At 43.5% G+C, this 107678-nt stretch overlaps 2 protein-coding genes across 2 annotated transcripts; one reads left to right on the forward strand and one right to left on the reverse strand.

Moving 5' to 3' along the window:
- The first annotated feature begins 4324 nt into the window (after positions 1-4324).
- SRPRB (SRP receptor subunit beta) lies at positions 4325-15134 on the forward strand. Its single transcript, XM_063132300.1, has 7 exons — positions 4325-4479; positions 4913-5007; positions 5526-5603; positions 7603-7685; positions 10039-10175; positions 11112-11166; positions 13012-15134. The coding sequence occupies exons 1-7, from the start codon at positions 4344-4346 to the stop codon at positions 13226-13228; spliced, it is 801 nt and encodes a 266-aa protein (XP_062988370.1). The 5' UTR covers positions 4325-4343; the 3' UTR covers positions 13229-15134.
- Positions 15135-23022: 7888 nt separating this feature from the next.
- On the reverse strand, positions 23023-92764 carry RAB6B (RAB6B, member RAS oncogene family). The gene is made up of 8 exons (XM_063132301.1): positions 92651-92764; positions 54707-54765; positions 42315-42368; positions 39641-39746; positions 33660-33771; positions 33197-33290; positions 31962-32028; positions 23023-24055 (listed from the first exon to the last, which is right to left on the reverse strand). Exons 1-8 carry the CDS (start codon positions 92718-92720, stop codon positions 23991-23993), a joined length of 627 nt encoding a protein of 208 aa, XP_062988371.1. The 5' UTR covers positions 92721-92764; the 3' UTR covers positions 23023-23990.
- Positions 92765-107678: the final 14914 nt, after the last annotated feature.

Below are 107678 nucleotides of genomic sequence, written 5' to 3' on the forward strand. Positions count from 1 at the left end.
CAGCACCATGTACATTGATGGTGCTATATAAATAAATACTAATACTAATACTAATAATAATAATAATAATAATAAGATCACAGGTGAAAGGGCAGGGCCCATGCATTCAGGATATAATAATAATAATAATAATAATAATAATAATAATAATAATAATAATAATAATACCCACCTCTCCCTCTGGATCGAGGTGGGGAACAACACTAATACTCAGTCTTCCCCAACCTGGGCCACAGCTAGACCTAAGGTTTATCCTGGGATCATCCAGGGTTCACCCCTGCCTGAGCACTGGATCCCCTGTGTGTCACCTAGATGAACAGGTTTGACCCCTGGACGATCCAGGGATAAACCTTAGGTCTAGCTCCGGCCCTGGTGCCCTTTCAGGAGGGCCGCAGATCTGGGTGCACTATGTCATCTAAGGTGTATGAGTTTACAATGCCCACACACGCTACCAGGTCACTTTTACAAATTCATACTCCAACTGTGCCACAAGATTAAAGCAAGAACTACAAGTGCATTACTCAAACAGGCAACCCCAGCAGACCCAGCAAGCCAAGCCATAACATCTGAAGACTAAGGGGAGGCTTGTAGGAACATAGGAAGCTGCTTTGTCCAAGTTCATCTATCCTGCTGTTGTCTATTCTGATTGACAGTAGCTCTTCAGGGTCTCAGCCCTGGTCAGCCCCACCCAGTGTTCCTTGCATCTGCTGCCAGGAGCCAAAAGCTGTGAGAGAGCACAGCAGCAGCAGCAAGCCTCACCTTGCAAGAGACTCTAACAGCCTGATTGCCCACTTTGTTGTATTTTAAATATATTGTAATCTGCCTCCTCAAGCCCTTTGATTAGAAGACAGGGTATAAACATGCCAAATAAATCATATTTATTTCATCCATTTCTAGTCTGCACTTCTGCCAAGGCACCTAAGGTGGTTTACAACTTTTAATTACTGAAACAAGCACCCATTAGGATCCCAAGGCGTGTAAGGCTTTATAGGTTAAAACTAGAGCTGTGCTCCACTTCGCTTAGGGTCATAGAAGCGGCATCGGAGCGGCCTGATTCGCATTGTATTGGCCGAAAATACTATAACTTTTTTTTTTTTTTAAAAAAAAGATAGATCCCTGAAACTTACTGTGCGTAGACATTGATGATTGGGGATCATTTGTGTCGATTTTCAGAAGTTTTCATTACGCGGTTTGCTTGCTATTAATTTTTTTAGAATGGGTAAAACGGGACGAGAGGAAAAGGGGAGGGGAGGGGAGAGAAGCTATGCAGCCAGCCCAGTCCAGCTTAACACCTTGGTGGGGAAACCAGCCCAGAGAGCAAGTCATGAAGCAAAGGTCAATGAAAGAAAGTACAATAGACCGTTCTTTCGTTCAACCCAGCAGCCAGGAAGCAGGAGGAAGAAAGTGTTGAGTTGGAATATAAAAACACCCACTGGAGAAAAGGCATGCCCCTCTCTTTCGTCATCCATACCGCCCCCTGAAAACACGCCCACAGAACATTGAATTGAAAACAATGGATGAAAATACATGTTGAGGGTAGCGCATTGTCCTTTTGATTTACCGGAAGAACCAGACTTTCCCCGCCCCAAAAAACAGCGCTGGGGGGCGGGAAAGCAAGGCCAGGGCAGGACATGGACAATGTCATCTGAGTCCTTTGCAAACAACCCACATCAGCGGTGGGCTATAACACTGGTGTGATGGGGTTTTGTCTGGATTGAGCCTCAGTTTATTGTTATAAATATGATATGTTTTAAACTGCCAACCGCCGCTGCTGAGGCCATCAGAGGGAAAGGAAGCAACAGCCAGACACCTCACCATCCTGCCTGGATCCAGCTACAGCTGAGAGTCCCCTCCTGCTACCAACTGTCACTACTGAGGCCTTCAGAGGGAAAGGAAGCAGCAGTCAGGCATCCCTCCATCATGCCTGGTTCTGGTATGAGGCCAGGTAGCAGGAGAGAGGTAATGAGGGAGTTTCCTGAAAATTTAAAAGAAGGGTTGGTAAAGAAATTAAAAGATGAGAAAGTATTTAAAATAGGAGATTGGATGGAGAAGATGGGAACTAAGGAAGAAATAAAAGAAAAATTAAAAGGGGGAAATATATCATGATTCAATTGTATCCAAATGGAACAATGGACCAAAAAATGGCTAAAGAGTAATAGAGATTGCAGAAAGAACACTAAATTTGAGGACTTGATTTTACAAAAAGAGAAAGAAAAAGAAGAAAATAAATCGATAAAAGGATTAATGAGTGAAATATATAAGATATTATTGGAAATGGAAACTCAAGAAGATTCTGTTAGGATGGTAGGAGAAGCAGATTTGAAGGAGAAAATAGAGCAACAGGACTGGGGGAGGATATGGAAACAAAGAGTGTTGAAAAATATCTCTGTAAGGATAAAAGAAAATTATTATAAGATAATATGGAGGTGGTATCTAACTCCAATAAAATTAAACTTAACAAATAAAGAGAACGATACTTTGTTGGAGAGGATGTCAGGAGAAAGGAAAGTATATACATATGTGGTGGAATTGTGAACATGTACAAAAATTATGGACAATGGTGTATAAAGAGATAAATGAAATAATTGGAACGGATTTAGAAGAAACGCCAAGTGTAGCATTGTTATCAATGTATGGAAATCTTAAATGTAACCAGATGGAAAAAGAATTAATAACGAACCTGTTAACAGCTGCAAGGTTAATGATATCCAGAAACTGGAAGGTTCAAGATTATGATATAGAAGATTGGTATAAAGAAATATGGGATATTGCTATAAATGATAAATTAACATGTAATATTAGATTTAGAAGGGGAATAACAAACAATGATTTTGTAGAGATATGGAAATTGTTCCTAGAACATGTATTGTCAAAAGGGAGAGGAAGGACACCTCCAGAAGAATCAATGCAATTTTGGAAAGTAGAATAAGATCCCGAGCGGGGGCACTTATTAATGTGAGTTAGCTTAAGAAGTAGAATGTATAGCTAAGAAATGTAGAGGAATGTTATTGTTATGTATGTATATGATTTATTATGTGTTGTTAAATAAAAAAAGAAAACGGAACAAGGAGAAAAAAAAGACGAAGGAAGCAGGTGCTAAATCTGCTCCCCACCCCCACCTCCCTCCCAATCTACTTTCCTTTTCTGTCATTTTTTTTAGGGTAAGCCTCTGGGCAGAGACGGTCTTAAGAAATATTTTTGTAAGCCACCTTGAGATCCTTTTTTGGCTAAATGGCAGGATAAAAGTGCTATAATAAATAAAACAAATGAACTGGTTTTATTATATACTGTATACTGGCTTGGAAAAATATTACAGGCTTTCGAAAGGCTGCTAATACATTTAATAAATAAATAAAAAGAAAAGGAAATGTTCTTTTTTTGTTTTCCTCTTCCTGTCACCCAGTGCTTTGTGTGACATCCAGTCTGATAAATATTTCTGGAGAACCCGAAAGCTTGCTCACTATTATGAGGCATTCTGACTGCTCCGAATACAAGCATTGCTGGCTGTGATTTTGGACAAATTGTAGCTTCATGTTCAAGAATCCGCTTGTGTTCTAATGCCCAATTTCAGGTAAACAACACATGGTCCTAAATTTCTCATTTCATGCTCTTTGGGCCAGAGTGTTTATATCTGTTCCCCAACCTGGTGCCCTCCAGATGTGTTGGACTATTGGGGACTGTTGGGAGTTGTAGCCCAACACATCTGGAAGGCACCAGGTTGGGGAAGTCTTGTTTACAATTACATTACTGAGGAGAACACTCATGTGCCAGATGCAATGGGCTCTAGTCGAAAGCTTTTGCCACAATAACATTACAATTGATAAGGTGCTGCAGAACTCTTTTAAGTGTGCTACAACACTCGCTCCCCTCAAATGTGAACTGCCCAGACATGAGCCCTCTGACATCGTTTTCCAACTCCCTCGTTTTCTCTTCGCCTATAATAATTCTGGACAACTTGTGGCCCTCCGTATGTTTTAACATACAACTCCCATGACCCCTCACCACGTGTTATGCAGGCTAGGGCTAATGGGAGTTGTAGGCCAAATCATAATAATCTGGAGGACTACAAGTTGCTTACTCTCTAGATGTGTTGGACTAAAATTCCGAGCATGCCTGGTTGGGGGATGCTGGGAGTTGCACTCCAACACATCTGGAGGGCACCAGGTCGGGGAAGGCCGCCCTACCCTAGGGAGTAGCGAACTACAATCCCCACGAAGCACCTGCGAGACGAACTGGGGTCCCGGCAGCCACTGCGCGCGGAGAGCGGAAGGTGACGGTTCCCGGGAAAGACACGTCGTCGCGTCATACGTCGTCTGTTGGCAGCGCGAGGCGAGCTGGTCGAGATGAATACCGTTGAAGTGACAGCGGCGCGCGAAGGGTCTCCCCCGCCCCAGGATGCTCCGCTGCCGGCCCAGGACGTGGCGCAGCTCCAGCTCCTGGTCTCGGTGGCCGTGGCCGGGCTCGTCGTCCTGGTTCTGCGTGAGTTTCGGCGCTTCGCCTCACGCCCTAGTCCCTCTTGGCGGACTCTTTCAGGCGGGGGAGGTGGCAGGCAAAGGCGACCGGAGCTTCCCGAAGGGGAGCCCTGGCTCACTAGGGGATCCTTTCTGGTCGCAGAGCTCCAGGACTGTAAGAGCTGCCCGGCAGGCAGACGTTCGGCCGGTGTAGCGTTCGTATCGCGGCATCATCATTCTTGGAAAAGACGCATGTCTTTTGTACATATGGGGGAAACACGCATATCCTCGTGACCCTGTATAATAACCAGTTACCCTTTTTGTATAAAACTGGAAGTGGCTTTAGTTCTATACCTGGTTAGGGGATGCATGTGTAAAATACCTTTTGTATGGGTGGCAAAATTGTGAGTACTCTTGGGTATAACCATAAATAGACTCCTAGTTTTTATCTCTCCCTGTAGTGTTTTGGAAACTTTTCCAGACCAGAAAAAGCAGTCGGAGAGCAGTGCTTCTGGTGGGTCTCTGTGAGTCGGGGAAAACTCTTCTGTTTGCTAGGGTATGTGAGTTCTTATCAATTTCTTTGATAATTTCCCAGACTTATATGTTGTTGTTGTTGTCGTTGTTGTTGTCTTTCCATATTGTTAGAAGGGAAAGTTGCTTATGTTTGTCTCCTCATTTTTGAAGCACTCTGAAATGTAAGATTTGAAAAAATGTTTTGCTTCTTAAGTATTTTGGCCCTTCATTATGCAAGTGAAAACAGAAGCATGGAGTACTAAATTAGACAGTTCATTTAGTTTTAAATGTAGCTCAATAATGGGCAACATAGATTAGATGTGCATGTTAAATTTGTAAAAATGTTTGTCAAAACCATTCTCCCTCTCAGAGGGGTGATTAGTGCTACGTTCCTTTGTGGATGAGTTTTGTTAAATTAAACGGCTAATTTAAATTCAAGAGACAATTATTTGAAATAGAAGTGTGTTTTCTAATGTTCACTTGGGTGTTAGACTACAGGCAAATCATTTTAATTAGTTTGGGAATATTTCACTTTTCTCCATTTTCTTCTACGTTTTATAGCTGTTAACAGGAAATTTCCGAAATACACAGACTTCCATAACAGATAGCTCTGCCTTGTACAGAGTAAAGAATGACAAGGTAAGAATGGAGGTGTCATGTCTTGTTCTCTATAATATTCTTATGGCTTCCCAGGCTGTAACAAATGATTAAAAGTTTTTGAACTAATAATTTGTAATGAGTTAAACAGAAGTCCTAGTTTCTGCCTATGTAAGCTGCTTTTTAAAATAAGCTTAGCTTAGTACTTTCTCTAAAAAAACTGAAAGTGAACTTCTACCCTCAATTTCATTTTGAAGCCCCACCCTTCTCTCTAGCCCCTGGTGATGTGCTTGGCCATTACTGTTAGATGTCAGACTTTTCTGAAGCTCCCATAGAGGGATCCATTGACCCTACACCTTCCCCGGGCCTGGCATACAGGCTACTCATGCTCCATGATAGCCACGTCAGATGGCTGTCACATTCAAGGTGACATCCAGGTGCATTGCTGAAGGGCAGGGGTAAGGGCTCAGTTACCCTTGATGAGTATCTCCTCCTACAGATGCATCCCTTCACTCATGAGAGGAAATGATCATGTCCAAATTATTTTGAAACTATTGTATCAGTTTCCTAACTTGTCATATTATCAGTATTTGGGGAAATGCCTTTTTGCAAATATAATCTATATTTAAATGTAGTATTTGAATTGATTAATTTATTAGTAAAACTTTGATAGCAAACATAACTTAAAATATGAGTTTCTGGACTCATGTCTGTAAGTGATGTATAACTAATTTTTATATAAATACATTAATGGGACACTTATGGAATGCATGAATTAAACAATAACATGGTGTTTTCTTAATAGGCTCTGCCTCACTCTGTTTATGGTATAGATAGACCTGTGATTGGTTTACGCTTCTCTTCAGCCGCAACACGAACATCTCAATAGTGTACATAGCCAGTTTCATAGAAATGGTGCCTCCATGTGGGGCTGTTGTATGCAGCCACTGAGATTTCCCTTTTCTCATTGGCACATTCACAAGCCCTTGCAGTCACTTAAATTGCAGTGGTTGAATATACAAGTCTCCCACCCCTCTGGAAGCATCAGTTCACACAAATAGTGGTCTAGCTGTGAACCCTCAGTGGTTCCACACTTGTTGGTTTTGGGGACACTGCTAAGTGTGAACGAGTCCTATAAGAGATGCTTTGAAGAGTCTAGCTATTTTCTGCAAAGCTGTGAAAGCGTGGTGAGGTTTTGGAGGGGTGGGTTGAGACTTTGTCAGGCCTCTTTAGACTATAAACCTCAATGGCGATAAGCTTGCTGGATATGAGGAATGAGCAGTGTTTTCTGAGATTTGTGAGTTTAATCATGTTTGAAACTGTAGAAAGTCATAAGCATGGTCTGAGGGCATATGATGCAGAAGCCTTGCTAAAGTTCAGCCAGTCTTTGTCTGGTGAGTGCCTAGATTGGGGATTATCTGGAAGCCTGTGTATGCTGCCTTGAGTTCCTTGTTGGGAGTCAGGATATAAAAGTAATTTCTCTCTTTCAGTTTAGGCATTTTGTGTTTGTCTTCCTAGAAAAATATATTAACTTTCGGCCTGTTATCTTCCAGTGTTCTAGTTTTGTTTAAGTTATCAACATCCTAGGATTCTGCTACATGCTTAGCTCTTCTATAGCATCTGTGACTTCTCATTTCCTTCATACATCTACATCTGTTGGGTGAAGCACTTCAGTTGGTTGTGAGTTGAACCAGTAGAGTCATACAATCTGGAGACTCCCAAGAGTAGTTGTATCAAGATTTTGTAAACTGAGTTAGTGACTATAATTATCTTCTTGTATCATTGTTCCTTGGTTATCTGCTCTGAGACTCTTGGGGTTTGGGTAAAACATTAAATGTGTCAGTTTATAACGGTTTCTCACCTTTGCTAAGCCTATAGAAATGTATGTGAAAACGGTACATTAAATATTTGATAATGATGTGAAGAAGAACTTATGGACCGAAGCAGAATAAAGTAGGCTGACTGTGATTTCAGTCTAAAAGGCCCATGTCTGTCTCATTAGATGTTCATAAAAATATTTACTGTTTTTTCCCCCCTACAGAGCACAAATGTGACTTTAATTGCCCTTCCAGGGCATGAGAGCTTGCGGCTTCAGTTTTTGGATAGGTTCAAGGCTGCAGCTAGGTAAGTATTGGAGGGTTGGATGTTTATTTGCTTCTAGGTTGTAACCAAAAAGGGCATTGCTGCAGATGGATCATCATATAGGTTTGCTGTAAATAAATGTAGACATCTAATGTAGCGGTTTGTGGTGCTCATTTATTAGGCTTTTCCCATCCCTTATTGCTTTGAACCTTTCTGCCTGGCCAACTGGATGAAGGAAAAGGGGATAGGCTTCTTTTTAATAAAACAAATCATCTAATAAATTAAGATGGTTAGACAGGAAATATTTGAGACTGATAGGAGCTTTTCTGGGGAGAGATCAGTTTCCATGGAGCAGTGGGGAGCAACTTGTAGTCCTAGGGCACAGGGCCTCAGCCTAATTTCAGACACCTTCTTGCAAGGAAGAGAAAGTGGGTGGCCTTGCCTACTTTTGGCTCTGTCTCTGCCTATCGCTAGTTTTGCTCCTGCTCACATGGGGACCCCAACAGATTACTTCTGAGGGAATGTGATATGTAACACTCCAGTGAGAGGGCCAGGATCCACTTCAGAAACAATCTAGAGCAGGCCTAGGCGACATAAGGTCTTGCAGAGCTGTTGCACACCCATTCTTGTGTATTTGCAACACTCGGAGAATTCCAAATACCCATTGTTTGTGTTTCTTTCTTTTATCTTTTTGAAACCCCATCAAATGTATGGTTTGGTATGCACAAGTCACTATGTCTGTATTGTTCCTCCACAACCTGGACCCATTGTTAGCAAAGAATGGGGTAGAGACTTGTGCAGAGAATGAAGATACCATGTTATGAAGTGCAGAGAATAAATAGGGGAGGGTTAACAGAGAGGTCTTCAGCGATACCTATAATGCTGCAGAATATGTACACTGTTCTCTATGAGGTGCAGAGAGAAAAAGGGGACTTACAGATAATGTGTTAAAGAATATACTGAATTAAATTGTAACACAAACCTTTCCCCATTGATAATGTGGTGGTGCATTCCTACTGAGTAAGCAAAAATATGAAAACAGACCTCTGAGTGATTTGAGTTCTAGATTCCCTGATCTAGAATGTGGTATCTGCTCCACCAGCCTCTCTGATAAGTCACCAAGGACCTGTAGAACTAAGAACTCTACAACTGCTAGTTTGGTGGCTTCAGCGGAACTAGCTGAGCACCACTTCCTGTAATCTTACAGTTCAATCTCTTAAGACTACAAATACAGCTGATACTTTTGCTATTCCAGAGAACCTTAGTACCAAAAATGCAGATACTTTTGTGCTGTAGTAGGAACCTCACATTGAACAATTTTATACAAGACCCTTGATAAAGGGTGATGGAGCTCATTTATCCCTTTGACATGATCTGAATACAGTAAACCTAATTAGGGGCACTTCCACACGGAGTTCTCAGGGCGCTTCCATCTGCCCCCAGGGCACCCCGAAAACGATCGTGTAACTTGCCTGTAAAAGAGACGAGAAAGAGGCGTCCTTGCCGCTGCCACAGAGCCCCAAGAGAGGCGCGTTCCGGCTCTCCCGCCTCCTGCAAAAAAACCCAAACCGAGCGACACGCGCGGAAACTGCTGCGAACCCCCAAAGGCAAAGAGCCCAGCCAGGCGAAGGCAGCTCGTTGAGGACTTGGCTCCTTTGCAGAGCGTCCAAAGCCAGAAGCCGGCTCGGCAGCGCCGGGAAACGCAAAAGTTCTGCGCAAGGATCTCCCTCGGCACGGTGCAAGTTTCCTTCCTGGCTGGGGTTGGGGGAAAAGAGGCTGCTCCAGCAGGCCGGCGGCTCCCTCTGGCTTTGCTCTGTATGACGGCACTTCTCCCGCTTCCCCAGCAGCTGCTGCTCTCGGGGCTTCTCACTCCACCCCCGGGCCTCGCCGCTGGCTGGCTGGCTGGGCTTTCCTTCCCCCTCTCGCGCGCACACGCCCAAATCCAGACCAAGCGTGAAGGGCGAGCTCTCCGTCCTGGCCGGCGAGGAGGGAGGTGGGTGGCGGCGGTGGCGCCGACAAGGACGCTTCTTCCTCATCTCTTTTACAGGCGAGTTACGCAATCGTTTTCGGTTGCACTGGGGGCGGATGGAAGCGCCTTGAGAACGACGTGTGGAAGTGCCCTACGTTAAAATAAGGAGGGGGGAAAAGAGAGAACACATGGACAAACCTTTCTGTTCCCAGACATGTTTCATCTAAGGCAACAGACACAAACCCACTTACATTCCATTGAACAGAAAAGTTCTTACATCTGATTAAACATGGCTAGGATAACTTCTTTTGGTGTCAGTTTGGAGATGTTCTCAGGGTTAAGAGTTCCATTACACCATCATCTGATGATGCCAGCTGAAGGATTGCCATTTAAGAGCATATGCTGTGTGTTTTTGTGTGTGTGCAGGGCAATTGTATTTGTTGTGGATAGTGTAGCATTCCAGCGGGAGATGAAAGATGTGGCAGAATTCCTGTACCAGCTCCTGATTGACAACGTGCTGTTGAAAAATACACCTCCCCTGCTAATAGCATGCAACAAGCAAGGTACTGCATATCCACCTGGAAACAAAGCGGCAACCATCTGAATGTTGATTAGATTATTTTAGAGATTGGCATTTTCCCATATCCTCTTTCTTGCCTAACCCATGGAGTAATCTGCACATGCTGCAATTATGTTGTACCCAAAGGAACCAATGACATATATTGAGTAGATACCCAAGTTTCTGCACAGAAGGAGGCTGCAGAAAGCTACAGGCAGTAATCATCCAGCAGAAGCCTCCTCTCTCTAGCAGGCTGGTTTATCTTTATTAAGTTGATTGCAGCTAAAATGGGAGGTGTCCATTTGGTAGTCTACTATTCACTTCAATAGACAGAAATATTTGGCAGCCTGATCTATGGGTGAGAGTATTGAATTGTCTCATTGCAGTTGAAGCATAATCTTACATATGGGGAGAGGGGTTAGGGCAGAATCAGCAGGTGATTGGTTGCCCTGTTTTATCCATCTGCAACTACTGTAGGCCATAAACATTCAAAGGATTCTAGGCAACCATGTGTGAAGGGACCCTGAGGTCCTTGCACAGGACGGTTGTGATATGCAGTGATGAAACCAAACTGGTGCAACCGTGTCGATGGCAGCTGCTCTTTCAGCACTTGAATGATGGCCAGGTCTGGCTTCCAATGCTGAAGCTGTTTGCAGTGAACTTTAAGCCATATCCTGTGTATTCCAGAAATCACTGAACTTTGGCATCAAGATTGCAATACAGTAAATGTGGGCTAAGGCTACTATTAAATTTAAGGAATGTAAGAGTTCTGTGGAAGTTGGTTTTTGCTGCCATATGTTCCCTTCCCTGATCTCTTCAAGAATACCAAACTTTGTAGACAAAACTTTCTGTGCTGAAACAGCCCAAGGGTGTTGCATTGTCTTCTGTTTAGCACATATGTAATATAATGTGAAAATACTTTCATTCCTTCAATCCTTAGATGTTACAATGGCAAAATCTTCCAAACTCATACAACAGCAGCTGGAACGAGAACTGTAAGTTGAAAGGGTTTGTTTGTCAAATCTCATCCATGAGAGTCTCCTGGTGCCCAGGGTTTCTACCCTCTCCTGCCACCTCTTCTGTATTGTCTCCATATGGAATGAGGTGGCAAAAAGGGAAGGAACATTGAGCCAATGCTGAAGCTATTTGCCATGAGACATGAAGCCCACACTACTGGTTATTCTGCCTTGTGAGAATTTCCGAACTGTTTGGGAGCATAGGAGACTGGGTTACACTGAGTTAGACCATTGGTCCATTCAGCTCAGTATCATCGACACTGACTGGCAGCAGCTCTCCAGGGTCTCAGGCAGGATTTTTTCCAGCCCTGCCTCGAGATGCAGGGACTGTCTGCATGCCAAGCATGTGCTTTACACCGAGTTGTGAACCCTCGGTTTGATGCATGAAGCAAGAAGAAGAGGATTGCTGAATGGCAACATTGGAATTGGTTTAATCAAATCAGTATCAGATAATTCAGATTATCCTCAGATTACTGTAACATCTATTTCAGAGACATCTCATTAATATTTTTTAGTTTGGCAACAGATTCATTTCTGCTGATTTCCCTCTGATGGCCAGCAGGGGGTAGTAATGTAACTTGGTTTGGGCATGTAGAAATCTGCATTAGCTGTGTTACTCTTTAACTACCTGGTGCTGATTTGGTAATTTTAAATTGCATTCATGAAAATATATTTTCATCTTTAACAGAGTAGACTTCTGGTTCTGACCAGTGAAGATAGCAGCTTAAATGAGTGGAGAGACATTATAAGGTCGAGAAACAAGAGCTTTCTCAGTCTCACATGCCTATTATCCCCAATTGCAATGGATCTCTCCCCGCCCCCCAATCCTTACCAATTAATTGCCCCCACAATATCAAATTTTACAAACTTTATTTTAATTATAATATTTGTATACCACTCCCCATTCAGAATTTCAGAGTGGTGGACAAAATAAACTAGAATAAAAACATATTAAAGTACTTTAAAAAAAAAAGTGCAAAGTAAACCACGGCTGGACAATTAGGGAAGGCTTCCTGGAGCAGCAGCGTTTTCAGGAGGCCCCAGAAGGAATACAAAGTTGGCGCCTGCCTGACCTCCTGAGGCAGGCAATTCCATAGGAGGAGGGCCACCACAAAATTGTTTTAGTATTATAATCTGGTATAAAAGTTATGTAGAGTCTGTTGCCTAATTCAGCTTGAATACAAATAGGTAATATGTTTATAGATCTGTAGGGTTTCTTTTACCCATATGTCTTTTTCATTCTGAGTAACTGACCCATTGTTTTCTAAATGACAAAAACTGTAAGCACTGTAGCATGTTCTATGCTTGCACACTATTTTATTTATTTATGTACTTAGGGTATTGATAAATCACCCTTCATCAAAAAATATCAAGGTGTTGAACAATAAATATAGAATAAAAATAAAATACAATGTAGAATACTAAAGACTTGCATGTAAGCTTGTGCTTATGTATTTAGGAGGGTAAAACTGATCCTTAAAACCAAAAGCTGCATCATCATAGTCTTGTATTTAACAGCAGAACAGCCAACTTATTACAAAGGTGGAGCTGAGAGGAAACACTTGGATTTTCCCCATGCCTAAAGTGCAGCTGGCTCCACTGATGAGCCAAGACTATTGGGTAGTCAATATCTTTAAGAAGTTTACATTTAATGTAATTATGGTTTGCTGTTGCTTAATTTCTCTGAGTTTGGATCACGGATTTCTGTGATCTAGTAAAGTAATGCATCTTCAGAAGTAGGAACATCATTGCTAGTTTAACCCACCATCTGATTTTGCAGAGACTGGTTTTATTGTTTTAAATGTATTTTCTCTCCTTTAACAGCAATACTTTACGAGTGACTCTATCAGCTGCCCCAAGCACATTGGATGGTTCAAACTCTGGAACTGCTTCTCAGCTTGGGAAGAAGGGCAAGGAGTTTGACTTCTCTCAGCTGCCCATGAAAGTGGAATTTGTTGAATGCAGTGCCAGAGGAAGCAAGGGAGAGGAGGGCAGCGCTGACATTGAGGACTTGGAAAAATGGCTAGCAAAAATTGCATGAGCACAGGATGGGAGACAGCAAAGGCAGCCACTGGGTATGAATTGGAGCGGTACACAAAATGTAATAGGGGAAGTGCTTAAATTCTCAGGAACAGCCTAGCTGGGTTGTGGTAAATGGAGCAGTTGGAACAGCAACAATGGCAAGGTCATTCTGTAGCCTGCTTTGGGGTGTTTCTGCTTGCCCCATAATACCCCATTCATTGTTATGGTAATGCTTTTTGAAGGATCCCTGTCATCCAAGCATTTCCCAGCTAAGTGCTATCCCTTTTGTATGTCTCATTCTTACTCCAATCAGCTGTTTTCCTACTATGTCAAAAGTAAGGAGGCTTTAAATGGGAGTTTCTGTATTGGATAAAAGTTGTGAGATACGAGAGGAGTGATTTCTAACTATTCTGTGTTTGGAATGTCTCTGCTTCTGCTTGCCTTCCATTGGTGTTCACATTCATGGTGAATACCTACTTGCCCATTCTTCTCATCTTGTTTTCTTCTCACTTTCGTTATCTGGGAAGCATTACAGTACTCTGGAATGAATGAAATCTGTTTTTCTAACTATGGTGGTGTGAAAGCTATGTGCTGCTAGCCATTAAGATGCCGCAGCAGGGGTTGACATTGTGTGCAATGTCTAGCATTGCTGTTCCCCTGCTGTTTGGTTTGTAGCTTGTGTTGCTTCTGTGAACTGTTCCTGAATAATGGCTGCAGTGAGCCAGGAAATCCAAGCAGCAGATGAAAATGTTTTTAGGTTCTGTTTCCATGCACTTCTCTTTTCTCCAGTCAGGGAGGCTGAAAACGATGTGATGTACTACATATTGCTTGGTTGGTATTACAGTATTTGAAATGTGGTGCTGACAGAGTCTCCCCTATTTTGTGGCTGAGGCACATGTGGTAATAGTCCCTTCCCTTGTTATGCTTGATTCCTTTAGCATGTGCGAAAGTAACATCCCCACATAAACCTCAGGCAAAGGGAATGTTGAGTATGTGATGCTTTTCCCTTCCAGATGTGCTACACCATGGTGGACTTATGTCTCCCCTCAGTGCCTTTAGTTAAGATCTGTCAGTCCATCATGTGACAGAAGGTGCTTTAGCAATAAAAAAATTGAGTTTTCTTATCATTAGAAAGGACACTGTGAGAACTGTGCTTGACTATCAAACCAGACACAGCCATTCTAAATCACATTCATTTAAACAATGTGCTTTGCTATATACTCTCATTTTACAACAGGAAAGTGTTGCTTAGAATTTCTTCAGCATGTCACAAACTGGACTTAGAACTTCTTCATAAAATATGAAAGATGTTTGCCACACATGAATCACATATCCCAACAGTGAACACTACTGCTTGGGTGGGAGATGTGTGTCTACAACTTCATGGTACATGCATGCCTGCAGAAACCGTATCCATTTTCTGCTTATGGATGCTTCCTTACCCACATGTCCGCATGCCTATTCTTACATTGAACTCACTCTAAAAATACCTTTTTTATATTGTGTGAAACAGCCCTGAGGTTTTATGTACATCCAGCAAAATCCTTATTGTGTTAGTGACTTTGCAAACCTTCCACTGTGGATTGACTGAGAATTAGTATTGTACTTTTGAGAAACTAAGTTGGGGCATTTGGGCATAGAGCAGCAAGTTTCCACCTCTGAATCTGTTTGAGCTCTGGAATAGTGTTGGTATTGTGCTCTTCTGTGTTGAAATGCAGTTCATCTCCTGAGTCTCTTGCCAGATCCACACTACACTAGTAAAAGATTCAGGCCATGGCTCAAGATGCAAGAAGTTGTACTGTATGTATTGAATTCATGAGCTGTAAAGATGTATGAGTCCATATCTTTTAAATTATTTTTTGCAGGTATCTAGAAATAAAAAATGTTTGGCTAACCTTTGAATGGCATTTCTCTAAGAGACCTCAGATATCCCTTATTGTCATCATTAATATTTTCTACAAGTATGAAGGAGCGATGCATTTAAATTTCTGTGTCAGAGGCAATTTCAAACACAGGGAGAAGATCTTTTCCCCCCTCTTGCTATAAAAGCTTTGTATGGTAAAAAATGTCCTAACATGTTTGCATAACACACATGTTTTAGATACTAAACTGCATACATGAAAGAAGCAGCACTAATGTTGTACAGACTTATGCAGAAGTACGATTGGGGTGTTGTTAACTGAGATTGTTTCAGTAATTAACATATAGAGCAGGAGTAGGCAACCTTTTTTGGCTGCGGGCACATTTGGTAATTTGAGAAATTGTCCTGGGCACCAACTGGAATCTATTACATAATCCCAGCTTCCAGTAACAAAATGTAGTAATTAAAAAAATAAGAGTGGGGAAGGCACATTGGTAGGCACCAGAAAAGGTGTCCAGTCAGGCACCAGTTTCCCTGATACAGAGTATTGGAACACAAGTCAAAATACAAGGAAACTTGGAGTATGGTTACATCTCATGACTTTTGTTATCCACCTCCAGATTCGATTCATTCAACATCTTTGTCCACTTTTCTGTTCTAGAAAGAAGTATCAACCTGTTACTCTAATATATTCTCCATGGGTTGCAGTGGAATATTTTGGCCCCATCCCTCTTTACTGATCCCATGTTTGATATTTAGCTACCTTCCTTCTGTGTATTATATGCATCACATATTTTTGGAAGAAGTCAGTGGTATAAAGTGTAAGGAATTTAGAGACTTGTTTAGATGGGGAAGTATTTTGTTCAATTACTAAGGTGCAATGCTATGCATGTTTAAACAGAAAAAAGTCTTACAAGTTGTAGGACTCCTTCCTCTCTAAACATGCAATGTATTGTGCCTTAAATTAGTAAATGCTTGGGCTTCAGACAGAACTGTGAGAATACTTACTATCTTTTAAAACAATCAGTTTTTAAAGAGCTGAGCTGCTAAATGGAACAAAAGTGTGGACACCGTCAGCTCCATTCCTAGGTTCAAATGGATCTTGCTATTGTCAAAGAGTTTGCTCATTTCTGTAGTGACTTCTGAAACAAAACCAAGAATGGAAGTTCTACAGTATTATAAATTAACTTGCATGAAAGCTGCTATAAACTTTCTGAGGAGATTTCCCATAAAATTCAAGACTTGTCTATATGCTCTATATACCTTGTTGTGGCTTTGCAGTTGTGCCCCATTATTTATATCACGCAGGTGCCAACTCGCAGCCACATCAAGTTTTTCCCTGTGAAACTGCCGTTTCAAGGGTTATTTTACTGCAACTCTTAAAATTGCTCTGATGTCACTATGGTTGTTTGTTGTCTGTCGGTGGTGGCTTCAGTTCAGATTAAGAGTGTGAGCATAGTTGGGGGTGGATCCCAGCCCAGGGTAGGTGTGGGAATGCAGGGCAGGGGCTGGGGGCGTGCTCGACAAACCTAGCAATGGTCGCCATGCAATATTAAAGTCCGGAACAAAAATAAAGTCAGTTATTACGAATATTGCATAAATTCACTGAACTGTAGCAGTACATCTGTGCTGCTACAGGCTTTCAAAAAAAGTTTTGGGGTTTCTTGGGCCCTCAATATTTGCTGCCCATTACTGCTGTCTGACAATTCATTCAGTGCTCACTACTGCCATATAACCCTATCACTGCTGCTTTGCAGCAGCAACGTTGTGGAGTTTTGGAGAAATGAGTGGGCAAAGCGGCATTGACTAGATGCACCCTCAGTTGGCATCCTCTCTTACAGTGTTTTGATTAAGTTATTTTGCCTTATGTTTAAACAGGCATTTGTCTTATTGGATGGGTAAGTTGATCCAAGTCTCTGCTTTATCTGTATATCTGTATTATGTTTCCGCCCTCCCTTTCCTTTGGAACTTTATCGTATTTTATTATTGGTTTTGTTAGCTACCTTGAGTGGTGTGCAAGCACCAGAAGATGGTGGGGGAGAAAAGTTTGGTTATACGGTATATGAGGATATCTGTAGCCACTAGTCATGATGGCAATTATTTCCAGTATCAGAGTTAGGATGCACCTCAATGCGAATTGCTGGCAAACAGAAGTGGGAGGGCTTGCGCTCATGTCCTATTTGGGGGGGCTTCCCATAGGCACCTGGTTGGCCACTGTGGGAACAGAGTGTTGGACTAGATAACATAGTACAAATAATATCAGAACCTACATTTAAATGTTTATATGTAAAAACAAACTGAGTGCAATATACTCGCTTTAATGGTTGTGATGCCACTGATGATAGTTTTGAGAAAAATGAACTGTTTACAACAGGTAGGAAATTGTGTTTATGAAAATCACTATATCTCTGATCCTACCTTTAAAAAATGGCACCATAGTGGTGCTTGGAAGGGGAATGAGCCAATTATTACTGTTATATATGGCTGGGTTCAGTTACAGTGGATTCCACCGAAAACTACCACTATGGGACGCTGCCTCCTCCCCATTTTTCATCTCTGCTGTTTACAGCCAGTGCTTGTTCTCCTCGATTGCCAATTTGTTCAGTGAAGAGACCATTCATGTGATCTTCGCAGATTGCTCAAAGAAGTGCTATGGTAGCTGTTCTTTGATGGTCCTTCATCCCAGCCTTCATCATTCCGCCTTCTGGTTTCCTTTTGTAGCGTGCTGTTTTAAGTTCATCATATGCTCCTTCTTCTTCCTTTCCTGAATCCTATCCTAAAATGACTTTTTTCTAATTGAGCATGTGGGTTCTTGACCGAATTCCCCTTTTACAGGTAAGGTTTTTTTAAAAGTATTTATTTATTACGTTTTTATACTGCCCAATAGCCGAAGCTCTCTGGGCGAGTCACAAAAATGGGGTGTGTGTATACAGAGTAAATACCTTCTTCACATGAATGTTTTGGGAGCCCGCTGCTGGTACATGTGACAAAATACACAATACACATCAGATTTTCAAATATATCTTGGGGAACTTTCCCCTCCACACACACTTGTGAACACCAGTGTAGGAAAACATGTGAGAAGACTCCCCTAAAAGCAAGTTTCTAAAGTCTCCCAAATCCATTGCCAAACACACTACACTGACCTTACTTTCAGACACCTTTCTCTTTCCTCTAATCATCCATTTGGATTGTTAAGGTCAAAACCTGATCATGTGCATTAAGAATTGGGAGTAGTTAACATTGACATGGCTGTCTTGTCTGAGCTAGGATAATCAGAGTATGTCTTTATTATGGGTTGCTGATGTGTGAGGGATGCAAATGACTGAGGTGATGGATCTGCAGTTCCTCTGAGGACAAAACCTGGGGGGTGGGCATTCTGGAGTGAGACACAGGAAGAAATATTATTTCAGAAACTCAGCTAGATGATCCATGAGATACCTAGTAACTTCCAATATCCTATGCAAATGTAAGTTGGTAGGTAGCTCTGAAGGTGTTGTCTGAGAATAACAGAGGAAATGAGAAAGGAAAAGAGAGAACCAGTATTTATGCAATAAGTATTGCATGTGTGTAAGTCAGTGTTACAGCAGAGTGTTGATGCTCCTTGTTTCTCTGGAAACTTAGGAGGCAGCCTCAGGTAACACTATTGCTTACAGCAGCTAGAGTTGGTTTCATATGGTGAAGTTGTAGATATGCAATTTTATTCCTGTGAAATTCTGTCCCTGAAAAATTCTAGGCAAGAGACCGTGTTTGAGAATAAGACAATTTATTATTCATTGGACTAACATGCTAGGTTTTTAAATACAATCTTAATGGAAAATTGATGTGGCAGTCTATATCCTCTACCAAGCTAGTGAGGAACTGAAAGGCCATGGCCTAAACTGCCTGCAGCCACTCTGTGATGTCTTGAGTTCAGAAAAAGGAAAAATGAAGAACAATGGAGAAAATGAACAGGGATTTTTCAAGAGACAACTCACAACTTGTAGGTCTGGATTAACCATTCTATCTAGTTATACTACAGAGTAACTTGATGCCCTCCAGAAATTTTGGACTTCAACTCCCAGAATTTTTGACCATGGGCTGGGACTGATGAGAGCTGAAATCCATAACTATTGGAGGACACCAGGTTGGGGAAGGTGGCTATAGAGTTAAGTGACCCATCAAGCTGAGGACTGATCTGTTTGAGAATTGTCTGTAGATTGTGCCTAATCTTCCAGTGCTAGGCTCCTTTACATTTCCCTAGAACTTGGTAGCTATTTCCTTTTAATGCAGTGGTCACTCCTAATTCGTAACCCACACAACATAAAAAAAGCAGAATGAGTGTGTAAGAGAAGGGTACTTTGCCTCTCTATGCCTGAAGGCATAGGGCAGATGGATACAAGATATAAGGATCCTTGAATAGCGCTTAACAGAAACCTGTCCTTTTAATCCCGCACACACAAATTGATGAAAGTTCAAAATTTATGTTTTCCATGGATTTAATTCAATATTGCATTATGTTCTTACTATCTGGAGTCCTTTGTTTTGTATGCTTCCAAATTTGTATGAATGACCCCTCCTTGCTGCTCTTTCTCTAGCTCTGTATGAAAAGATGTCTTTCCCAACCCAGCCTTTCATCCAGTTTATAGTTCTCTTCATGAATGGTACAGAAAACATTCTGAGTATCTGCTGCTTGCTAACTGACACAGCCACTTGGCATGATGACTGTTAGTGAATCAAGCTGCAACCTAGAAAAGTCCTTGAAATGCAGATTAAATCAGAACATTTCTGCAATCTTATTGTGTGGTCCATGAATTACTGTGCCAAATGGGAATTGGTGGTGATGTCCTTATGCCAACATACAAATCAAATCAACGAGTTGAATGGAGAGTTGACCTGCACAGCAGTGGTTGGATTTGTCCATCTCACTTGTCCATCTCACTGTAGTCTTGCATATACTTGAGAGTTCTTAAATCATGTTATGAAGCTTGTTTGAACGCATCTAAGCTGTAAAGACCATTGTTATGATTTCACCAGGCATGCATGCCATTAGTGGAGTAGAAATAGTAGATTCACACAAATTTGGCAGGAGCCAGCACCATTTTGAAATCTGTATGTTGAAAATGCTAATTAGTAGAACATGGTCCAGACCAAGGTTGCTTAATTTTGAAGTTTTCTCATAAGCATGTAACCCTTTAACCCGTTAGTGAGTGTGCATGATTTTTTTTTTAATGGAAGGAAACTATCAATTTCACCAGCATTTCTGTGGCAATCTAGAGGAGCAGCAGAAATTCCTAATTTAAAAGTGAAAGTGTAGTCCTGTAGAGGGACAGTTACAAGATATTTGGAATGAAGCATGTGTGTGGTAGTGTGAGTTGCTGTGGGGTCGGGCTATGAGCTTCTTTCTTCAATTCTTAATTTAGTTTATATTACTCTTGGAGCTCTGCATGTTTGTTGATGGGGGCAGGCTTTCAATATTTCTTGCTCCCTAGGTGTTAGAATTCTTGCCGGTTCTTCATCTCTACTCTTTCCATTTGTTTTTACTTCTGGCCAGCTGTGCTTTTGAAGAAAACCCAACCAAATCTCAAACAACGCTCTGTGGTGTGCTGTAAACATTGCTCAACCAAAAGTTAAGGATATATATACAATAAAACCATAATATTTAATGTACAAAAAAGTAAAATAAAGATTAACAATAATATCACATTAAAAGTACAATAGCATATTGCACAGATCACTATGTGTCTAAAACTTCAAAGGAGGCAGCCTAACGCGTTTCAGTGGAAAAAGTCTTCGTCAGTGGCCAATACGGGCTGCTGTTTACTCCCTGCAGGTTTACTGGGGCTAACATAAGATGTCACTCCCCTTTAAAAGTATGTTGGGATTCAGCCTTTTACACTGCCTAGGTCATAGTCTTCATTCTTCTAAAGACTATGACTTAGGCGGTGTAAAAGGCTGAATCCCGACATACTTTTAAAGGGGAGTGACATCTTATGTTAGCCCCAGTAAACCTGCAGGGAGTAAACAGCAGCCCATATTGGCCACTGACGAAGACTTTTTCTGTCGAAACGCGTTTGGCCTCCTCCTTTAAAGTTTTAGACACATCGTGATCTGTGCAATATGCTATTGTACTTTTAATGTGATATTATTGTTAATCTTTATTTTACTTTTTTGTACATTAAATATTATGGTTTTATTGTATGTATATCCTTAACTTTTGGTTGAGCATTGTATTTTTGTTTGTTAAGGACTATACCTTTTCTGGCTTTTTGTGCTATAAACATTGGCCTTAGAGTCAAAGGTTTGGGATTTTCCAATTATTGCCATTTATGGACACTTTTCTGCCATGGCACTCAGATGTTTGATCCCTTAGAAAAGCAACTATATTTGATTTAATTTAAGCTGGCATTTTGATATTTCTAGATCAGTATCTTGCTGTGGACCTCCTCTTGAACTTCCTCTATGCTATAGGTTTCTGCCTTCTCTTGGTTACCAAACACAAGTTGATCAGCTCACTTACCTTATAAGCCTGAGTTGCTTAGTATTGATTTTCTCCAACACATTTTCAGTTCATCTGGTTTTACCTTTTGCAAAGTGCTGTATTATGCGCTCATGAAATACCCTGAAGAAGTGAAATCTGATGGACAATAATCTTTCAAATCAAACCTGCCCCTGGGAATGTCCATATTGTAATAGGGCCTTTTCAAAGGTCTATGCCCACTTTATGAAAATTTCACATGATATGAACATTTCAGATGCGGAATATACAATGCCTCCACAACTTTCATCTTCAAGATCCTGAATTACGCTTTTGTGATACAATAATGGAAAGAAAACGGGAGAAGCAAATGAAGTGACTTGGTTGCTTTCATGATGAATGGGGCAAAATGTAAGGCAGGAAGGTCATGGAAACTCTTCAAAGGATGATGTGAAAGGTAGGAGAGGGAAAGAGGAGAAAAACAGCAGGGAAGTTGACAGGTCAAAGGAGAATTGATTTGGGCAGAAAGAAAAACTCTAGACAGTTGATCACTGTTTCTGGCTGCAGGCTATAATTAAACAAACTAAACTGCATGGTACTAGTGCTTCTCTATGGCTACTAATGCGCAAAAGAGGCCTCAGGAGTATGTGCTGGTATGTGTGAGAGTTTGTGTTTGGCTGTACAGATATGGCACATAATTAGCACTATTCTGTAATGAGGAAAATGCTTGCCAGATATCACCCTATGACTTTGGCTAAAAATTGTACTAGAAAACATGGCAAAACTTATGCTGCTGCATTGACTGAAATGATACTGAGGTAACATGAGCTCTCATGACAGCCACTTTTTCTGTTGTACTTACAGTCTGTGACTACATGCGCTATCACACATTGATTGACAACATCTGGAGACAAGTCTCCATGCATTTTTTTCTAGTTTCACATGTATCTGAGTTTAATTTATTGAAGACATGACAAATCACACTTTCCCCCCAACAATAATGAAAAAAAACTTCTAGACCCAAACACTGCAGCAACTGTAATTTTCTACAACTTTTGTTGGCTGCACTCTCAAGTCATAACAGTGGGAGAAACCAAGCATCTATATTGTGCATGGGTGTGTAGACATACACTTCCACACAGCTGTGTGTGTCAATGTATGTTTTATGTCAATATAAAACATGCATACACATGTATACAAAAATTAAATACATTATCTATCGCTTCTTTGTTGCCAAGGCAATAATCTTTTCTAAGGAGACAGACCCTCTTCCTCTTTCGCTCTTCTTTCATCCATGCGGAAGTTACTATCACTCATAATAATGACCAACCACCACTGGGTAACTTTTTGAAGTTACAGTAATTGATAATTGTTTGAATCTTGGCCACCGTTTTGAGTTGCTTCCTTGAAGAAAACTACTTCTAACAAAAAGCTTAAAGAGAGCCTTTCAGCAACATTTTTTGGCCAAACCTTTTTTTGCCAATTTTTTAAAGCGTTTTTTCCAGTCCAATTTTCAGTATAAAGTGGTGGCTATAACTAATTGTGGTTGGCCTTTTGAAGGGAATCAAGGCTACTGCAGAATGCCCTGGGCCAACCAAGCATGTAAAGTGACAGCAATGCCATTGGTCTCACATATACACTATAGTATGCGCATGTGTGGTGGCTTATGCTAGCTTGTGAGACTTTGAAAAGTTGATATTCTTAGACTATGTGACACAAGTGAAGGGCTTAAAAACAAGTGTCCACCATAGTAGTGCTAAAAAGAAACATCTCCCATGGTATAGTAAAATATAGTATGAAGCATGATAGTAAACTGTGCATGCAGTATAGCCCCCATGAAGTGGTTTGGGAACTATGGTGGTGCACTGTCACTATCATGAGTAACATTTCTTTAGTTGTTGTAGCTCTCTTCCACTTATAGATGGCTATATAGTCAGAGATCTTGTACTGCACACTGGTAATTGTAGCATGCTTTGCTAGCCTGCTGTTGGAGTGTGAATTATATAGTTAGTGTCTAGTGAACCAATTGGGGACTAGTTTGCTACAAGATATGTCTACAGTTTATGCCAAACACTGAAACTAGCCAGCCTGTATAACCTTGGGTTTTTTTCTGTAAGTTTACAAATATACAATTTAAAAAAAAGTACCCAAAAAAGGATATAAGTTCCCATGACTGGAAGTTGTATACACACACAATTAAAGTGTCTTGTTTAAAATTCTGAATTGTTTTGGCATTTTTAATAAAGTACAATATATTACAACTAAACCAAAAAAGAAGATTGAACCAGCTGTTGACTCATGTATTCTTATCCTTGCCCCCCTCCCTTCCCTAGAGAGACACAGAGAGAAAAGAAATCCTCCCCATCCAATAACTCAATTTTGTATTATTAGGAAGCTAACCAATAGGAAGCAACACAACAAGCGTGTGGTGTCAAATGGAGCTGACGAATCCTGCGCTTTGCATTAACAAGAACAACCTCCTTCGCTGGCTGGTGGTTCCTGTGGTTTGTCCAGTTTAATGTCAATCACTGTAGAAAAGAGTTAAGGGAGATAACCAAAAGAAGAGCTTATGTGGTGCATTTATCATTCTGCGGGACTAACATGTCAACAAGGTGGTCTGTCCCTGTACTATTGATAAGGAAATCGTGTTGGAATGTTACTCCTGCAGGATAACACACAGATAAGATAGCCAAGAGGAGGATATGCACAGCATTCACAGCAATTTAAACGCATCATAAAGGTAATTTCTGACAAGTTAATTATAAAATGCTAGTAATATTATAAAATATTAATAATACTTGTAGAGAAGCCCAGGGATACTGATGACGAGTTCTGTGATGCACAAATATGTTGGCAAGGTCACAGAAGTGTCATCTTAGTCTTCACCTAAGATGGAACTGTCGCTCTGTTGTTTCTAAGGCCCCTGTCATCCAGGACTTGTTTATCTCTAGGTCTCTCCACCTCCTTGCTCTTACTGAAACCTGGCTTCCTGCCCATGATACTGCCATCTCTGCTGCCCTCTCTCTTGGAGGACTCTCTTTCTCTCACACTAGTCGCCCAGAGGGTCGGGGTGGTGGTGTGGGTCTTTTATTATCTAGTTTGTGTCAGTTCCAGCCTCTTTCCATTCCATCTTCACATTGCTTCTCCTCCTTTGAGGTACATGTGGTGAGGCTCTTTGCTCCATTGCGACTGCGGATTGCAGTTCTGTACCGCCCCCCCAGGCTCGTCCTCAAAATTTATCTCTGATTTTGATTCGTGGCTGTCCTTTTTCCTCTCTGATAACTGTCCTACTCTTATTTTGGGTGATTTCAATATTCATGTGGATGACCCTCAAGATGCTGCAGCTCTACGATTTCGCTCATTATCTTCCTCTTATGATCTTAAGCTTTGGTCTGATGCACCCACACATTCCCTTGGACACTGTCTGGATCTTGTTCTCACTCGGAATTGCTCTGTGTTGGACTTTTCTACTGCTCACTTTCCGTTGTCAGATCATCACCTAGTTTCTTTCAATATTACTCATAATCCTCCTCCTTCACATCCCGCTTCTCGCTCTTGTCGTGACTTGCAATCTATCAATTATGAGGCTTTTTCCCAGTCTCTAGCCTCCTCCCTTCCTTCTGTCTTTTAGGCTGTCTCCTTGGACTCAGCTGTCTCCTTCTTTAATTCCTCCTTATCTTCAACTCTTGATAATCTTGCTCCATCTACAACTCGGATAGTTCGCCCTTCTCAACCCCAACCGTGGTTCACCTCTTCCCTCCGCTACCTTCGCTCTTGTTCCCGGGCAGCTGAACGCCTTTGGCGTAAGACCAGGGACTGGACGGACTTTGTCCATTACAAATTTGTACTCTCCTCTTTCTCTTCTGCCATTTCATTGGCCAAACAGCAGTACTACTCAACGCTGATCCAGTCAAATGCTAGGCATCCTCAGCGGCTCTTTGCGTCCTTCAATTCTCTTCTGAAGCCTAATCCGCCATCTCTCCCCGCCTCTCTGTCTGCTAATAACTTTGCCTCTTTTTTCAATGCTAAAATCCAAACTATCCGCTCTGATCTGGCCAGCTCTGCTCCTCTTCCTGTTCCTGTTCCTCATCTGTCAGTTCCTCCTGCAAATTTCTCTGCGTTTCCTTCGGTCTCAGCGGATGAACTGTCTACAATACTGCGCTCTTCGAAGCCTTCCACTTGTTCTCGTGATCCGATTCCTTCTCGCGTCTTTATTAATCTTCTTCCTGCTATCCTCCCTTCCTTGCTTCATATAATTAATCTTTCTCTGTCCTCTGGTTCATTTCCTTCTGCTTTTAAACATGCTACAGTCTCTCCCATTCTCAAGAAACCTACTCTTGATAGGCTATCTCTGTCTAACTACCGACCTGTCTCTTTGTTGCCATTTGTTTCAAAGATCCTGGAGCGTGCGGTCTACTCTCGCTGTCTTGACTTTCTTTCTAGTAACTCTGCTTTGGATCCTTTTCAATCTGGATTCCGTCCTCTGCATTCCACCGAAACAGCCCTTACTAAGATCACCAATGATCTCCTTACTGCCAAGTCTAAAGGCCATTATTCCGTTCTTATTCTCCTTGATCTAACTGCAGCCTTTGACACGGTTGATCATGATCTTCTCTTAGATTCCCTTCACGACCTTGGATTTTGTGGCTCTGTCTATAACTGGTTTGCCTCCTATCTAGCGGGTCGCTCTTTCAGTGTGTTGGCTAATGGCAGCTCGTCTTCCTCCTTTCCCCTTTCAGTAGGGGTTCCACAAGGCTCAGTGCTTGGCCCGTTGTTGTTTTCCTTATACATGTTGCCCTTGGGCAAGCTTATTCAATCTCATGGCCTCCAATATCATCTGTACGCCGATGATACACAACTATATCTGTCATCTCCGGAACTTTCTCCTGATGTTCACGATCGTATCTCGGCATGTCTTTCAGACATCTCAGCTTGGCTGCTTCATCGTCGCTTGAAACTTAATATGGCAAAGACTGAATTGCTTGTTTTTCCTCCTAAACCTTCTCCTCATCTCTCATTCTCTCTTACTGTCAATGATGTTACGCTTACTCCGGTCAAGGAAGCTCGTAGTCTTGGCTTTATATTTGATTCCTCGCTCTCCTTTATTCCTCATATTGAGGCAGTAGCTAAATCTTGTCGTTTTTTCCTGTATAATATTGCCAGGATTCGATCATTTTTGTCTGTCTCTTCTGCCAAGATGCTTGTTCATGCGCTGGTTATTTCACGGTTAGACTACTGCAACCTTCTTCTCTCTGGCCTTCCTTCTTCTCACATCAGTCCGTTGGTTTCTGTTCACCACTCTGCCGCAAAGATCATCTTCTTGGCTCGCCGCTCTGACCATGTTACTCCGCTTCTGAAATCTCTTCATTGGCTTCCAATTCACTTCAGAATCCAATATAAACTTCTCCTGTTAACCTTCAAAGCTTTTCACGGTCTAGCTCCTTCCTATCTCTCCTCTCTCATCTCACACTATTGCCCCGCTCGTGCTCTTCGCTCCTCTGATGCCATGTTTCTTGCCTGCCCAAGGGCCTCTACTTCCCTTGCTCGGCTTCGTCCCTTCTCTTCTGCTGCCCCTTACACCTTCCAGAACATTTGAGAACTACAAGTTCAATCGCAGCTTTTAAAGCTCAACTAAAAACTTTTCTTTTTCCTAAAGCTTTTAAAACTTGATGTTGTGCGGACTTTACACTGTTAGTTTTACCCTACCCTGTGCCTGCTTACCCTACCGTGTGCCTGTTGGCATTCTCTTCCCCTCCTTATTGTTTTACTATGATTTTACTATGATTTTATTAGATTGTAAGCCTATGCGGCAGGGCCTTGCTATTTACTGTTTTACTCTGTACAGCACCATGTACATTGATGGTGCTATATAAATAAATAATAATAATAATAATAATAATAATAATAATAATAATAATAATAATAATAATAATCACCTAATACTTTTGAGAAAGCAACCTACAGTCACCTAATTACCACTCGGGCTGGTTCAATATCAGTAGTCTTGAGATTGGCTCCTTTATAATGTGGTTGGGAATGGACTTTGTAGCCAAGTGTTATGTCTGGATTTATTTAACCAGTGGTGGTTAAATTGCATACCCATTCCAAGGCAAGACCTAACCTGAACCCCATGACGTATTTGCCTCTTCCCTTCTTGCTCTGAATGAGATGTTAGCCCAACGTTGATGCAAGTGAACACCAGCAAGACAACACTTTTCTCTCTAATGCAAGCAGTTTCCAAAGAAAGGACTGAATGGTGCAAGGTAGCTTAGTCGGCACTGATTTTAAAGCATCCAACCCAACAAATGCATCTGGAGGAATCTGTGTAGAGAACATTATGCCATCTTCGATGCACAGGAATGTGTCACTTGACAGGCAAATTAAGGCTACGGCTGAATTCTTGACTCCCAGAGCAGAGAATTTAGCCCTAAGGGCTCAAAGGGATGACGTCACATCTCTGTCTTCCTTAACCAGTTGCAGGCTGGTCTCTCCTACTGGGCACAGCAAGTGAAAAGCCCAGGCTGTGCTCTGCATGTGGTGCTGACAATTGTAATCTATATCAAACTCAGCCCAGGCCCCCAAGGGAGCTGACCTTTCCCAGCACAAAAGGCAGCAATTAGACCAGAAGAGCTGCTGTCAGTCACATCCAGGCACCCTCTCTCTTCTGCCACAGTGGTTCACAGGCGCCATGTCATTTCCTCACCCCCACCCCTCCACAAGACAAGCACTTGCTGCTGCTGCTGCTGCATGTCGCGTCTGGGGCAATCAGGGAGAAATAAAAGCAAAGCTCACGAGTTATGTCATTGTACCCCCAGCCCACTCTTCTCTGAGTAGAACAGAGACAGTTAAATCTAACAGTACAAGCTTTTCCCTGGCCATGTCAGGTTGCAGGTGGTGGGATGTTATGTTTGAAATGTTTCCCCTGGCCAACCCCGCCACCCAAAAAACCCAGTCATGAGTATAACATGGGGAAGAGTTGGGCTCAACTCTTCCCCATTGGCATAATAATGTTTTATAGACAGGGAGGTTTTTTGTTTAATAAACATGCAATTTTCTTTGTCACACACACACGGCACATACGCCTGGATACAGCCCTCCACCACCTTGGTTGTATAATTTGGTCTGAGAGAAGAATTGGCACATTTTCTAATTTTTGGTTGCTTATGTTTTCATTCTGAGAAGTCTCATGTTATGGCACATAAGAAGGAAGAGTAAGGGAAAAGGTATGTAGAAACTAGGATCTCAGAAATGAAAGCACAGATAGAAGAAGGAAAAAAAGGGGGGATACTCAAGGTACACAAGTGAACCAACCCGCCCCACCCTCACAGTTCAGAAATATTTTCCCACTTCTGAAATCTAGTTTGCACAGGCTTTGGCGTCTCCAGAATGCAAAATTCTAAATTCATGCTCTGTCTCCTGTGGAAGAGAGCCCAACAGCAGATAGTGTGAGAAGCTCCAAACATGGGTACACGTTTGTTTGATGGTTTGTTTGTTTTACAAAAACAAGCCAGCTAAGTGGATTATTTATAAAATGGAAGTTACCTGACATCGGAAGTTGCAGAAAGTACCCAATGTTATGAGCTTTGTAATGTAGCGAAAATGAAAGGAACACAAACGCACGTTAGGCTTGATTAGGTTACCTTCACCATGACTGACTGCCATCAAGAAGTTTAATCTATTGCTGTCGCATCTGCTAGCAATGGAAATAGATTAAACTAGAACCCAGGCAGGACACTGAGCAGTGTACTAGATCCCAAAATAAGGTACTTTGCAGCTCTTTTTAAATGGTGTCATCACTCACCCTCTCCTTCCAGACCCACTAGGCACATTGGGAACTCTGATCATTTCTAAATCTCACTGGTGCCAATGAAGAATAGCTATTCAGGGCAAAAGGGACAGCTATATAGACCTCCTGCATAACCTAAGCAAGGGAATGTCAAGCAACGTGGCATGAGCTGTCACGCTTTGGCAAACATTCCCTGTGTAACAATTATTCTCCATTTCCTGCCAGCCTCAGAGACAGAGGGAAGTCATTACTGCTGTGTTTAATTTAGAAACCATGAATTCCTCTGTAATAAACAACACTTAATTGGACCATATTCATTAGTACTGCTCTACACTAATGCTTTCCCTTTGTGGGCTCATTCCATAATGGGAGAAAAGGGATTCTGGGTTCAGTTTAACAAGACCATTTGTGTCTCTGAAGAACTCCCAACAGAAAGGGAATGGCTGACGGGTGCTTACATTTGCCCCCAGACGTTCTTGCAGAGCAAGGCTTTGAGGAGTCATTGAGACACAGAGTGCATTAGCGATGGCACATGGCTTGCATAATCTCAGCCTTTCCCAGTAGGAAAACACAAGCAAAACAATCTAAAGCACTTTCCATGCATCAGTGATTTAAGATTTTCTGGAGACATACAACTCTCCAAAGATTTGACTCCAATACAGAATCGCCACATGGGCTTTTTGGGCCCTTTTTAAAAATGGATACCTTCTCAAGTCCATACAGGTCACAGAAAGAAAAGGAAAAAAAGGAGAATGGAGCTAAATTCACAAAAAACAGGAACTCTGAATATAACCAAGGGCAACTCGTGGATCTTTGCTTACAAACTGAAAAATTCCACACTCCAGTAACAATGGAGCAATTTCTTTTCGATAATGATAATGTATACATCTTGTATACATCAAAAAGTAGCAATATGCAGTCATATACTCTATGTAAACAAACACCAAAACTTCTGAACTAAGAACACCTGACTTCTATGCCCTGCATAGATTTGTCTCAAATGAGCATATTCTCATATATTTAATCATCATGCACATTGCATTCTGGTTTGGCTGGTCAAAAAGTGAAAGACAAGGAGCTATGGAGGCTGCTGAAATGCCACTTTCTAGACACTGGAAAATCCTGTTCACGCTGCCTTCTGAGTTTTGACAGGTACATTTGCACACTTTCAAGTCTATCATTGCCATCCATAAGGGTTAGCCATTTAGCTCTCACTTTGAAAATGAGATTCTCAGGCTGCCAAATAACTAACTATGGGCTTCTCACAGAATACACAAAGTCCTGTGTGAATGCCATGTGCAGAGTGACAACAACTGGGCACTCAACATTTACACTGTACATCGGTCAGCTCTTTTTAAGTTTACTTAATACGATTAAAGTTTTCTTGACAGGAGAAAACAAGAGCACCCAGCAACCTCAACTTCCTCATTTGAAACTGTATATAACTAAATATTTATGTAAGTACCGACTGAATGTGAAATTCAGGGTTTCCTGAAGAAATCACATTTATCCCCCTATGTTCCTTCTGGACCATTTTTCTGAAAATTTCAGGCAACCTAGAGGTGTTCTTAACTAAGAAGTCTATGAAGTTTCAGAAGGATAGATGCAATTCATGTGGAAGGGGAGCCCTCCAATTTGAGGGAGGGGAAATTATTTGTGTTCATTCACTCCTCCCCTCTCCCATAGTCTTTTGGTCAGCTTATATGAAAATGGCATGCATCACAGAGGTGTCCCCAGGCAAAAAAACTGCAAAGTTTCAGAAGGATAGGTGCAGGGACTAGGTAGTTATGATGTTTGAAACCCAGTTTAATTGCTTTTTCACAGTGAAGTGTGGCGGCATTGGAAGAATGGCTATCTCATAGTCCCATCCTTGCCCTTCCATAAAGCGCAGTAATTGGAGACCATTTTAAAATGTGCCATAGTATTAGAAGGTGGACCTACTAGTCACTCCACCACACTGGCTCATTCCCCCCTCCCCCTGCAATGTGTAGAGAATCAAAACTGAAAGATGCTATTTGGAGACATAAAGTCTGTGGGTTTGTATTGATCCCAAACATGAGTCAATAATAAGCCTTGTTCTGGAGAGGCTTTGGTTCTGCTGGTTTCAGATAGAAGCCCGCTTTGCCTCAGGACCCAACAGAACTGAACTGAAGTTATGTAATTCTGCTCAGGCTCCAGACTTCATCTGAATCCGATGCACATCTGTACTGGGAAGGGCTTGGAGGGGTATGTGTGGAGAGTGGAAGGCAGGAAGGGCCAGAGCAAAGGAAAGACTGACATCCCATTCCAACTTGGGATTTAACCCAAGCTGGAGAGGACCTTTTGGGGATGTAATGTTTGCTTTGCATTGAGATGGACATTACAAACCCATCTGATTTTGGTCTTGTCAAATTCTAAGACATTTTGTGTGAGAGTTTTAAACATTTCCAAGCTTCTCTCTGAATTTAATGCAGAAGAGAAGGCAAGGATTTGTAATGCGAATGAGTGTCCTGATCAAGGTTGGTTTGAACAGTCATACAACAAACCCAACTGCAGCAAAAGCTGTTTTAAGCATTGTTTTAGGAAAGTAGCCTTATTTATCTTCATTACCTTTAAGATGCTGAATGGGAAGGATTACTTGAGAAGGAGTTGTTACTAACAAAGGATACTCCCTTCTTTGCTCTTCTCTTGAACACTCTCCATCCCTGGCAGAGCTGAGGCGACACGTCGGAAGAGCTACAGCAATGTGAGGGATGTAGGAAAACAAAGGAAGAAAGAAGGATGGGTCAAGGAGCAAGAGAGGGAATCATTGTTCTATAATAAGGGACTTCATAGTTTGCATCCAAAATGCAATTGAAAAGTGCAGTGAAGGTAACATTAACTAAATAAGGGGCAGGAGCTACATCCTTCCAATTGATACATCAGACCTGGAGAACAAGAATGAGAGCTATTCGGATGGGTATCAATGGAAAAACTGTCCCCTTGTGCCTGTAGAAACAACTGCTGTGGTGGATAATTCTAATTTCTAGGCATGTAAAACAGCACAGCTTGAGATACAACTGAATCCAACCCAAATTCCTGGAGAGAACGAAGAGACATGACAAGCTGGGAATACTGAGTTGGGTTCAAATTGTCTTACTTAGAGCAGACCCACTAAAATGGGCCGAGTTAAGACATAACTAACCTAAGTCACATTCATTTCCATGGGGTGACTCTAAGCATGACTAAGTCTGGGTTCAACCCACTCTATCTCCATACTGTACTATTGTGCTCTGCTGTCACTTAGGGCTGCTTGGCACATATGATTTCCCCCTAAATGGAGTAACATAGCTAGCCAGGTACTAATGATAAAATAGTCACTCTTTATGTGTCCTATTCATGTATGAAAAATGCACACTTCTCTTAATCTATATGTATATGGAAATACATGTGCCATACAGCTTCTAGAGGAGAGCTGTAGCACATACACTGGATCAGGCCATCTGCCTAGGATCTTGACCTGGGGCTTGCAACGTGGTGCCCATGGAAATCTCTCTTGGTACTCAGCAGGCTCCCTGATCCTCATGATTATATATGAACTTTTTCCCCAATTGGGTTTGAGTTCAAAATAGTGGTTTGTGTTTCAGAGCCCAGAGACCACCTCTGCTTTGCAACTTAGGTTCTTGGGCAAATTACTTTTCTATTAGTCTCTGGGTTTGCCTTCTGGGAAATGAGTGTTTTATGATCGGCTGTGTCTACCCATAAAATGGCACCCATTTTATGAACTGGCAAGCCCTCCATGGCACCCATTTTGTGAGAGCACCCATAACCCTCTCAAAATTCCAAATGTGCCCACTGACCCAAAAAGGTTGGGGACACCTGACCTTAGCCCATGATGGTCACCCAAGGAACAAAAATCCCTTACCTGTTTTACATTGTATCCTGTCTTTGCACTTGTCTCAATAAACATGACATTCAGTTCTTTAGCTCTCTGTTCTCCTTCTTCAATTGTTATCTGCCTGGGTACAGACACACAGAAGAAGGTAAAATGGTAACAATAGTTCAATACAGCTGGGAAAGGCTGAGGAAAACCAGGTTTGTTAGAATATCTGGGAATGGGAGGGAAGCTGAGGGGTGGGGGGTTGTAATAATGCCATCAAACTGAGCCCTCTTCCATAACAATGCACAAGGGATTCAGCAATGGTCAGTCAAATAGGAATTGTCACTGTAGGAGATCTGTTCCTATAGCAACAAGAGACAATAAAGCTCCTCCACAGTATGCAGCTCATTGCCATTTCTTCAATTTTGTTGCACATGTTCCTACTTCAACTGTCATCCTCTCCATCAAAAATTACTGGTTTCCTCTCCCTCTTATCACACATATTTACCTCTTATCTGCAAGGTCTGTTTTGTTGCCCACTAACATAATGATGACATCACTTCCCCTTTCTGTCCGGACATCATCAATCCACTTAGATGTCTGCTGGAAGGAATTGAGATCTGCACAGGAGAAGAGAAACAAGGAAGGTGGGTACAAAACAAAGGCAAGTTTTCCAGTCGTCTCAAGTGATGGATTCTTCTCAGTGTTTCAAGGGAACAATAATTTTAACATGTTTTTAATTTTATTGTAGGTTTAATTTTTTAACTTTTGTAATTTATATTTATATGTTTTAATTGCACATGTTTTAATCTTGTAAACTGCCTTGAGTCCCAGTACTGGGAAAAAGGCGGGACATAAATATAAATATAATAATAATAATAATAATAATAATAATAATAATAATGATGACACAAATAGTTATAGGGAATCCTCACTGTCAAGATTTTGAATGAGTCTGAAAAAGATCTGGATGTGTAACAGACAGGGCCGGCCCTACTCTGATGCAGGGTGAATCCCCAACCTCGGGCAGCAGATCCCAAATGGTGGCAGATTCTGCCTTGTGGAGAACTAGGTGTCCTTCCCAGCGCTCCAGAAAGTTGTGCTGGCAACTCCACTGCTGTGGCAAAAACAGCTGGCAGCGCTTTCTGGAGTGTCACCCGCCCAGTGCCCTGCTTTGAAGACACACCAGAGTGCAGCATCAAGTGGATACTCTTTGGGAAGTCTTGCTGGCTATTCAGAAGAAAGAGCAACCAGCACTGCTCTCCAGAGAAGAGTTTCTGAAAGGCTTCTTCCTTAGAGCGAGGAGGCATTGGCGAGGAGGTGCCCCTGGAGATCACCTGTGCTGCCGTGGCAGACAGTCTTCAGGGCCATCTCACCCGTAATGTCTCTCTAAGAAAGACATCTCAAGTGAGGCATCACGGGAGGAGAGGCCTGCCGCTGCCATAGGGAGGTGGAAGAGGTCAGTGACCGCCACCCGGGAAGGTAGCAGAAGTGAAGGAAGAGGGCTCATTGCAACGGGGTGGGTGAGAAGAGAGGGCAGTGGGGGAATAGAGTGAGCAGCCGTGGCCATTGCTGTGGCTGTGTGATGGGGAGTGAAGTAAAAGCAGCAGTGGAGGGAGGAGGGCGGTCCACTGCTGCCACCACTGTCATCTTAGTTGGGGGAGGAGATGGGAGAGTGGCACCATTGTTGTCGGGGAGTGGGAGTGGCTGTCACCAACACCAGAGAAGGCAGTAGTACGGGGAGGTGGAGGAGGGTGAGTGGTAGGCATTGCCAGGTGTGGGGGGTGAGAAGAGAAGACAGTGTGGGGGGGGAAGGTGTTGCACTTGCCCTGTTAACTGACAGAGTATCCACCAGATGTTTGGGACTACAACTCCCATTATCTCTAGTGCCCATGGTGGGTGGGGATGATGGGAGTTGCAGTCCAACACATCTGGAGGGCATGAGGTAGAGAAGGCTGGAGTACAGGTACATAGAGGGTCTTCCTTCTTTGTCACTTATATGCATTAATGATGTACGACAGGATTAGCATGGTATAGTGCCCATACTGGATTTATACTGGAGAGACCTACATTCAAATCTCCACTTAGCCATGAAACTCGTTAGATGGCCTTTGGTCCAGGCACACTTCCTCTCTCAGCCTAAACTACTCACAGTATTTTTGTGAGGATATAATGGTGTGTGTGTGCGTGTGTCTGTCCCTGCACACTGTTCTGAGCTTCCTTGGAGGAAGCGTGAAGTAGAAACAAAGAAAGGCAGTGAAGCGTTTGGCACACTCAAGAAGCACTAGAAAATATTCTATATATTTTATATAGAATCTTCTATATTTTAATAAGGGCCAGAGCATGAAGGAATTAAGAGTGAACTGAAGAGTTAGAACAAAGGTACTTTGATATCAGCTGATTTGTGAGGGCAGTGGGACAAGGCAGAGAGAAGAAAAGACCAGCAATATTTATACTAGGGAAGGAAGGACATTTTCTCTCCAGAAAGGTCACAAGGGTGGGAAGGGAACAGAAAGGGAATGAAGATTCGAGCTATGACTATACTCCAAATCCAAACAGAGGACTAAAGTAGATGTTAAATGTCTCTTTATATTTAATGTGTATGTTTTTAAAATACAAATAATAGCCCTTTGGAGGAAGAGGCAGATAATTATTGTTAATTCCAGCAGATTGGAGAGCGGGAGATGGCACCAGCTTCTGAGGAGCCATTTTTATCAGGGCCCCGCCAGTGGAGGAAACCTTCCCCACTTGCCAGGACCCCAATAATTATCATCCCCTCCTCCAAATGGATATTTTCTTTTATAAATGTGCACATTAATTGCAATGAGCACACATTTAACAGGTCAAATTTTGCCCCTGGATGCAGAAAACCTGTCTGACCATAACACTTTATTCCACTTCTGTCTATAAACTCAGACTGCCATCTGCCTCCAACCTCCTCTCGCATGGAGGGTCCTTGTTCAAGGATGCCTTCTGGCCATAACTGGTTTCCTGAATATACTTGCTCATCAGCAACAGCTTCAACAGAAATTTTTTGCTCAGATTAATGACCAGTATGACCAGCCATGCAGGCTGAGTCTTCCTTCTTCAGCACACCACATTCGCCTGCCCCTCCTTATATTTTGCTAGGAGATTCTGCCATCAATTAGAGACAGGGCTGTGTGCAACTATAGCAACCAGAGCATAGGCTTCAGATCGGCCCAGGCCATCCATTAAAAAGGAACATTTTTAATGAGCCACTCTGCTCAGCATCGGCTGCTGCTGTAGCCCTGACCTATCTCCTGTGACTGTGTCAGCTAGAAGGGGCCACCAGAGGGAGGCCGGTCCTCCCTTTCTGCCGCTTTTCATTTCCTCTTATATTAATCACAATAAGGTACACAGCAAGTCATAGCAAACACCTGGAGATGGCTGCAGAAAAGGTTAGGGGTCTCGTGTCATAGTTGGGCTACAATGCTGGCAAGATTTGAAGTATTTATTCGGTATCTCCTTCAGAATGGAGACTATGAGATGCCTCAGCACTGAGAATGTGGCAGCTGCACAAGAGCTGAATAGGGTGAGCCTGGGGTTAAGGGGGGGACTCCAAAAATTAGGCAACAGAGTGTTGGATCCAGATGTATGCTGGATCAACTGCACTAAAAGAAGTGGACTTCCCCACCTGCTCCTTCTCACAGCAGCTCCTCCAGTCCCCTAAAATGCCACAGAGAATTAAGAAACTGAGCTGTGGTGTGTAGAGGAGCGGGATTCTCAAAAATTGGATGGGGGGACAACTGTCCACACGCAGAAGATCCCTTCCTCTTACAGATGGCAGATCCTGGATCCAGCCCAATGTGTTTTTATTTATAGTAATGTTGCGCAGGAGATGTTTCCATGCCCACAGACACCACCATATTGAATTGTATGCCACCTTGAGCTATTTGCAGAAAGGGTGGGAAATAAATTTAATAAATAAATAAAAGTAAATGAATAGGAAAACTATATTACAAAGTGCAACTATAAGGGAATATTCTATTCGTGGAGGTCAATGTCCATGCTAGACAAGAAAAATGTGGCAGATGATACAAAGAAAAACAGGAGTGCAAGTGAAACCACAAGTGGGGCATTCTGCGACATAGTGCAAGGATGGCAATAAACGGGGACGGAAGGGTGGGTTTATCCCACATGGAGAAAAAAATACCGCACTTTCCCCATCCCAGAAAATCATGGAAAACGGAAGGAAAGAGGCGAGATGACTGCAGGACAGGGACGATGTCATGTGAGGGTTGCGGGGCAAAATGGTAAACAAGGCAGGACAACAATGCAATAAAAGTCTGGTGTGACGGAGCTCACAAATGACCTGCATTATGTATTTCAGTGTATTGCCTGCTTAATTGTTTCAGTCTATTCTTGAAATTATTGATTTTACAATATGGGTTGTTACAGAATTCTCAAACCCAGTGCCCTCCAGATGTCTTGGAATACAATTCCCATCATTTCCCACCTGCATGGCCATTGTTCATGCCATCTGGGGATTATGGGAAGCTATAGTCAAATATGTTTGGAGCACACCAGATTGGAGAAGGTTAAGTTATTATATACATAAGAATCATTAGTGCCTCTTCTTAAGAAGGCAACGGAAGTATTACCCCAATGTCTCATATGGGAGCCAACTTATGAAAAGCTAAGTGATGCCTTATGTGCAACATATGAGCTCACAGAGGCATCCAGCTGGTCAGCACTGGAATGATATGGTGGACTGGATGGACCTTGTTCTGCAACCCAACAAGGTGGTTCTTACGGCAGGCCTGGCAAACCTCTTTCAGCCGGGGACCTAAAGTCGAATTTCAGATGGGTCCCAGGGGCTGCATTCCAGCAATGGGTAAGGGCACCTGGCCAAGGACTTAGTGGGTGCGGCCAGATGTAATCTATGCCAATTTGGACATTTTCCCATGAAGCACAGCTTAAATTTATGCATGTCTACTCAGGAATAAGCCCCTGTGCAACAGTTCAGGCATGCAAACAACATCTCAATTCTAAAATTCCTTCAGTGAGGGAGGAAGCAGCAGCCAGGCACCTCTCCATCATGCCTGGGTCCAGCTCCAGCTGAGAGCCCCCTCCCTCCTGCTACCAACTGTCTCTGCAGAGGCCACCAGTGAGGGAGGAAGCAGCAGCCAGGCACCTCTCCACCGTGCCTGGGTCCAGCTCCAGCTGAGAGCCCCCTCCCTCCTGCTACCAACTGTCTCTGCAGAGGCCACCAGTGAGGGAGGAAGCAGCAGCCAGGCACCTCTCCACCGTGCCTGGGTCCAGCTCCAGCTGAGAGCCCCCTCCCTCCTGCTACCAACTGTCTCTGCAGAGGCCACCAGTGAGGGAGGAAGCAGCAGCCAGGCACCTCTCCACCGTGCCTGGGTCCAGCTCCAGCTGAGAGCCCCCTCCCTCCTGCTGTCAACTGTAACTGCTGAACTTTGCAACTAAGATTGTAGTGCCTGAATTTGCTTTCCTTTTCCCCCTCCTCCTCCTCCCTCCCAATCCCCTTTCCTTTTGTGTCATGTCTTTTAGATTGTAAGCCTGTGGGCAGGGACTGTCAAGAAATACTTTTGTAAGCTGCCGTGAGAGCCTTTTTTGGCTGAATGACGGCATAAAAATCCTTAAATAAATAAATAAAAAATAAAATGTAAAAAGTATTTACATTTTAAATACCTAATAGGGTTCTTAAAGTTTTAATACACTTAAATCGCTGTTATCTTTGATCGCTGGCTGGAGATAAGAGTGGGTTTCCCTACATTGTTCTAGAAAAAGCCTGTCTTTCTTGTATCTCCAATCAGCCCCTTAACATTCGGTTACAACAAGTATTTTACTAGGTCTTTCCTCACATGAGGAAAAAAAAACAGGTTTTAAGGAGAGAAGGTTTCTTTGTGTAGGCTTTTGCAGGACAGAAGTTGGGATTTCCTGTATTGTGATGCAGGTATAAGGGGCAAGGCTTGCAAAAGAAGCTGGGTGGGGACCTCTGTGAATCCCGCTTGCAGGGCGGAGGTTCCCCGTCCCTGTCTTAAGGGATGTCCCTGGAGGTCTTCCAACTTTCAAGGAATGAAACCTAGTTCTCTTACATCCTACTACATGATATTAGCCATAAAATCAGCCACCCTCATCTCAACAAAATATTAATGAGAGAAATCACTTAAGCAATTGTTAATCAAAGCCCCTTAACATATGGTTAACCTGGGATGCTATGAACAACAAGAATTTCACTTGGCCATTGCTCACAACAGAGAACATGTCTTAAGGACAGAAGCAACTTCTTCAAGACAAAAGGTGTTGCCATGGTGCAGAGAGGGAGTGCCAGTCTGTCAGAAGGAAGCCTTCACATGCTTCTGATACATGGCATCTGGCATGTCAGCTGGCTATGTCTTGCACCAAACCACGTTGGTGTGCTTGGTATATCGCAGACGGTCCTAATGGATGATATTGAGCTGCAAAGTATTCCCACATAGACAATCATGTCCGAACTTAACTCACTTGTGATGTCATAGACCACCACGGCTACTGTGGAGTCTCGAATATAACTGGGGATCAAGCTTCGGAATCTCTCCTGGCCTGCTGTGTCCCAGAGTTGCAACCGCACCTGCCCGGGCCGGGGGAGAAGAGCGGCAGAGGGGACACAAAAGAGAGGAGACACACACGCACACACACAATTAGGAGAAGAAACAGCCAAGATAGACAGAGAAAAGAAGGCACAAAAGAGACAAAAAATTAACGGAGGAGGCATCTATCCATTTTTTATCTGTTATGCTCCTTTTGTGTGTGTGCATGAACTGACAATTCTTCATTTCTTATCCTAATATTTTGGTTACTTAAGGCATGGAGAAACTACCATGTTCCTCTGTTGCAGATGTAAATATTTGTAATCTGATGTGATGCACACACTTGCCCTTTTTAGGTATTCAAAGCATAACAAATATACAGGGGGCGGGGCAGGAAGAATCCTATGGATAGAGCTGTATGTGCGAAGAGCTCCTCTCCCAAATGTGCACTCACTATGTCTACCTTCAACACCAGAAAAATGATCCTTTTAAAAATACTTCGATACTGTAAATTTTGTTTTATGACCAAAATATATGGTATAAAAACAAGGCCATTGAAATGCAAATCGAAGGATAGAAGAAGAGCCATGGTATGGTTTCATCAGGTCACTGGAAGAGGCCACACTAGTATCTAGACAGAATGTCCTTGTGCTAACAGAGAAAATAGGACTAGTGGCAATGTAAGTTTGCAATCCACTACATGATTGCAGCCAATGAGCTACTCCAGAATTTAGAGATTCAGAGAGTGCACCCTAAATCCTCTTCTGTTATTTGAGGTCTATGTGGGCCAGAGCTGAGCCCTCTGTATACACCTTTCATGACCTCTCTCTGGAGGCTGTTAATGAAGGGTTTCAGCTTGTACCATGTGTGAGGGGGGACTTTTTCAGAAACCTGAATGCTTTGGAGCCAAAAGGGAAACCGCATTCAAGTACAGGTTGGAAGGCATTCATCATTCCCTTGGGATGGAGTGTGTGTGTGTGTGTGTGTGTGTGTGTGTTTATTTAAGGCCGGATGTGCACTAATGCATGCCTCAAGGCCAATTCTCATTGACCTGTGAGATTTGCAATGTGGCCAATATCCACCTTGCACTCTGAATAGGACTGGATAATCAATAAACTGGGAGCAGTCAAGTGTGCTGATAGCACCGAGCACAATTTGGCACAGGGGTCTTGGAGAAAATGAAACAAGACATGCACTTAAGGCTGAGTGGGTTTGTCAGAGGAATGCTTGATCAAACCTGCTTTGGATGCTGGTTCCTCTGACTTCATTGTTTCCCCTGAGCTTTGAATCAATAAAGAATTGTTTGGGATATATTTTGGGGGAAGACAAAGAGAATTGAAGAGAGACATTCGTATTTCTGCCACTTGGTCAGAAACAACCTCTGGGGAAGCTTAGAGAAACCTACCATTGCTCTTTTTCCTGAGCCCCTGCATCACTCAACCTGTGGCTTTCATTAGTGCAAATGGAAAGCCTTGGAAACAACCCATTAGGCCTGAGATGGATGTTTGAGAGTGCATTAACACTGCACGAGATAGTTAGTTGCTACTTATTAATGCAGCGGCTGCTGCTTTCCTCTCATTAGAGACAAGTCCCATCTGCTTTGACATTGGGTTATCCTTGCACAAAGTTCCCCCTTCAAATCTATAAATCAAGACTCCCCCCCCATAAGTTTTTTCCTTTCCAATGTCATTTATGAGAAGACAGGCAAAATGCAGGCACTTAGGAAGGACTTCCTAGCAGAGGGGCTGAGTGCCCATCCTTGAAGAGATCACAGGTCACAAATGTCCTAGATCACAAGTCAGAAAAGGCTTATGCGGTCTTATGGCAGATGCTCAGCAGTTCCTCAGCAGGTGAGCTCAAGGGTTCTCTGAAGATGGAAAGTTTGAAACCTACTGGGCCAGGGATGCCTGGATTCTACCTGTGCAGATGCAGTCAGACTGCAACTCCCATCATCCCATAAGGCTCATGGGAGTTGCAGTCCATCAACTTCTGTAGGGCCACACATTGCCCACTCTCAGTGTAGAAGAACCCTTGACTGCAGTCCTCAGCCATGGATATGAAAACCATCCAGTGAAGCCGCAAGCCTCCAAACTTCAGTTTTAGCCATGGGAATCATGGCTGAACTATGCTATATAGAGTACAAGTGTCAGCATATATATTAATGGAAGGTATTGGAGAGAGAGAGAGAGAGAGAGAGAGAGAAGTCATTCCATTTCCCCCTGGCAAAGCTTGAGAGCAGACTGCCTATGGAATAATATGAAGGACAAGAAGAGTCCATGTGGAAACAGCATGATTCTAGTCCTCCTTCAAATTCCCACTACCACCCTTAAAAGATTCACGGCACTCTGCAGGTGAGGAGAGCACAGGCCAGCCTTCCCCAACTTGGTTTCTGAATTGCCATGCTGGGTGGGGAATGATGGGAGTTGTAGTCCACCACATCTGGAGGGCACCAGCTTGGGAAAGGTTGGCACAGGCAGATTTCTTGCTTGTCCATTTGGGCAATTAGTAATAGGGGCTTCGCTCGAGAATCCTCTATGCTTTTGCCCATTGCGTCTGTCTGACTATATAGTTCAAGTAGATCCGATCTTTAGCAGCTTCCGCCCACTTACTGTCCGGTCTTCCAAGTACATGGTTTTAGATAAGAAGTCAATTCCAATTGTAGCCTGTAAGAAAAAAAAAGGGGGGGGAACAGGATAATGCTCAGCAGCTATTTTGGAACAAAAGTCATTTTAAAATTACAAACCGTGACTGGGATCCAAAGAGCTACCTTGAGTGCTCTCCGGGACTTAAGCATGGCCAGCAGAATTCTCCCCGCCGGCCTTAATTTCAAAAAGGGTTGCTATATTGTATAGAAGGCATGAAATACAGGTCCAAAACTCCCCTTGGGCATGCAGAACTAGATACGTGTGAAATGGTGAGATCCCATTTCACATGTACACAGTGATGCGCTATTTGAAGTCATTTGGCAGATGGTCAACAGCCCTCTCAGTTGTTCCTTCACACCCATTTTGGATACATTCGCACAGCTCTGCCACCGTTTCTTCACCACATTCATGACAGAGTGTGCCTAGGTCAGCCTTGCCGAACCTGGCATCCACATGGTGTTTTGGACTATAGCTCCCATCATCCCAAACCAGCATGGTCACCGGCTGTGCTGGCTGAGCTTTCCAACACATCTGGAGGATGCTGAGTTGAGCAAGACTAACCTCGGGTATTTTGCTCTGTTACTGTCCTAGCAATGGCACTGATATCTGATAGTTCTTTTCTTTTTCTGCCACACTGACTGTTCAGTCTTCCAAGAGTTGACAGAGCTCCAAATAGGCTCTCCCACCACAGATGCTCCAGGCCTTTTCTCTGGGGTTCCACAGTAGTGCAACCCTAGAAACCTGGGACCACATCCAGGAATCCTTGTACTGGCTAAAACAAACACACCAAGAAGCAAAAGCACCATCATTTTACTGTAAGATACAAAGAGGACAGCTACCATGATTAAACGGATGGCGGCACTGGCACACTGCAGCTTACTTTGCCCTTAAGTCTACTCAGTAAAAGTAAATAAACTGGGTGAGGATGTACAGAGCATATGAATGCTAGAGTCCCTTTCAACTAGCCAGGATGACGTTGGTTTACAACCAAGGATGCAAATTCCAGCAGGGAATAAGACTGATGAGCTCTCATGCGCATGGCTGCAGAGCTGACCACTGTAATTAAAAGGAGGCATCTCCAGAGCTCAGGCATTGAAACACTCCCGGCTCTGGGAGTTTGGATTTCAAGTCACATCTGCTGCTGAGTTCAGTTGATTAATCAAACAGTATGTGCTGCAGTCTGCTAGGGGCATCCTCTCCAGAGGGAGCTGGCCAATATTTATGAAGCGACACAGCACTGGCACTATATACACAGCCCTGTGGAGTGAGCTGAGTTTATCTAGGTATTGGAGGATGCGAAAATAAGGGAATATATCTTCTAGCATCAGAACCCACAAAGCTGTTAAGTGCTGCTGAGTGGTCAAATTCTGATACCTGGGAGTACCTTTTCAATTACACAGCAGAAAAGAGAATGTAAACAGGTGAAATCCAAATTTCTGCACATTTACGTATAAAGCACTCTGGCCCTCATAGCTGTCTGAAAGGTACAGTTTGACAGAGCAGAGAAAAATGAAGGTGAGTTCCCAAACTCTACAGGGCAAGACAACAGCTAAATGCAGCCTTCCCTAGCTTGGTGCCCTTCAGATGTGTAAGACTTCAGCTTCCATCATCCCCAGCCAGCCCAACTGCCATGCACTCTGGGGATGATGGGAGTTGTGGTCCAAACACATCTGGAGTGTGTCAAGTTGGGGAAGGCGGGCTTAAAATCTAGGGCAGCAGGATTAAATTCACACTTATTCAGATCTTCTGTCCAGCACTGCAAATGTAACCTAGCATAACGGGGGTCTCTAGGTCTTGTTATGTCTGTTGCATTTCAAGGGGCTCAATGTTTGCCTAGGAGGTTGACTTTCACAGGCTACCATGGCAACAGTTAGTCTGGTGAGCATGAATTCTGGGTAAGCTGCACATTCTCCCACCTAAATATTAATGCTCATCTTATTTACATACTCTGCTCCCCATACAAATGGAGGACAAATGCTCACGTATAGTGCCTGATGATCTAGGCTTAAATCTTTAGTGTGGGCCAAACAGGAGCAAACAAGACATGCAATATGTAGAAATGACAGTAAGTAAAAATGCTCCTTGAAGGAAACATTCTCCTTGAACCTAAATGGAAAGAGCCTGCGTGGGTACCATAGCTAGCTCCTGCCAACTCTTCTCCCTGATCCAGGGTATGCAGGCAGGGAAGCTGGAATATAAGAATTTGCTGGGTATGTCATACTGAATTTGGATTCTTGAGGACCCCACCTTTAGTTTTAGTAAACCTCCACTTTCCCTGGGTTTGTCCTGGAATGTTCAGATGTTGGAGAAAATATTCATAAGTGGGAACGCATAAGGGCTTTGATTTCAGAGAGCAAGAAAAGGCCTTCAGGGTCCTTTTATTGATTGGCTTTGCAACTGTCTGAAGGGAGATTGAGTGGGATTTAAGAGAGAAAAAGCAGCGGAGCCAGGAAGCCAATTAAGCTCAGTATCCTGCACCACACAACTCCCTTCAGAAAAGCAAACAAGCTTTTCGAGTTTGAGGGCCCCTGAAGCTCAGAGGTAGCAGTCACTTGAAAAGAAAGGCAGATAGTTCAACCAAAGGTCTGGGGGAGGCCGATGGGAGATGGATAAAGAATGTCACTAAATCATAATTTCCCTGCCTTGTTCAAGTGGAAGGCAAGGACAAAGAAAGAGTAGGAGTGGAAAGCAGGCTATATAATATTTGCTAGCCATCAGTTTTAATACAATAAGGCCTAAGGAAATACTTGGAGGAAGAGCAAATAGCAGACCTATTTATACTGAAAGATTCAAAATTCTGAACCCCCAAAAATTGAAATTTTGCAACTTGAAGGAATTAGGCAACTTTACAAACTTTTTTTTTGTTATGTAAGAAACCCCCACCAACAATCTTCTTCTCAGCCCTGCTGTCTTCTGAGATGTTACCAGGCATCACCCACATTTTTGACTCTTTGTGCAACATGTAAGGTCTAGACATTATCCTAGGGGGTCCTCCCATGAAGCTGAATGATGGCAATTTGAGACAGATAAAAGGAAGTCCTTCACAAAGTGCATAATTAATAAATCTACAGAATTTGCTACCACAAGACATAGCTTGGATGGCTATATACTTGGATGGCTTTAAAAAGGGATTAGACAAATTCATGAAGGAGAAGGCTGTCAATGGCTACAAGTCATGATGGCTATATATGAACTCCAGAATCAGAGGCAGTATGCCTGTTGCTAGGAAATGTGAGTGGGAGGGTGCTATTCTGCCCATGTACTGCTTGTGGGCTTCCCATGGGCATCTGGTTCATCACTGTGTGAACAGAAGGCTGGATTAGACAGGCCTTTGGCCTGATCCAGCTGTGCTCTTCTTATGTTCTTATTTGCAATGGCCCAATAACAATTTCTGTGGTTGTGAAACAACTGGATCCTCACAGATGAGAGCAAGAGAATTAGGAAGGCACTTTACCAACTTTCCCCAACCTGGTGGCCTTGAGATATTCCAGACTAAAACTCCCATCATCTGTGAACATTGACCATGCTAGCAGAGGCGAATAGGAGCTGTAGTCCAAGACATCCGGATGGCTCCAGGATGGGGAAGACTGCAATAAATTATGGAAGAAAACAGGACAAAGGGTTCAAAGTGGGCCAGAAGAGCCTTGAATTAAATGCTGGCCTACACTTTGAAGAATTCAAGGATTTTCAAGGCCAGTGTAACATTCATAGAGGCCAATGAGTAGCGAGCAGAATTCCAACAATTGCCTCAATAAATTGCCTTCAACATAAGGACAACAACAGCTATTAAGTAATACAAGATGGGCTCTGCAACAAAATGTGTGGATACCAATTTCCATAAAAATAGCATATGCTAATGTATATGTATTGATGCAAATTTAGAAATAATTACTATAATTTAAATAGAATTACAATATATCTCACCACAGTGGGGAAGACTATGACCAGTTGACGTAGGCCTCTTCAGCTTGCTGTCCAGGTGCTAACTGTTGATGGGCAGCTGTCAGTCAGCTTCCCATGGTCACTGATCTGAGCATGCTCAGTCATCATTGGGTTATTTTGGGGAGGGGGGGAGGATGTTCCCCCGTTGTTGCTTTTTCCTAAAGAGCTTTATTTCCACGATCCTGAGGGTTGCCCCAAGTCTCGTCCGCGATTCCCCTCTTGTGCCAGTCCAGTTCACTCCCGCGTGGGGCGGGTAGGGGGACACACACCACCTTGTCGTTTGTTTCAGGCAGCCAAACAACTTGGACTGGCTCATTCTTAGCAGTTTGGAAATAAAGGTAGCTCTACTAGGATTGTTGCTACAGAAACTGATCCTGGAAAAGGAAGGAAATTGTGTGGGCCTATTATTGAATTGGCAAAAGCAGAAGCCTGAGCCATTACATCTTGAGGCCACCCCCTAGATGGCTGCAAGCTTCCCTGTATCCCAACCCCATTAAATCACCTGTTATTTGTTAGCTGTCTATGATGTTAGGTTGAAGGTTACTAACACTGAAGTGCCTTCAGCACTTGCCTCCAGTTTATTTATTTATATCCTGCCTTTTTTCTCCTTCCAAGGATTCCAAGGCAGCTTACATGCTCCTCTTCCTCTCCATGTTATCCTCACAACAACCCTGTGAAGTAGATTAGACTGAGAGTCAGTGACTGATCCAAAGTCACCCAGTGAGCTTCATGGCCAAGTGGGGAATAGAACTCTGGTCTCCTGAGACCCCATCCAACGCTCTAACCACTGCAACACACTAGCTAGTTCTAGTTACATGGGCACACTATGGATTTATAAACTCATTACACTTAGAATTACCAGGCAGCAAAGAGGATCTGGTTCAACCCCTGTCCCAAAACAAGATTTTCTAAAATATCCCTGCTAACCAGCCTTCTTTGAAGACACTGGAATTGGGAAGAAGTTATGCAACCTCCCTTCTGTTGAGAGTACTAGTGTGTTGAGAGCCAGTGTAACATAGTTGTTAAGAGCATGGGCTATGAGCCAAGAAGCTGCTAGCCAATCTGGTTAACTTATTCAATGAAAAAGGTCATGATGGATGTGCGGACTCACAAAATGTACCAGATGCTGCAGATTAACGGCAGGGGATGGCTATTGTCATCCTGCCCTGTTTATGAGCATCCTAGAGCGTCTGTCTGGCCGCCGTTGGTGGTACACACATACTGCATTAGATGGACCAGCATGTCAATTCGTGTGTGAAATCCCTGCCAGATGAGATCAGCATCAAAATGAGTCTGAGCTGGAGCTGTCTGAAGGCACCATTCAGGAGCTGTCTCTGTATTAACCTTTCTTGAGGAACGGGCATTTTCACACACATAACGCTCTCGCTTCAGTCGGTTTGTAACGCAAAATGACAAACCCCTCGTAATCGGGAAGCGAATTCACATTAGAAAAATGGCTCTCTTCTGTTTTCTTCTTCTTCTTCTGCACTAAGAATAATTTATTTAACACATCATGTCTTTTATCTTCCCATGGTGGCTTACAAAATAGGAATGCAATAAAATATCCACTTTAAAATACGATCAACACAAACTGTATCAGACATTCACTTGAAAACGTTGATTTAAGCCCCATGTATGAAATTTTCCCAAGTGATGCCTTCAAGGAGGAGGAGAATAAATAGTTCAGTTTTAAAACAGGGCAAGGAGGCTGCCGTTGTTATGTATTTGACAACAATATGAAGTCAGTGAGTTCACTAACATATAGAACACGTTTTTCAGGCACTTTTTGAAAGAGTGAGGGTGGGGGGAGATCTGCCAAGCAGGTGACTTGACTTTGCAATGAAAGGTGGTGTGAGAATTACTATATTGCCCCCATGATCCCCAAGAGGCTGGTAGACTTTGACTGGATTCACCCAACATGGCAACCCACACTCAAGGTTAAGTATTGGCTGAGTGTGGGTTGTTGTTGAACCATGGGTTGCTGTGTTGTGTGAACCCAGCCACGATAACAAAACATGGTTTGTTAACCATGAACAACCTACAGTTCACAACCCAACAACAAAACATGGGTTCTCATTGTGAATTGTTTGTGGTTAACAAACCATGGCTTGTAGCACAGCTAGGCTTTCACAACACAAAAACTCACAGTACAACAACAACCCATAGTTCAACCCATACTCAACCTTGAGTGTGGGTTGTCGTGTTGACTGGGTTAACACAACACAATCTGAGTTGCGTGGTGACCTGAGTTGGGGTTGTAGTGGATAGCTTGATGAAAATGCTGACCCAGTCAGTGTGCAGCTACTGTGAAAAAGGAAAATTCCATCTTGGACATAATTAGAAAAGGAAGCAACAATAAAATTGACAATATAAAGCTGTTATAAAAATCTATGATGCAGCCACACTTGGGATTGTGTGTATGGTTCTAATGACCTGAAAAAGAGCATTGTAGAGCTGGGAAAGAAGCAGAAAAGGACAAACAAAATGAACAAGGGGTGTGAGAATTTCTCCTTTGAGGAAAGGTTACAATTCAAGGCTTTTTTGTTCAGAAAAAAAAAGGTGAGTGATGGGGGCAGGGAATGACAGAGGTGTAACATTATGCATTTAGAGAAAGTGGATAAGAAAACGTGTTTGTTTTTTTAACTTTCTCTCAAAGTACTAAAACCTGGGGTCATCCAATGAAGCTGTGATTCCAGACAGATTAAAGGAAGTGTTTTTTCACACAGCACTTATTTAAGACTCTGGAATTTGCTACTCCAGGAGGCTTTAAAAGGGTGTTAGACAAAATAATGTAGGATAAGGCTATCAGTGTCTGCCAATCATGATTGCAATATATTATCTCCAGTGTCTGAGGCAAAATGGCTCTGAATACCAGGGGGCAAGGCACACAAGCAGAAGCCTGCTATTGCATTCATGTCCTGCTTGTGGGTTTCTCATTGGGGCAGCTCCTTGAACACTATGCAAACAGGATGCTGGACTAGCCCGGCCTTTGGTCTGACCTGGCATAACGTTTGTGTTGTTATGCATGGATTTGAGGACACCTTTTAAAGTTTGCTGCACTATGGACATAAATTGACTTAATGGAGATTCCCTCTTTCCTAGCAACACTGGACACTGTAGTTCAATGAGCTGAGCTGATGAGCTGGGGATCTCTAGTAGAGAATTCACAGGATAATTTGGGGAAACAACAGGCCTGTTACTATTCCTTTGTAGTGCAGATATGATGCGAGGAGAAACGTGGAAAGAAGTTTGGTTTTAAGAGAGCAGAGACGCTTTACTCTAGAGATCAGCACATTTGAAGCCATCGGTTCCCAAAATCCTTGCTGAGATTTAGCTACCGCTACTAGCGATTGCAAAGAGTTGACACACTAAGGGGGAAAAATTGTAGCAGAGAGCCAGGCAGCTTGCTCCCCTACCTACAGGCAATCCATGGCACCAATGTTGGATCCTGGAATGGATCCTGGTTATGTTTCCATGGATTTACTAATTGATGAGGAGCTGGAGGAATCAGAAGGTTGTAAATATAAAACCAACATATCCCAATAACCGCTACTAGCGGCTGCAAAGAGTTGACACACTAAGGGGGAAAAACTGTAGCAGAGAGCCAGGCAGCTTGCTCCCCTACCTACAGGCAATCCATGGCACCAATGTCTGCTGCTATTGATACAGCTTTTAAGATGCTGTTTTTACTCCTATTTGTCTTATTGTGAAATTTGTTTTTAATTTTTTGGGTGATTTACATTTTGATCATAAGCCACCTTGAAGTTTTGCTTTGTTTTTGTTTTTTAATCATAGAAAGGCAGGATTTAACTATTCAAATAAATAAATAAATAAATATGTCATTTGAGAATAGCATGGGGAGTGTGATCTTATAGGGAGCACAATCTGTTTCATATGAGTTCTTTATTATGGTGGTGCAACAGCAACAACAACAGTTTATTGCGGTCAATAGACCATTCCAGCAAATAAAATTTTTACATACAAGCAAACTGAACATACCATTAACTATTAACTATTAAAAGTCAGGCGATCATAGAAGATCTAAAAGAAATGGCCAGGTTCAAAAACTTGGCCACTTGCTCAGTGGTTGATTTGTCTATATTACAAAGTAAAAGAGACGTTAAGAATTCAGTTGTATATTCAGTGGTGTATATTCAGAAACATATCTAAAAAAAAGAGATGCACTGGTATAAGTGACAGCAGCAGCAATTATGATCAAGGTTTGCACTAGCCTGAGGCAACAGATAAGTAGTACCTTGCATGGGGCGAGTAAACATTTTAGGCTGTTTCTCCGTAGTTAGGCTTTGGGGCATGGAAACATTCTCCTTCCTTGGGGGATAGTGCCTCCTCTTTTATGCCAACTCTGAACAAAGGAAGCATTGAAAAAAACTCTTGCTGCCAAAGTAACTTAAAGTGCCACAGATATATCTTACGTGAACTGCCCATTTTTATTACAAATTCAATAATATATATGAGGGGGGGGGGACCCCAATCTTGTAAATAGCCACTTGCCAGTCATCAGTGGCATCTAGGCAAGGAAACTTTGGTAAAGTTGAATAGAATTAATAAGTAACAGTAGTTGTTTTGAAGGCCATCAGTGTGCCATAAAATGACTAATGTGAGGTACAGGCAGGCAAGTAAATATTTCTAAGGTCTAGCCAGTTCTGTTGAATTCTCTGCAAGGTGTGTCCACCACCCACCCGCCCACCCTGCTCACCACCTGATATTCATACATGCTGCTCCAGAGCTCCCCATTTGATCATGCTGTGGTGTTGCTGCCCCATATACTTCATTGGCAAGATGCAGAAATTAACTGTAATCTTCTTTTAGTCTATATCGTAATGAGCCAATGTGCCTTCATTTCTAAGGGACAAGACTGTTGCCTTTTATTTTACCCCAGACTGACTATGCAATGGGCAGGGCAGGCTCAGATTTGTCCTGCTCTATATCCTAAACCAGAACACCATGCCTAAAACAAGTTTGTGTCAATTTCTAAGCCTATAAATATTCAAACAAAGATGTTTGTTAAGTCTTATTCAGTCTGCTGTTAACAGACACTACGTTTCCTGGATTCTATGCACCAACCTCTGTCAGGAGGGCAGAGACAGACTTTGGTTTTCTTATTAAAAATGATTACATTTGCCTTGGGTCTCCTACAGCCACAAAAGACTTATCTATTACATCACCTAGGGTTAATATATGAAACTAGAACCATTTTATTCCTTTTTATTTTCTTAACTGCAGTTCTGTTTTGTGTGTGTGTGCACGCGCGCAGATGAAGAAACCTAACATTTTGGTCACGTAAGCGAGTGTAATCTAATTGGGGGAGATTCTGGCTCATCTCAACTCACCCCACAGTAATGCCTTTTGTTCTTTGATCATTTACTACAAAAAATGTATTCTACTTGTCCTTTAGAGGAGATGGATGTTTGCAGACTGGAAGATGGCAGAGTTTCACCCAGTACTCCAGTAAGATAGTCCCCCTTCAATACATAAATGAGTCCTACTCTACTTTAACCAGGAAGAGCAGCTATATCGATTTTTGTGTGTTTGAGTAATTAGATACCCCATCTAATATGGTTTACTAAGTGACCCTCAGCCCCTGTGATATCAGGGTGAGGAGAAGGGTTAAACTCTCCAAAGGAACCATTCACTCCTATTTCATCACTTTCTTAAGTTTAGTATGTCTTCTCCAGCTTGGTGTGCTCCATGTGTTAAACTACAACTTCCATCATCCCCAACCCACGAGCCACAATGCTAGAGGAGTTGATGAGAGCTGCCATCCAACACATCTGGAGGGCACCAGGTTGGGGAAAGCTCAGTTAGGGCAGCAAGATTGTGATGAAAAACAAGAGGAGTTTTATACATAGAAATGAAACACCCAGTGACAAACATGAGTTACATCTGAACTCATGGCCTCATCCTGTATCATGGAAAACCAAGAAAGAGGAAAGCTTAGCAGGAGGCTTTCTACACAAGAGACTCACAACCAAAGAACTAACCCCAGAGATAGCTGTGTATATACATACACATATATAAGAAGACAATGAAGCATAGTATAGTACTTCCAGGATTCTACCAGACCACATCAGATTGTATTTGAGGGATTTTTTAAAAACTGCCCTATACATGGAAAGCTTTCATGGCAGTTCTACTTGTTTCCCTAATATGCTAACTTTCTATGTGTGGGATCCTGTTTACTTGTAGAGAGGAACATTGAATCTGAAGTTGTCCAGCTGCAAAATAGATAAGAATTATTCCTTGTGTGTTCCTTTTCTGTTATGCTTTGGCATCTAATCTGGGCAGATAGAAATGAATGCCAAACTGTTGCCATGTAGTGAGATATTGTCTGGCTTTTGTAGGGCCCACAAAAACCATCATGGAAATTAAGGCAGAGTTTAATGAGAGAATCAATCTAGTAGTGCGCTCATGCAATATCACTCCTGTGATGCATTTTAAATTGCTTGTCAAAAGGTGAAAGGGGAGTTTGTTTACCTCACTAAATTGAAACACTGACTGAGTCAGGTGGCTCTTTAAACATAACATGGCAGAAGAAATTATTGCTGAAGCCAGTAATCTTTTATCCTGGCTGAAACATGTTGTTTCAAATTGTAAACTGAATGCAGGCTGCCACAAGAATGCCTCTCCTTCCATGTGGGAAATTAAAATGCTCTCCAGCACATGGATGAAGAAAAATGACACACAAACAGACATGACAGGGCCATTAAGACCGCTTCCTCTTTAATTTTTGCGCTACTGTTGTCTCTTCTGAGCACTACTTGCATGAGGAATTCCCCAGATTGGATAAGCAAACCAACCCTCACCTCCTGTTAGTCCTCAGTGATTTAATACAAGTCCCCTTATCAGCCGAAATGGAGGCCTATGCTCACTGCAAAGATCTATCAGTTTCATATAATTTGAACTGGCATGTCTCTACCCAAGGCATTCTAGAGGTATTGTAGTTTGGTAAGGTGCTAAGAATTCTGCCCTAGAGATCCCTATTCTCCTACCTAGCGATGTAACATTTCCAGAAATTTTGAGGCCACGGAAAAACTTGCTTTTACCCTGGAAATAACAAAACATTTGATAAAAATGGAAAAATATGCAATACTTATTACTTTAAGCTCTCTTTACATTTCTAAACTCACTTTGTTGCTTTAAGACAGCCTTCCCTAACCTGATGTCCTCCAGATATATTGGACTTCAGGTCCCTTCACCCTCAATGATCAGGAATGCTGGGCACTGTAGTCCAAAACATCTGGAGGGCTCCAAATTGGGGAGGGATGCTTTATTTAGCTACATAAAGCAGCTGTTCTGTTTCTAAAGTTATTTAAGTATTATCTTAGCTTGTTCACGAAATTATGATTTTTAAGACTTTTAAAAGTAAACTCCATTAGTAAATTTTTAAATATTGTCTGAATAGATTAGAACTACAGCATCAAAAACACAGGACTCTATAGAACAAAGTCCAAACTGTCAAGAATACTAATTTACTGTCAAGAATGCATAATGGTGACTCTACTTACATGTTGGGAAATTGAGCATAAATATAAATCAGTAAAATATATATTAGATCAATAATTTTAATAAGGAATGAAAGTAATAATGATGCTGGAAATCTTACAGAGAGCAGCTTCATTTCCCCCCCAGAAATTTTGCATCTCTAGTCATTCTATAAAAAATATTATTACAGTTTTTATAAATCATTTTGGCGAGAGTAAAGGCTGGATAACAATGCATACTTTGTGTTAAATTCTAAAAGAAATTGTATCATAATCCAAAGCTGTCCATTTTTTTCAGAAAAAAACAAAAATGCTGCTTGGAAACACACACCCCACCAGAAAAAAATGTTCCCCCCCCCAAATTCCTGTTTTTTCCTGGACCACATCTCTACTCCCACCCCTAAAACTACAACTCTCAAGATTCCCTGAAGAAAGGGAATGTTCATAACTAATAAGAAGTCTGTAGTGGGTTATGCTGGGTAGCAAGGATATAGGAACCTAAGAAAAGCCATGCTGGATCAGACCAAAGTCCAACAGGTCCAGCACTCTGTTCATACACTGGTCTAATCAGATGCCTCCTGGGAAGCCCACATGCAGGACATTCACACAACAACTGGCTAGGGGATTCTGGGAGTTGTAGTCCAACACATCTGGAGGGCACCAGATTGGGGAAGTCTGCAGCTCAGCTTCGTAAACTCTGTAGTGAAGTGCCAAGTGAAACTGGCAGAAGAAAGCACAGCTGTACTGATAGAGGCAGGTGGCCAAGGAGAAATTTAAATTCTCTTCCCAATATTCATTTGGGATAAATATTTATTTACTGCAACATTGCTACCAAACAAAATTGAAAAATGAAAGTTCTTTCATCTTAGCATGCATCACGCATCCAAACCCATCAAAGGCAAAGAAACTCACCTGGTACGTGTTGTCAAAACTGTCATACATGAACCTTGTGATCAAGGATGTCTTCCCAACTGGAAAGGAAAACAACAAAAGCCAGAGATTACATGAAAATCATGGATTCCGAGACCACTAATAAGCCTGGATCCCTCATTGAGCTGCAAGGTAGACATTCTTTCAGGCAATCTCAGGGCCAATGTAGATGTAACACTGGAGATGCATGAATGCACTGTCACTTTCTTTAAAGACTTTTGTGAACAGCAGCCTCGGGATGCATACATGCACGCACGCACACACACACACACACACACACACACACGTGTACGAGGGAGGTAAATTAGGTAACAGAGTGCTGCATGGATGGGAGTGTTCAAAGGCAAGACAATGGAAGACCAGACAGAAGAAATTACGGTAGGCAATTTTAAGCACTATACAACATCACCACCACTAAATTTTGGGTCATTCCTACTTTATGACTTATAACTAGCTTCTGTTTAACGGAAATGATTCCTAGGCCCTTTCTACACCATATCGGTGTAGAGGGAGGGAGGGGGATCTCGCAAGATCTTGGTCAGGAGATCCTCCCCTTAGTCCACATGCGGGCACAACATCCTGGGAGGAAGGAGGGTGTCATGCCTGCCATGTATATTTTTTTAAAGGAGATGAGCGCATGTGCGCTCCAACTAAAAGTAAGTTGTTGCCTTTTTAAAAAAGCCCCGACCCTGCTCACCCCCGATTGCTCCCCAGCCTGGTTCCTTCCCTCTACTGATCCCCACTACTCACGGGGAGGAGGAAAGAAGCTGGGATGGGCAGCCACACCTCCTGCGGTCTCAGGATGATCCCGAGACCGTGGGAAGAATCAGGGGTTTCCCAGGGAGTACTTATCCCTGGTAAAACTCATTCTCATCCCTCCTTCCTCCTGGGAGTCCCTGGGAGTCATTTGAATGCACAGGGACTCAGCCGTGACCAGCCAGATTTCTGGGCTGGTGTAGAAACGGCATTAGAAGAGGTTTTTGTTGCTACAGATTAGAGCAGTCCCAGAATCTCTCTGTCTCTGAATACAAGAAATGTTTAATCAGAAGCAGCATAATCAACTCATCAGTTATGGTTTTCAGTATCTTCAAAGTGTGGGTGCAAGATTGCGTCTTTATATTTAGGAAAAGAATGTAAGCCTATGCGGCAGGGTCTTGCTATTTACTGTTTTACTCTGTACAGCACCATGTACATTGATGGTGCTATATAAATAAATAATAATAATAATAACATTTCTCCATTATGTTAAATGTTGGAAGAAACTATATTTATTACTCTAATAACCCAAGCAGAGCCACATGACAAGCAGAAGAACAAAGCACTGCTGACATTGGCTGCACTGAGATGTTCCCCCCCCCATATCAACAAGGCTCCAACCAAATAGGTGTAGATGAATAAGCAGCTCACATGACAACCATTCCAGACACATCATTGGTTTCAAACACAGCAACCAATTCAGACGTTACATTAGCTGAATTCAGGAGCAAAGGGAGGCCGGCATCAGACTTCTGCACTCCCTCCTCCCTTTCCTTTTCCCTCCACTCCTAATGCACTATTCAAAGGGATTGTTGGTTTCTTGGCAAACCATAGTTTGCTGTCATGTGCAAACACATAACTACAGCTTGCTCAAGCCACAGTTTGTCTGCAATCCAGGATTACAAACCAGGAACAGACCAAGGCCGTAGCTAGACCTAAGGTTTATCCCAGGATCATCCTGGGTTCGTCTCTGCCTGAGCGCTGGATGCCCTGTGTGGCACTTAGATGAACAGGTTTGAACCCAGGACAATCCTGCGATAAACCTTAGGTCTAGCTATGGCCAAAGTTTGGTGTTATGTCTGAATGTGCTGTGCTGTGCTAGGCAAAGTTGGGCATAACTAGCAGGGTTCAAAACGGCGCTTTCTGCCGCTTTAATCAAGTCAATGCCTCCAGTGTGCTTCAGTGCTCTCATCTATGCAAGGAGGAAAAGGCAGCATAGCCCAGCGGATAGAGTGGTGGCCTGGGAAAACAAGGATTTAAAAGCCCATTTAGCTGTGGACTCCCTGACTGGTCCAAGCAATTCATTGTCTCTCAACCAAATTTCTAGCCTCTGAAGCTGAAAAGATAAATGTGAAAGTGTGAATAACTCTTTGCCCTTCCTCATGACTGGCAGAAACAAATTTAAGCAAACAAAGCACACTTGCATATGTTTAATCTGTGTTGTTTACACAGGTCATAGAATTCAGATTTATCTGGCATAGAATTTGAGTTATCAGCCTGCACATTAGATTTTTTTCTTTCTTTCAGGATATGCAACAGCCCCATAGGAGAAAAGAGAGGATAAAAAAGAGAGGGGGGAATGTTCCAGCACAGTGGAGCATGGTGGCTCCGATGTCAGTGGGGCAGTGCATCTGCTCCTGGTTTCAGTCAAAACCACCTTGAATAGCTCTAAAAGTACTCCAATTAGTACTGACTGAAACCCAGAGTGGATTCACTACCTTACTGACAGTGGAGACACCAGCTTCCACTTTTCCAACATGTGGAGAGGGTTAACCCTTCCCTCCCCAGCTGCAATCTGCCTTGAAAATTGCTCCCTGCATGGCAATTAAGCCAAGAAAGAATTCCATTAACGGAGACTCATGGCTCTGGAGAATAGATCTGGGACACTGGGAAATAGATTTGGGACTGGGAGCCCTCTAGCAACACCTCTTGTCCTGATCCACACCTTCCCTGAAGTAGTAGGCTGCTTCTCACACATTGTTCCCTGCCAAACACATGGCCAGAGAATGGTAGCTTTATGGGAAAAGGAGTCTCACCTAAACCCCACCCCACCCCACCCCCACCAATATGAGTGACTTTGTTGTCAAGGTGGACATGACTGGCCATGGATATGGTGAACAACATGCATGGGAACCTGGACTAGCAAGACCACCGGAGGATCACTTGCACAGCTTCAGGTGCTGAATTGTCATCATCGCCCCTTATAAAACTTATGGAATTTTTAATCTTTCAAGAGAGAGTGGATTGAAGCAAGGCGATTCAGGAGATAAACCCAAACAATGAGAACTCTTGAGAACAGATGCTTTGACAAATGGGACCCCCTTTTCTCTTGTTACACTTCCATTATCTCAATGTCTCTACAGAAAACAGATCTCCATATCCACAACAACAACAGATTTCCAGATTATGATAAGTGCAGAATTAAAAAGAAAAAAGTAGAAACATTTCAACCAAACTTCAGTTTAAGACAATCTCCCCTGGGGGCACATTTTTTAATTAAGAAACTTTACAGTGCCATCCATCAGGAACATTAATTAAGTATGATAATTCCCTCTGTGTTGTGCCTTCTAAAAAGATGGGGTCTGCCTTTAGGTTTAATGAGTACCCTGGTGCTCAGCTTGCACCAGAAGGAGTGTGAGAGTCTTCGTTTAGAATTTTCTCATTCATCCACCGCCACACACACATACAGACACACACATACCATTGCGAATCCCAGTTGAAGGAAGAGACACAAATAACATCTCTTGGGAAATACTACTACATTTATCCAGGAATCTTGTACCACCTGTAAAACGCACATATTTATTATGGCATGAGCTTTCATGGGCTTCAGTCCACGTCATCAGATGTAGAAAGTGTTATGTTGAGTTACAAGTATATATGCACACAAACATAGTTGGGGTGGGGAGTGAACACACACACACACACACAATTCAACAAAACACTTCATGCATCTGATGAAGTGCCATGGTACCAGTGGGAACCTCCAATGGTGCCCGCAAAGGGGTCTCCAATGTGGTGCCCACAGACACCTGAATTATCCCCCTTTTTATTATCTGTACATGGATTTGTATGACATGCACACAACTTTCTAGCAATTATACATAGGTGTCAACAAAAGTGGCTCTAATATCCAAACAAGTATCCATTTGAAGATGCTTCCCGTTGAAATGTTGAAAGTGTTGTAAGGTCCCCAATCCATTGCACTACAGGAGGTGAGCATTTATCCTTCCAATGTTGTAATATCAGTTTTAGCTGTCAAAAGGGTGCATTTACACTGACCATTTGTTAATTTCCATGAAGCAGGTAAATAATTTTTAAAAGTCATTGCCAAAAAGTGATCTGTTCATCCAGAGTGGGTCCCCTGCGCTTATTTTACAGCAAGAAAGAAAGACATCATGCTAGCTGCAACTTCAAAGCAACATGCAGTTGGGTTTGAGTCACCTCTACAAAAGGCAGCCAAAGTCGACACCCGGGTCCAAGTTAGCGGAATCTCACAGAATCTCACTATTGACAGTCTGCATTGTTTATTTTCATTTATTCTCTTATTAAAAAAATACATTTGCTCCCCATTTTCTTCTGCATAGTTTGTGTGTGCACAAGCTCTTTGTAGTCTGTAGGCATACGTGGATGTGAAGGGACCATGACTTTGCATGGGAAGCTACAATGGCCCTGGCTCCTCATGCATACTCATCAGAGGTTGCCCATTTTGAAAAAAGGCAAACAAAGGAACCAAATCAACCCATGGATATTTATAGAGAAGCTCCAGCCAGCTAAGCAGAGGACATGTGGCTGGTGCAGAATCCTAAATGGTTGCTGAGATATACAAGGCAGTAAAAAAAAAAAAAAAAAAAAGCATGTGGCCTTTTCTCAGTTTTCTGCACAGCAGCATTTTTTTCCCTTTCCTTTTTTGGGCAATCTTTAGCAGCCAGCCTTTTTGATAAATGTGCTACAAGTCAACTTCATAGTGTGATAGAATGACACTAATGCACAGCCTATTATCAGGGGTAGGCAACCTTGTTGGGTGTAGGCATGTTTGGCAATTTGAGAAAATGTCCTGGGCACCACCACAAAATGGCTCCCAAGGGAGGTATGGCAAGGACAAGTAACATGTCCAAAAGACTGAGTACAAGGCAGAGGTGGGGTCTGCGGCCCAACACACCAAGCAACTCCTTTGAACCCGCAATTTTCAGCACCTATTTGACAGCAATCCCAGCTGCCAATAAGAAAATGTATCATTTTTTTTTAAAGTGAGAGGGGTAGGGCACTGTGATGGGTACCAGGAAAAGAAAAGTGTCCAGGGGTGCATTGGTGTCCATGGGCACCATGTCGCTTACCTCTTATCTATATTGTGTAATGAGAACAGCAGAAACTATCTGTGACACTTCAATCTGTAATTGGGAACTGTTCTTTTGGTATGCTCAGCTATTGAGAAGAGGGCCGCATTAGGCAGTGCCAGGGGTGACACATGTGCGTATACACATATGTGCACACACAAACACACAAGCCTGGAACTGAAAGATAAGAGAAGTGTTTCCCTTGCTAGCAATAGCAAGGGATACCCTCCCTTATTTCTGTTCTCTCAGCAAAAGGGATTCCCTTATTTTTTTTGGTGGCACAGATGCAGAAGATGCAGAGCAAAAATGTCAGACCAGTGCTGTTTAAACAACCAGACATTGAGCTTAATTAGCATTCTATTTTCAGCATAATTCACTCCTGGATCTTTGAGATGATGCAGCAACTAAGGTCCTAACTAGATGAGACATCAATTCCATTAATGCAATTAATATGCATTTTCTTTCAAAAAGAAAGAAAGAAAGGAAATAGCAGTTGCATCCTCTCCCCATGCAGCTGCAAAACCACTGTGGTATTGGGAGGAAGTCCCAGCTAGCCCATCAATTTTGCCCGGCTAACAGAGCCTTTGGGATGGGGCAGGGGGATGGCTGGGGATACCTCATTTTCCCGTGTTCCCAATCTCTTCCCTCACCGACCCAGGAACACCCCCTTTCCGGGTTGGCTGCAAAGGGACGGGTAGCACAATTTCCTGGCTCTGAGCTTGGAGCCAGGAAACCAAAATATCCTGTATTTTCCAGACACCGTCTAGCGGACATAGGATTGCGCCCTCCTCCACCTTCTTGTTTTTAATATATTATTGCCATTAGAGTAAAATAGGATGCAAATGTAAAACAATTTTGAAATGTTTTTAAATGTTCCATTTTATTGTTGGTTTTGTTGTAATGTTTTTTCAAAATAATTATTTTAATTTGTTTTTATTGAATTACATATGCATTTGAATGAAAACTTCTTCGATATTTTATTATGTTAAGTAATATATAAGACTTATACATAAAATAAATAATGTTTCCTATTTTTTGCCATCCAAATTAGCTCATTAGACATTATACTTGCATTCAGACAACACAATAGTCAATGGTGGGGTAACAATCAACTTGACAGTGTTCCCCATGAAACATGATAATAATCAACCATGGTGTGGATTAGAATCAGCATTGAGTGACTCACTCAACCCCTGCCCTCTTTCCGCTTCCCTCAGTCCTCCCGTTAGTATCCCATCAGCCATTGCTGCTGAAAATCTACCTTGTCAGCTGTACTAGAGGCAGCCACTACTTTGACCACTCTTGCCTTGCAACTTTTTGGCTGACAAAATAACCAATGGTGGCTGCTGAAATAACCAACGCTGCCCTCCACACAACACAATAACCAATGGTTGGTTAAAATGATAACCCATGGTGGGTTAAATAACTAACCGACGACTATTTAAACCACCATTGGTTATCATATTGTCTGAACCCAGTATGGGACTTGTGGTCCAACAAATATGGAGGAAGCCCTGTTGGTTGAGGCTGGTGTATCCAAATCAAGTTATTAGTCCTCATTTTTGCAGCCTTTGCTGAATGTAAATGTTTCACATTTTCAGGCATGACTGTGTTTATTACCTTTTTTTTTTTTTTTTTTTTTGTAGATATGCACAATAGATACCTCTGTGGATTTGGTTGGTCCAACAAGGTCACAGTAGAGAAAAAGTGGCTCTATTTTTCCTTCTGTGTTTTATCACTCCAATTAATACGTAACACGTAACAAACACAATGAATATACAGAGCACAAGACAAAAGTTCACAGGTGTCACTGCAGCACTAACATGATTTACAAAAAAGTAATTATTGGTGAGGAAAGGCAAGGAGGAAATTATCAGACTGGTTCCCAGAACTCAGGTTTGAATCTTTACCCCTTAGAGTTACACACTCTATTGGACATCCAAAAGAGTCATTAAATATGGGACACCGCCGTGCCTTTTGTACAGTGACATTTCAGTGAAACATGCCTTGGCCTGGCACGTGATTCCGGTTGTGTATCGGCACCATGTAGAAGAAGCCACAACAATATGGATAACTGGGAACAAGCTTCTTGCAGCCAGCTGACAATGTGGAAAGAGCATAGAAACACAGCACAAATGAGGTTCAAGCTGGCCTAAGGGAAATGGGTAGAATGGTGTCATTCAGTGTGTTTGAACAATGACTGGAGCCATTTAAATAATCCATGAATTGGGCCCTCGGAAGACAAACTTTAATGTGCCAATGAGAGAATCCATAGCTAGCAAGCTAGATTTTATATAGATACTCAATACTGTCATGTTTATCTCCCTTCTGTAGGTGGTTAAAAGTCCCCGAGGCATAGTGCTTACCTGGGTTTGGTTTCCTTTGGAAGGAGGTCACTGGAGGTTTATCGCATATTGTAATGTCATGTTTATTTACAAATATATAGGCACTGATGAAGGCAGACGACTTAAAACACTGAAACTGACAGCCTCAGTCCACTGCTTCCACATCATATCTTCTTTGGAGACAGCTAGCACCCCAAGATACTGCGGACACAGCCAAACTCTTTTTAATCTGTCATCTGTTGTTCTTTTCACAGACACAAACTTTCTGTTCACCACTCTGCTGCTAAGATCATCTTCTTGGCTCGCCGCTCTGACCATGTTACTCCACTTCTGAAATCTCTTCATTGGCTTCCAATTCACTTCAGAATCCAATATAAACTTCTCCTGTTGACCTACAAAGCTTTTCACTATTTAGCTCCTTCCTATCTCTCCTCTCTCATCTCACACTATTGCCCCGCTTGTGCTCTTCGCTCCTCTGATGCCATGTTTCTCGCCTGCCCAAGGGTCTCTACTTCCCTTGCCCGGCTTCGTCCTTCTTCTTCTTCTTCTTCTTCTTCTTCTTCTTCTTCTTCTTCTTCTTCTTATTATTATTATTATTATTATTATTATTATTATTATTATTTATATAGCACCATCAATGTGCCTGGAACGCTCTTCCAGAACATTTGAGAACTACAAGTTCAACCGCAGCTTTTAAAGCTCAGCTAAAAACTTTTCTTTTTCCTAAAGCTTTTAAAACTTGATTTTGTTCTGACTTTATACTGTTAGTTTTACCCTACCCAGTGCCTGTTTACCCTACCCTGTGCCTGTTTGCTTTCTCTTCCCCTCCTTATTGTTTTATTATGGTTTTATTAGAATGTAAGCCTATGCGGCAGGGTCTTGCTATTTACTGTTTTACTCTGTACAGCACCATGTACATTGATGGTGCTATATAAATAATAATAATAATAATAATAATAATAATAATAATAATAATAATAATACATCATCCTTACCAGAAGTGGTGAGAAGGGTGGTGATGGAAGAAGAAAGCCATAGCTGTTTTCTAAATTAGTGTTATGTCTTTGGGGTCAGTCTAAATTACCTCCAGGGTTACCTTACAATACAGTCCCTCTGAGTACAAAGATTTCCCCCAACAACTCTGACTCTTGAACTGATAACCTTTGTCCTACAAGGCCTGAGAAGGTAGGAGAAAATGAATCTGGGGGAAAGGTGAATCTAAGACAAAAGGAGAGATTGGTTTTTGCCTTGCAGAAGATCACTGGACTATGGAGAGGGAGCAGAGATTGCTTTGAGTTGTGATGTTGTAGGCCTTCATCCTGAGCACAGTATAAATAAATCGTTTTATAAAAGAAACACCACCAATCTCCAGTGGCATTCTTCTTGAAAACTGAAGTCTGAGTATGTGCTGAAGCCTCTATGAGTTTACGCCTCTCAGGACTGGGGTGCAGGAGTGTAAAACTAGCTTCTAGAACATTATTGGACTATTTGTAGTCATTGTTAAGGCCAACTATTGAGATCAGCAAGCCAATCTCCCTAATGAAAGGAAGGTATTTGGCAACTTGGCCAACATTAATTCCCCTGCAGGTTCAGACCTCTCAAGACTGGGATGCAGATGTGTAACACCAGCTTCCAGCTTCAAGAATAGTATCGGGTTATTTCTAGTCATTGTTAAGGCCAACTATCAAGATCAGCAAGCCAATCTCCCCAACGAAAGGAAGGTAGTTGGCACCTTGGCCAACAGTGCTCCTAGATCCCATTAATTGTTCTGCCAATATCCCAGTCTTGCAACAACATTGTTACACACCCTTAATTTCCCCTTAAATGTCAAAGGCAGCACTATTGGGAAGGGACATATGACGCTTGCCAAAGATCTGAACTCATTGCATGAGAAGGTTTTTGATCTTTGCAGGGATGCTGGCTGCCCATCCCTGCTCAAAACCATGGAAGCAAAGAGGGAATTGGAACATGAGAAAAGGATGGAAGAGGGAAGACACGAACCCAGGACACATTACCAATCTTCAAATTAAGATTTAAACGTAGAAAACAGCTTTCCTCACCAAGCCTGTCCAGAAGCTTTGGACTACAATGCCTATGATCCTCAGCCAGCACCATCACTAGCCAAGCTACCTGGGGATTATGTGAGTTTCAGTCCAATAAATCTGGAAGGGCTGGAGGGGTCAAACCTTCTCCCACCTGGTAGGTCCCTTACATCTTCCCCAACATGGAGCCCTCCAGAAGTTTTGGACTTCTAGTCCCATCGGTCCCAGCTAGCATAGACATTGGTCAGGAATGCTGGGACTTGCAGTCTAAAACATCTGGAAGGCACCAGATTAGGGAATGCTGAGGTTGGGGAAACATGGTCTATAGTCTTAGAACCAAAACATTTGAACGTTTGTGTTCCCACTGTTCCCTGCACATCCCTTTTCAATGCCGTGGTTTTTGCTTCCCATTCTTCTTCATTAACACACTATGAATGACTATTGTTGAGGCACTTCCAAAGGTATAAACACAGCACAAGACTTAGGGGAAAGGTACTGACTGGCAATAAAAAATACGTACAGAGCAGCCTGCAGTAAAAACAAAAGGTTATTAATGGGGCTTGCTTCCCAAGAGTAATCTAATCTTAGTTTTGAGATGGTTTCAGGTCATGCGATAGCAGCTCCTTTTTCCATTCTATGAATATCCTGCTTGATAGCAGGTGGTAATATAGGGGACGTTTATCTCCAAGGAAGTTTCGATCCACCTGTGAATTCCGCACAGTGCAGAAACACCTCAGCAGAACACACACTCTTAAAATCTTCCACCAGAACAGAAAACAGAAACAACTAAATATCTTGGTAGGTGCATTCTGTTATCAGTAGTTGCTCTTCTAAACTACATTCCACTCCTGACAATTGGTGGTGATTTAGGAGCAAGCGTTACAGAAGGTCACTCATATTTTCTCAGACAAAACCATAAAGAAGTTGCAAACCGCTGGGGATGAGAAAGAGAAGAGGGAGAGAGACAATAGGGGGGTTTGCCTGTTCTGGATGGGGTTGCACTCCCTCTGAAGGAACAGGTCTGAAGTTTGGGGGTGCTCCTGGATCCATCTTTGTCACTGAAGGTCCAGGTGGCCCAGAGCACCCCATTACCAACTTCAGTTGGTATGCCAGCTACGCCCATTCCTGGATAGGGATGGCCTAGTCAAGGTCATCCATGCACTGATAACCTCACAATTAGACTACTGTAACACTCTATGTGGGGCTACCCTTGTGCATGGTTCAGAAGCTGCAGCTACAGCAGAAAGCAGCAGCTAGCATGCTCAGTGGGACACCTAGCTATGCTCACACAAGACCTGTGATAAAAGAACTGCACTGGCTGCCTGTTAGCTACCGAGCCACATACAAGGTTATGCTATTATCCTATAAAGCCCTAAACTACTTGGGACAAGGATACCTAGCAGACCGCCTTCCCTCACGTATACCCAGGCGACACTTAAGATCTTCAGAGTAGGTCTTGCTGGCCATTCCAAAACAAATGGAATGTCGCCATGAAGAACCTTGATGGCGGGTGTTCTCTGTAGCGGCAGCCACCCTCTGAAAAACCCTCCCTCGTGCAGTTCAGGAGGTGGAAAATGTAACATCCTTTAAACATCTCTTGAAAACATATCTTTTCACACAGGCTTTCCCTGGGCTGTAACTTATTTTAGTTTTATATGGTAATTTTAACTTTTATAGCTTATATTATGATCTGACTGGTTGTATTTATGGTTTTAATTGTGAACTTCCTGGAGTCCCTTAGAATAGTAGAGTTGGAAAGGGCCTATAAGGCCATCAAGTCCAACTCCCTGCTAAGTGCAGGAATCCACCCTAAAGCATCCCTGACAGATGGTTGTCCAGCTGCCTCTTGAATGCCTCTAGTGTGGGAGAGCCCACAACCTCCCTAGGTAACTGGTTCCATTTGGCTATAAAATGTAAAAAATAAATAAAAATAAATAAACTTGCAAACTTGAGTATTTCCCCAATATTAGAGTTTGGCTAATATTTTCTGAGACAAATTGAGAAAACCAATCAAGAGTTCCTACCTCCAGAAAGCTCATAGGTATGGGCAGTTTTATATATCTGTTATTGGACAGGTTAAGAAGAGTTAAATGTAAGGATTGCTATAGAAAGACATGAAATGAATGGCTTAGCAGAAATAGTTAAAAATTGAGTAAAACAAATCTGGGGTGTGTATGGATTTATTTATTTTTAAATCTCCTTATTTCAGTGTCTGCTTGAAACATATCTGTGTGCTTCCTCATGAAACTCTGAACAGACTGCCTGTAAGATGCCAAATTGCTCCTTCCAGTATTTTAAATAATGGGTGATGTTGCCTTGAAAGATTTGAATGGTGGGGAGAAAGATGTAAAAATACGACATTAAGCACTTTAAAACAGGGTATTATTCTTTAAAATTCATCAATAAAGGAGTTAAGATTTTTGGTTTTTCCACAGTATTCAAAGAATTGTAAGTGTTCAAAATTCAAATGGCCAAATTCTGATTTATTTATTTATTTAAAAAAAATAATTCAAAACTTTTATCTGTTTTCATTAAAAGTGGTACATCAGTGATGCATCCATTGGTATGGCCTGGGTACATGGCATTCAACAATGCCTGCACTCAGATTCATAAGACAAGCTTGGATCAAACTGATAGATGGCTATATTCTTCTTCTTGTGTTTTAGATGGGTAACCATTCCTGGAATGTACTTAGGCGAGCCATGGTCTAGTACTCTTATTATTCTGGTTTTGAGCCATGATTCTACTTTACAGAGGACAGTCCTCTATTTGAAGATGTCATCTGTTTGAAGGGATGTCCACTCCTAGTCCAATTTAAAGATAAAAGAACCATAAGCAGCAAGAGCAGAAGGGCCTTGAAGTTACCCATCAATAGTTAGCAACTGGACGGCAGAGTGAGCAGGCACACGGGTCTCCTGGTCATGGCTCATCCCGCTATGGTGAGATTTGCTCACTTTAAATTACAACAATTATTTCTCAATGCACATATATATGCATATATTAATGCATGCAAATTTTATGCAAATCAGTGTCCTCTTCTAGGGTGATGCATTTCCTTTTTTTTAAGCAGTGCGTAAGTGGCCACCCTGTTTTCTGAACATGTGGAGACTGTGGTTATTCTTTGCTGGGGGGAAAGGGAATATTCTCTGTAAATTTAAAATAAAGAAGAGGAGTTCCAAGACGAGGATGATGAATTCCAGGCAGGATTGTGCTCTGGCACCTGTAATTAAAGTACTGTGTGTAACAAACCTGTGGACAAATTAAACGGTCAGTCACAATAGTGTGATGATAGGGTGGAGATAGGAGTAGGGGTAAATCCCCTGATCAACAGGGATGGAAGGGGAATAAGCTGTTAAACAACTTGTAGAAAAGTTAAAAAACCAAAGGCTTTGGAGGAGAAAACCAGGCCATATAGGCAGCAAAACAGAAGAAGGCAGTCCTGGGGCTCAGGAAACAAGATACTCTTGCAAATAATGAGTTCATCACTAGCAGTCAGGTGAACCTGCAAGGCAGGTTTATCTTGTGGACTATGTCAACTAGTTAAACAGGTTTGTTATCAGCTAAAGGGGTAGGTGTGTGTGTGTGTGTGTGTGTGTGTGTGTGTGTGTGTGTGTATGTATGTATGAGAGAGAGGGGGAGCGTTACTGTGAAACTTTGCTCCTCAGGACAGATTTAAATGGCCATCTGTGTGTGAAAATGGTGAGTTGTTTATCTAGAATTGCTCAGTAAAATGGTTAGCTAAGCATTTCACCACAAGCTGAGACAGTCGACAAGCCCATATTAAGTGGATCAGGTTAGTTTTCATCACCTTATTTAAGGACCCCTAACCCTTTTTGGCCAGTGGGCACATTTTGGATTTTGAGGGTGTTGTGGGTGCTTTCACAAAAGGGCTGCTAAAGGGGAGGCTTGCCCATTCATAAAATGGCTGCCATGGTGGCTATATGGCTGGTCACAAAACACTTATTTCCCACAAGGTAAACTGCAGAGACTAAAAGAAAAGTAGCTTGCCCAAGAACCTAAGTACAAGGCAGAGATGGGGACTGGGCTCCAAAACATGAAACCACTCTTTTGAATGCAGATAAAGATGGCACTGGATGGCAGTACGTCACTTTGCAGCACGCCAACCTCCCAGTTAAAAAAATGCATTAAAAAAAATCTAAAGGGATAAAATAAAAATCAGGAGGAGCCTGGCAGGTGCCAAGAGAGGTGTCTGTGGGACCACGTTGGAGTCTATAGATTTATAATTATCCTAGAACTGGAGGAAGGTCACCTTCTGCCATCTAACAACAGCATTGTCTAAGGGGAAAACCAACATCCAAACAGCCTTCCCCAACCTGGTACCCTCCAGATGTGTTGGACTATAACTACCATCATCCCCAATCAGTACGTACTAGGCAAAATCCAAGTTGGCTTCTATTCACTCTATACCTAGTTTACATCTATTATTTATCTCCAACGTGCTGATAGAAGAACCATACTTGGTTGGAGGGGGGGGGGTTAACTCCTGCCCTCTGCCTTCTGCTCTCAGCTTCCTGAGTCACCTTCATATTGCAGGATAGCCTTCCACCATGCCCAGTATCAATGACATTTCTTTGTCTCTATCTCCCTCCCTTTTCTCTTCTCTCTCTTTTTATTTCTTTTCTGTGTATATTACTAGGTTTGGACGGCATGATAACCCATCATGGGTTATTGTATTATGTGACAGTTTTTTTAAACCCACGATGGGTTAATTGGCCAAAATAACCCGCTCTGATAACCGACGCTCTGCAGAGTGGGTTATTTAAGCCATGGTGGGTTATCGTGTCATCTGGTGGTCACCATGGGTTATTCCGCATTCCTGAAGCGTCAACAGGCAAGAGCAGCAGAAATCCCTGCCACGCTTGCCCAGGGCGTTACCAACATTTGCCAGTGTGCCCAAGCTGCTGCCCTTTTTCTGCTTCCCAGCTCCAATTGCAATTGTGACTGGGTCGGTTCCCCCTATTTATATATATATTCCCAGTCCCATTTTTACACAAAAATGGTACTGGGAACCTTGCCATCACTTCCCTGTAATTTCCCCATGTGCGCAAATGGGGCTTCTTTGGTTTTCCCAGATTCCCCCACCCCCTTCATGGCTTTGTTTTCAGGCAACAGACTGACTTCAGCATAATTAAAACCCATAGAAGAAATATCAGTTTGTTTGTTTAGAAGTGTACTTCATTCTGCAACTGTTAGCCAAGCAACGTCTGCTAAGCCCAAATAAAACAATAGGAACTCTGCACACAGGGCACACATGCAAGGACAATGGGGTTGTAGACAAGGATTCCCTATGCCCTCACTACACATACACAGGCATTTGGGACAAGATCCATGCACTGAACCAAAGGAAGAGACAAGCACAAAGACATAACTACTGCAACACTTTCACCAGAAAGTGCATCTTTTCAAAGCCCTGGTCCAGTACAGGGAGGGGAAAAGCTGCTGTGTTCTGCACATGCATTGCCGGAGAAATGGAACAGTTACTCTGCAAACATGAAGCAACCAGGCTATTTGTATTCCAGTCCCATGTTCCACCAGCATCCTGCTCAACGTTTCAGAAAGGAAAGCAACCCTTAGAAGAACACTTTGAAAACATGCCTTGGAAAAATAAACTGAGCTTTACGGTGCGATTTCTGGAGCTCACGCAGAGATCAAACAAGGCAAAATGGGGTTAGGAGTGTAGGAATGCCTGTAGAAATGAATAGGATGGTTTTGTAATTAATAGCACTTTCTCCACAAATCAGTGTGCTGGAAGGAAACACTGACATTATGCACCCCTCCTGGAACCCCAGATGCACATAGTCCCATTACGCCCCATCCCAGCCTAATTAAGCTTCCGACTACATTCTCCCCGCCCCCCTCTCTCGATGAGGGTCATGTTCTGATCCCAGCTATACAGAGATGCAGACAAGCTCTTCTTAGGTCTTTGTTAGCTTGGTCTTCATTTTCTGGGGAACTCAACAGTATCTTCCTATCGGGGTAATTGCTTACCCAAAATATAGCAGAGTGCGAAATAGCAGCAGCGTAGAGTCTGGAAATGGTTTCAGCTTGAATTTAGGAATAAAAAGAAGCACTCACGGTCTTTGGTCAGTAAAGAAGCTTTACTGACACTAAATAAATTACTTACAGAATAAATGGTCATATATACAGTCCTTTCACAGTACAGCAACAACGTAGCAGTATAACATCAGCAGTAAGTTCCAGCAGTAAGTTCCAGCAGTAAGTTCCAGCAGTAAGTTCCAGCAGTAAGTTCCAGCAGTAAGTTCCAGCAGTAAGAACCAGCAGTAAGTTCCAGCAGTAAGTTCCAGCAGTAAGAAGCCATACAACATGGACTTCTTAAATACACTTTTCTCCTTGGCCCAATTAACCAATAGTCTCTTCATCTTGTACATCTCGTACCGCACGTAGGCCAGGGAAGAATCTGCTTCATACTGGACTTCTCCTGGCAGAGACAATCTGGCCAAGGACATCTTTTTAACTCTTTAGAGTCCTTTTCCTTCTGTGGTTAAAAACCTAACCACAACACCCTTTCATTTTTAACTACAGAAAAAATACAATTTACATTTCATTACATTTCACCTGTAAGAAATCAACTTTACATGTTTACAACAATCCCAACATTGTGTACATTTCTCTGTGTTTTACATTTCCCAGAGACTTATTTATATGTAAGCTTTTCTTTTCTTCTTCTTCCAAGCACTGTTGAAAAACTTTGTGCTTTGGGGCGTTGAACTACTTTGCAATCTTCCAACTTGCAAACTTTCAGCAATTTTTAAAACTTTCTGCTTCTGGCTTTTTAGGTAATTTCCTTTGGAAACTTTTCTACCTCTACACCAAGGTAACACCTAACTTTCCCCAGAGACTTCAGTTTCAACCCTTCCTGCAGCTTTGGGCTGAGTTTTCTTGAATGTGGTCTTGGGAACTCCCTGCCACCAGTAGACGAACCACTAGCTCCACAATCATGTACTCTTTTGCTTGCCCCTTTGCATACAGACACGTGTGTTTGAAAACACCCCCTTTCAGTTTTCGCTGCCTGAAAACACTTTTCTTGCTCTTGTTCAGACAATTTCAACACACCACTGTAACTCTCAGGTTCAGACTTCACACAACAAACACTGAATTCATCTGAATACTTTAAAGGTGGAATTCCTTTGTTTTTTCTTTGTGAACGACGAGGTGCACTGGAAATTTCTTCCTCCCTTTCATTTCCCTCCTCCCTTCCACTTTTGGGAGTGGAAACACTCTTCTCAGAGATGTGAGGGCTCTGAGAAGTTAACCCCTGAGTTACTGTTTTCTCCTGGTTGTTCACAGTTTCTAACAGAACTTGGGAACCTTGAATCCTGTCCCAACCTGCCTCCTGAAAAGTAGCAGACCTAGAAACAACCACCTTCCCATGACTTAGGGAAAAACGCCAAGATTTGGATTGCATGCCAGAATAACCCACAAAACGTAATTTCACAGACTTGGTTTCACCTTTAGATCTTTTGGACTTTGGGATATGCACGTATGCCCAAGACCCCCATGTTCTCAAGTGAGACAAATCTGGCTTTGAACCAAAAAGTAAACAGTAAGGCGAACTGCCTGTAACCCTGCTCCAGGTTCTATTACACAGATAGTTTGCGGTTAAAAATGCTTCTCCCCACAAATCTTGCTCAGCGTTTGCATCAGCCATGAGAGAATCTTTCTTCGTTTGAAGTACTCCAATTCTTCTCTCAATTGACCCATTTTGAAAAGGAGTTTGGGGATCTATTAACCTGTGTGTGATTCCTGTTTTCCTAAACCACTCACAGAACCTTCCAGAAACAAACTCACCCCCACGGTCCGACTGCACAGAAATAATGGGCTTGTTAAAGAACTTTTCCGCCCAAGTTTTCCAATCCCTAAAAGTTTCAAAAGCTTCTGATTTTCGCTTCAGTAAATAACACCAACTAAAGCGTGTGTAATCATCCAGAATTACAAGCACGTAACTGGATCCCCCTTGTGTAGGCGTGAATGGCCCTACCAAGTCAATAAACACCAGTTCAAAAGGCTTTTGTGACACCCTGTCACTTTTCCTGCAGATGTTCTGCACCCGGGATTTGGTCTGATGACAGATTGAACAATCCAAGAAATTTTTACAGTTTCGCAAGCTTAACCCTGTACACACTTGAGGCATGTGACTTAACACTTTAAAACTTGCATGACCTAAACGCCTGTGCAACTCATGAACACAATTTTTATGGTCTGGCACGTTACCAGTTTGTGCCACCCTTTCTTTACCTGCACCCATGTAGAACAGTCCATTTTTAACATGTCCCAGTGCCACATTTTGTCCATCCTTAATCACTTGGCACTCATCCTTCTGAAACGTAACAACGTATCCTTCAGACGTTAGAGCACTAACAGAAAGGAGACAAAAATCTAAATCTGGAACATACAGAACCTGTTCACACTCCTTTTGCAGACATGGAACGTAGCAACAGCCAATTCCTTCCACCCTCGACGTTCGTCCATCTGCAAGCGTGATTGACTTCACCTTGCTTGGTTCCAACTTCCGAAACGCCTCTGGATTATTAGAAATTGTTCTGGACGACGCAGAATCAATCAGCCAAACCTCTTGGGCCTCGTTACACCTCACTGTGGCTGAAACAAATGCATTCGAGCATTCCTTCTTCTCTCCAGCCTGTGTAATTCCCTTCTTCCTCTTTTTACAGAAGCGTTTGATATGACCCGGCTGTTTGCAAAAATAACACTTTCTTATTGCAACTGCGGTTCTCTCCACATTGTTGTCTTGGAAACACTTATCTCTCTGCATTCTTTCTCCGCTGCCAAGGGCTGACTGCTTAACCCTTTCCTGGCAGTTTTCCTCCTTCCTGGAAAGACGCCGTTTCTCTTCTTGGAGCAAACGACCCGTCAAATAATGAAGAGTGAGTTCATCAGTCTTCATACTTTCCAGACTGGTTGTCAGAATGTCCCAGCTTTGAGGCAACGACCCCAAAATCAGGTAGCACTTATGCTCTTCCGTAAAAACGATTCCGACCTCCTGCAATTGGACAAATAGAGATCTCACCTGTTGGAGATGATTTGCCAAACTTCCAGCCTCCTCCAACTTTAACCGATACAGCTCTCTGGTGAGGCTCAGCCGTGTGCTTGCCGACGCACGCACATAAATCTGTCTCAGCGCATTCCAGCTGTCTCTTGCCGTCTCATCTCTGTTGATATGGACAATTTGCGAGTCCTCCATACTCAAGACAATGTTTGCTTTGGCCCTTTCATTCTGCTCTTCCCACACTTGTGCTTCTTGAGCAGTCTGACCAACCGGCCTCGGGACACTCACGACGTTCCAACATCTGTCCCGCTTCAAAAACATTTCCATCTTGAATGACCATGTTAAGTAATTTCTCTCATTCAGCCGTTCCACCGGAATACTGGATGCCATCTGAACCTGGGCCATCCTCACCGGCTGGGCTGGAGCGCGACTCACACTGGATACAGACCCGTCTGAGCTCGATGAACTGCCTGAGCTCGACTCCGTCTTTCCCTCCAGCGTTCCTTTGCTCTCAAGCTTTCCAGCAACCAAAAATTATGCCTTCCAGACTTTCTCTGGGCGCATAACCTATCGGGGTAATTGCTTACCCAAAATATAGCAGAGTGCGAAATAGCAGCAGCGTAGAGTCTGGAAATGGTTTCAGCTTGAATTTAGGAATAAAAAGAAGCACTCACGGTCTTTGGTCAGTAAAGAAGCTTTACTGACACTAAATAAATTACTTACAGAATAAATGGTCATATATACAGTCCTTTCACAGTACAGCAACAACGTAGCAGTATAACATCAGCAGTAAGTTCCAGCAGTAAGTTCCAGCAGTAAGTTCCAGCAGTAAGTTCCAGCAGTAAGTTCCAGCAGTAAGTTCCAGCAGTAAGAACCAGCAGTAAGTTCCAGCAGTAAGTTCCAGCAGTAAGAAGCCATACAACATGGACTTCTTAAATACACTTTTCTCCTTGGCCCAATTAACCAATAGTCTCTTCATCTTGTACATCTCGTACCGCACGTAGGCCAGGGAAGAATCTGCTTCATACTGGACTTCTCCTGGCAGAGACAATCTGGCCAAGGACATCTTTTTAACTCTTTAGAGTCCTTTTCCTTCTGTGGTTAAAAACCTAACCACAACACTTCCATGACTCCAGAAGCCTTCTGAATGCACAAGGACAGTCAGAAATGGAATACTGCCTCTGTGTAGTCAGAACATCCTAAATTCAAATGACATAAAGTCTTGTGGTACCTTAAAAACTAACACATTTAATCTAAATTTGCCCTAACACAATGATTGATTATTAGGATGAACAAAAGGTCTTTAAGGTGCCACAAGACACTTTGTTGTTTTTGCTGCAACTGACTAACACAGCTACCCCTCTGAAAATTATTACAAAGTCAAACAGCATGGTCTTCCCCAACCTGGTGCCCTCCAGATGTTTTGGACTGCAATGCTGGCTGGGAATATTGGGAGTTTATTTATTTATTAAATGTATTAATGGCCTCATAAAATAAATAAATTTCTCTAGCCATTTTTCAATAATGATAAAAGACAAATAACAATTCCAATAAAATCAACAATATAAAACTAACAGAGGTGCCAAGCCAACACAGCACAGACACGAAGACCCTGTTCAGATGACACACTAAACCACAGTGGTTAAGCATTTTGAGTGAAACCCTATGGCTTAGTGTGTCTTGTGAACCATTCCTAACTATGGTGGCTACATAACCATGGTTTAAACATGCTCACTAACCATTTACTGCAAAAGGGTTAGTTGGCGTTGTCTGAACAGGCCCAATATCACACTGCAAGGACTAGGATAACAACAACATCACAGGGACTAAGATAATAAACATATAAATACAATAATATTCTAGAAGACTTTAACTATTATTATTATTATTATTACAATTTGCAGAGTTACGGTCCAGCATAGGTTGACAAAGGCTGTATTAGTACTTAGGTGAGCAATAGATATGTCAGCTGCGTAACACCACAGGCCCAGGGGCCAAAACCCAATGGCCCCACCCCTTCCACTAGCTCCACCTCCTTTCCCCCAACCACTGCTTGTTGGGTGCTTTCCCAGCTTTTGTGAATTCTGCCCCTCACCATGCCTTTCCTGGCTTGGTTACTGGTATTTTGAGCCCTGCCCCTTTTGCCTTCAGGCCTGCCCATCACTGGAATGTGCCCCCCCAAATGGAATTCAGTCCTTGGGCTGAAAGAGACTTTGCACCCCTGGCGTAGGTCTTTGGAGAGAATCATGTGTGCTGCTGCCAGAGCTGTCCGTGGTCTGGCAGATCCTGCTTGCAACACCGGAGCATCTCTAGTCCCTGTGCATTTCCTGGATCCTGATCTCTAGTAGCCACCCACACGTTTCTGCCATGTTCTCAGAGGACTTCACTTAACAGCTGCTGAGCCCACTCAGCTATACTAAAACACTGACCCACACAAGAATTTCAAGGAGCTGAAGCATTAGGGGGAATTGTCCTCCTTTTTATCGAGAAGCCCCTTCTAGATTAGGATTTTGCGACCAAATGTGAACAGCAAAGGGACATTTCAGCAGCATTTCAGCTTTCACAGACATCCCAATGGAAAAAAAAAAGTAGTGTGGGCTCCAGAGAGAAAGTGGATCTCCAGGTGGGAGCCTGTACTCCATAACAAATCCAGAGAGAATGACTGAATTCCTGACCTGCTCCTCTCATTGGGAAGCCTGTGAAGATGCTGAGCAGGGAGAAAGAAAGAAAAACACAGACATGCACCCATTTTTATCCATTAGCCAGCCAGCCCAGCCAGATCAATACTAGATCAAAGGTGTCTAGCAGAAAATGGCCCCAGCAATCTATCATAGAGTTTCTAGGTCTCTTCAACATTATCTATGGAGCACATAGGCAAAGCCTGCATTGACTGAGTGGGAGCCGGCTAGGAAAGCGGTATTGTAGCTTTAGACAAGCCACTGCTTTGTAGCCTGTCTACTGGTGACAGGCTCCAAATTTTGAACAGAGAGCATCTCTTCTTTGCATTTCCAAACAGTACATAAATATAATTGGCTGTAACGCTCTCTGACAGTGGGGTGGTGGGTTGTGGGGTTTTTTGGGTTTTTTTTTTTGGTTTTACTAAATAAAAAACATCATCACTCACTTCTCACATGATCTGCACAACCCTAAATGACATTTCACTGACTTAAGGTGAATTCACCTGAAATGTTCCACAAATAGCTTCTTAGCAGCCCATTTGCAGTAGAATTAATTAACTGAACAGGGGTGGGTGGGCCTTGCTATGTGGAAGGCTTAGATTTTGGGAGCCATTTGTGAAATTGTATGTCCTTGTCATGCGAAGTGGTCTAGGGAGAGGCAGGACTGAAGAGCAATCAGGACTTGAGGATAAACCCAGTGGAGGCTGGTGGCACTGAGTCCGTTTCGGGTTTCAGTGAGAACCAATGGGGCAGTGAGTCCGTTTCGGGTTTCAGTGAGAAAACAATCAGAGCTCTGCACCTTGGATAGCTCCTATACTGACTGAAACCCCGAGTAAATTCGCTGCCCCACTGACATCAGGGCTACTAGCCTCCACTGGATAAACCAGAAGGCAAGAGCAAGACCAGAAATTCACAAGACGTCCGAGCTCAGACAGACCTTGCTGCTAAAGCAAGGTACTCTTTATGCCCACATGCGTTCATTGAATGCCTGCATAGGGTATTATTTTAGAAAGGGAAGGCTACCCTAGAGGGCTTGGGATCTGGGGGCATGTACCTGCCTGAGTACTAAAATCATCCTTGAAGGCCTTTGTCCAGGTACCCCTTCTGTGGAAAAGATACATGTGGTGGCCAGGAAGAGGTCCTCTTCACAGTTGAGGAGCCCTCACTCTGGGATGTTCTCTTAAGGGAGATTCAACTGGGGCCATGCCTGATATATTTTCAGGGCCAGATAAAGACCTTTATTTTATTTTTTTTATTTCCCCAAGCAAGTGTTTTGGATAACTTGTATTTATTTATTGTACATAGAGGTTTTCCACTGCTCTACTAGTTGAATTGAATTGTTTTATAGATGCATTCTATGTTGTTGATGTAATAGTAAACTGCTCTGCACAGCCCTTTGGGTCTGAAGAATGGGTCTGAAGGATAGATCGTTACATTTTTACAACAATGATGGCAATTTAACTGAACACTGCTTAGAGAAGTGTTACTGGGTGGCTTCAAAATGTAATAAAACAAATACCTCCACCCCAAAAATACAGGAATTCATACATGTAGCAGAACACAGGGGTTCCCAATGCGATGCCCACATGGACCTCCATCAGTGCCCATGAAGCCATCCACTCCTGGACCCCTCAAAAAAAATTAATTAAAAAGTTGAAAAATATTAGAGCGCCTGGTTCTCCATCCTGTTCCTGAACCTACCTCAGTTCAGCGGGCAGGAAGAGAAGGGAAGAGCTGCTTCCTGGCCCCACCCAATCTTCTTTCATCCACACAGACCTTTCCCCTTTGCTTTCTCTCAATCTCTCTACTCCCAGCCTCTAGCCTTTGTATTTTTCTCCCTTTCCTTGCGATTTCTCTCCCTTGCCCGTCCTTAGCCTTCTTGCTCTCCCTTCCTAGCCTCTAGCCTTCTTGCTCTTTCTCTCCCATTCACCATTGAGCTTGCTGTTTCTCTCCACTCCCAGCCTCTAGCCTCACTATTCCTTACCCTGACTTCTTTATCTTGGTGTTTCTCCCCCTCCCAGCCTCTAGCTTTGCTCTTTCTTTCTCCTCCTCCACTCTTTTGACTAGCCAGGCCCCCATGGCAGCCATTACGTGACTATCCACATGACCACAAGAGCCATTTTGTTGTGGTGCCCATAGCAGTTTCTGAAATTCCCAAATGTGCCCACAGGTCCAAAGAGGTTAGAGACTCCTCAGGTAAGGTTGGAGACACACCCACATACCACACACAATTTCCATCAGTGGTACACTCAACAGCTTTGGTAACAAAATGTCTCACTTGCCACAATAGCTATTCATACTGCCAATGGTTTTTACCGTCCCTTAGTTAAACACAGCATTAGGGTCTTTAGATACATTTACTGATTAGGAGAAACACCACCAAGTTCTTTCTTAAAGGTTGCATGGAGAAGAGAGGATGGAGACATTCCCTGAAAGTCTGCAGTCCCATTTCACATTTCCCTATCACTTCAAGATGCCACATTTTCTAGCAGGCCAAATGTGATTCTTCCCCTAAACAGTGCAGGTATTTCTGGTGTGATGACTGCATAGGACACACAGTGGGTAAATGTGATGAGACCTTTAGATATTGGGAGGTATAAAAATGTAATAAATAAATAAATAAATAAATAAATGAGCTCTAATTAAATGTTGAACAGCTTGACATTAAGGGAAATCATGTTGTTTACCCAGTTCTTCGGCGTGATTGTTATGGGCTGCAATACATGGGAGGAGAGGGGTGACCAAAGGGTTGAATCGAATACTTCCACTCCATTCATTTCCATTGAATTCTATTGAGACAGTGCCATCTAGCGGTGGAAGACCTTGCTTTCCCCGGCTATTATCACTTTAAAAGTGGTTCTTTTTATCCTGGGATTTCTAGAGGATTCCACAGGAGACGTCCTGTTTGTTGATAACATCATGAAATCGACCCTAAAACTTCCATGAGTGGCCAATCACGAGTGTGCAATGAAACTCTTGTTTAGAGGAGCCTGTCAACTGTGATATGCATGTTAACAAAAAAGCAACTTCCCTCACCCTTAAACCCTCCCAGTTTTGTGATTTATTTGTATTTTATTTCTTTATTTTTAATGATTTAGAGCAAGCGTGCAGAACTCCTTTCATCCTCAGGACCAAATTCCATTTCACAGCAGCTTTTAGGGGCAGCATTCCAGGACTGGTTGGGTCAAACGCAAATGAGGCAAGGGCAAAAATACTCAGTATTTTATAGCTTAAAGCTCTTACTGCCAATAACTAAGCCTTAGGAGAGGCCATTCAACCTTTTAGAATTTTTTTTTTGGGGGGGGAATGACACAAAAGCCAGGAAACTACCAAATGATCAGTGGTTGGGGGGTGGGGGAAGAAGCATGGCCATCTGGGAAACCCTGGAGGGGTGGATTTGACCCATTGGCCTGACATTTCACTAAGTGGTTCAGTGGACAAATGTTCATACTCAATAGCAGCCAGTCCTCGATAGAGCTCTCTCTCGCTCTCTTTCTGTGTGTGTAAATAAGGGTTGAATTAGCAGGCCTACAGTTTTGTCACTGCCACCCTAACCCAATAGTTGGCACAGAAGAATGTGGTTTAAGGAGAGAAGACAGACTTAGCTCAGAAAGAATGGGAAACAGCATCCAGAGATGACTGGGAACTCTGTGAGAATGGGGACTCTGTGAGCATGGGAAAGGGTTAAATGATAACCAGACTACTGAGAAAATGGCAGATGACACGAGAGAGTGCAAGAAGAGGGAGAGGGGAACAAAGACAGTGGAGCGCAACAGAGACCAGCAAAGGGGAAAGTGGTGCTGTCAAGCGTCCTGATATATAATTAAAAACCATCCTGATCTCCCACCGAGTGGAAACTGCTCTTCCCATGTCTGCTCCGCTAAATTAGCTCCGCTTGGGCAGCTGCAGCATGCGTCACATTTAACAGGGGCCCCCAGAGAGAAAGAAGGAAACCATTGCGATAGTCACCAGCCTGGCAGAGGGACAGCCGCCCTGCGAAGGCTTGGCAAGGGAGCGGCACCAGATGGTCCCACTGCCAAAGCAGCAGAGAATCTGGGGAAAGGAGCTGGCTTCCGTAACCGAGGGGCGATCCACACAGTGCCACATGAGTGGCTGCTCTCTTTGCAGCAGGCTGGAGCTAACAACTCTCAAGTAGATACACCACGCATAGCAAATTGAGCACCTCTCCACGTCCCACCAGCTGGCTATGCAGCCCCTTTCGCTGCGCTTCCGCTCTGTCACAGTGGGAGAGACCATCCAATTCGCTTTGTGTTTGCCGTTGGCCTTTAAAAAGGGGGGGGGGGAACTGGTCCTGACAGCAGGTATGCAGGAACAGAGTGCCGCTATTTGCTGTTGCCAGGCAACAGAAGGCAAAGTGAGCAAGAAAGCCTAAGGGGTCATGCAGAGCTAGCAGAACTACAGGTGCTGCGCTTCAGGCCATGCCACTGATGTACGGGCATAGACACACAATTAATGTATGTATATACACATGTATGCATGCATACTCAGAAATAAACCCCACTGGTCTCAAATGGCCTTAAGCTGTAATCCTAGAACACACTTACTAGGGAGTAAATCCAGGTAAACATGCACAAATATTGCACTATTAGTTTCCGTCATGAAACAGTTCAATGGGAATGTTCTACCAAAGTATACATACCCCCCAGCAGGATTGAAAATATTTATTGTGAGCGTCTTCTGAAATCCTGTTGAAAGTTTCGTGAGTGAGGAATGAATATTGATATACAGTGCAAATCACACTTAAGCCCCTTAATTCCTATGGATTTAAGTGCCCTTTCGTTCTGCGTTGAATTGTAGCCAGAGCATTTAACACATGTAAGTTAAAATGAAATTGTGTGTATGTATAATAAATCCTACATCTACTGGTGTTTCATTACATGAAAAAGTGGTTACTGCCCTTCATTGCGATTTTTCAAAGTAATGTAATAGAACCAGGGGTAGGTATGCTTGGGCCCTTGCCAAAGGCCCACAGGCCCACATCCCAGCAGGGTCCCACTGACAAGAACCCTTTGGAGTTGCTCCTCTTCTTCATCATTGCAACCTGCTTGTTCACCTGCCTCTTGCTCTGGTTCAGGCAACAGTGGTGGTGAGAAGGAGCAGCAGCAGATGCCACATCCTACTTGCTCACTGGTTCGCTGCATGCCAAGCAAGCAAATGGTAGTAATGTTGAGAAAGAGGCGATATATAAATGTAACAAATGAATAAATAAATAAATAAATATTGAGGAGGAACAACAGCAGCTGGTGACAATAGTAGTGAGAAAGTAGACTCAGAGGGAGGAGGACCATTGAGGGTTGGGTTATGTCTAGATGTTCAAAAGCAGAGGATGAAGGTGATCTTCTGTTTGCCCTCGGCATCTAGGATTGAGGTACACTGCCATTGTACATGCAGGTTCCATTTAGCCATCATACCTTAATAGACATGGATAGACCTATCCCTGCAAAGGATTCTGTATACAAAAGCAGTGATAGAACCCAAAATGTTATTAAAAATAATCTCAAGTCCCTTTGCCATTATTCTCATCTGATTGTGAACTTTACTACATCAGCCTATAGTTTCATGGAAAACTGCAAAAGATTGTGGCAACTTCAGTCTTTAAAATAAATCGGACTTACTGGGGTGTGTTTTTGTGGCGTGAAGAAAGCTAGAAGGGGCAGGAGGTGCGCGGCAGGCAGACAACGTTGTGAGAGGGGCCCGTGAAAATCTGTGAGCGCCCAGTAACGAGTGTGCAATAAAGCACTCATCTGATGGAGCTGAGATACAAAGTACACAGAGTAAACCATCTTATTGTCTGGATAGGTAATTTCCTGGTTCACACGGAGTAGCCATTTTAAAATGTCCCCAAGGAAGGAAGTGAAAGCTGCTCATAAAAATCAATGGAGAAATATATGATTTTAATGTAGCTTAGGCTGGGCACCAGTGTGTCCACCCAACCCCCACTCCAACCAAGCCCCTCCAAAAGATAGCAGAAAAAACAAAACCCTCCCTATACAAATGCCAAAGCAAATGCAGTTCATTCTCCATACTGCAGCTGGAAGGGGTTCTTGTTTGGAGGGAGTGGCTTATGATACAGTCCTGCAGTGCAGCTGTCATTGACTACTACAGAACAGGCTCTGAGTAGTTTACAACAATCCTACAGTGTTGTCCAGCAGTATTAGACCATTATTGCAGCTGAAGCTGAGAGTATAATAACCCTGTAAAACATCTAACGGTGGACACTGAATATTTTACATTATGATGTAAAGCACTTCAAGATGTTTTTATATGTAGTGAAATGGTCTATACATTGGTTTTAAAAAATGCTATCCATTGCTTTTGTCACCACATTGGAAGTTGGGCTGAGAGAGTACTATACAAAAACTTTGCAATATAGCTCACTGTTATATTTCTGTTGCAGGCTGGGAGGCTGTACTGAGAGAGAGTAGCTTACAGCATCCCTGCAGTGTAGTCCACTGTTAATATTGCAGGTCAGAAGTAAGGTTGCAGCTGGTTTCGTTTTCCCAATCAAAACTCCTTAAGACTAGTCTCTTCCGGCAGGCCTACCCAGATGAATTTTAAACCTAAGAATTTTAAGATGCTGTGATTGTTATTTTAATATTGTATTAGTTTTATATGCTCTTTTAACTAATTCTATGTATTATATAGTGTTTGGTGTTGTTCCCCGCCTTGATCCAGAGGGAGAGGCGGGATAATAATAATAATAATAATAATAATAATAATAATAATAATAATAATAATAATAATAATAATAATTTCTTTCAGGCTACAGCAAATGTCACAACTGTTCCCCCAGTCCCTGCTCAGAGGCCCAATGAAGCACTTAGAGAAGCCTCCATGTTCCACTGACTTGCATAGGAAATGGTTGCACATTTCCTTGTTCAAACAGTTTAAAGAGTGCACATGAAGACAGCCCTGAGTTAGAGCATAGACTCCTGTCTTCAATGCTATTGTTTGTTCTTTCAACCCACTCAGCCACAGGTTCATGCTCAACATTGCAATATTTTTTATTGAGTCCCTGGTGTGAGTGTGCACTGAACAAACTCAATTCCCTGAATCCTGACCCTTATATAGCCAAGATAGCACTGTCCATGTGCAGGAGGGAAGCAAACCCCAAAGTTTGCAGATTTTTTTAAAAAAATAAAAAAACTGTCAGGGAAGAATGCCTCACAAAACAGCCCAATAGTCCTCCAGCTATTTAGAAAACCTCAGATACAGCAACATAAGAATGCCAGCCCAGTCCACAAACTACCGTTCTACTATTTCCCCCTTGATATTTGCAGCAGTATGGAATTCTTGCAAAGCAAGTGATTGAAAATATGCTAGCAGGAACAGATTATCCTATCCGCTCCCAGCAAGTCTCCCTCAATTCTATCAGAGCCTTCTCCAACCTGGTACCCTGCAGACTACATACAACTCTTAACATCCCCCAGCCAGCATAGCCAATGGAATTGGAATTGTGGTCAAAAACATCTGGAGGACACCAGGTTGGGGGAAAGGCTGCATTACATCATCTTTGCTTCTTCTTATTTTTTCTCTATTGATTTTAAGCCACCTTGGACTGTCTTTGGAGGAAAGGCAGGACAAAAACTTCCAAATAAATAAAAACACACAACATAGTGTCATAGAAGTTAAATAATGAAAACAAATTAAACAAGAAATGTATGAAGACTCCACCAAATTCTGCACTAAAAAGGCCATCTTGCTTGCTCCTGTATTCCAGGATATTTCTCAATGGCCTGGTTCAGACAACATGCTAAACCATGCTGCTTAATGCATTCCCGTTAACCATTTTGTGGTTAAGCAGCATGGTTTAGCATGTTGTCTGAACCAGGCCATTTTGAAGCTTTCTGGTGGCAATCTTGAAAACATAATAATAGAAACCTGATAGGATGGGACTAGGGCTGAGTGAAAATGGACTCCTGGAGTTCTCCAGCCTATTTGTGGGTGGTGAAAATGAGGGGAGGAGCATTTTGCCAAATATTCTCTGTGGTGGCTTGGGAGCAGCTGGGTGGGAGGGGAAAAAAGCCATTTTCCAGAAAATTGTCTTCTGAGAAATGTCAGCCCGATTAATACTGAATGAAACTATATTGTTTGTTCATACTGATAGATGAAGGAGGCATTGGGCAAACAGAAGAGGATTAGAAGGAATGGGGGTGGGGTGAGGGGAAGGCCATCATTGCTCATTTTAACAATATTAAAACTATATTGAACACAATTGTAACCAAAATACTCCACCCTATTTGTGGGCAAGCAAAATTATGGGGGGCATTTCAACATATATTCTCCAGATTTGCAGTGGGGGGCACTGAAATTCCCCACAGTTCAGTTAGAGCTCAAAGAAGAACATTTTCAGAAAAAGTATCAAAAATTTCTTTTCTGAGAAGTTTTGGCCCAGCTCCACAGTGTTATATCTCTCCCATGCAATCCTGAGCATTTCTCCCCACCTGGGCATTAATGGAAGGGTAAAAAGTTTTAGAAGTATTTGTGGTTTGCTTTCAAAATCTGCAAACAAGTTACAATTTCTTTGGTTCAGCAATTATAAGTTGTACCCTGAATAAACCATCACATTTATAACTTCTTTACAAAGGCAAGGAATCCTAAGGTGTTAGGGCAAGAATGCAGAATTAGTATCAGCACATGTGGGCAAATTGCCCTCAACAGGCCCTGAATAGGATGGATGAAGTCAATGAACATGATCACAATCACCAACACCAGCTGCTCCTCCAAGTGCTGGCCAAGTCCCCTGTTGCCAGCATCTCCACTGTTATCTCTGATCTGAGTTCAGGGATAACCGTAGGGATTCCTCCAAGGGGAAGGACTTGGAGGCCCAGCCCTGGAGGAACCCAAGGAGGCTCCACAGGCTGGATGAGGCCCACAGGTTGGAGGTTCTACATCCCTGTGTGAGGGTGGCACCCTTCTTCACTATCTTGAACTACTTTCAAATCACAGATCGCTGTAAGTAAACTGTGGATGACAATGGTATTGATTACTTCATAATCATGAGGCAAATTAGGGGTAAGATTCCATGATAATCAAGGAACTCTTTTCTTCACTTTGGATTTATAATTTCTTTGTAAAAAGAGCCCAAGGTTAACAGAACCGCTCCACGACCCTCACAATAATCCCTTAGGGCAGGCATAGGGAACCTATAGACCTCCAGATATTGTTGAAATCCAGCTCTCAACATCCCTAACTAATGCTGTCTGGGGTTGATGGGAACTGGAGTCCAACAACATCTGGAGAGTCACAGGTTATCCAGCCCGGACTTATGGCATATTTAAACTGGTAAAGCAGAGGCAAAGGAAATGTTTTGAGGTTCACAGGATGGTTTTGACAGTGCCAAGGATTAAAGTCACAGTCCTCAAAGTTTCCAGTGAAACTTTTCTGGAGGTACGTTTCACTAAATAATCATGACTTGCCTATGAGCAAAGGTCCTGAGATACATTTAGGTATTATCTGTCATATTGCAGTACCAGTTAGAGCTGCCTAAGACAAATTTGCTGAGCTTGCAGTACCTGCTCTGTTCCCAGAAGTTATCCAATGCCAGCCCCTTGTCATATACAACACGCCACAAGCAAACACATTACAAAGAAGGAGTTGCTGTGCTCTTTTATTCCACAGGCAGTAGAACTGATCTTACCCCAGCCTTCATCATGCATCCTCCAGACGTTAGCAGCTGTTCAAATGCTAATTTACTCATCAATCCCGTTCCCCACCACCATGCTTTCTGCCTTTTATTATTTCAATTTAAAACACAATTTGTACATTTCTGCAATTAAAAGTTCATTTGTTGCCTTCATGTGTTTACATTAAAGAACTGGTGCAGAGTGAACAAGTGTGGGGATTCATGATGTCACAGGCATTAGCCAGTCAGCTCTATGTAAAACCAGCTTCTCTTGCAAAACTCAATAGAACTGGTTTCTCCAGAGCCCAATCCTAAAGAAAAGCTGTTATTTTAAACAGATGGTGGCGATTAAGTTTCCAGAGCAACCAAGTTACTTAAGCGATGTTTCGTTTGCATGCAGCCCGTAGTATATGAGACTAATGTTATAGAGGAAAAACCACCCTTAACATCTTAATATAAATGAAACTGCAGAGAAGCCCTTCGGAATTGGCATTGTACTAAAAATTCTTATACGCTGAAGGACAGAATACTTGGTGGTGCAACATTTCTTAGTAGAAAATTGCAATTGAAGATCAGGGGGATTTAGAATCTGGGGATTAAAATGAAAATGCATCTTGCCATCAAAATTATGCACAGCAAACAAGTACCACAAATGAGCTTGATTTGCATTGCTTGTTCTCTTTACAAAGATAGAAACTTATCTCTGCTCCACTGCTGTGGAAGGTAGCAGCAAGGAGTACTTTGGTCAGTGAGGATCAGTTTTCCATCCCCGGTTATTGTTCAAGGAAGTCACCATCCTCAAAATGCTGTATGATGTAGCCGCTTCTGACTTCAAGAAGGCTGGAACACTGTTCCTTTCCAAGCTATCCCAGACCTTCCTTCCATAAAATCACAAGTTTGCTTTTGTTGCTAATTTAACTTCCTGCTTTGTTGTCCTTGAACCGAAGACCTGCTTTAAGGTAGATTCCTGCAATGAGCAGGGGGTTGGACTTGATGGCCTTGTAGGCCCCTTCCAACTCTACTATTCTATTATTCTAACCATCCTATTCTGGTGCAGACACAGTCCTAAGAACCAAACAAAGCAAAACACTGCACCTACTTCTGATAAGGAATAGTTCAGATCTTCTCCCATCATGTCCAAACTCAAAACCATCACAGCTCTGGTAAACAACTCTCAGCTCTGCACATTAACAGACTTAAATTGCATCAACTCTTACTAAATATGAGCCCCACTTACACTGTTGGGACATACAGTGGACAGCTTCAGCTACAGGACAACTCATAATTGGAATGAATGAATGAAACACATGGCTAGACCACCATTTTGCGATTAATCCCTTTCTGAATGGTACATAGAGCAAAGCAAACACCTGCATGGAAAAGCTTCTATATCAATATAAATAAAAAATGGGTGGGAAGAAACCCGGGGGGGGGGAGGGGAATTCACTAGTGCTACTTTGATCAATCACACTTAATATTTAGATCAATAAGAGTTCAGTTCGATGCAAGGGTTACTGATACAGGGAGACACAGTCAAGGCAGATAAAGCTGACCAAAGCAACTCAAGAGAAGTTTCTTGTTTCTTCCTAAATAGTATGATAACCATCTTGCTGTTAGCCACTGAATCTGAATCAAACAATTCCTTAAGTGAATACTATGACCCCTGGAACATAGGAAGCTACTGTATATTGAGTCAGACCACTGGTCCATCTAGTTCAATATTGTCAACACGGACTGGCAATGGCTCTCCAAGTTTTTAGGCAGGATTCTTTCCTTGGCCTATTGAACCCAGGACCTTCTGCATGCAAAGCATGTGCTCTATCACGCTGAGCTATGGCCCCTTTTCTGCCCTCTTCCCCCAACAGTGAAACAAGGAGAGAAAGGGTGGGTTCACTCATTTTACCTGTAACTCTGTCCACCATTGAGTGTGACACACACGCCCCGATTGAGTTTTCAATGGCTCTACAAAGCAGGGGCAGGGGGGAGTTTCCCTAAGTCTGCATTAAAGGACAGCCAGTCCCCTGACCCTTCGGGGCAGTACAGTTCTTGCCCCCTTAATTCAGGAGCACCAACTTAGGAAAAACAAAAACAAGCAAATAACAGGTAAAGTAGGAGATCTATTCAGATGTCTCAGTGTCCGAGCTTTTTCTCTGGGATTCCACAGTCACAGAGCAGACAAGACACTCAAAGCACAATACAACAGTCAGAGGAGGCAATGAATAAGGGAGGAGAAAGACAAGGCCAATTGCTTTCGCTGTTTTGCCCCGAGGACAGGTATGGTGATGCGGGACTAGGAGAGAGAGGCAGGGAAATAATCAGGGATGGAAAAAATTGATCAACTGAAAGTTCTTTTTTGGATCAATAATATAAAACGAGCACAATCGTCTGAAATGCGGCTGCCTATTGAGGCAGCCAAGGTCATTGGCGCCTCTCCTCTCCAGCACGATTTCTATGCAACACGTTCAAAATGTAATTAAAATTACATTGCTCTGTGCGCAGGGCCAGCCCAAGACATTTTGCTGCCTGAGGCAGAACAGCAACTGATGCCCCATTCTATCCCTCTGTGGTCCCCAGTCAAGGTTCAAAGCACCCAAGGTGAGTCAAGTTATTTTGGCACCTGAGGGAGCAGAAAAGGTTTGCCTGGCAGTAAAATACAATCATAATAAATTAATTAAACCATTTGCTGCCCTTTCAAGACAGTAAAAAATAGATGTCTGAGGCTTCCGTCTCAATGTGCTTAATGGTAGGGCCAGCCCTGCATGGGGGAAGTGCTCACCAACCCTCACATTGGCAAGAAATCCTGAGGCATGCTTAGCAGATGCAAGAACCAAGCATAAAGGGAGGGATTCTTCTTGCTGCAGGACACCTCTTTCCCATCTCCATTACCAGTGGGTATGGTGAGAGGCAAAGAGTCCATTCTTGTTCTATACATGGGGTAAAAAGTGGATGAGTGAGTGGAAAAGAAGTTTGACTAGGAAGGGATAAGCTGAGGGAAGGAGTGGAGCAAGGAAATTGTGATGGATCCACCTAGCATCTAGGATAGGGGTAGATACCAGCTTGTATCATTTCCCCCCGGCCGGGAAAATATATTTCTTTTTGAGTGAATAGCAAGGGAGGGGACATTTTTGGTGCTTCCAGATGTAGGCTTTGATTGTGCAATTGCCTCATCCACAGAATTTCCCCTCTGTTGGAAGACAGAGTTATGTATGCTACAAAGCCTGACCTAGGCCCCCTAGACTAGACTAGACTGACTCAGGAACGTTGGAGATGCTATCCATTCATCGGTATTGAAGCAAGATTCAACTGGCCGTCCAGCTGGCTTCTGTACATGGGATGGAGGCCATCTTGTCCTTTATCTCAAGCTGCTAAATCCTTTATCTCAAGCTGCTAAATTTCTTTGGCTGGTCCTAACTAGGAGCATCTGGAAGCACTCTTAATCTTCCTTATAGAAGAATATCCAATTTTCTGGGGTATGTGAAGGTGATGAGTAAAGGAATGAGAGATTATGAATCCCTTTGGCTGTTTTATGGTCAACATACCCGCAGATGTTGGTTTGTTTTTCCAGCCAACCATGCCTTAAACAATCAAGGTCTAGTCTTTTCACATTTCAGGGCGCTTTCCCATTGCAGGATCTGTTTTAAAACATTATTACTTGCCCTGGCCTTGAAGATTAAGAGTTGGCCTGTAATAGCCTTCCCCCTATGTAGTACCTTCCAGATGTGTTGGACTACAACTCTCAGAAACCCCAACCAGTTGGCTGGGGATGCTGGGAGATGTAGTCCAACACATCTGGAAGGCACCAGGTAGGGGAAGCTGACCAATAAAATTGAAGACATTTTTAAACATTATGCTTTCCACCTTCCATTCTTCAGCACATTACCTCCTACAGGAATTTGACACGGCCAGCAACTCTGGCTGCTGCCTTTGACTGACCCTGCCTCGGTGCTTTTCATAGTGGGCAGAGCTTATCCTGCCAGAGAGATAAAGTGGTGGAGAAAGTTTCACCTGGCTAATTCATTCATACTGGCTGCTTTAAAAGGCCTAAGGATACAGAAAAGGATGCAAAAGACCTATGGGCAAAAGACTTGAAGGAAGGATGTCCTGTGACTATCTGACTTACGGAGAGAACCCATGGCCCCTAGACAGCAAAGGAGGGGCCATAGGATAGTTCATATTCCCAGCTCAGAGGATGGAGACAGCACTCCAACCACGAAGATCCAACCCCCTTTGCCCTCTCCCTCACACAGCATGAAAAGAACCAAGCTGGCTGTCTTCTAGGGTGGGAAAAACAACCTCAAGAGAGGGGGGAAAGGGGGCATTTCAGTGGGCGGGAAGGGGACTGGGGAGGCCAGGATACCAGCTATCCTAAGGCCTCTCCAGCTTTCTTCCCTCGCCCTCTGAAATGCTTTTGCTAGATGGGCAAAAAGGCCCATCAAACAAAAAAATGCAGGGTAGTAAGATAGAGAGGCGAAGATCGCCTCCACTCTTCTTCTCCTCGCAGCTGGCATAGGATGGCCATAATCCAGTGGATTCAGGGGCTTATGATCATTGAATTGCTTGAAGTAATGATATATTGTTATAAATCTCTTTTTTAAAAAGATGGGATGGAGAATAGAATTTATATTGGCCTAGTCACTATTCATTCTACTGTGACTCTGGCAACTGGAGAGGTTAAAATCGGCATCCAGTTACTAAATCAGCATAAGCCAGGGGTGTTGACTCTCCAGCCTGGGGGCCAAATCCAGCTCTCCAGGGACGGTTTCCCAGCTGTTGTGCAGTTTTTCCCTGTTCAGGGAGGTTGTTGCCTACCCTAAGGCTTAGTTACTAGCAGTAAGAGTTTTAAACATAAAATATGCTGGTGTTTTTCATCCTCCCTACTTTGCCTTCAGCCACGCCTTCCACTGGAATGCCCCCCTCCTTAGAGCATCTCTGAAACTGAATTAGACCCTCAAGATAAAAGCGGTTCTACATCCCTGGAAAGAGCCCTTAACGGGGATATGTTATGGAGAAAATGTGTGTCATTCTGTTCTTAGCCATAGGAATGGTGGAGTTAGAACATTGCACCTGGAAGTGAGAATTATTGTGCTGAATTTTAAAGGAGGAAGCTTGATTGCAAGGGGATGACCAGAGGGTGGGCTGGCTCACTACACCCCTTTCCCAGCTGCACTCCTGATCAGAAATATTCATCCTAGGGAGCACCCCCTCCCCTTCCTATGGTGGTAGCTTCCAATCAGCCTTCCCCAATCTGATGCCTGCTGAATGTGTTTGACTACAACTTCCACCCTCCCCAGCCATCATGGCCATTCAACATGTGTTGAGCTAGAATATCCCATCCGACATCTGGAGGGCACCAGGTTGGGGAAGATGTTTACAGCTCAATGTTTTAATGTTTACAGCTCAATGCTTAATTTTGTAAAGGGGCCAAACACGGGTCTCTAGTTTCCTTGAAATCACACCCTCTCAGGTAGAAGCCTGGTTCCACAATCCCCAAAATGGAAGGGCTGGTTTGTGGTTATTCAGCAGTAGGAGTGGGGCTACTCAGCAGCAGCGAAAGGCACACCACTGAATACCAGTTGGGCAGAGCTTTTGCTTTCCTTCCCTACTGACATGCTGCTGCTGGTCCCCAGAGAATGCTTGTTATTGGGTGGATTAGAATATACAGAAAATACATTCTGGACAAGATGAATCTTTGGCCCAGTCTGGCAGGGAGAGGCTTTTTCACTTTGTCCATGTGCAGGGGCACTCTCATTATGATTTCACACCTGGCAGGGCCCAGGCCCAATTCCAAAGAAGCAAGCAGAGGAATATTCGTTTGGAGCTGCTCGAGTTTCTCTCTCTAATTGTTTGCTACAATGTTTGTAAAAGTCTTTTTTAAAAAATATATATCAAATCACACGCTTGAAAAAAACCAAAACAAAGCAAAAACAGATCCTGGGGCTTGAGCCCTGGCTCAGGTTAAGCACTCTGCAGCAGCTGCCCTTTCCCTCCCTGTTGTGAATTGGACCTGGCAGATAGATCGCACATGCAGAGAGGTTTCTGGCCTGCCTCTCTCGCAGCTAGCTAGCAGAGACCGCTGGACCAATGAAGGAGGGATGCAGGCCAGAAATGGGAAGCTGGGAGCATCCCTAGGGGCTGTTCCCTATTGGCTTCTTGGTCTTGCTGCCTTGACATCCGGAGAAGGAAGGTCTCTATCCTATCTATCCAGTCACCGGGTTCTCATAGGAAAGGGGGGGCAGGGGGGGAATGAAGCTCTGAGAGCAATAGGGTGTGTCTCCTCTCCTGTGCCTCCTTCTTTATCTGCACCTGCCGGCTAAGGAGCCCGGGAAAATCGCCGATTTGCCATACCGCCTGTTTGAACACTGCAGGGGTGGTGGTGATGGAGAGGCAAGGGTAGTCCTAGGCTGGCTACGTGGACCCTCCGACTCCCCCCCCCCCCGCAAAATCAATCTCTTTCCCAAAGGTTCCGGTTACCATCAACGCCTTGAGCCCCTAACAACCGTGAGCTCGCTTTCCAAAGAAAGCAGCAACACCACACTGTGCTGTCCTGGCCTCACACCCCGCCTTAGATCCTTTCCGGTTTCTCCTTGTAGTCTAACCTGCAATTGCTTGGCGAGAAAGCTGTCCTCCCCCCACCCCACCCCACCCCACCCCCCGCAATCCCCGCATTCGTGCACTACCAGCCTCCTCGGGCGCCTGTCTCCACCCAAGCGCAACGCGACCCCCCACCCGGCACCACCACCGATCCAGAGGGCAAAGCGAGGCACGCAGAGGAGAGAGAGGAATCGCTGCCGGCAGCGCCCACCCGACGGGGGGACAACCTCAACCGACACCGCCTCCCGGAAAGCCGAGGGGACGCCTGGTCCGCGGCGGAGCGTGGCGCGCCAGTGCCGGGCGTTGCTCGACGCCGCCGGATGCCGCCCGCCGCCCGCCGGGCCAGCGAGAAACGACCGACGCTTTGCAGGCACCTGCCGCAGCGAGCCGAGCGGGGCCGGCGCTCGCCCGCCCTTTGCAGCTGCTTCTTGCAAGGAAACGAGCGGCGGCGGCGGCGGAATGGGGAGCCGCGCCCGGCTACTCACCGCTTTGCTCCCCCAGGAAGACCAGTTTGAATTTCCTGAGTGGGTTCCCGAAGTCTCCTCCCGTAGACATGGTGCGCCGGGCTCCGCGGAAAGCAGGACCGGAGGAAAACGGGGGTTAAAGGGAGGGGGCAGCAATTGCAGGCTGGTCCTTTTGCTCAGGGCGACCGGGAGCAGCAGCAGCAGCAGCAGCTCCAGCTCCTCTCGCCTGCCTGCCTGCCTTCTTGCCGGGAGTTCTGGCTGCCGCTTGCAGGCTGCGATCGGTGCGCTCTGCAGGGGGAGCCGCCCGAGCGGGGCGCAGCCTGCAGTTGCCGGGCAAGGACGCGCGCCCACCCTGGAACGCGGCTGGGACGAGCGCTGCTGCTCTCGGCCGCCTGCTGCTGGATCTCGCCCTTCGCCTGCCCGCCTGCCTCGCCTGCCCACCCCGGTCCGCGGCGCCTGCGCTCTGGCCTCTTCGCGGCTACCCTGATGTCATGCTGGAGCAGCCAGCAAGCCAATGCGGTGCTGCAGGAGAGGGAGGTGTGTGGATGTACCAACCCGAGCTGGGAGAGAGCAGGGCGGTCCCGTGGAAGTGTGTGTGTGTGTGTGTGTGTGGTGGGGGAATCCAGGGAGGAGTGGATCCCTCCCTGCCGCAAGGGACCACGCGGAGCCACCGCCGCAGACCCGGCAGGTGTGTTGTGTTTTTTCTTTTGCTTTCCCCAACTGGCGCCGATTGGGGCTGAGCAGGTGGGAAAGCAGCCACAAGTGTGTCTCCCGAGTGGGTAAAAGGCAGACAAATTGGCTGGCTGGTGATGAGATCATCGTCCCCTTGTGTACTCCGCGATAATTAATCCGGAATTGATGCTTCCCTCCTGCTGGTTTTATTCGCCCCAAATCCCGAACGGGGGATTCGAAGGCTGAGTTCGGACCACACGCTGATCAACGGTTGTTTCCCATTCTGTTCCTATTCCTCCCACCCATCCACCCGTTGATTAGCGTGTCGTCCGAACTCAGCCGAAGTCGTCTTAAGCACGCTTGATGAGGGAAGAGGGACCCACCTTGCACCTTTCTTTAACCATCCTGGGTGTGTGGGCAGGGCAAAGATCACAAAACACGTATTCATAATCCTTCAACGCCCTGGTGTACTCACATTCTGCCCTTGGTTATCACGTGGCAAAAGAGTGCATCGCTCTTTTGAAGGGTGATTAGATAGGGTGGGTGGATGCAAAAGAGGAAATGGGCTCCTGCACCTTTATAAGGGTAGTGTGAAGAAGGAATTTCAGCAGGTATAACCTACATGACAAGCTACACTTGCAGAAATTCCATCTTCCACACTACTATTAAAAGAGGTCTCTAGCCACCCTATTTGAAGCCAATGTGTGATTACAATCCTATACCTATTTACCTGGGAGTCAGTCCCATTGAGCATAACAAGACTGAATTCTCAGGATTGCATTGTCACTTAGTGTGGATCCAACCCATGGTTATGGAGGTGAGGGTGGTTGCAAGCAACATGGTTCAATGAGTTTCCATTATTAGGAGCAGGGCGGGTGGTACTTAGTTCTGTTGAGAGGAAGTAGCCATTTCTTCTTTTTCCATCTTAAAACAATGTGCAGATAAAGCTAAGAGGGCAGGGGATAATGGGAATTGTAGTCCAACAAATCTCAAAAGCAGCTGGTTTGAGAAGACTGTCATATCTTCTTTCAGAAACATCAAATATTTCCTTTTTTTACTCCCCATATATTCAGCCTGAAGAAGCATTTTGTGTAACTCAAAAAATCTTATATTGCATGTTGAACATTGGTTGGTTCTATTGAAGGTATTATTCTATTGTTCCTGTGAATTCTCTCGTAATGTGCCACATCATGAGCAATGCCCTTAGAAATGTCTACATCCATTAACCCAGCTGCCTAGAGCAGGGGTCCCCAACCCCGTTAGGAACAGGGCCGTGCAGGTAAGCTGCTTTCACCCCACCTCCACTCCACTCCAGCATACCTGGGCGCGGAGTGCCATCTCGCCTGCCCAGCCAAAGCGAAGCCAGGACACTGGAGTGGGGGTGGGGGGCGGCTTCGTGCCCGGCCGGAAGCTGCTCTAGGAGAGTGACTTCCGGGCGCGCCGTTCTGAAGCTGCCCGCCTGCCCCAGTGTCCTGGCTTTGCTTCGGCTGGGTGCCCACCCTGCCAAAGCGAAGCCAGGACACTGGAGTGGGGGGGAGGGGCAGGGGGGAGGGGCAGGGGGCTTCCCAAAACCATCCCCTCAAACCCCCCCCCCGGGTCTGTGGAAAAATTGTCTTCCACGAAACTGGTCCTTGGTGCCAGAAAGGTTGGGGACCGCTGGCCTAGAGAATCCCGCCTTCTGTTAGTACCATCACCATTGAGGGCCTTCTTGGTGGCTGCTCCCAGGCTGTGGAACTCTCTGCCCATGAAGGCTCGGTTGCCTCCCTTGCTGTTGTCTTTCAGCTGGCAGGTAAAGATGTTTTTAGTCAGGCAGGCTTTGGCATGTAAGCTGGTCTGTTGGGTGCCATTTTTATTCTTTTATTGTGTTTTAATTGCATTACACACACACACACATGGTAGTTATAACCAAGTTTTTATGGCAAATGTTATTGAGTGCCATTTTCTTGGTGAAAAGGTATGGAATGAATAAAAATAAATAAATTTAAGCCCAAATTAGTGAAAAGATATATATCTTTTCCAGCCCAGGTTGAAAGCACAATGCTGATTCTGCCTGGTTTTGCACCATCTTAAAACATTTGCTGTTTAACAAACATGCAGCTTTTGTATAGACAGCCGAAGTACCATGTGGCTCCCAAGGCATAGGACATAAAGGGCAAGCAATGGGGTATATTTTATCCTTACAAAGAACTCTTTGTAATTCAAAAATTGCAAGCACCTTTTCCAATTGAATGCAGACGTTATTGCTTATATTCTGCATCCCTCAGTGCAACTTGGACAATCTATCCACATTCGGCAACCACTAAGAAAGCGAGGCATGTTAACAAGGGGTAAATGCTTCAGGATAATGCACAATTAATCCAATCAGTTTTATGTTGACTGTCAGGAAAGCTAAATGGGGCCAATTTATGCTATTGGACGGTACCTAATGGCTCTGGCTACCTTGGAAATGCACAAAGGGTCATGTGGGCATATATTTTCTTTCTTTTTGTGCAGTCTGTAGGAAGAAATGTGCTTCTTAACAGGAAAAACTTGCCACCCAATTTAGAAGAAAACAATATTTTTTAGGTAATCTTATCTGCAGCTAGCATAAGACTCCAACGTTTTGTCAAATGCTTTGATCAGTGTAATTGAAAATGACTTGAGTGATAAACTATCTACCACGTCTCCTGGGAGACATACTCAGCAGCTTAAGTCTATACCATTAGGGTCCGTCCATCCATCCCCACCCCAGTCTCCCATTGACACTCAGACCACAATCTCCTGGCTCTAGCGTGGCTAGGAGCATCTTTTAAAGTTTACCAGAAGCATCCTTGTTCTCTCAGGTTTTGCACCTTATGAGCTTTATGTATTTACACGCAAGATGCCCACTAGATGGTGAGAATGTGCATGGCAATGTGGCCATAAAGAGGGTGGTGGTTTTGGGGAAGTTCTACTCACAGCTTTCCTTTCATGCTCCCAAGATAGCAAGCTCCATCCCATGAGCGTTTTATTGAATGCTCGTTACTGAGCACTCACGGAGTTTGCTCAGGTCCCTCACATGATGTTGTCTGCCTTCCACATGCCTTCTGGCCTTCCTTGCGTGACAAAAAAACCCCTCATAAAGTCCGATGTATTTGTAAACACGGAATTGCTGCTCTCTCCTGTTGTGTGTGGGAGAAGCAGCACCAGTAGAACAGCAGCCTCAATGGGCCTCGTGCTCGTTGTGTACTTCCTCTTCTTGAAAGAGGAAGTAACACACCTGCAGAGAAGTGAGGTAGGGAGCGTGTTAACCCTGTATTATTAATTAATTAATTAATTTATTTATTTATTTATATAGCACCATCAATGTACACCATCCTGGTGTGATGGAGCTCAGAGTTAAGAGAAAGGCTAGAATGATAAAGGACTTGAGTTTCCAGTGCTGAACTGAAAGCCTTCACTGGACATGGAGACTCTTTGTGAGCACACAAAGCAGGGTCCGTCTCCTCTCACAACTTCATGGGACAATCCCCATCTGATCGGCACTGGCAATTAAGTTCACATCGATTTACAATATAGTACCCAAAGGGAGCATCGGGACTGCATGGAGATTGGGTCTCTGTAGTTCCCAGCAGACTTTGCTCCACATTTCTTTCTTTATCCTGCCTTGCCTTGGACCTTGTTCCTAGGGCCAGTGCTGCCTGAGGTAAAGGACAAGAACGGTGCCCTCCTCTTCCCTCCCTGTATGGAAGCCAACAAGACTGACAGTTGAATCTTGCTTCAAGAGTGGTGACAGGATGGCATCCCCCGCTCTTCCTCAGGGTAGCTAAATGCACTGGGGCTGTGTTGACAATACTGTGCCAGAGGGAACAATGGTCTGACTCTGCATAAAGCAGATTCCTATGTTCCTGCGCCTGCTGAAGCAGGAGGAAAGCAAGCTGGCCTGGCCAGTGCACTCACCCCTGAAATAATGGCACCCATTCTGGCAAATACAGAGGTTTAAGAGCTCTTACTGTGTTACCTTCCTTCAGGGGAATCTCTGTCTCAGACAGCAGTGGCGATGCAGAACATGTTGCCCTCGCCACAGTTTTATTTATATTTATTTGTTACATTTATATACCGCTCCACAGCTGAAGCTCTCTGGGCGGTTTACAAAAGTTAAAAACAGTAAACATTAAAAAAAAGTATATAAAATTTAAAAACATAAAAACAACAGTATAAAAACAACAGTATCCATTTAAAAACAACAATTCTGGGGTCCGTTAAAAAGCAAACTTAGCATTGTTAAATGTTGTTAAATGCCTGGGAGAAGAGAAAAGTCTTGACCTGGTGCCTGAAAGATAACAATGTTGGCACCAGGCGAGCCTCATCGGGGAGATCATTCCACAGTCGGGGGGCCACCACTGAAAAGGCCCTCTCCCTTGTTGCCATCATCCGAGCTTCCCTTGGAGTAGGCACTCGGAGGAGGACCTTAGATATTGAATGCAGCACTGAGCATGTTCAGGGCAACTGGGACCAGCAGCAATTCCAGTAAGTCCATTTGACTTACTGGCTGAGGCAGTAGCTGCTGCAAACGAAGGTGATGTAGAGACAATATCAAATCTGACCAAAAGGAAGGCAACTCAAAGGGCAAGAAGAACGGAGAGGAAGGCATGAATTTAGATTAGGTTTCTTGACTCTGACTCACAGGTACTCCTAGATATTAACTTTAAGATAGGTAGGATCGCTAGCTAACTTCATATGTATTGAATCTACAAGTAAAGGACTCTCTGCCAAATTTATTCTGGGTATGCTGGTTTCTCCCCCACTTACTACACTGTCAAACAGATGTTTATCTTTGGTCTTAAAGAACACTTGCACTTGAAAATTATTTGGTTTATCTAATTGAAATCTTGCATCAACTAAGGTTATGGTAAACCTTAGGTTTACCATGCTCTAAGGTTATGGTAAACTCACGTGCATCACTTTGGCAACATAGTACATATATTTTAGGTTTAGATTACTGGAGAATCCTGTACAGTCTGGTCTACTTAGAAGTAAGTTCCATTGAGTTCAGTGGGTATTAATTCCACTGTTAGTTTTACCCTACCCTGTGCCTGTTTGCATTCTCTTCCCCTCCTTATTGTTTTACTATGATTTTATTAGAATGTAAGCCTATGGGGCAGGGTCTTGCTATTTACTGTTATACTCTGTACAGCACCATGTACATTGATGGTGCTATATAAATAAATAAATAAATAATAATAATAATAATAATAATAATAATAATAATAATAATAATATAGGGCTGCAGCCTAAGCCAACTAGAGGGGACAACAAATAAAGTTTGGGGGCTAAGTGATAAGGTAAAAATTGGGTGTAGATACTTTGAATGGTTTTAATTTTTGTGAACCGCCCAGAGAGCTCTGGCTATTGGGCGGTATAGAAATGTAATAAATAAATAAATAAATAAATAGTTGGAACTTACCCAAGAGTTCTTAAAGGACTCTGGAGTTCACACATTCAAATTATCAAGACTTCTTGACTTGCAGAGAGGATGACCTAGGTTCGGTTCTCACAACTGCACAACACCTTCTGCATGCCAGTTGTGAGCTGCCTAACTAGCACAATTACTCACTGGGTGTGGGTTGCCGTGATGCCCAAATTCAGTGAGGCGCTCTGGTGGGGAGCCTTTGACTATCCAGATGCTGGACAGCAACTCCCATCATTCCTGACTATCAATCTACTGTCATGCAAGCAATGAGTCATTTCTTGTTGGAACTGGATCTGAAAAGGAGGCAGAGTTGATGTGGTTCTCTGCAGGAAATCTTATGACCCTGGGTTCCCCTAGACATCTGATGGGGACAAGGATCTTATCTTATGCTCATCCTGTATATATGTGTAAATAAATGTTATATCACAGAAATGCAGTAAGTCTCCAGTGACCTCCTTCTAAGGAAATGGAATCCTGTGTAAGTGCTGGAAGCCCTGAAAGTGCTCAGGAATGGGGTGCATGTGCACACGCGCACACGTACCGACACCAGGAGAGACAGAGGGAGAAATGGGGCCAAATGGCTATGAAATAAAAAAGGTAGATATACCTGATAGATTTTAGCCCAATGAATCTGTTCATGGTGCCACAAGCTTCTAGGTTGTTTTCAACCAGCTCATGGCATTATTAAGTCTTTTTACAGGAGGGTTGTTGCTGTTGCTCAATGGGCCTTTCACATTTCGTAGTCTTTTATCAGCTGGTTCTAATGTTTGTCTGAGAAGTGCCCAGGAGTGATCCTACTAAGTAAGCAATGATGTCAAGCTCTTGCATAGTGCATTTTTCATCAGTAAAAAGTAAACCCCAGAACTGTTGTTTAAATGGATACTGTTGTTTTATATTTTTGTTTTTATATTTTTGGTGGTTTTAAATTTTGGATACTTTTTAATGTTCACTGTTTTAACTTTTGTAAACTGCCCAGAGAGCTTCGGCTACGGGTGGTATATAAATGTAATAAATAAATAAACAAACAAACAAATAAATAAATAAATAAATGCTTTAACTCACCATGATGCACATAGCAGTCCCACCATCAAGGAGAGAGGTTAAAATTTCTTATTCAGATGAGAAATTGAGGTTGCAGTATGGTGACTTCGCTTTTCAAAAACCATTTAGCAAAGCTGGGTATTAGATATCAAACTCCACTAGCCAGTCCTGCCAATTCTGAATGAAAGACACCCAATTTTAAAGGGTGACCTTCCAGCCTCCCACTTGGAAGCCTGATCTTCCAATGCTGGCTTTGTTCTTCATGGAAACTTCCTAAATAGGAGTATCTGGGAGGGGTCATGGCTCAGTGACAGAGAATGTGCTTTGCATGCAGATGGTCTCAGGTTCCATTCCTGGCACCCCCATTTAGAACAGAGGTAGGGAACCTTAGGGCCATAGGGCAAATCTGGCCCTCTGGGTTTCCCCAAGAGGCCACACCCTCTTTTCCTCTGATTGCAGATCATTTGGTGCTTGGCCAGATTTTGCGTGGTGTCCCCCCACCCCCATTCTAAAGGGTTGAAATAACTCTCTTAAGGCAAAGTTACTGACAGCAAGAGCTTTATGCTAAAATGTGCAGGTAGTTTGGACATTTTTGGCCCCTCTCCCTTTTGCCTTTGGCCCCGCCCCCCACCTGCACTGAAATGCAGCCCCTGAGAGCTTCTCTGAAATGGAATTTGACACTCAGGCTGAAAGAAGTTCAACAGCCCTGATTTAGAAGGACTAAATAGTCGATGATGGAAAATACTAATGCCTCACACCCTGGAGAATTGTTGCCATTGCTAAGACTGAGCTAGATAGACAAAGAATCTGACCTGGTATAAGGCAGTGTTCTGATTGGTAATTCAGGTCAGCTATCCAAAAGCCGAGCTTGTAAAATCACAACAGCAAAGCAATTTGTCCAGAAGTTTACCCTATTTAGATTCTAAGACGCACTTTCCCCCCCATAAAACCATCTCTAAAAATGGGGTGCGTCTTAGAATCGCAGGTGTGTCTTAGGTTTTTTCCCCCCTGTTGGTGGTACTGAAATTAGTGTGCGTCTTACAATCGATGGCGTCTTACAATCGAAGAAATACGGTAGTTCCTCTGCAAATTAAGGAAAGTAAGCCTTGCAGAACCTGTACTGCCAAAACCACGAACTCAGTACATGACTTCAGTACTTTTGCAAGATAATTGAGATACACTTTGCCAACTCTGGTCTACTACATGCATCAGATGCAGGTCCTGCAAGACCTTAGTTGCTTTACAAAATGTCCTTTCTAAACATGAACTGCAAAATTGCACAGATTTAGTAAACTGATGTTAGTTCAATCACCAGGATTGGCGGTGGCAGGGGTACAACTAGGTCTTGTTAATAAGTTCTTGGGTTGTTGTTTTTAAAATATTTTTTACCTTGTGATAGGGGAATTGCCTGGGACAGAGATAAAAACTTACAAACCAATCAAATACTAAAGGTTGATTTGCTGTTTTGCATCAAAGCATAGGAATGTAAACTTTGGGGAATTTTTTTTTTAGTGCAATAAATGCAAATTTGTCACCCATTTGTTGCACAGGTTCAGGAGTCAACACACATGTTTTTGTTGCAGGAATATCATGTTCCCCAGTACTTCTTGTTGCTGGGTATAGAAAATTAAATTTTTGCATTTCTGTTGTCCACTCAGGTCCTACCCTGTCCTTTTTTCCCTTCCTTTATCATGGGCCTATTTCCCTACGTACATTCAACTTTTCTCATCACCATCTCCTTTCCTATTTTGCCTTTCTCACGTGTTCCCGAAGATAAGTAAGGTTGCCACAACTGGCCCTTGAAAGTCTGCTGTAGCTTTCAGAGACATGGAAAGAAGTTTGACCAGGTGTACCTCCCCCACCCATCAGTACAGCAATGATGAGAGAAATTGCAGCTGAAGGAATTTTCCTGCCTTATGAACCTCTAAAACAGCCTTCCTCAACCTGGGCTGCTCCAGATGTGTTGAACTACAACTCCCAGAATGCCCCAGCCAGCTAGCTGGGGCATTCTGGGAGATGCAGTCCAACACATCTGGAGTGCCCCAGGTTGAGGAAGGCTGCTCTAAAAGACACAAGAGCCCTTTGAGAGTCTGGATCTCACAATCCCAGGACATATTGACTTTATACCAGGGCTGGAGAGCTGATGGCTCTCCAGATGATGTTGTGACTGCAGTTCCCATCAGCCCCAGACAATATAGCCAATGGCAAAGAATGATGGGAATTGCATCCCAGCGTCTGGATAGTCACAGGTTCCTCACTGTGGCTAAACAATTTGGATTCATCAAGCGAACTCTGAATAATAGGTTTGTGAAATTTGCTAAGGCTAAAAAAAATAGCCAGCCTGCCAAATGCACCTGGAGAGGAATAGCCCTTGGAAATGAGCTGTTGGCTGATGCTCAATTCCCTCTGTAATTTTATTTCTATTGCATTGCAGCAAAAAGCCATAATAATAGCGGGTGTTCGGGTGGGGTGGGGGAAGAAACAGCTGGCAAAAATCATACGGAGATGAGTAAATGCAAACAAGGTTAACTGAGCTGGTATGATTGACTGGTTATAAATATAGGCCTAGGAAAGCTCTTGTGATACTGAGTAAGCAAAGCCCTGCCTTTGGGCTGTGAAAGGCAATGGCATCTACTGGAGCTTGAAAGGGGAGTCCAGTAAAAAAGCCACAGAGATGGAGGGCAGAAAAAAAATGACATTGAATCCCAGGTTCTCCCATTTTGTTTATAGGCATACAGAAAATGTTGCTGCACATGAGTTTCTCTAGGCCAGGGGTTGGCAGAAAGCAGCGCTCCACATGTTATGGAATTTAACTCCTAGGATTCCTGACCAATAGCCATGCTGGCAGGGGCTTCTGGTGATTGATGTCCAAAACATCTGGAAACCTACCTTCTGCCCACCCCTGGCCTGGAGAACCTAATGGGCCACAGTTAATATCTAAGGTGACAACACCTTCTGTACCCTCATAACCAAAATAAGAGAGTCTGGGATAAAATGTACTTTGGGTTTCTTTCTGCCCTATGTCTCTGTGACTTGTTTCTGCTCCTGTTCTAGGCAGCAACTTATTTAATCAGCATGGCCTAAGAAGATGGTAGTTGGATCCAGATTTAAGGCACATACAACCAGGCTGGTGGAAGTGAACTTCCTCCACCCTTCTTCTACATGGCAGCCCATCCAGCCTCAGAAAGTGCTACACCATGGGTTGAAGGACCCTGTTGAATATTGGTGAGTTGTGGTGTGTCAGATGGGGGAGGCGGGATCTCTGAAAGTTGGACAGAGGCACTTTCCGTGAGAGGTGTTGCTCCATCCACGGAAGGCAGATCTTGGATCCAACCTGGTATTGTGTGTGTGTGGATAGCTAGAAGACTCTTGTAAACCACCCAGAGAGCTTCAGCTATGGTGCGGTATATAATGTAATAAATCAAAATAACAATAAACTAACAAAAGTTAACAGAACGGTCCCTGATTCCTTGAATGCTAGATGCTTTCCACACTTGACTATTTTCCTAATGGAAGTCCTTATAGGGGTAGAAGACTTAAACCAGGGTCTCCAGCAACCAGCCTGTGCCATCTGCACTCCAAACCAAGCAGATTAGGCCCTGTGGACGAAGGGTGACCACGAGATCAGCTGACCCCACAGCCTGAACATTGTTAGCTGTCCTCCATGGCCAATTAGGGACATGCCAGCCTAAAACCTTCACAGCCAAGGGCCAAACTACACAGGGTCTTACTTTTCTGAATGGAATTTATCAGCCTCAGGACCGGAGGAAGAGTTTAACCCTTTCTTCCCAGCTGTGGTACTCATGGTGGCTTCCCTCCCGCTGCAAAGAGCAGCTCCAGAGCAGGTCCATGCCAAAGGGGTAAGAGTTAAACTCTACCTCCGCACGTTCTGCCACGCCTGTGTGGATCAGGGTTCCCCATGCCTATGTACATTTTAAAAAATCATTCACATTTAGGCAGTAATGTAGCATCCAACACTGCTCCCTCAGTGTGTTAATAGAATGAAAGTGTCCCGTCCCCCCACCAAAGAAACTTGGCCAAGATAGGCCTTTGAAGTGCTGACAGTTTATTTCTGTTACCTCGTGATTTATCAGAGAGAGAGAGAATCAGCCCTACTGTTGATGTCCCAGTTATCAGAGAGGATTAAAAGGAGGTAATGAAGTGCAGAAGTGCCTTCTGTATCTTTGCTGAGCAGCCGGCCTCTTGTCCTAACACTTCAGACACCTCCAGATAGATCTGTCAGTTGCACTTTATTGTACTTTTGAGTTCTTCTCCCCGAAATGTTCATTGGGATGGGAAATACATTCAGGACATCGCGTCTCCCCGATGTGAGTCAGGGACAACAGGTGCATCACTAGGCTACTGGTGATGGAGGCAGTACATACAAGGAGAGGATTCCCTTGTGGATCATAGATTAGAGATAGAGAGGGGATCAGCCTTGCCATGAGGAAACTGCTTTCAGCAGCAGACTTTGGGTACCGTTAAAGAGTGTTAAAATTTTCTGTCAAGGGCTAAATCCCTTGCGGGGGTGGGGGTAATGTCACGGGGCACATTCTGGCAATGGGTGGGGCCACTCCTCCCTCCCTCCCTCTCTCTCTCTCTGCCAACCCCCCTTTCTTTCTGACACCACCTTCCCACTCTTTCTCCCCACCAGAAGGGAGAGAAGGGTAGATAATTCTTCTGGGGGGAGGGACAGATCATTCTTGTCAGAGGTCTGAACTGGTCACTTGCTGAGGGCTTCTCTCATTCTTCCACTACTCTGCCCATTTCTGGGTACCCTCACTCTGCCCACCATTTCTCCTCTACTTGCCAGAGGTCCGAATGGTTCCACTCCCTTCCATTGCTCTGTCTTTTTTGTTTCCCCCTCTCTCATCTTCTCTCTCTACTTCTAGGGGGCAGACTGGATGGTCTAAAAGCCCCACAGTGGATGTGCGGTGGTGCTGCATTGCAGCCATCACAGGACTTTCTTGCAAAGTTGCAACTTACCCTGACTTTTCCCCCCAGACCGAGGTGGGTACACCGCATCCATCATTTGTCCTTGCTCCGGAGTCACGGCAGAGGCATTTCTGGGCGGTTGGCGATCCCTGATTGGTTGTTGTCCACCTGGGCAGAGGGCATGCCTGGCAGGCCAATGGCCACTGCAAACCCCGCACCCTCCCTCTGCATCGGGATTAACTGCTACCACCCACCCCTGCTGCAGAGAAATCAGGGGTTTCTGCTTAAGAAGGCGGCAACCCGGCACCCTATAGGCAGCCCCTTGGTTTCCCCCACCTGCACAAAATTAGACTAGGGCCCGCAGGGCAGTTTTCCCATTCCTGCCATACGTTCGAATCTGTAAAATATTATTTGGGGTTACATGAAACTTATTTGCTTTGTTAAGGTAAGGGATTACAATGTCATCAAATTACTTAATGTTTCAGTATTGCACCATATTGGTTTGCGTGTACAAACCTGCATAGTAATACTTTACTGTGCCTGGCAGTGAGGTGGCGAGGGATGGGGTTGGATTGACCACGTCAGATCCTGAGCAGAGACAACAGACCATTGGCAGAGCATTTGGGAAAGATGCCTGGGAACTGGTTGCCCTAGATCTCGGCCTGTTCTCAACATTCCCCCTTTGTCAGTACTGAATTGGCTTGACCCTAATGGCATGCATCAGCTAGCTGGAGGTGGTAGTCCACCACATCTGGAGGATGCCAGGTTGGAGAAGGCTGGCATGGATTCACCAGTCAGATCTGTTCAGGTGGTGTAAAGCAGTGAATCTTGCCATGGAGGAAGAAGAGAGACATTTCCAGGAGTGGGATGGATGCACTATGTAATACAATGCAATGTTTTGCACGCTGTTTTAGTCATGGATTGAAGGTGTGACTTGGAGCAACACCACAGTTAGAGTGGGTAGTCCTAGGCTACATGGACCAGTGGTGTGATTCAAAGCTCCATCAGACGAGTGTTTATTGAACGTTTATTACTGGGTACTGATGTATTTTCATGGGTCCCTCTCACAGTGTCTCCTGCTTCCCGTGCACCTCCTGCCCCTTCTAGCCCTCTTCACGCAACAACACCCACCCACCCAGTAACTCTGATTTATTTTAAAGACCGAAGTTGCCGCAATCTCCTGCTGTGTGCAGGAGAAGAAGCGGAATCAAAACGGCCTACATGCACATTGTTTACCTCCTCTTTCAAAAGAGGAAGTAATGAGGGACAAACACGCGGGCAGAGAAGCGACGGCAAGCAAACACAGTTTTCCTCATCTGATGGAGTTCTCAGTGTAAGGCAACTTAACGTATTTATGAATGTCAGTTAAATTTACAATACAGCAACATATGTTAGAACCTATGCAAAGATCCAGGCACTAGAGGGAGACACCTTCACTTTCTCCAACTTGTGTCTTCCAGACATTTTGGATTTCAGCTCCCATAAGCCCCAGCTGGTAGGGCCATTGATCATGAATGCTAGGAGCTTTAGCCCAAAACATCTGGAAGGCAGCAGGTTGGGGGAGTCTGCTCTGAATTACATACATTCCGTCCATGTCCTTCCAAAATTCTATGTAATGCTCTGATCATCATCACTTCAAAGGAATGGTGTGGGATGAGGATAAGAGAGCTACACACTATCTGTACAGCACAGGTTTGGAAATGGAGAAAACAGGAGAAGCTGAACGCTGGAAATGGCATACATTTCTTTCATTAGGAAGCCTGGCAATCTATCCTTTGTCGCCCTGCCCTGTTACTACTTGTTCAGCATCCAGGTTTGGTCCATAGAGGGTACAGTAACCGCAGCGTTCTTCCTGACTCTTACTTCCTGTTTATCAAAATCAATCTGGAATTCTTTTTGTAGTGGAACTGATTCTCAGCAGCTTATAGATTTAGAAAGGGGAACGGTTGCCAAGTTTTGCTACTAGTGGGTTTGTAATTTCAGTTCTCAATCTTTCAAAATCTAACCCTATGTAGGAACTAGGGCTGTGCACTGCCTTGGATCCGAACCTCGAATCTGAACCGGATCCGAGGTGGTTCAGGCGACGGCCAAGGTGGCCTGAAGCTGAAACCAATTGGCCTCCGAGGTGGATCGGGGGTCCCTGCACAGCCCTAGTAGGAACATAAGAGGAGCCATGCTGGATCACACCAACAGGGGTCCATCTCGTCCAGCATCCTGTTCGCACAGTGGCCAACCACCTGCCTATGGGAAATCCACAAGTAGCACATGAGCGCAATAGCGACTGCCTGCTTGTATCCCCCAGCAACTGGTATACACACACATACTGCCTCCAACATCCAGAGGGTTGGAAGAGATGGCTTCCATAGCTATGGTTCTACGAACATATGCAGAAAGCATTTCTCCAATGTGTAAATCACCCCATAAGGCTTGTTTTCCAGTAAAGTAAAAGCCATTCTGCTGCAATGCCATGCAACTTTCAATCTTTGTTTGAGCATTTATACCAAGGGTAGACAAACTGGAGTCTTCTACATGTATTAGACTACAATCCCCACAATCCCTGTTGGCTAGGGTTTATGGGAATTGTAGTCCAAAACATCTTGGTGGGCAGCACCAGGTTGCCTATTCCTGATCTACATACACAGGATAGAGGCCTACAAATCTAAAAAAGGCAATAGTGCCACCTAGTGGTGCTTTATGATAGCCAAAATTCAGTACACTTAATTTACCATAAACCAACCTGGTGCCCTCCAGATGTGCTGGACTATAACTGTGGCTGGTGGATGCTAGGAATTGCACTCCAGCACATCTGGAGGGTACCAGGTTGGGGAGGCTGCTAGAAATCAGAGCGTCTTTAAAATTGTTTGTTTCAACTGCAAGCAGCTCAGTGGAATCTCTCTTTTATAGCTCTTCTTTCAGGAACCAAAATAATCAAACACAATGCATTTTCAATTAAAAAAATAAAGAAAAGGA

The sequence above is a fragment of the Elgaria multicarinata genome, chromosome 8, assembly GCF_023053635.1.
Source record: "Elgaria multicarinata webbii isolate HBS135686 ecotype San Diego chromosome 8, rElgMul1.1.pri, whole genome shotgun sequence".
Classification (NCBI taxonomy): Eukaryota; Metazoa; Chordata; class Lepidosauria; order Squamata; family Anguidae; genus Elgaria; species Elgaria multicarinata.

Bases quoted from the DNA above. Each gene is read 5' to 3' on its own strand.
- RAB6B (XM_063132301.1), bottom strand. From the start codon at position 92,720: ATGTCTACGGGAGGAGACTTCGGGAACCCACTCAGGAAATTCAAACTG. The intron at 39,747-42,314 runs GTAAGTGGGCGG...CGGCCCGGGCAG, and splicing joins TGTACTTGGAAGACCGGACA to GTGCGGTTGCAACTCTGGGA. The intron at 33,291-33,659 runs GTAAATATGTGT...GTCTGTACCCAG, and splicing joins ACAGACCTTGCAGATAAGAG to GCAGATAACAATTGAAGAAG.
- SRPRB (XM_063132300.1), top strand. From the start codon at position 4,344: ATGAATACCGTTGAAGTGACAGCGGCGCGCGAAGGGTCTCCCCCGCCC. The intron at 5,604-7,602 runs GTAAGAATGGAG...TCCCCCCTACAG, and splicing joins ACAGAGTAAAGAATGACAAG to AGCACAAATGTGACTTTAAT. The intron at 11,167-13,011 runs GTAAGTTGAAAG...CTCCTTTAACAG, and splicing joins CAGCAGCTGGAACGAGAACT to CAATACTTTACGAGTGACTC.